Raw genomic sequence first — 144,179 nt, forward strand, 5'->3', positions numbered from 1 at the left:
CAGGGCAGCAGTATCTTGTGTGCTGACAAGAGCAGACAGCACCACTGAGGAGCAGGGGGCAGAATCTGAATAATCTTCCACCCTCAGTGGTGGTGATTCTGGGAGATGGAGCCTTAAATAGCTGTAAATTGCATAGATTCAGGTGGTGTGTCATGGTGCAATGCAGGGAGAATGATGTCCTGCATTGTGTGCAGCCTCTAACAATGGCAGTGAATGATGCAAAGGTGACCTTGCCAGCATTCTAGGCAGTGTGTGTGTGTGTTGAGGGGGGATACATCCTCTATCTTGAGCATGAAACTAGAGCTGATGGCAGTGGTATTGGGGTGAAACCAGAGTGTATCCTGGATAGCTGCAGAAAGTGCATTTCTCAAGGGTATTACCACTCATTCTAACGGTAGTGAGGATGATGAGGAGACCAGTAAGGAATTTCATCCCAGTCTCAATGTGATGAGGAAGTACAGTATCTATGAGCAAAGTTTTCACATGGATTTCCTTTGTGATCCAACAGCCCAGAGACCAACACCACCAGCAGGGAATGTTCGCAATACCGTTCTGTATACGATGGCGCATACTGACAAGGCAGTGAAGCACAGTTCTGAGGTACAAGAGGAACAAGCCATAGGTATAGGAGAGTCCAAGAGAGGAAGTGGGAGTGGCAATGGTATTGTCAGTGCAACAGTTGGCAATGACTCAGTCTGCCTCTCTCTCTTTTTCTTAATGGGGCTCAGAGCCCTTAGTCTTCTGTATCTTTTTTGCCAGCATCTTGGCCATTAAAATGGTAAGTGAATGACCCAGCATGAATGAAAATGTATTAACAGTATTTTGCTACTGGTACTGATGATGAATCGCTTGCAGCCATAATAGACTTTGAGACTTCAGTCTTTAAGGCATGCTTCCAGAGAACTGCAAGTCTGCTGCAGCACACTTGTTTGTGAAGGTCTGGCATACTGCACATTCCAAACTGTTTTTAAACTTGGCAGAGGTTCTCCAGCCAAGGAGAAAGGGTGAAGGGCACCCTTTTAAATAATGTACATTAAAATTACATAAACATCATTCATTTATGTGTTTAAAAGGTGGCAGGTGTCATGAGCTGGTCTCTTCCTTTTTTCCTTCCAGTGATCAAGTTCAAGACGATCCTTTGAAGTGCAATTCTTTTACTGAAATTTAACAGATTACAGAACATGACCTCTAATTAGCCTTCTACCAATGCTGAGGGGAAAGCATCTGCCCATGTAACAAGTTGCATCCAATCTGGAAACTGCCCCTCTCTTTCAGTGAAGCTTCTAACTCCACCCTCAAAATAGCTTTTGCTGCTTGAGTGCAAGAAACCCTAGCAGAAACCCTCTAACTAAGCCATTAGTTTTTCCTGTCACCTCAAGGACTGGGCCTTGCATCTTCTCCCCACCGCTCCATCCCCCAAACCCTTCCACCTTTTCCAAAGCAGACCAATTCTCATACTCTGCCTGAGAAACGTCACTAGGTAACATCAACTGTTCAAGTCCTTGTCCCCACCCCACTCTTCTGCTGCCTCCTCAAAATTAGATTACTCATCTGAACAGTCTGTAAAGAGCAATGGATGGGTTCTGGTCTACAGCACAGAGGATGGCCAAGCACTGCCCCAGTCATATCCTGGCAGACCATGAAAAGAGGACTCCAGATCCATATAATAGCACTTATATTATACAAATACAAATATTTTAACTTCAGAAAGGATTTAATTTTATCACATGCTTAAGTTGAAATGCACAATTGTTTTACTGTTTCTAGAACAGTAAGGGAAGAACAGGAAAAGCTTGTAATGATAGGTATTCATTTCTTGTCTCGTCTCTACGAAGACATTATCTACCCTGATCAATAGGATAAGCTATAGGGTAAGCTACAAATTCAAATTCTGTACAGCAATATTCCAATTCAATACACACACACACCCACACACACACTTTTGGGCACAAAGGTCTGTTCAAACATAATTTTCAAATGTGAGTCAAAGCCATGTATCTGTAGGTTTCTACACTACTGTGTGTTACAACTTTTAAAAAGTAAATATAGATCCATCTCATATACTTAAAGTGTTTTATTCATAATTACAGGCTATTTTAGAATTTTTAAACATAGGTCTATAAATAGAGGCTAATACCACCTGAACAAGTTTGTAAAAGCTTTTTTAAACTTTTAACAGTAATGCCTTTGAAGCTGACACAGCAGTGGTTGATTTAGAAGCCTTTGAGTAGAGGCTCTGTAATCAGTCAGTAACATAAAATGTAACATCAAGTGACTCAGAACTTTTCAATCCTATACAAGAAAGCTTGAGAGAGAGAGAATGTGTGTGTGCATGTGTGTAACATGCATACACATTGTGTTGGTCCACCAAGTATATATGTAAAAAAAGTAAATGTATGCAGTCCAGTTAAAAATACAATATGCATGTTAATGCTATTACAAAGGTCATGTAGATAAATTATGGACATTGATATTGAAAGAGGGTTTGCTAGATAACTTTTCTGATTAGGTGTTTTCAAATGTTCCTAGTGCAAGAAAAAGTTTCTTAAAACAAGTCTCAACATTTTCAGGATAACTGAGGAAAACTACCTTCTTCAAAAGATTGACTGAAGCATCCACAGGTAACTGGAGTCACTTCAGCTTGACAGTGCTGACTATGTAACCCCCTGCAGCAGAAGAACCTTTCAAAAACTTGTTATTTCATATACAAATACCACAGGTTTGGGAGGGAAAAGCCACTAATTTTCTAAGTCTGTAACTTAACTGTGCATGTATTGAGGGTGGAAAAGTAGTCATTCAGAATGAGGTTATCACTCTGCAGAACAGAACACATTACACAGAACAGGTAATAAGTTACTTTCATTAATACTTAATCTTATTTTGTCTCAGTGACCATAAAACAGTATTTCAGTTTAAGGTGCAACTATCAATTGGCTTTCAATAAATTATACCTAACAGTAAGTGTTATAAACTATTATTTTATGCATTCTATTTCTTTCTCTATTTCAAATTCAGCTGTCAACTTACCAGTTTACTTGCATATTTCACAGAAAAAATATGACCTAAAACAGAGTATGTCTTAGTAAACTTAGCCAAACAGTCCAATTTTACAAATTTTCCTTGAATACTAGACTAAGTTGTAAAAGTGTAATGCAACAGAAAAAATGAGAGTTAACAGTTTCAGGAAACACTTACAGTGTCTGGAACACTGGCAGTTCTATTAGATACCCAATCTAGCTGTGGAGTTTTTATTTAAAAAGAAAGAAGAAAAGCAATTGGCATGAAAGCACTGTATGTGCCTAGCAATAAATTGTCATTATCTCTGTGAAATATACAATAATTTTCTAATACCTGTGATAACTAGACATGAACATTTCAGCAAAAGGCAAGATTATCAGAATTTTAGTTACCTGAATTATTTGCAAGCCAGATATTTTATAACTTTAATTTATAACTGCATGACCAGCTTTGCTTACAAGTAACAATGTGTTTTGCTCTATAGGTTATCTGAGAGAACAAAAGCAATTCACTCTTATAGTAATTGGCAAAAATGAACCTTCTAAAGAGACAGCTAATCAAGACATATAAATAGCCATCTACTCAATTTTAAGACAAATTAGTAACATAGTAGCCAGCTGTATAGGACCAAAGGCTAATCAATCCATTTCATGTAGTTACATACGCCTGCACATTTTAGATCTTCAACCCTACAAAAAAAAAAAATCAGTGCAAGAAAGAAAGGGTATGAGATATAACTGCCTTTTGAGACCTTTCAAAAGTAGACTGGTGTGCCTCAATATTCTAATTTTAAAATAATAAAGAGCTGTCTTTTTGCCTGAAAAGAATCTACTTTGGTGTAATGTTTTATAGTACAGAAGAAATCAGAGATAAATACAAATGGAAGTTTACTATGTTAAAGAGTTGTCAGATGACATTAGTGAATATGGAAAATATGAAAAAATACACATAAGATTCAGTTGCTCAAAAATCACATTTGTAGGAATTTAAAGCCTTTTGTATTTCCCTGTTCATATGTATTTATGATTAGCTTTACAAATAGCATAATTATCCAGGGAAAGGGAGAAATGGTTGAGGCAATTCTTCATGCTTCTGATATTTCAGATTTACTGAGTGCAATAGCAAGTTCTAGATCTTCTTGTTCTTGTTGTTTTAACCTTGCAAGTCGCTCTTTCTCTTCCCTCTCACTTTCTCTTTTTGCCCATTCAATCATGTCTTCTTCAGTAGGATACTAAAATAGAGAAGGCATGGACTTGTTAACTGGAACAGCAAGTAAAAAGCACAATGGTTGGATCAAATGCTATCATTCTACTGACAGGATGAGTTCTGTCAATCAAAGCAGAAGGGAAGTGATTCCTACTCAGTCACTAGCACTTTCAAAATCTGCTTTGCTAAGAAACTCCCTGGAGTAGATTTAGGGAGTTGCACAGCTCTGCAAGTGGAGGAGTGAGGGAGGAAGTCCCGTCTTGCTACTTCTGTTAGTATAGTGTACTACTTCTGTTAGACTTCTGTAAGCATTGTATAGGATTTAATGGCTACTGTTTAAACAGGATTCTATTTTGATATTGTAGAAGTTTTTGTGGCATCAGTTAGATTTGAGATGGGTATTTTGATCTGTATCTAGGTTTATCTGATTCATTATTTGATTTTTATGAAGAAAAAGAATAATTTACTTTGCTTAAACTATTCAAGTAAATTGAAAGTGTGCATCTAATTGAGCTTGCAAAAAAAAAAAACACTGAATAGCTTGGCTGCTGAATATCTGGAACAATCACTTTAACATATTCACATTAATTGCAAAAAAAGTGCAATTAACAACATTATCTGGGTGTCTTAAACCACCCAAGCATCAGGATCATGCATTTTGTTAAAAACCTCACAAAATAGTTATCAGCATAATTATGAACGGAAAGCAAAATATTACTGAGTCTTCCCCTAAAGCTTATGTGCTACAAAACAATTTAAAATTACTGCCATGCAATACAGCAACCAAAAAAAAATCTCAAATCCACCACTATTGCAAAGTGCCAATTAACAGAGTTGTAGTACTCCATAGGAACCTGGAATGTAAGATCCATGAATCAAGGCAAGCTGGATGTGGTCAAACAAGAGATGACAAGACTGAACATCGACATCTTAGGAATCAGTGAACTAAAATGGACAGGAATGGGTGAATTTAATTCAGATAACCATCAGGTATACTACTGTGGTCAAGAATCCCTCTGAAGAAATGGAGTAGCCTTCATAGTCAATTAAAGAGTAGGAAAAGCAGTACTGGGATACAATCTCCAAAAAGACAGAATGATCTCAGTTCGAATCCAAGGCAATCCATTCAACATCACAATAGTCCAAGTCTGTGCCCCAACCACTGGTGCTGAAGAGGCTGGACCAGTTCTATGAAGGCCTACAACACCTTCTAGAATTAACTCCAAAAAATGATGTCCTTATCATCATGGAGGATTGGAATGCTAAAGTAGGAAGCCAAAAGATTACCGGAATAACAGGCAAGTTTGGCCTTGGAGTACAAAATGAAGCAGGGCACAGGCTGGTAGAATTTTGTCAAGAGAATACGATGGTCATAGCAAACACTCTTTTCCAACAACCCAAGAGACGACTACACATGGACATCACCAGACGGTCAACAAAGAAATCAGATTGATTATGTGCGCTGCAGCCAAAGATGGAGAAGCTCTATACAGTCAGTAAAAACTAGACCAGGAGCTGACTGTGGCACAGATCATGAGCTCCTGGTTGCAAAATTTAGGCTTAAGTTGAAGAAAGTAGGGAAAAGCACTAGGCCACTCAAGTATGACCTAAATCATATCCCTGATGAATATACAGTAGAGGTGACAAATAGATTTAAGGAATTAGATCGATAGACAGAGTGCCTGAAGAACTATGGACGGAGATTTGCAACATTGTACAAGAGAGGCAGCAACTAAAACCATCCCAAAGAAAAAGAAATGCAAGAAAGCAAAATGGCTGTCTGGGGAAGCATTTCAAATAGCTGAGGAAAGAAGGGAAGCAAAAGGCAAGGGAGAAAGAGAAAGATACACCCAACTGAATGCAGAATTCCAGAAAATAGCTAGAAGAGATAAGAATGCCTTCTTCAATGAACAGTGCAAAAAAATAGAAGAAAACAATAGAATAGGGAGGACCAGAGATCTCTTCAAGAAAATTGGAGATATGAAAGGAACATTCATGCAAAGATGGGCATGATAAGGGACCAAAATGGCAGGGACCTAATAGAGGCAAAAGAGATTAAGAAGGGATGGCAAGATTACACAGAACTATACAAGAAAGAGCTTAACGTCCCCGATAACCACGATGGGGTGGTCACTGAGCTTGAGCCAGACATCCTGGAATGTGAAGTCAAATGGGCCTTAGAAAGTCTGAGCAACAACAAAGCTAGTGGAGGCGACAGTATTCCAGCTGAGCTATTCAAAATCCTAAAAGATGATGCAGTAAGAGTGCTTCACTCAATATGCCAGCAAATTTGGAAAACTCAACAGTGGCCACAGGATTGGAAAAGGTCAGTTTACATTCTGATCCAAAAAAAAGGCAATGCCAAAGAATGTTCAAACTACCGCACCATTGCACTCATTTCACATGCTAGCAAAGTGATGCTCAAAATCCTACCAGCTAGGCTCCAGCAGTATGTGGACCGAGAACTACCAGAAGTACAGGCAGAGGGAGAGGAACTAGAGATCAAATTGCCAACATACACTGGATCATGGAGAAAGCTAGGGAGTTCCAGAAAAACATCTACTTCTGCTTCATTGACTATGCTAAAGCCTTTGATTGTGTGGATCACAACTAATTGTGGCAAGTTCTTAAAGAGATGGGAGTACCAGACCATCTTATTTGTCTCTTGAGAAACCTATATGCGGGTCAAGAAGCAACAGTGAGAACTGGACACGGAACCACTGATTGGTTCAAAATTGAGAAAGGAGTTCGGCAAGGCTGTACACTGTCGCCCTGTCTATTTAACTTATATGCAGAGAACATCATGAGAAAGGCGGAGCTAGATGAATCACCAGTTGGAATTAAGATTGCTGGGAGAAATATCAACAACCTCAGATATGAAGATGATACCACTCTCATGGCAGAAAGTGAAGAGCAACTAAACAGCCTCTTGATGCAGGTAAAAGAGGAGAGCGCACAAGTTGGCTTGAAACTCAACATTAAGAAAAGTAAGATCATGGCATCCGAGACTATCACTTCCTGGCAAATAGATGGGGAAGAAATGGAGGTAGTGACAAATTTTATTTTCCTGGGGTCCAAGGTCACTGCAGACAGGGACTGCAGCCAAGAAATTAAAAGACGCTTGCTCCTGGGGAGGAAAGTGATGGCAAATCTAGACAGCATACTAAAAAGCAGAGATATCACCCTGCCAACAAAAGTGCATATAGTCAAGGCTATGGTTTTCCCAGTTGCAATGTATGACTGTGAAAGCTGGACCATATGGAAGGCTGAGCGCAAAAGGATTGTGGCCTTTGAATTGTGGTGCTGGAGGAGATCCTGTGAGTCCCTTGGACTGCAAGGCGATCAAACCGGTCAGTCCTAGAGGAGATCAACCCTGACTGCTCTTTAGAAGGCCAGATACTGAAGATGAAATTCAAATACTTTGGCCACCTAATGAGAAGGAAGGACTCCCTGGAGAAGAGTCTAATGCTGGGAGCAATAGATGGCAAAAGAAGAAGGGGACTGCAGAGGATGAGGTGGCTAGATGGAGTCACTGAGGCAGTTGGTGTGAGCTTAGGTGGACTCCGGGAGATGGTGGAGGACAAGAAAGACCAGTAGGAGTGTTGTCCATGGGGTTGCGATGGGTCGTGACTAACAACAACAACAACAAGGATTTAAATATGAATCACTTTATTAACGCAAAATATACTGAACTATGTGTAGCACACAGTACATTTCATAATTATAGTTTAATCTTCTCAGTTATTAAGCAGTGACTAGGAATGCTTTCCCACAGCTAAGGAAAGTGAAGCAACTGTGTCTGTTCTTTAAATCATCAGGTCTGGTCACAGTAGCACATACATCAGTTTCATTTCTGTAGCATGTGTTACATGGGGCTGCCTGGAATAAATGCTTGGAAACTTCAGAGGGTCCAGGAAGCCAGACTACTAACAAGGGCTGGCCATAGGGGGCATGCAACTCCTTTGCTGCAACAGTCTGACTGGCTGCCCATTTGTTTCCAGGCATAATTACAAGTGCTGGTGATAATTTTAAAATCCCTGCATGGCTTAGGAATAGGGATATATGGGAATTCCATTTTCAGATTTTAAATTGTTTTATCTTTGATTTCAGATTTTCCATTTTCACCCTTTAAATTGTTTTATCTTTGCTGGCATTTACTGATTTGTATGAAGCTAAGTCAATACTCATATAACATCCTCTTTCAAATGGTGGCAATTTGCTCAAATTCTGAGGTGGGGGAGATCTAGAAATGTGCATAGATATTTTTGTAACTTTTTAAAATTCTCAGTGAGCAAGTATGCTACTCTGATTTCCTGGAATGTAAGACATCACCTGGTCAGTGTGCTGGTAAGTGCCTGCTGTCAAAGCAGGCAACATCTACAGACATTCATGAAGTCAGAATTCAAATACATCACTCTGTCTTCTCATGACAGTTGTCAAATGACAGGATGTCAATTGAAAAGCAAAGCCACAAATAGCACTTTTGCTCATGAAATAATTATGAAAGTGAATATATCAGCATCCTTCACAGCAAGATCCTCTAGTTTTTAAATGTGGACTTGGTTGTTCTCAGTGTCTTTATGCTTTCCCAAGTATATAGGTACTCAGGAAAGAACAGTCTAACCCATCTACAGGGAAACAGTGTTTTCACAGCTATTAAAAGGAAGAGTAGCTTTTAAAACAGGGTTTTTAACAGGGCTATCCCTGTTGACAATACCAGCAAGAACAAAAACATGTGTGAAGATTTCAAGATTACAACTTGTACAAATTGCAGAACCTTAAAAAGGCATTTTTTTTCTTCAGGATCAGGACAAGAAATACTACAGTTTGCCACTGTTTACTGAAATGGAAACACTGAGGAATGTGAACAGAACTAAATCAAACAGAATTCTCAGCATCACATATCCCTTACTTGGAACCAAGCTATCTGAAGGCTAACTTCTTCAATATGAATCTAGCTGAGTATTAGGATTGTCAAGAATGGCCCTCTTTTGCATCTGGCCAACATCAAACATTTATTTAAAATGCTATCTTATGTGGGAGATAGCCTTTCCAGTGGTTGGGGATAACTCTGGGGGAGGCTTGGAGGGCAACAACAAGAAGCGCTTTCTCTGTGGTGGCTCCCCATCTGTGGGATGAACTTCCCATTGAGGTCCAACTAGTGCCAGCTTTGTCATCTTTTTGGTGCTAAGTTAAGATAATCTTTTAGAAAGATGGCATTTAAAATAATCTTATTTATCCAGACGCTTGTGGGAATTACCCATCCCAGGTGTTTTTCTTTTACCCCTTCTCCTAATAGGCCTATTTGGCCCCAAATCTGTTAGCAGAAGGATATATGATTAGACAGGTATTTGACTGGTTAGGTGGATTATGTCCTTTTGCTGTGTGACAGCAGATAGTTTTTAGCTGCTTGCTCTATATGATATTGTAGTAGTTTTATTGTATTTTATTTTTCTATAATTGTTACTTTATATTGTGAAGACACCTTAGAAGCATAGCTATTGTAGAAAGGCAGGATAAAACTCACAATCGTGTTTAAATATTTGAGCATCATGTCATAGCTTGACCCAAATAACCTTTACAAAAATCTTTTTTTATTTGAAAGGGGGAACTGGTTGCATATTCCTCAGACTATAAATTTTGAAATTCAGTTCCAAACTTGAAATTCAGTTTTCTGTCCTCTGTGGGTTTGTATTTATGTCATCCATCTGTAAATCATTCAGTACTAACACAAAACTGGTGCTATGTTGAGCTGAGACATAAAATGGCCTATGCCATTAAGTTTTTAGGCCTTTGCAGCAATCTGTGGCTTTTCTTTGGCTGGAGTTGTTCACACCCTTGAATCAGTCTGCAAGGCAAATCAGAGTCCCTGCCAGCATGCCCTCATGTCCGAGGCCTCTCTACCCTCTTCCACTGTTCTTGGTCTTAGTGATGTCCTGACTGTAGAGCCTTCTGCTGCATTAGGTTTATGCCCCTCCCCAGACTACCCCTGCTGAGGTAACAACCAAGGTCTTACTGAGTGATTGTGAGGACATTTAGGGTCAAGATGTCCTTGTATATGATCACTTTATATTTATATTACTCCTGTATGGGATTAACTATTTCCAACAGTACTTACAAATATAAAAAGGGTTCTGCAGTTTATTTTCTAACTGCCTAACTGTCACTTGGATTGGGTATAACTTCTGTTCTCTACCTTAATATGAAAACACTAAAACTCTGAGGCACAATGTGCAACCATAGTTAGTAAAAAAAAGATCAGTAAATTAGAGCAACTATTCAAGTGAAGCTAGATAATACGTTAATATGCAACAATCAATAAGTTATAACAGGCTGCATTTGTCCCAAATAAATGGAATAATGTATTCTTTAAGAGAGCGAGTACAAGTATTAGTACATTCCACACTGTTGCACTACTGTATGGAACCCATTGTACTCATTTCAAGGTTACAGTAATATTCACTGTTCTTTACAAAACAGTCTTCAAGTGAACCTGATGCCTCCCCATCCTGTTTACTTACAGCACTGAAATTAGCAAAATTGCTGGTGTCCATCTCTTTGCACACACCAGTAGGAGCAAATGGGTCAGCTTCCTGTTCTTTGGGACCATCACAACCCGAGAATGGCTGGGAAGGATCATTCGGTTTAAAGGAATCTGAAGACTCCAATTTGTTGATAGGTCTTTTTCCTACATTAAAATAACCACTTTAGCAAGATTATGAATGTGGCAGAAATATATACCCAGTGTACAACAATATACACTATCCTACTAAGACCAAAAAAGACTTAGTACTAGTCATTATGAGTTAATGTGGCTTCTAAAATCTTTTCAACTTTTTCAGAGTTTTGGGTGTTTTTGTGTGTTCATGTATATTCATTTGCAAGTATTTCTGTACTGTTACTAGTTCAGTGTGGGCAGGAACACTTATTTAAATTTATACATTTAAACTTAAATCACAGTGCTTCCTTTAACTCGTTCTACACCTTGCTGGCTTGCTTTATTAAATTTAAATTGCTATCCAGGAGCCAGCTTTTACAACTGTTGTCACAGTTTAAAATCATAGCCCTTTCTCCAAAGTATGCCTTCTGACATAAATATTTTTAAAAAATATGACCTAAATTACAAAGAGCTACTTACATTCTCTGGTAGAAGTAATATGACTCAGAATTAGTTTGTTAAGTGAATTAGAAGTCCTTTTAACAAAACAAGGAAGAGCTACAGAACATCATTTTACAGACATAATTACATCATCATTATCATCAAGAGATTTAATTCTGCATCTTACCAGGTGGGGGAGGACAAGGTCTGGTAGGTGTTCCAATTTTAGGAGGCAAAGCAGGAGGAACGTCTTCATTTTTGGATGGAGGTTCCTCAAATACATTTTTGGTTATGACCATATTATTGAGAGAGCTTGTTGTACCTGAACTAAAAGGATCTTCATTGTTTGCCTTAAAATCAAGCATACAAACAGACTCTTATATTTTGTTTTATTGTTTGGTTAACTGTAATAAACATAGTCTTACTATCACTATTCATTTAACTCCTTTTAACACAGTTGTGGCCTCCATATTATTTTCTTTTCGTCTACAATGCAATAAACACATTCACATGTGATTCAAAATACTACCATGGACCTTTAGGACATTACAGCTACACTCCTATACATACATACTTACCTATTTAACTTATAGGTGCTTACCTATGCAAGACACACGTAGGACTGTACTGGAAATGGGTTTGATCTGGCATATCTAAAATACTGCCTAATGAACATACACGTTTTTAAACTTTCTCTTTGAGGGTTCTACGGTTCTACTGTATTCCCACATGATTATGGTGTGGTCTGCTTGATGGTCAAAAATACAAACAGCCATTTCAGTTGCATCAAATTTTTGGGATTCTTTCCAGATGAAGTTTATTCCACCCTTTCCCTGCTGTCCTTGCTTTTCAATACTTGCATTTGGGATCCACCAAGTTTAAAGGTAATTCCTTTCTTAGCTACCCTACTGAGCTCCATCTGTTGGGTTATTAAATCCTTCTGTACTTCTGCTACTATTTGAGGATTAAACTTTTAATATATATTTAAAAGAATTAAAATAAGTCGGGCACCTTTTGCTTCAAGAAGTCAGATAAAATATTTCAAAATGAAATACTTCTGAGAAAACAGAAGTTATTTCTATGCATCACTCCTTGTAAAATCACTGTGTATAGCTGAGCAGGTAAGCAGCAGTCTGGATTCCTTGTTCTGCAGTAGCATGATTGCTACAAACAGAATTCTGTGGGATTCAATACTGCATAGAAAAGTACTCTGTTCAAAGTGGCTTGCAGTGATTTTGGCCACCAATGCAATCACGGATTCTTCATCCAAAGTTGCAGTTTTGAATAGCAATTCCATTGCTACAGATTGTATGAATCTCCAGCATGCTAGGCTGAATGCTTTGCTACTATAAAAACATGTATCAGCTTCAGAAATGAACTGAACAGTATCTGTCCTAAAGAATATATCAATCTTTGAACAGAAGCAGAAGACAAACAGTTAATGAAGCTATGCAAGTGCCTACAGCTGCAGTTGTGGAGTTTTCCATTAATTGTATTGCTTATGCAGCAATTCACAGAGCAAGTAATTCTATAGCTAATAAAACTTAAAGCAGCTCAAAATGGGAAATCAATCTGACAAATCATTGACCTGTTGATTTATGTTCAACCCTTGCTGAAATTTTGTTTTGTACTCCAGTAGGTTGACACTACTAGTGTTTCAGTTACTGCAGCATTTTATACTTTTTCCACAAGCATTAATCATTTCACATTACCTTTGACAATGTGCTAAAGTCAGCAAAACCACTTCCAAATGATTCATTTCCAAACAGAGAAGCAAAGGGATCTGTAGCTAAAGCATGGAGGAAATAAAAGGGAAGGTTAATTCTCTTATTTATTGAACCTTCTGTATCTTACACATACATACGCAACACTTAAGTAGGACTACAAGTTACCAACCTCAAGCTCAGTTAATATCATGGATTTAAGCTAAAAGATATCCCATAGATGCTGTAAAGCTCACTTCAAAAGGTGGTAGAAATTACTGTATTCTTAGTGTATTCAGTCAACAACTCAAAATTCACAATACTGAATCATGAAATAAGCTTCACAAAAAATGTGCCCAGAGTTTATCAAAATGAGATGCATGGCATCTTAATATAGCAGTGATAGGAAGACAAGCAAGAGTATTTGAAATAAATAATTATTTTGTTGCTTTAAACCAAGGGTCCAGGCACACTATGGCCTGTGTAGGAAGTTCTCAGGCAGGCTATGATGTTCTGCTTTGCCCCTGGAGTGCACCCTAATAAAAGCAGGTTGCTTACCTGTAACTGATGTTCTTTGAGTGGCCATCTGTGCATTCACACATATGGGTGCTGCGCCTGCGCAGTGCCTAGGCCAGAAGATTAGAAAGCTAACGGTTTCTGGCAGGAAAACGCCGCTCCCCTGCCCCTCCATAGTATACATAGAGCGGAGTGTCCATCATTTTCCTCAGTCTTGAAGACCGAACGTTCGCCCCCTTGTGGATGAAAATTATATCCCAGCAAGTGCCATCAGTACCTTGAATATTAAGTAACGGTACCGATGGAGAAAGAAGTCCACTCACTGACACCAAGCGGGGCCAGCGGGTGGGTTGTGTGAATGCACAGACGGCCACTTGAAGAATATCAGTTACAGGTAAGCAACCTGCTTTTCTTTGTCGTGGCCTCTGTGCATCACACATATGGGTGATTAGCAAGCTTACCAGACTCGGAGGAGGGAGGTGTCGTTAACGAAGAATAGGCTAGAGAACTGCTCTGCCAAAGGAGCAATCTTGTCCGGTGCGTACATTAAGCTGATAATGCTTGGCAAAAGTGCACGGAGCAGCCCAGGTTGCAGCTCTGCAGATATCTTGAATCAGAACTCCCGCAGTGAGGGCAGATGAAGCTGCTACTGCTCACGTAGAGTGACCCCTTGGAGACACAGGTAAGTCTATCTTTGCTAACTGATATGCCAATACGATAGTCTGAACGATCCATTTGGATAGTCTTTGAGATGTAACTGGAGAGCCTTTGTCATGCTCAGAATATTTAATGAAGAGTCTATTAGAACGCCTGAAGGATGCTGTACGAGATCTGTAAAAAGCCAAACACCACCGAACATCGAGAGTGTGAAGAGATTTTTCAATCGGATTTGATGGCGATGGAAAGAATGCAGGCAAAACAATCTCCTGATTCATATGAAACGATGTAGCCACTTTAGGTAGAAACATTGAATCCATTCGAAGAACAACATTTTCCTTATGAAAATTCAAATATGGTGGATCTATCCGGAGAGCACAAAGTTCACTAGCTCTTCGAGCTGATGTGACAGCTACAAGGAAAGCAGTCTTCCAGGATACTAGGCGTAAATCAACAGTCGCCAAAGGTTCAAACGGGGGCCGAGTAAGCACTTGGGGTACTACAGAAAGACTCCATGTTGGCATAACAGGACGAATAGAAGGGTGAAGGTTCTGCAGTCCCTTGATGAAACGCCTAACCAGAGGTTGGGAGAAAACAGATGACCCTTGTATAGTGCCACGGTAATGTGATATGGCAGCTGTGTAGACTTTTATAGATGACGGTTTAAGTCCTGAATGATGCAATTCGAAGAGAAATTGTAAAATATTCTAAACAGAAGCCAGTCCATTTCGCTGCATAAGACCGACGCGTTGATGGTCTTAGAGCAGATTCAAGAATCGCTTGAATGTCTGGATCCAAGACTGTCGGTCCCGAAGCAATTCCTGTTGGGTCCGAGGAAGGGCTCGGGTGTACAGTTCGCTGAACTGTGTTTACCGGTGCTCAGGATGTCATCGGTTCTGAGTCAGTAGTAAAACTTATCGGATGCACCAGGCCGTCAGCTTCAAAGAAGCCAAGTCTGGGTGTCGGAGCACCCCATTCTATTGTGTTAACAGATGAGGAATTGTTGGGAGACGATGAAATACGCCTTTGGACAGTCGAAGGAGAGCGGTGAACCACGATTGCCTCGGCCACCACGGAGTTATTAATATCCCTGTAATATCTTGAACTATCTTCGAGACAACTCTCATCAAAAGTGGAATTGGAGGGAAAGCATAGAAAGTCATGTTGTTCCATGGGATCACGAGGGCATCCCCGGCCGCCCCTGGTCTGATACCCGCTCAGTTCACAAACCCTGTTCTCTTGGGTAGTGAACAAGTCCATGTTCGGGTATCCCCATAGATGGAAGAGCTGCTCGCAAAGCCGTCGGTCTAACTCCTACTCGTGGGTTGTCGACATCTGTCTGCTCAGCATATCGGCTTTTACATTGTCGGTCCCTGCCAGGTGAACCGCCAACAGCATTATGTCCCTTGGGATACACCAGTCCCAATTTTCCATCGATAGACGAGTCAGAGCAGGTGACCTTGTCCCACCCTGCTTGTTGATGTAAAAAACAGCAGCGATGTTGTCGGATGCAATTTGGACAACTTGACGCTGAAGGACATTCCCGAAAGATTTGAGAGTGTTGAAAATCGCTGAAAGTTCGAGGAAATCGATATGTTTCTTCGCTTCCTCCCAGTTCCAAGTCCCTTGGACACGAAGTCCCGCACATGCCATACTCCATCCGATGAGGGATGCATCAGTGTACAAGGTTACTGTTGGTTGAGGCGGTTGGAACGAAACGCCGACAGTGAAATTGTCTAGAGTAGTCCACCATGTCATGGTACGTAGGATCGACTTGTTGGATGGGTCCCGCTGCGGATGAAATGACTTGTTGAAAAACAACTGTAGGGGCCGAAGTCGGAGTCTGGCGTATGGGACGATGGCAATTGCGGCAGCCATGTGTCCTAGAAGCCTCTGGATGGTGACAGCCTGTACTATCCTGTCTTGTCGAATCCAATGGATGTGGCCAGGGTGACTTATGGCCAGGGCGACTTATTTTATATAGTTACGTGTATTTTATACCGTTATTTATGTATTTTAATTTATTTATTTGTAAGCCGCCCCGAGGCTTCGGTGAATGGGACAGCCTAGAAATTTTCTAAATAAATAAATAAATAAAATAATTAATGTGCGTCAGAGATTGTCTCGACGGTTCGGAGGAAGAAATGCCCTCTCTAGGGTAGAGCTGAGGCGTGCTCCAATGAAATTGATGACCTGTGTAGGAATAAGGGATGATTTCTCGTGGTTAATGCAAAGTCCAAGATTGTCAAGTAAAGCACAAGTTTTCTGTACGGGTGACAGGAGACTATCTCTAGTCTGGGACACAATCAGCCAATCGTCCAAGCATGGGTATACTTGGATACCTTGAAGCTGCAGGTACACACACACCGGAGCCATGCACTTTGTGAAGACTCTCAGAGCGGTGGCAAGGCAGAATGGCAGGACATTGAACTCGAATATATCGGATCTGACAGTGAAACGTAGGAAGTGTCTGTGAGAAGAATGAATTGAAATGTGGAAATAAGCATCCTTCAAGTCCAGTGAGGCGAACCAATTCTCTCTCCTCAGCAATGGAAGGATATTTTGTAAAGTGGTCATCTGAAACTTTTTAGGTTTAATGTACCTGTTAACATCTCGCAAGTCCAGGATAGGACGAAGACCACCATCCCATTTAGGGACTGTAAAATATTTAAAATAGAATCCGTGTAGCCCTTCAGAATGAGAGAGCTATCGAATCACTTCTTTACAAAGTAGCTGGTAGACTTCATCACATAGTACTGAAGAGCAGTGTGTAAATCGAATTGGGCTCGACGGAGGAACGATGTCAAATTCTATTCTATATCCAAGCTGAATGATGGGTAACACCCACCTATCAGATGTGATGGACTCCCAAATGGGGAGTCGGCTTTGGAGCTGGCCCCCAAAAGGGAGGGGGAAAGGTGGGAAGTGGAGAGACGGAATGGTCCACTGGGACAGTCAATGTTGATGTTTCTCAGTATTGAAATGCCAACGGCCCTGAGAAAAGTGTTGTTGCGGCTGTTGCCTTCTACGTTGCTGTCTCTGTTGATACTGCTGCCAAGGTTGGAACTGTTGATGGCAGGAAGGGCGGGACCATGGCCACTTACATTTTTGTTGTGGAAGCTCCATACAACGCACTGTCATACACGATTCATGAATCGACTTGAGCTTATGATTGGTCTTTGCATGAAACAGCCTGGTACCGTCAAATGGCATCTCCTCTATTCTTTTCATTTCCTCCGGGAAATTGCAGTTCCTCAGCCACACATGCTGCCGGAGAGAAATGGCACTGACTAGAGCCCTAGAATCAGTGTCCACATGATGCCTTGCAGTGGAAAATTGTTGAATGGCCATTTGCATTACCTCCTTTATAAACACTCTGGCCAAGTCCACTTGGTGGTCCAGAAAGAAGGAAGTGACGTTCTCCAATTATGCATTATGAAGTACTGGTAACGCGCCAGCGTCGCTTCATAATTCGATATGCGGAGGCCGAGTCCAGAGGCCGCATAGACCCGGCGCGCAAGCATATCGCTCTTCCTCCCTTCTTTATCACAGGGGGCCATGTGACCCCTCAACTCCCTGCCCTGGGAGGACTCAAGGCAAGGCGAAGGCTGCGGACTGTTCACCCGACAATGTCATAAAATCTGTCAGTGCTGGGACTGGGGCGATGGTGGGCCTCGATCTCCAGCAACTGAACCAGGTGAGAAATGAGCTCTGCAAAGCAAATGTGGGGCCCGTCCAGAGATCCAGGGCCTTGGGAGGTAATGGCCACATTGGGAAATGTAGAGTCCACCTCCGACTCATCCGAGTCTTCCTGGTAGCGATAGTGGTCGCTAGATGAAGAGGTCTCCTGAGAGGTTGGTTGTCTTCTCTCCACGCGACCCAACGTGAATGGTGCCTCCCTCGGGACCAGTGGTGACAGACAGTCCCGCGGATAGTAGCCGAACGAGTGGTATTCACCCCAGCCTGTGAAACCATCATAGCCGGGCATTTGCCAGTCGTCAGCTTGACTTTCAGCGGAACGGCTTCAACGTCTAGGCAGTGAAGGAGATTCCGCAGGTGGTCCGGCTGGAGGCATCAGAGTTGGAGAGTGTTCCCTTGGTGGGGAGTCTCGGATCTCTCCATCTGAAATGGACTCCCGAAGTGGCGCCTCTGGTTGTCGAGGTGACGCACTCTCAGGCCGAACAATTTGCCTGGGGACCCTGGTGGAGTCACCAGCATTGCCGATTGCAGAGCTGGACCCGATGGAGTCGGTACCGTAGCGGTGGTCGGTACCGAGAACCCCAATGAACCCGAACCACAGTGTTTGGAGTGGTTGGGTTTTTTTCCTTTACGGGTTGGCTTGTCCGCTTTGTTCTTCCTCGCCTTTTTGTGACCGGATGACTTATCGGATCCGGTATGCTTACACTTCTCCCATTGTTTGGTTGGTGGAGAAGGTAGCTGTTGGGCCTCCCTTGAAGTAGCGCCTTCATTTGAAAGACGCTGGAGAGATGTTGCAGAGGTCAAGGCAGGGCTCTTCAAAGGCGCGGCCGAGGCAGAGGCAGAGCGGTGAGGAGGTGCGGCCGAAGAGGAGCCAGGCTTTAAGACCAGCTGGTCTGATTGCATCAGGACCTGGTCCCAGAGCAACTTACAGAGATGATTCTCCCCATTTTTTCTGGCCTGCTTGGACACTCCGCTCTATATATACTATGGAGAGGGAGGGAAGTGGAGTTTTCCTGCCAAAAACCGTTAGCTTTCTAATCTTCCAGCCTAGGCACTGCGCAGGTGCAGCACCCATGTGTGTGATGCACAGAGGCCACGACGAAGAATTAAAGCTCTATATATCCTGCCATTCTACTCACTTTTATCTTTCATTAAATAGAATTGTATTAAAATCCATCCACACCAATGACAAAGCCCCATTTTATAGTAACAAACTTTGCAACCTTAGATGTTGGGTGAAAGTATCCTTCTTGTTGCCTGGGACTTAGGTGGCTTGGGTTCTAGTCCTTGCTTAGCCCTGGAGCCAAGTGGGTGACTTTGGGCCAGCCACAGACTCTCAGCCCAACCTACCTCACAGGGTTGTTGTGATGGGAAGAAGATTGAGAGTGGAAGGAGGAGAATTATACAAGTTGCTTTAAGTTTGTTATAAGGAAAAAGGATATTCAATGAATGAATGAATGAATGAATGAGGGAGGAAGGAAGGAAGGAAGGTAGGTTTGGTTTGAAAGTTAATCCTTGTCACTTTTCAGGGTATCAAGCTACCTCAACGGGTACTGTTGCAGGTCAATTATTCCATGGTTATAATCGGCAAATCACATACAAAACCTTTCCTGCTCCTCTTAAGCAGAAATGGTGGGGGCCAAGAAATTGCTTCCAGCATGTGCTGCCCACTTATCTTTAGATTCCTTTCCATGTGTCCCAAGGGTATTTTTCCCCTACAGAAAAAGTGCAATTCACTGGAGTGGAGAAACACTTTCAGCCCAATGGTCCAATTTAAATTCTAAAAAGCTCTTGGGGACCTTATTCCAGTGGTGTGCAGGGCTGAAGTTAAAGAAGCAGACCTGAAGGGGAAATTGTGAGGGAAACTGGCCTTCTGGGGGTGGGCAGTGGAAAAGGGTGGCAGAGAAGAAAATTAACAATGCAAAAGCTGGGGCCCTGCAGAAGCTAACAGTAACCCCAGGAGTGTGTGTCAGAGTGTTGAAGAAGATGCCACTTCCTGTCCTGGCCAGGACACTCAGGACACCCTGCAGTTAAGGAGACAGCTCACATTTCAGATCAGTCTGTGTGAGAGTTGGCCCAGTGGCACTGGGATACTTATAATTTGGGATCTTTATAAGTCCTTACCTGGATCACTTGTTGCAGTAACAGCAGTTCCACCAGGAGCAAAAGGATCATTATGCTTCAGCGTTTCTGTCTAAAAGTTAAATCAGTTAGCTTTTGCAGGCCATCAAGGTTCTTAGCATTAAGCATGCTAACCTTTGCTTTAGAGATAATATTTTCAGGCCCATACTTCATCTGACTTTCTCAAATCTGAGAATGTTCCTACGCCCAGCTAATCATTAATCAACATTTCTCAAAGAACAAAGAAGAGATTGGCTTTGGTCCTAATAACTGCAACAATCTCTTTAACAGTCTAATTTCCTTCAGTTCATAGGAAGATTTTTCAAAAGAAAATGAACAGTCATTGACAGTAAACATTTATGCAGTAAACATATCACTGCATTTGCTCATTTCAATTTCTATTCCTTCTGGCTGCTGGTGCTTAATTTTTTCCTAAATTTTTCATATTAAGCACATTATATTCACAGAACCAGACATAGGGCACATTCACTTCTCCCAAACTTACTGTAGAATTGCTGCTGTGGTTGGTTGTGCTGAAGGGGTCAATATTTTGTTCACAGCAGCCAGGATACAAAACTACCTATCTAAGTCTCCTGATCAGCAAACAAACCTTCAGAGATCTGCTGGGTAGGCCAAGCCAAAGTGATGAACAAGTTTAGGGTTATTAAAACCTAAAGGCTATTAAAGCAACAACATGATGAAGAAATAATCAACTGGACACATAGCTACCACATAAGCCCATCCTTTAAAAATGGAAGCAACTGTGCCATCAGCCCTGTATTTAGTTTTCAAAATGCTACACGATCTAATAACTCCAGACTCTAATTTCAGACCAAAGGAGTCAGATTGTCTAGACACAGCACTCCAAATGACTTCAAAATCTCTTATCAGAATGACAATACAGATGCAGAGATCACCTGTTGCCTTTAAAATAAACATAAAGACATAAGGGAACTAGCAAAGATTTCTGTGTAATTCTTATGGATGCATTTCACATTAAGTACAATATATTTATAGAACCAGATGTAGGACATGGTCACTTTTTCCAAACTTACTGTAGAATTGCTGCTGTGGTTGTTTGTGCTGAAGGGGTCAATATTTCCAAAAGGATCTGTGGATGACTGCTTGAAAAAACAGTCAGCAGCAAAAGGATCCGAACCTTTGAAAGGATCACTACCAAAAGGATCTTAAAGAAAACCAAGCAAAAGTGAGACTATTTAAGGCATATTTAGCATTCTCATATTGGAAATACATTGTACAAAAATTATAAAATTGTTGTTGTTTACCACCCAAACAGCTTCACCTATTGGCCAGTATAGAAATTAATAAATTATGCGGTTTTACTATACTCTAGCTCATTTAAGTAATCCATATCAATTAAAATGTGTATAGAGTTAGTTTGTTATATGATTTCATCCAGTCTAAAGCACTCATTGTTCATTTGCACTGACAGCTACCTTACACAATACATGGATCCTACCTATGTGAGCAGTCCTTTCCTTCCCTGGGTATGTAGTCATGTGAACTAATGATCTGGCTATTCATTTTCCTACAGAGGCTTTCTTTGCTTTCATGCTGATATTGCAGCCACTGGAACTGCAACCACAAAAACATATGAAAGCTTTCATAGCCTGAATTACACACATCATATTTGTTAAGAGTGAGCGTGGGCCAACCCAAGCTCCAGCCCTGCATGCATGTATAAGAAACACATTGCAAAGGTCAGTCTTGAAATTAAACTTCTAATTCTGAGGTATGTTTTGAGTGCTGGAGGGCAAAAAGAAGAGGTTTTTTTTTTAATGGCTGGAGAAATCAGAGACAATGGTGAAGAAGAGATACCTTTCTCAAATTTGCTCTTAGGTTGCCTAAATATTAAGGAATTTTAAACTCTGGAGAATGAAAATGACACAGGTCACCCCACAATTAGCTCAGAAGAGACTGAACATTATGCAAAATCCTGAAAAGTAAAACCTACCATATAGTGGAAGAAGGGAAGGGAAATGCATCTTACTCCAGCAGTGTTTAGAATTCTCTGAAAAGCCTTGAGATCCACTGGATCATTTTTTCCAAAACTTTTTTTCATAGCCCTTTTAGGATGTCCTATTTTCCTTCCCCCAAATAGGAAGATTTGGCAGGTAATGACATCTTATTATCCTCTGCCGTAGGTTATCTTCCAGCAGAGGCTGTTGGGTATGAAGACTTTACAACAGAAAATACTTGCAGCTATAAAGACTTTTCTATGCCTAAACTGACCATTTCTTTTTCTAAATAAAAAGCTGCTATTTACCATAGCCCTCCTTGTTAAATTTTCAGCAAGCATCTTCTTATGGTCTCATTTAATAAAATTACATGTAGGTTACTAATAGTTCATTAATTACTAGCCTGAGTCCTGCTAACTATCTCCGCAAAGTCCACAAAGAATATTATGCTTCTGAACTATTGAACGAAAAAAAATTAACACTTACCAATCTTTCCAAAAGGATCATCCTTGAAAGGATCACCTATTTTAAAGAGTGAAATATTCCCCATCACTTCTACAGAATCCTAGAGGCAACAACAAAGTTATACTTACCTGAAATAGAGTGTTGTTTGTGCTGGTATGCCAGGGGGTACACATAGGCCAGCCACATAATTTCAAAGGGCTAACAGAACAACCGCTTGCCTACTAATTTTACTTGCTTTTGCATCCACTAAGGGGAGCAAGGAATATATTAACATTCCTCACTTCTCCTACTTAGCTGTTGAATATGTATTTGTTTTGAGTGTCTACTCTTGAACTGGCTTTATAAAGATGATGAACCACTGGTTGCTTTTTAGGCATGTGTATCTATTTTACTTCATCCATTACGGGACATAACTTTGGGTCCACACATCTACCTTCCAGATCTGGAAGTCTCTTCACTCTCCAGGACAGAGGAGGAAGTTAGCTGTGCAATGACAGCTGCATCTTATTTGGCTATGTGCTCCTTACTCCCTTTAATAATTAAGAAAGGGGGAAGTCCCTGAGTATCCCTGTGTAAAAAATACTGTAATGAATCTGACAGCATTAAGCTAACAAGAAGCCTGAAGAAAATGATAATCCTTTCTCCAGTGGCAAAGTGAAGTTAGGAATGCTTGCCTTTCATCCAAGTGAGAGAAAAGACTGATAAAGTCATTAGTTACTTGACATGAAGCATGCCTTCAAATATGGATGATTCTATGGCTATTATGCAACCCCATGATGCAGAAGAACTGCACATTGCATGAGAACGTTCTTAAAAAGCAAAGCCACTTCAGGAGGAGTAGTTACAATTGTGAAGCAATAAGGTAGAAGAGGGATTTAAAAGGTATTTAACAGTTTCATTCTCCACACCATACGTCACAACTACTTCCTAATGTAGTTTCAAGTGCGCGCACACACACACACACAGAGTAAAACTCCTATGAGGTGAAAGGCACTGGGAAGTGAACAATCCTCCCTTGCTACTTTACTGTTTCCCTCTGTGCAGAAAAGAGTCTTGGGTTTGTTTTTAAAATGCAGCTTTTGGAGAATCCTTATGTGCATTAGTATGCTAGCCCCCCACTAATGTGTTAAGACTACATGTATCAAGATTAACATATCAAGGTGGTCAACTGAACTCTTAAAGAGCATCAATGCTTAATAAATGCTGGTGCTGTTATTTTCCCACATTAGCTGTATTAGGAAATACCCAGACACCGCACTGCATAACTACTGGCAAGCTTCTTTCTACTAGTTATCTGCCTTTCTGGTAAGAATATTCTACTGATAACTTAGGTGCCATTTCTGACAAGTGAAATACTGAATTCTTACTGTCTCTTAACAGTAAACAAAGTTCAGTTTGCTTCATCTCCAGCAATGACCATTCAATGCTACATACACAAAACCTGTACATTCATCAGCTACAGATAGAAATAAATGCATCAGGAGGTGAAATGGAAAGAGAAGGTGCCACTGAGAAAGAACATGGGAGCAAAGAGATGCTCGGGAGACTACAAGGGGCATTCAATGTATTCTCAGTATCAGCATGAAGAATAATAAATTGGAATAATTTTTATTTTTCAATGTAACCTCCCATAACCTCAATATACTTATTACATCTAGAAATTAACTTTTCAATTCCCTGTAAAAAATACTGTTCCTCCTTGTCTAAAAAATGTGCATTAATTGCCGCCTTGAGCTCTTCATCGTCAAAAAATCGCTTTCCATGAAGATCTTTTTTTAAATTCAGGAATAGGAAGTAGTCACTGGGGACCAAGTCTGGGCTATAGGGTGGGTGGTTTAATTCTTCAAAACCACAGTCTCGCACAGCAGCCTTTGGAACACGTGCCGTGTGAACGGACGCATTGTCGTGAAAAAGCGACATACCTGCGATCAGTTTTCTCCGCCTTTTTTAATTCCTTCTCTTAAATTACACAGAGCGGTTGCATAAGATGCTGCATTTATGGTTTCACCTTTTTTCATGTACTCAATCAATAAAATTCCCTTTGAGTCCCAAAACACTGTGGCCATGATTTTTCCGGCCGATGGAAATTTCTTCGGAGGGTCAGCACCTTTTTTATGCCACTGCATGGACTCCTGCTTACTTTCAGGGTCATAGTGATGAACCCAAGTTTCATCTCCAGTAACAATCCGGTCGAAAATACTCTGTGGATCTTCACCACAGAGCTCGAAAAACTCCCTACAGCACTCGACTTGCACTTGTTTCTGAGGTGCCATGAGCATTCACGGCACCCATCTTGCACAGACCTTTGAAAGGTTAAGATGGTTATGAAAAATAGTAAATATGGTACCAACGGATAGGTTTGTCATCTCTGCTAACATTTTGATTTTTATTCAGGCATCTTCCAATACAAGTTTCTCAATTTTTTTTCACATTTTCTTTCGTAGTGGCAGTAACCGGCCAGTCCGAGCAAGGGTCGTCTTCAATGCTTTCTCTGACCCTTTTAAATTCACTTGACCACTTTTGAACAGTAGATAATGAAGGTACAGAGTCCTGGTAAACAGCCGCCATCTCTTCATGAATGATTTTTTGGCTTTTTCCTTGTTTTGAAAGGAACTTAATCACAGCGCGGTGCTCTATTTTCTTCAACATTGTCGCATCAGTCATTATGGTCGTCTTTCACTGAGGATTACTAGGGAACTAACGGTCACACTTATTTGAAATTTTGCATGTATACCCTCAGATAGTGTCATTAGCTAATGAAATAATTAAATTACCCACATCAATAGCAAATCAACCTGATACCGAGAATACATTGAACACCCCTCATAGCTTAAATACCTCCCAATCCATTGGCAGAGGAGAAAACTCTTTCGCTCCCAAAAGAGATTTTTGGCTAATGTTTTAGCCTTCATAATGTCTCCTGTTTTAATATGGTATCTGGCTCAGACTTTTCCATTTCTATTTTGATTGCACTTTATTATAAACCAATCAATTTTTCTCTTATTGTGGAACAGTGCAAAAGTTGGGCAAACTTTTAGAATGAAAACTATAGATAGGGTCTGACTGTATCCCAGTGCTAGTGCAAATACCACTGCACTGCACAAGTACCTCTACAATGTAACCAGCGCTTGCTAGGGCAACTGTAAAACTTGCTTAGCTGACAAATTTTGGTGCAATCATTACAATTTGACTGGAAGTTGATTTTTCTCTCTGCCATAGCTCATATGTTGCACAAATTTTGGCTTACTCTAGCACAATGTCATTGTGTTAATCCCATAGACTAGCTGGATCCCCAAAGCCTTTAGACCAATTCCAAAGTGTATGGGAATTCCAAACATCTTAGCTCTTGTATCTAATGGCAATCCAATACTATGCAAGCTTAGATAGAAAATCAGTGGCTGAGGCATGCTGGGAGTTATAAGCCTTTTTTCTGTCTAAGCTTTTGTAGGACTGCACTTTTATTGTCATTACTGGTTTTCTCAGCATATTTCTACAAAGAGAAAAAGAGTTTACTTACTACCAACAAATGGATCAGACTCAAAGAAGTCTAAATTGGATCCTGTAATCTGATCAGAGAGCTGTTGGGTTTCTTCATTAAATGGTTCTTCCTAGGAGGAAAATTTTATTTTAAAATTGCACAACAGTATATATACTTATTTACTCTCTAAAGTCAATCATTACTCATGTTTACAAATATAGAACTAAGGATGACTAGTACATGATTTCTCGATAGCAATCAAGCCACGAGAAACAACAAGGGATTCAGACATCCAATAACTGAATTTCCAGGTATGGACTCTCCCATAAAATCCGGGGATTGGCAGAAAAGAAATGCCCTCTCCTTGCCTATCTACTCTGGAATGTTTCAGGAATAGGACAGAAAAGAATAGGAAGTGACACCTGAATCTGCTAGAGCAGTGATGGCAAACCATTTAGAGACCGAGTACCCAAACTGCAAAGTGCCAACACTACAATAAAACCTGAAAACTGAAGTTTTAGTTTAGAAAAAACAACTCACAGCCAGTCCAAGCAAATAAATATATATCCATGGCAGGGCATTGACCAGCCATGTGAAAGCTCAGACAAGTGATGGCTTATGAGTCGCGGCTCGTGACATCATCGCCTGGCGCCACTACTCCTTTCCAGGACACCTCATTTTTTGAACCCTAACCCTACCCTGGTGCACACCCCTAACCCTAATACAGGGCAAAAGTTCCATTGAAAAGACGGCAATTTTGAAAAAGCCTTCCTTGAGTAGCTTTCTCTGCACAGCTCATCACTTCTGCCCATTCTGAACACATTCCAACCATCAAAATCATGCCAGGACACCTCGTTTTTCTAACCCTAACCCAGTGATGGTGAACCTTTTAGAGACTGAGTGCCCAAACTGCAACCCAAAACCCACTTATTTATTGCAAGTGCCAACACTGCAGTAAAACCTGAAAACTGAGGTTTTAATTCAGAAAAAACAACTCACAGCCAGTCCAAGAAAATACACACACACACACACACACTTGGCAGCACACTGACCAGCCATTCGAAAGCTCAGGCAAGTCGCGTCATCGCCTGGCACTGCTACTCCTTTCAGAGCATACGCATGGCCCATATGTGTGCTGTTATCCGATGCTCGGCTGCTGGGGCGATGCTGGGGTGACTTGGCTCATGCCAACAGAGAGGGCTCTGTGTTCCCGCTGTGGCACATGTGCCACAGATTCACCATCACTGTGCTAGAGGAAGAGAAAGAGTGGCAAAAATTGCCTCCTCTCTAGTATCTAGCCTCTTCTGGATCACTAGACTACTTATAGGCAGAACCCCTTCTGTTCAAAAGAGAACAAGTCTGTAGTGAAGCAATAATTTAACAGTTCCTATCCCACTCCTATGGAATAAAGAAATATTCCACTCAAGCAAAAGTATTTAGATAGTTAATAGAGCCATATGTGAAAATGTTGTTGAAACTCACTTTTTTGGTAACATCTGGGGATGAAATCTCTTTCTCTTCTTCAACTGTTTCTACATATGCTGTTTCTGGACTATTCCTGCCCTTTTGGGAGAAAATTAAATTCAGACATGTATAGTTTCTCTTTATGCTATGGAATACATTAATTTAGAGTCTGAAGAGGGATGTGTTCACACAACAGCTTTTCACAATACATATGGTGGTGGTAGGGGGGGGACCCAAAAAAACCCAGGAATTATCTTCTCAATAGCGGGTCCCTTGTAGTACAGGCTTCCTCCACTTAGGTGAGTGTTCTAGGAACCCATCTGCATCAGTGTACCCAAGCTGCGTTCCAATTCAGTGAGGATGTTTTGGAGACCTTCAATGCATTTGCCTATTTTGTGATGGCTGACTTACACAAACAATGTGAAGTAGTGAAATTTTGTTCTGCTGAGTGTTCAGCAGTTTTTGACCAAAACAGCATGACCCTTGTGCCCCACCCTCCCTATTCACCTGATCTCGCCCTGTGCAAATTTTTTTTTTGCTTCCCCAGAAGAAAAAAGTCCTCAAAGGGAAATGTTTGCCAATGTGGAAGAGATGAAACCAAAAAAAGGCAGAAGCACTAAAAGGCATCAAAATCGATGAGTTCAAAACTTGTTTTGAGCAGTGGAAAAGACATCTCAATGGGTGTACTGCATCAGAGAGTACTTTGAAGGTGACTGAAGTGTGAAAATATAACAATAAATACACTTTCTTTTATAAATAAATGCCTGGGTTTTTTGGGTCCTCCCCTCATATATCTGTGGCACATGTTCAATTACAGGATCACTTGCATTTACACACACTCATTTAATGAACAGTGAAGCTTATGAACCACATACAAGTAGCTGGAAGGAGAAACACATTGCATTAATGGACTGTTTTGTATTATTTCTAGCATTTAAGAATTACTCCAGATAGGAACAATAAACACAATACCTAACCAACGATAGTCTGTGAAGTAACAAAACACTATCAGAAGAACTGTACAATTTGTTCACCACTAATACCAGGAGAAAGAGCTAAAGAAATCTGCATATATTAATTGGATTGTAACATTTTCACAAATATAGCAGATGTTCCCATTGTTGGATACATTGTACTTAGATGTAAACTAATATTGTCCCTCCAAAGTGTGAAAAACCTGAAACTGTCCTTGAAAAACAATCTTTGTATATGGATTAGGTATTCTGTCAGTTTTGTTATTTCTAGGGCTTATGCTTCAGTACCTGAATATAAACCGCGCTGCCCTTTGCAAGCCTGATGGCTAAAACATGAAACATATTTTAAGAGATTCTCAGCACTTTGTGGGAGGAATCTTTGAATAGTATGAAGGAAATTAAGGCAGCACATTAAAACTTCCCCCAAATCTCTATTAATTGTGATTAACTGAATAAAGCATACTGGGAAAGGCCTTAATGAATTAATACATCCATGCATTCAAATAAAATTACATTTACTTTCCGGGTGAATCTGTTCTATTTGTGAAAACTCAATGCATCAAATCAGTTTTATAATCAAACAGACACCCCAACTACTCACAGGAGATTTACGATTTATTTGTTCAGTGTCAGCTGAATTCTCTCTTTCAGCATTCTCATTAGCAGTTTCACTGCTGCTGTTGCTGAGGCTAGAATGATCTGAATTTCCATTAAGTATTGTGCTCTGTGATTGAGGTTCCCAGTTAAACTGGCTGTTTTCCAGTTCTTTGAACTCGTACAGTTTTGTTTCTACCTGTAAAGACAAAAGTATAAACATAGTTTAACAACAAGGAAGAGAATATTACATGCAACAATTTACTCTCCTAGTATGTCATTACATACTAGGAGAGCATTCAGTTTTTATTTAGTTTGCAGACTTTCAAAACCAGTCTTTGGCATATATCTCCCAAATCTATTATAACACCCCTCCCCCATTTGCTGCCTTGCTTATTTCCCTCAAAAACTTAACAAAATTAGAATGACCCTTTTATACATACAACTTACTAGTAGCTGTAGATGCTTGGTACTAGTATTTATTTAGTTTCAATAAAATGAGCGCTCAGTTATTTGCTCTATAATGCCAGTTTTGACAAAGTTCAATGAATTCCTGGTAACACGCATCTCCCCACTAATGCAAAAAGCTAATTTCAGTAACACAGAAGATTAACACTTTGAAGATCAGGTTAAGGTCAGGGCACCCCACTCCTTCTCCTGGGCTTGCCTTGAGAAGATAGAAATTTCTACTTCCTGTTTTAAACTAATTACAGTTTGGTCTTTGGTCTAATCTGGACCAAATGTGATTCAATTAAATTATGATTTATTTAAAGAAGGCAAGATCAAACTATAGCAGTGACTGGTGGCAGAAGAGAGGAAAGGGGGCAAAAGACTAGGGAACACTATATGGCAAGTGTTTCCAGGGAGATAAGGACTGGTTCTCCTGGTAAGAAACAGAGGAATAGATATTAGGGCAATCTAACTATCCCACCAGACCTTCCTCTTTAGTAGGGAACAGCTATATTGATTTACACATTTATTCCCACCTTCATACAGAAAATTCAAGGTTTATACATGCTTCCCTCCTTTTAACAGTGGGGAGCCTGCAGCATGCTTTTGTGTGAAACACACAAGTGAAAGATGGATCAACTTTATAGGCTACCAGTTGGTGAATTCTAAATTTCTAAAACAGACCACAGAATTCTGAGAAGCAAAGAAAGAACTACAGTCCAGATCTCTGAAATTCTGAAGTCTGGCAAGTCTGCAGTAGTTTAACTTTTTGTTAGAATAACAAGATATTTTACTAATATTTTACTTGAATAACATTTTAATTACTCTTTTGCTGTTGCAAAAGTAAAGCTGATGCAATAGTAATGGTCTCTTATACATATTCCTCACTTACTACTTGTTAAACAACATTACCATTTTAAAGATCAGGGTTATGCCTAAAAGTACAATGACAAGTTACCAATTGTAACTGAAGAAATAGGCAGTGTAAGAAGAAAAAATGGAAAAGGCAACAAGAACATTTATTCTCTTTGAGAGTGGTCCTTACTGAGGTAATTTCTTGTCGTGTGTCTTGGAGATCCCACTGAAGAGGTGCCAACTGCAGCTTTCCTGTTTCTACATGCTTTTCTAGCTCTGATGTTTCCTGCTGTAATCTGCTGAGCTCTTCTTGGGCATTGTTCAAATCATTCTTATATGTTGAGAGTTTGGACTCCTGATCTGTTATTTCTTCCTTTAGTGATGCAATCTGCAGAGGAAGCAAATTACATGGAATATGCGAAACACATTCTATTGTAATACTTCAACAAGTACAGCAAATGCATACCTGACTTTTATTGCAGGGTATTTGTTTTCACTCTTTATTTATTTATTTATTTATTTATTTATTTATTTATTTATTTATTTATTTAAAACTTTAATAGGCCGTCCCTTATGCTTGGCATCTCAGGACAGCTTACGATCGTTAAAACAAGACCACAATAAAACAACCATCTTTGTATAATACATAACAATTCCTAAACTATGTTTAGGAAAAGTAAGCCACATTGCAATAATATTATCACCACTGTCATCTCAGTGGCCTGGTCCAAATGCTGTTCCTGATAACAAAATCATGATTGGAAAACTGGAAATGTACTGTAGCCCCCTCTTCCTTCCTTGGAGCACTGTGATGCTTTCCCCCACCTTTCCTTGTTTGAACAAGCTTGTCTCTTTTAGTAAGTGCAAGCTCATGGTTTCAAGGACCATTAACTTGTCCAGTGACTTTGCAATTCAGCTGATTATCATATTCTATTCATCTTGAACTAAACAAGCATATGCAACTTTAATATGAACAAGGAACAAAATAAAATCATATATTTTTCACTTTTCTAAAAAAAATCATGTTTTAGCAAGAAAGAGCTATTTTCATAAATTCAGGAGTCAAAGCCATAAGTAGACATCTGGATGGTCTTAACCCAGCAGCACAAGCTACCTTTAAAAAAAATTTAACTGTTCCCACAAACAATCTACATTGCATGTATCAGTACATTTCAGTAACATGGATTTTGGAAAGGCCCATGAAAGCATACTAACAAGAACGGTATCACAATTGCAACAAGATTTCTCCCTCTTCCACCTATTCTCCAGTGAAGAGATACAAAAGGTGTATCCTTTTTGACAAATGAGCCAATAAGGCATACCAAATCAGCTTCCTCAGCACATTTTTGTCGAATGATGTTAAGCTCCTCTTCCAACTTGGCTTTCTCCTCATCAAGATCATGAAGGATTTCCTCTGCTTCCTGCCTCTGAATCAACAGTGCTTGCAAGTTATTGCTCTCCCTTTTTACTTCATCCTGAAGATCCTGATTTTTTAAAGTGAAAGTTGCAAATATTTATTGTAAAGCAAAGAGAAAAGTTGCTCTCTTAAGCATTTGTAAACTTGTGCGTAAGCAGAACACAACAAACAAGGGAAAAAGACCCTTTGGTAAAAATTAGTTTCAACATAGCATTTTGCACTTGGTTTAGAGAATGGGAGGTGGGGAATATCCAATACTTCCCAAATTTACAGGGAACCTTCCCTTTTGGTAGGCCGCCACTCAAAAACACTGACCAGCACAGGGTGGTGGTGGTGGATGAAATTCAATTATACATGAGAGAGTTTTTTGCCCAGGCACAGCATAATACACTTCTTTAAGAATTGGTAGAAACGAATTTTAAAAATTTCTGATGGGCCCTACCAGCATCATTAGTAGACCCCTCTTTTGATCAGAACCAGGTTTTGAAAACTTATTTTTAAAAATTGCTGAGTCACATTCTCAAAAGGCAGCTTTGAACAAATAAATCACATATTGGTTAAAAGTAATGTTTGGCAAGAAATGACCATATGATTGAACTATGAAGAACCTTCAGGTTCTCATGTTTTCGTCTCACCTCAAGTATTGCAATGCCTTCCTTCCAATACAGCTTTACAGTAAGCCACAGTTTTATATTTCACTTAACTGGCAGGCTACAGGTTGCCACAGGATCAGGAAACCATGGTGGGAGGGAACCATGATGCATGATGTGGCAGAAGGGCCTTGCAAGGCTTGGTTGTATAACACAAAACCATGTTTTGTTATCAGTCAGCCCACTGTGCTCTGCATCTATTTTGAGAATATTCTGTTCCCTTCCATTCTGTGGAGAAATCTATGTCTATCTGTCTAGGCAAGTCTCACACTTCAAAAAAAAAAAAAAAAAAAAGTGCAAATATCTGCTTCCTCGAATGTTCTCAAAGAATACTTAAATACTTTAAAAACAGATAAAACTTCCTTTCTCCGGGTTGACTTCCACTATCTGACCTTAGTGTGCAGCTACAGGGAAAAAGCCCACGTCAGTAGTGGTATACAACAACTTTATTAGGAAACAGCCTTTGCCATCAAGGCACAAGTTCATAGAGAACTTTATCACATCATGCAAGCAACAGGTGGTCAGCATTATTCTTCACAGTACTATGGATGGGGAGAAGTGAAGAGTAAAAAAACTATGATAACTAAACCAGGATTAAGTTATTTATTAATTTTAAATACTATCTATATTAGCCAAATGGCTCTCTGAACATTTTACAATAAAAGCTAAAAAGAACCCAACATAATGGACAATACCACAAAAATATATAAATACAATATGGGTCGTAACATACCAGTCCCATATCCAGTTAAATACAAATATATAAATAAGCAAGCAATTCACAGTGACCCAATGAAGGTATAAATAAAGTATAAATAAAATAGAATTTTTAACAATTAAAATACTGGGGAAATAGAAAAGTTTTAGCCTGGCACTGAAAGGTGCGAAGAATTGGCACCAGGCTCACCTCTCTGATTAGTTGATTCCACACAGAAAGAGTAGTGCAAGAAGAACAAAGTTCAATTCCAATCTTACCATAAGCTATACATTCTAAACGTATAACATTTAAACTTATACTAAATTAAATACAAGTATGAATGAACTATGCTCATGCATGAATAAAGCTGAAAACAGGTATCATAACAAAGTTGTATCAAACTCAAAGTTGCACTGGAATAATGTGTGCATGTATATGGGGGATGTTTAATATTGCATTCAAATTCATTACATGGAGTATTTTCCACATTTGCTTTGCTTATCCATGAGAGAGGAGATTGCTGGATATAGTAACATATTGTTGGAGCAATTAAACTTTCGAAAATATATTAAGCTTGGCTTTTAAAAGAAAATCAAAGCCATGTATCTGAAGTGATGATAGCTATATGACTTTGCAGTAGAAATCAGTTATTTCTTATCAACTGGAAAGAATGTGTAGCTACACACCCTAGACTGTAAAAGGAAATTAAATATTCTCACACAGGTTCTAATAAGAAACTATGTGAAGATTGAACAGCTGTTAAATACAAGAACCACCTTACAATTTGATTCGTGTTTTATTTCTAGAATCTGAGTTGATTCTTAATTTCTTTCAGATTCAGTAGTCTCAATATTCATTTTACTGTAGCACTAGCCTTACCATTTTGAAGTAATTGCATTTCAGCAAGTAATTGCCCTGATTCAATAATAGCCTCTTTTAAGATAATAAAATTTCATTCACTGAATATCTAATCTTGTGCTACCTACAAAAGACTAGTCAAAGAAATTTATTATTCAATTTGTTTCCAGTGTTGATTTTTAGTACATAAACTACTAGCAAAATATTTAACTAATGCATTTTGAATTGAGGAACGAGCCTCTTCCTGGGAAATTTCAATGCATATCAAAAGAGGAATTATGGAGCAAAAATGCTATGTCTGTTTTAATTGTGACTGCTATTGCAACACAACAGACAACATAACCCTTTTGGTAAAAAATAGAAAGCATTATTTCAAATGGAAGTAATAAAATAGATTAGCTTACACACAGAGACTGGTAGAAAAGGAAGTATGCTTCATATCTGTCTCGCCATGAGAAAAGTAAAATACATCCCTGGGGTGAGAATCCAACTTACACTGCCATCTTACACATTTGTGTTCCAACAAATTTCTTGGAAACCATGCATATTTAGTCTTTATTGTAACTGAACTGCATAGCTAAGTTTGGAGGAACAAGTACATGACAGGGGAAATACTTAAAAAGCAACTTCTAGTTTAAATCAGACTGGGTATGGTGAACTACAGAAGCACCAGAACACTTCCCCAGTCCTAGACACACCCTATAAATCATGGTTGGACGATCTGTGTCCCTCCAAATGTTTTCACACAAAATTCCATCATCCCTTGCCATTGGCTGTACTAGCTAGCGCTGATAGGAATTGTAGGCCAAAATGTCAGGAAGACCACAAGTTGCCTACCCCTTTATCTAAATCCTAAGATTCATTTTCTATTAATGAAATTTCAGTATTATAAAGATCTTTTAAAAGTTATCACAAGGAAAATTCTTCCAACTGATTTCATGTGTGGGTACTGTGCACTAATATGCCGGGATGGAGGAAAATATTTTAGAGAGTGATGATTTTATTGCCCTGGTTTGTTTGAGGGTTCACATTTAATAAAAAGAATGGAAAGGATGCACACCAGGATTCTTTTGCTATTACTGAGATGCATTTCAGACTACCTCATGAAAACCCCTGCTTTGCTATCACCTCTCTGCAACAAACGCTCACTCCTTTGTGTAAAACACTGCCTCGGTTTGTATTACCAGAAAGCAGCATTGTAACAAAGCAGAACAGAACACAACAACAAAACAGGGTTGATAATGCATGAAAATAAAAATCCAAAAAGGCACCTGAAAAAGAGAGAGTCTGACCTGGGCAGATTTTCCAAAAAAGCTGTTTTTACTTGGTATTTGCATCTTATAAAGCACTATTTACACTATAACATGAATCAGATAATTTCTTAAAAGCTTTAGGTGCTATCATGTAAACAATTACACATTGGTACTTATATCAGATCATTTGCACTTCGATTGGAGAAACTAGAGGCAGGCTTGCAGCCTTAATGAGTATGTGTCTAGGTGTAGGCCCATATTTGTATTGAATAAAACCCTTCCTGCATCCGTATGCAGTGCTTAAGTTCTAATGCCATCAACCAGACAAGCATCCAATCTGAATAAAATTGCATATTTTCCCTTGTGTAGCAAAAACAATATTCTCTAAAGTAATTTAAGATGATCTCTCCTTGAACTTTCAATTCCAAGGCAATATTTTTTCATCAATATGTGCAGAACCTCCCTTACATTATACCCAAATAGCAACATTTGAACAACAGTTACCTGAATTTCATTTCTCCTCTGTTTGATCGTGTCTTCTTTTTCCTTCAGATCCTGCTCCACAGTATTCTTTTCCCTAAAAGACCAGCAAACAATACAAGAATACTTAAGAACATCGGCTACACCAGGTACAGTTATCCAGCCCCCTAAGCCAGTTTCTCTTTTAAAATACATAGCGGAACATTAAATTTATAGGAGACTGTTTTTGCTCTTTCTGTACAAAGCATAAAACTAATGATCTACATATGACAATTATGAAAACAAAAAAGGTCTACTCTCTCAGACATGGGTAGAGGAAAATAACTGCTTAAAGAGAAAGCAGAGGAAGAGGGGGCTGGGGGTGAAATCAATGAATACTGTCTTCAGTGATCTCACTGTTGCTATGGAGCAATGCCTGGTGAAAATGGGGAGGGATTGCATCAGCTTGCATCTGTTTAACCCTTTGAGAACCAGAATTGGTCTCATAAGCTAATACATAGTCTTTGTATGTACAGACTATGTGCCAGCACACTATTTTCTTCTTACAAAAGTACTAATATTCATGCTAGCAGTAGAGAATAAGTCATAAATACAGAGAGGTGAATATTTTTCTCCTTCATGCATATATGTATCAGTAAGCAGTTAAACACAGAAGACTCCTATTCATGGGAAGAATCACTCACAAGTAGGGTTAACTAGCTGCCAGTGCAAATTTTAATACATTTGTGCAAATATGAACAGAAATGTTCACACCAGGAAAAGGTAAGTAGATTCTATTGCACTTGCCATGCTTCCATGAGCTGTTGTTCAAATGAGGCAACACAGTGGAATCTGTTTTTGCTTTCATTATAGGCCATGGTAGCATGAGGTTTAAGATAGACCTTCTATATGCAAAAGACATTTTGTGCATGTAGGTAGGGCACCTTTGGATCCAAGTGCATGGACACATGTCTAGACATTAGAGTTTTCTTACATTCATGCATGGCTGGTGCTAGTGTTACAGAGAAGCTCCAAACATGCTCGCTGTATGGCATATGTAGTCTACACCAATGCACTTAAATGTCTTTTACTTCTGTTGCAAAAGATATGGCCTGGGAACTGCTGTAGAGTGCATTACCATACTGGTCTATTTGTATCCTGCTTTTCTCTCTTAAAGCCAGTATCATACTACTAATATGTATAGCTACTACCACAAAGCTGATGGAGCCACACAATATATGATTTTGCTGCTCCTTTGCTTCACAGAAAGTAACCCCCTACCCCAAGGGAAAAAGGCAAGGGGAGAGATTTGGGAGGGGGAGGAAAGGAAAAAAGGTTTTCCTTCTCTAAGGAGAGAATGCCATTAAGGAAATGAAAGCTTTAAGAGTTAGTATATTATACTAATAATACTAGCACTAAGACTACAATAAATACTAATTTTAACCATTGGGAATAGAGGGGAGACGCATTAGATGCTGTCAAAGTGGCACCATCACTTAAATTAAGATCCCTTAAATGAAGATTTGTTAGCAAACTTTAAGACTTAGTTTGAAATTCTAGTTAAGAGCAAACCCTAGTTAATAACAACCATAATGTCAGTGCTGGTCTATATAACATAAGAATGGTTCATCTTAAAGCCTTAAAGGATGAGAGATCACTTAAGGAAGGGAATTAAGAACCCAAATGTGTGGCCAATTCCTGATTTCTCAACCATGATTAAAAGTCCAAGAACATTATGCATACAATGTTGCAAAGGTAACATATAAAGCAACACTCCACTGTAGTGGAGCTCAAATTGCAAGACTAAACAAGAAAAAATGTGCATTTGTTAAAACAAAACCTAATACAGAACTTGTCTAAGATGTGTTATTTTGATAATGTGTTATTTAATGTGTTGTGTTATTTTGATAATGTTATAATGTGTTGTGTTATTTTGATAATGTTTAAATACATTCCTTTGAAAAGTCTGATCAATCAGGTACAAGGTGGATGGATGTGAAATCCATGGCCACCACCAAAGTCAGATTCCAATCCTTAAAAGCAAACATATATCTACGTATCTCCTACAACTCCCAACAGTGTAGGAAGCTGTAGGACTTTTTAATGAATAAACTGGACTAATCTTGTATATACTGTGATCACTCAAATGTTTTGATGATTGTAAGCATTCCCTAATATTTGCATCATTGTATAAGATTTCTCCCAGCTCACAGCCAAGTATGATTAAGCAATAGTTCATCAAACTGAAATAGGGAAAATCATCCAGCAATTATTTAGAAATAAGCCAATCAACTTCCTATTTCCTTAAATCTTCCCAAACTACTAATAAAAGAGTACCTGTGGATTTTACTCAGTGGCTAACAGGGTTCATCTTGGTTTCTAAGGCTCTGTTTGAAGCCGATCCTGCAGTCATGTGACCAGCATGACATCATGGAGCACTGCCACCTTCCCACTGAGGTGATACCTACTTATCTACTCACACTGCATGCTTTTGAACTGCTAGGTTAGCAAGGAACTAGGGACAAATGACTGACTCTCTCAGTCTGGCAGAGGCTGGGCTCAAACTGCTGGAGTGCCAACCATTTCTGGCTGACAGCTGCAGCATCATTAAGCCTCTGCGCCACTGCTTAAAGGTTCTTGGAGACCTTTTGTCTCTGCCCATCTTCTTTTCCACATGACTTTCTTTTAGTTTTTACAGTTTTTCACAAGTCCTATTCTCAATTTCCACTTGCTCTCTTTTAATGCCTTTCACTTCTCTATTCCTATCTTCTACTTGCTATTCCTTTCATCACCTGCACACTGTCTCATTTCCCCTTCTCTAACACAAACATACACCCACCATCACATAACATATTTCATACTTCTCACTTTCTATATTTAATCTCTTGGATTTATGAACAAAAGATATATCTGACATTAACCTTTATCTACTGATAGCATAGAAAATGTACTCTGCAGTCTCATTCACATAAACAAGCCAGTTTGTTATTTATAAATATCAACTTCCAGTTCTGTAAGGTAAATAAAAGGCAAATTAATCATTTTCTATAGCAGTACTCAGTAACTGAATCTACTCCCTCATCTCTTTGTAGGGCACATAATATTACACTTTCATCTTCTGTTAGTCCAGCATAGCCTTGCTTCATACATATAACATTACTAACATGACCTCTAGTTTACTACAGATCTACATAGAAAATAATAATCCATCCTTGCGTCAACCTACAAGAAGAGTCATTGCTACAAGATAAGTAAGAAATAGAAATAATGCACATTGTGATCTTCAGAATGTGCTAAGAGTTGTATCAAGGTATTCCACTAAGGAACAGAAAGAACTACATATGCATTTCAGTCTTCCCTAAGTATGGACATAATGTCCATTCGAAAACTGCAACATGGAACAATTTCTACTGAATTAATAAGAGGAAAGTCACCCGTAGATTCTAACAATGTTTTTCTTCTGCACCCCCAACCCCTGTTGTATGATGCTGGGAATGTTTTTTGCTCAAGCAAACTAAATCTTCTATAATCAGGTGTCTAACTAGGATTTACTGTCTTCTTCATTGACTTATAAACTGCTCAGGGAGTCTTTTTGGCTGAGGAGTGGGATAAAAGTATTTTGCATATATAATAATAAATACACCTCTTATTTTGTATATCTTTTCCTTATGGTTCTTCTGAGAAATGTTGTACAACTGCATGCACTTCCCAGAAGCTTAGAAGAGGTCTCTTTCACTTCAAGTTTGACCATAGGAAAGCAGGTGTGAGACAGCAAAGAGAAATTATTAGACAATTTATATTTAACACTGAACTTTCTGGGTAAGTACATAGGTATGCTGGAATTTATAGCATACCAGCACATAGTCCATACTGTACCATATACTAATCTTATTGCAAATGCAAAAGAATGTGTTTGTCAACAACTAATTGCAAACAATGGAAACCAAGAGAAGACAGCCAACCAATGACGTTCAGGAACCCAAATAAAGCTTGCAGATCAATCTACCCAAACAGAATTGAAGCTAAGGTTAGAGCAGGAAATTGGGTACACAGAGGCCTGCCGCACTTGAGAATTGTTGACATTTAGCAATATATGTTCAGCAGTGAGGGAAACACCACATGGCATACACATGGCAGGGCTCTGACACCCAATAGATACTGATGAGTACAGACTCACTGCCCAGTTCTCTGAACTAAAAAGATTTTTCTTGCATCTCATTGATGCTGGAAAGAAATCAGTTGTTATGCACTAGATTCTGTGATGATGATGATTCTTCTGTTGCTGCTGCTTCTTTTTTTCATGTAGCCAGTTTTAAACTTTAATGGCATTGCAATTTGTTACTCCATGTGAATTCTATAAAGGTGTTTAGAAGATGTTTCTATTTCAACTGAGGACAGCAGAAATCCTAATTAAAACTTGGAGAAAACAGGGAACACTGGTTCCTTTGAAGTAGGTTCACAAACCATGGTTTGAAGACAGTGCTAACCACTTTGCAATTTCAGAAATCACAGCAAGTGATGGTTAGAGAAAACCAGCAACTAAGTCTGCAAAATGGTTAGGCCAGTCAAGGATATAACATCAAAAACTTGGCTTTTGCTTGATGATTTTGTTCTTTTTCTGACCTCCATACCCCAATTATGGAATGAGCTCACCTACACTGCCTCCAGTGAATCCTTTTTAATTTTCCCAGTGTTTTAATGGTTAACTATTTTACTTCAGTTTTAATATTGCATTTTATCCTGTACCACTGCTATAACTTTGTGTTGATATGGTTGCAACTGCTGTGGTTTTATTGTCTTATTTTTATCTCTTTCTTTCTTGCTGTGTGTTTTTAACTCTTGTTAACCACCTAGAGACTATTGGGTAGTATAAAAATGAAATAGATAAATAATTATTTTTACTTACCTCTGTAGGTCAACTATTTCATTGCTTAAAGTATCTAGCTCTTTGATTGCAGAAAAATCTGCCACAGCACTCGGTCCTACTGTGTTCTGCAAGATAAAGATAATTGTTTGTCCCTGATTTCTACCAGACCAAGCAAACCAATTTGCTTTGATGCCACATTCCTGGCAAGGAGGTAAAGGTAGCCTGCTGTGCCCAGAAGCTCCTGTTAGAATTTCACATGTGGTTAGAATTTTAGATATGGCTCAAATTTCTGTACTTGCACCAACAAATTCCATATTTGCACTTCTAAGCTTACAGCTTGTTGCAAAGAAAGCTCGAAGATATGAGTTAATTATCTTTCTATACAAAGCTGCAAGTAGAAAATGAAACTGTCAAAGCCCAAATTACAGTGCAGTTTTAACCAGAGAAAGACACTGACTTAGAAGGAAATACCAATTTTAGAACTAGAGTTCTACTCTACAAAGATATGCCACTACTGAATTCTTTCTGTTACATACCTTGATTCTGTTTGGATTTATAACCATTCTTCTTTCAACCACCAGCAGTACAACTGCTTGTCTATATTACAAAGTCATATCATCAGTCGGTTAAGGCTAAATAACCCTTTAATGTGCTAATATGTGCTAATACTTTGATTTTCACTGTTTGTTAATTAAGTAAATGTGTTACTATTCTGAATAGTAAACACATTTTATATCAGGGTACATTCAACCCCAAGCAACTGATGCAGGAGACAGGAAAAAGGGATAAACAAAACAATTCTAGTACTGCTTTAATATAAAGATTCATAATTAAGTGTGCTATATATTATTCTATCAATGTTGAAAGACAGCAGAGACCTTGAGATGAGAACAGCTATATGAAAACAGTACTACTTCTTTGAGAACTAAGCAGCATACTGCTGTTTCAAAGAAAATGTGACAAGAGAAAGATGCTCGTTATTAAACAGTCAATATTGGAAAAGTGAAGAATCTCTAACCTTGAGATGGCAGATTTAAGAAACTGACAGTATAATAAAGATGTAAAGCAGAATGGTGCAGAATGGAAAATATAGTCCAAACTAGGAAAGACATAGGAGGAAAGCAAACATACAAAAAAGATTAGTAAAGCAAGAAATAAAAGCAGGGTTTCTTTTCAAAATAATGCAAAAATAAATCTGATATTATCAAATCCAAACAAAATGCAAAACTTTATGTGTCATTTCTGGGCAAGAAGTTTAATTTTGATGATAATACTGTAGCATACAACCGTCAAGAAGAAACCTTCTAGAGCCAATACAAGGAGGAGACACTTGCACTAATACAGATCAGACTTTTTGTGATATTTTTACATGACATTATCATGTTTAAAAATAAGTGGCATAGCAACCGAATATAAGAACTTAAAATTAAGCCTATTTAAATTGAAACTGCAGTATAATTGTTTTAAACAAAGATGCCAGGAATCATGCACTCTTCAACATGAATACGTATGACATGATCAGAGAGGAGTAAGATCATGGCAAAACACCCACATGTCACTTTTTTCTATTTCAGTACAGTAGTCCAAATTGTAAGTAAGTGAAGAATTAACTTTTCTCCAGCATTGAAGTCCTGTTAGTTCACAATGATCAGATTTATACAACATAGGGATGGCTGATAAGCTATGGTGGCTTACTCATGTGGCCATATACTACCTAATTGCCTTACCAGACTTTTTGTGAAGTTTAAACATAATGAAGGTAGGTGGCTGGAGTGTTAACAAAGCATCAAGAACTCATGACCTGTTCTAGGGTGGCTGGGTAGTAACTCACTCTCAGTGGGTCTGGCTACAACAAATTGCACCCCGTCCAGGTAATTAGGTAAATCAGGCGGCGTGCACAGGGATAGCCATGTTGTGCAAACCAGCCCAGTACGTATATACAGTGCCTTGCATAAGGATTCACCAGCCCCTTTGACTTTGCCGCATGTTCTTCTGTTACAGCCTAGAACTAAAATTGATTTAACTGACTTTGTTACTACTTGATAAATATCTTGGAAAGAGTGGGAAAAATGAAGAAAAAAATAGGCAGCCATGGTCCTGGCCGGGGGGAGTGCACTAAGGGTGATTTCTGTTGGTTAAATTTTATTTTGTGTATCAAGTGCTTTTTCTTTATTATATGATTTTTGTATTTGCATTTTATAAAAATAAAACATTATATTAAAAACTTTTATACATATTTATACTTGATGTATAAAAGAGACTCAACCTTGTGAGGGTGCAAAAAACTGATTTAAATGACTTTGTTAGTACTTAATGCAGAAATGATATTCAACCCTGTAAAGTGCAAAATATTTTTATTTTGGCACAAAAGTTGAGTAACCAAAAGCAGACTAGCATTTCTTGCTCAAGTTTTCATGGCCTTTGCTCTGACATGTCTGAATAAGTTCTGGTGCAGCACACTGCCTCCATAAGTCAGATACTGTACTGTAAGTAGCCAAAGGGAGGCCACCTATGTGCAATTCCAGTACCACATGGATTAAATACACCTGTTTCAAGATGCTTCCAGGGTTTGTCAGTGAACAGATCTAAACAAACAGCACCACAAAGAGCAAGGACCTATCCAAACCACTAGATCCAGTATTCAAACATAGAAAAAAAATATTCAAACGCGACTCTACCCATAGAAGGTTATCCGCCAAAACTCAGTAACCAGGTAAGGAGGGTGTAAGTCAGAGAAGTAAATGAGAAGCCAATGGTAATTCTTAAGGAGCTGGAGTGACCCACAGCTGAAACGGAAAAACCATCCATGGGACAACTATCACCTGTAAGTTCTCCAAAGCAGAGCTTTATGTAACAGTAGCAAGAAGAGACCCACTATATAAACTAAACCATATTAAAGCCTATTTGGGGTTAGAAAAGGGCATGTGGAAGATGCAGCAAATATATAAAAATGGTTATCTCATCTTATGAGACCCAAAATAAAACTTTTTGGCCTCACTGCAAAATGCTATATATAGCACAAAGCCAAAGTATTCATTGCCCTGAGAATACAATCCCTCAAGTGAAACATGGTGGTGACAGAAGCATGACACTTTTCCTCAGCAAGACCTGAGAAATCGGTCAAGGTTGAAGACAAGATTGATGGCACCAAATACAGGGCAATTTTAGAGGAAATCCTATTTCAGTCTTCAGGGATGGAGAAAGGGGCAGAGGTTCACCTTCCAACAGGACCACAACCTTGAACCCACAGCAAATTACACATTATAGTGATCTAAGAATGCTAGTGTCTTAAAATGGCGTAGTCAAAGTGCAAACTTTGATCTGTCTGAGATTCTGTGTCAAGACTTGAAAGTTGCTTTTCACCAGCAGTCTCCATCTAACCTGACAGAGCAGAAGCAGTTCTGTCAACACTTCAGAATCGATGCACAAAGCTGGTAGTGACTTTCCCGAGATGTCACACAGCTGTAACTGCTGCCAAAGGTGCTTCTACAAGTATTGGCTCAGGGGTGTGAATACATATGCCTCCAGAAGTACCACTTTTTCTGATTATTGAACTTTTTTGCAACAATAAATATATTTTGCACCTTCACTATATTAAGTATCTTGGTTATATCAAGTGGTAACAATGCCTGTTAAATTCATCTCAGTACCAGGTTGTGGCACAATAAAATGCAAAAAAAGTCAAACATCAGGCAAATACTTCTGCAAGGCACTGTATGTGTATTTATGAATATATGCAAAAATATAGGAAAAGTATGGCAAGCAGAGGCAGTGCTCATCTCTCCTTGAGCTGTAGTCCCTCAATTACAGTGAGGATTCTCGAAGAACAGAGATTTTGTAAGTATATATCCAGGCAGAGTTGCCAAAATCAAAGTGCTGTGGAAGAACAAGGTGATAGTGAAGAAGTGCTTCTGAGGCTGTGCTTTAAGAGATTTTTTTCCAGGATAATTCCTTTTAGAGGTTTTCTTTTTTTTGGCTGAAAGTTCAGACTGGCTGAACTTTCGCCAACTGTTTGGAGAAGCTCCACTTATGTAATATCCCAGCTTGCCTCTTTCTACCTGGCTCCTATCCTAATGCACTGCAAGACTACTAGGTTTCTCCTCCTCCAAGAAGGCTTTTCCCTCACCTGTCACCTCAGTCTTTTACTTTTTTGTTCACCTTTGCTATCTATATTTCTTCCTTTGTTCCTGTCTTTCATTCTCCTTTCTTCTCCCTTCTTTTTTTCCTGCTGGTTTAAATGCTTCTACACCAAGTAAAAGTTGTTCCTTAGCTTCAATTCTGCCAACCAGCTGACTTCTCAAATGCACTGTTTCCAAACATGATGACAGTAGAACTCAGCAAAAGCTTGGTATTCTGTAGGGGTTCTAACTCATCCCAACCAGAGCTACCTGCAGATGATCATGTATAATTTAAAAGATATGAAAGATGACACATTATTTATGTATGGACAAAACCTCTTGACCAGTGGTTCGCTCCCTGCACAGAAACTCCAACACTCAAATTACCTTTTCCCTTGAGTGTAACCTGTATGTATGTTTCCACTGCATATATGGAACAGCACTTGACATTTTACTGAATCTCATCTACTTTCGGGTTGTACTGAATCATTACCACCTTTAGGAACTTGTGAGAACTGAATCATATTAAACTGACAATTCTGATGACAGATAAAAAATAGGTTTATTTCAATTCCTTCAATTCTTCATATCCTTTGTTTATACAAACCATCTGTACCTGCTTGGTTGGCCAGTGATAAACAAGGAATTACCAATCAAGTGAATAGAAGACACTGAACTCACTAATGTATCTGTGCTAAGCAGCACATTTTAAAATCACTGCACATGCTTCTTACAGGGTCATGGGTTAAAGATTTTTTAAAAAAATCCTGTGTTACCTTTTGCAGAGTGGTCCTCTCTGATGGCGGAATCATATCTACTGTTAGCACCTGAGGAGGATCAATCCCCTTTGTCAGCTTCTGATTGATGAAATGAAAGGCCAAGGCAAACTGTTCCTTGGAAAGCTTCCCACAGTCCTTCGTGTCACAGAGTGCCCTACAGAAGCCAATGGGAGAAAAAGACTAAGCAAATAATATTAATTTGCTAAACCTTCTGAAAGTTGGGTACTTTCCACAACAGGAGTTCTCACATGACAGTGGTAATTTTAAATACAGTAGCAGATGTGACATATATAGATGCTATCACCTTCTTGCCCTGAGAAAACCAAATCTTCTGGTTGGCCACTGCAGGAAGTATCTTGTGTTAAATGGACCTTGGTCTGGTCCAACAATTCTTACAAGGAAAAATGTGTAGCATTTCCTTACTTTTTTTTAAGATTGAATACTGCTGTGCGAGCACATTCTGGCAAACTTCAGGGGCATGCACGAGAAGCTGACCATTTTGATTGGACTGACAAGCTCAGATTCTAAGAATGAGTGGTGTGCGGGGGAGTTGGCCTATTCTGGCAGGGCTGACAGCTCATACTCTGATAACTAGATGATAGTTGAAGCGGACTCAGTTCCAGCTGCAGTCCAAGGCCCTGGATATCCACCTGTGCCTGCTATGGGAGAGATTAGTTCAAGGGCAGCTGTGGGGTCCAGTCAACATACTCATGGGAATAAAGGAGAGCAAGAACATCCTGAGGGGGTAGATTTATAGATAGGGAATCTATCAGATGGGGGACTCCAGCCTCCTGAGGAGATGGACACGCTAGTCCATCATCACAGTTGTAGGGTGGCCCAACTGGGATCTCAGAGGGAGGAGCAAAGGCGTTTCCTGTTCCACAGTGCTTCTCCTGCCAAGGACAGGTTCAGAAGAATTCAAAGGAAAGCTTTGAGTGAAGAAGGCCAGGGAGGGTTCAACATTTCATTTTGTATATGCTCAAGAGATGTACATGTAAAATAAAGACATTTGGCAAAGAAGCACTGGTGAGACTGTTACTACAGGAAGGGAGAACTCAGTTCACAACAAACATTCACATACAAACTAGTGTTTCTTTTCCTGAGAGAAATGAAACAGGCTCCTGCTTACTTAATAGGGTCTTTGAAGCCATTACAATAATGTTTGAGGAAAAAAATATATTTGCATCTCAAGTAAACAAATCTGAGCATTAGTCACTTACATGAAGGTTCCTTCTGGTTTGATGCAATGGCCTAAATCTCTTCCACCACCCAAGAAAAATAGAGATCATATGACAAGGCCTTTGTCACAGTGCTGGAGAACATGCTTCTCCTCTAGTTCTATCCCATAGCTAAAGTAAGATAGGACAGATATTGAAGAGCCCCCAAATCTAGTTAGAAATAAGGATGCAGAAAGGACTGACACCTTCTCCCAGCTTTCTTCTCTTAGCTGCTTCTGTCAGAATGCTGAAGAAGCTGTGGCCTGGTAAGAGAGCACTGTGGTGTGCAATGGTATCAAGCAGGCCTAAGAGGCCTAAGCTGGGACAACATAAATCTTGACCCACCTACCATGATACTGATGGTTTTCCTGTTCACTGAAGTGAAAGGACAGATATAGCGAATGTGTGTGTCTAATATTGTACATGCAACTTATGTACATTTTAGGGGTCCTGTGCACATTCAGGTTTGTGCCACACCATTTCAGATGGGTGTGACAGTTTAGGGGAAAAGAAAGGATGAAATCCTGGTCTCTGTGAAAAAGACACAAGGGAGAGATCAGACAAATTGCAATTAAGTTAAAAAAAAAATACACAGGTGGCTCCATTTCAAACGAACATTAATTTCAGAAATCATTCTAAAAGAATAGATGACAACTCAGAATACCATTTTTGTAAAAGGATCCTGAGCAGCAGCTTTCAGCTCAGGGATATCTAACCCACTGTGGAAAGGAAAGAAGGGCCACTGTGCACCTCCATAAAGTCTTGAGTTTGAGGCCAAATTCAAGGCCTTTTCAAGAAACAAGAAAATATTTATAACTGCCTGTCACCATGAGCTGACGTGATACCAAACATGTTCCAGTTGTTTCATATATTCTCTGCTTACTCAACTTCCTGAAAGAAGGCAGGGTATATGTCACCTCTTCAGGATAACTAAGGTTTAAGTAAGCATCACTTTCACAGGATAAGTGGCTATGCAGAACCACCTGGAAAGGGACTAGAAGACCAGCCTGTGCAAACAGATGGAAAACTTGGAGAAAGTCTGCCTGGCCCAGGCATAGGATTTGAGGAGCATGGGCAACAAAACAAGAATGGGGCTTTTGGGATAACCTGGGCCTGCCCCTTCTGATCTTTCTGAGATCCTGTGAGAGGAAAGCATCTTGGAAGGAAGCATAGAGGAGCCTTTGATGGCCAGCATGCATTTAGGACAATTTTTGGCTTCTGTCCCTTTCATAGCATCACAGAATAGTAGAATTGGAAGGGACCAAGAGGGCCATTAGGAGTGGGAGGGGAAGTAGGAATTGAACACTTCTGCCTTTTCTGTGTCATCCATTACCATTTTGCAACCCACACTGAATACCTGAACCTGACTATGGACATACCTGAAGGGTTTTTGTTTTTACTATCCTTCACTAACTGCAGTTCATTCCTAGCTTTAGCCTTCATGTCAGCATCTCTGCAATTCTGTGCTAACTGTCCATATTCTACCTTTGCGGCTTGGCCTTCCTTTTCCTATACATGCCCTTTTCTGTTTCCAGATCATCTCCAAGTTTTTTGTGAAGCCACATGGGCCTCTCCTGATTTCTTCTACTTTTTTTTCCCTGTTGAAATTGTTTCCAATTGTGCTTTTTGAATTTCCTTTTTTAATATTCCCCCTCCATCTTGGATTCTTTTTCCCTTGCTTTGGACTCTTAGCAACATGTTAGGGATTTCTTGAAGGAGTCATGTTTGGCAAAATTTGTCTCCCAACAGATATCAGGAAAATTGAAGTCCCCCATAATTAAGACATCATACATTCTTGAAACATGGCCAATTCGCTTTTCAAAAAGTTTCATCCTCATCTTCTCCTTGACTGGTCAGCAATAGTCTCCAACCACTGTGTTCCGTTTATTCCTTGCTCCATTTCATTTATATTAATCCAGATGTTCTCAATAGGGAGGCTAAACCCATCCTGTATTTCTGCATTTCCTATATTTATCCTTAAACATATAGTATTCTATTCCTTCTGTTTTTCTTGAACAAGTTCTATCTTTCTATTGTTGAATTCCAGCCATGGGAATCATCCCACCAAGTTTCGATTACACGTTTCAGGTCGTATTGTCCTCTTGTATTAAGCATTCAAGTTCATGCTGCTTGTTTCCCATACTGTGGGCATTAATATAGAGACATTGAAGACCATGTGCTTTATACCCTAGCTTTCTTCCTACATTTTTGGAAGACTATTATTGGACACTATGAGAGCTGCTCTCTCTCTGTTGTAGTGCAAAAGCTTTTCTCTATTGTTGCGCCCAGGTGTACTTCACCCCTCCCTAGTAGGATTCACTTTAAAGCCCTTCTGATAAATTTCAGGCTATGGCCAAACACATTCTTTCCAGTCCTTGTAAAGTACAGCCCATCCCTTTGCCAGCTGTCCATCTTCCAGGAAGTGATGCCCGTGGTCCCAGAATCCAATTCTCTCTCACCAGAACCATCTTTGTAGCCAGGCATTCACTTGGGAGTATTTTTGCTTTACCCTTCTATTCCAATTTCAAGAACTGGAAGAATTGAAGAGAAAACTACCTGGGCCCCAAAGTTCTTGACTTTCCTCCCTAATGCTTCAAAAAATATTATGATTTCTTCATGTTCTGCTTAGCAGTGTAATTTGTTTCTACCAGGAAGGAGGGATATGTGTCAGTGGGTTTTATGAACTTTGACAGTCCTTCAGTTACATCATTAATGTATCCTCCAGGGAGATAGCATATAAGTCCATGGGTCTTCATGACATACACGTGATTCCATTCCACTCCACACAGCAGTAAGTCTCCTACAACTCTTTTCTTCTTGTAGGCTTTGGTATAATTGCCATCATTTGATTGACTTTCAGCATCTTGCTTAGTGTTGCATGGGATGGCTTGTAGGTCTTCCACTGCAGGTTGCTCTCTAGTCTCATCCTTGAGTACCTGAAAGTGGTTCCATAATTCCACTGCTTACACTGTTGCAGAGTGTTTTCTAGCTCTTCTGCTCATAAATGTCACCTTTTGCACCCTTTCTCATTTCCCATTAGCTCAGGATTCTCCTCTTCTGCCTAAGCTTGCTGTTGCTCTTCTAGCTCCCATACTACATTTAGCTGTTGCAGTTCCACCGCTCCGTTTTAAAACTCTTCATCTTCTCTTACTGCTTGGGGGTGACACTCTAGTGCTCTCACTTCTTCAACAACAGCTACTATCTTGTACTTGTTGCACATGTAGGCCATGTTGACCTCATGGAAGAAAACAAGCATTGCACAGACTTTGCAAGACATCAACACTAGGAAGACTTCTTGGTCCCTAGTCTTCTTTTTGATTCTACTGCGTTGATTGTGTTTTAACAGCCTGTGCTTTCTTCTGTCTTCCCTGAAGTTTAATAAGAGTCCTACCAGTAAATGAGAGTGTTACAAGGAAGAAAACAAAGGGGGTGGGAGTAAAAACTAAGGGGAAAAAAAGAAAAAGTTAGTGACCTCCCTGTCAATTCCTGTTAGCTCTCCCCGTTTGCTCACATTAATCACTCACTGTCTGAGAGTTTGCTTGTACGCAATAGTCCCTAGATCAGCTGGGATAGCTTCCTCTGATCTGTTCAGCTAGGAGTCAGGAACCAAAATGAACCTGCCAACAAAGTGAGGTAGCCCAGTCATCTTATGAGACTTGCAGTTTATTACTGACGTGAAGAGAAGAAGGTCAGCAAACTGAAGCAACTGTGGAATGTAAGGACTGACTGGACTAGGCTCCACTCCAAGGGGTTGATTTGCTGGAGGCTAAGGTGGCTGTGACATTAGACATGCCTTTTAAGTGTTGGGGCAAAATCTATTAGGTGACATAGACCACCCATATCTGCAAAGTCACTGATTCTTTGCACAGAGAGAAAGCATTACTCCTCATTCCCTGATTCAGGTAAGCTTTGCAGCAATGTCAAAAGCTCTCACCATGAAATGAGCATTTCATATTGATAGAGCAAAGTATTGATTGTCCTATGTTACAGCCTGTTAAATATTGTGCAGTGCTCTGAGAAAGAACTAGGTCCATTGGATAACATGGCTCTGACATTCTGCTCAAAATCTGAAACATGTTATGTCACAAATTTGCTAAAGTACTTCAAATCTAGTACTTCAAATCTAGGATGCCCTAACACTCCCCTTTTTCTTAAGAAGAATAAAGGACTCCTAGATATTGTCTCAGTCTGTTTTAATGGAGCTACCTCAAGCAGGTCTACTGTACTATTTTCTCCTTGGTTAATGACAGAAAGCCAGGCAGGGCAGGAATTTCTCTTGGGGTTTGTGCAGGAAATCTATATAGTAAGTCTTCAGAGGTCTATGGCCAGAGACTCCCAGGCTTAGAGGAAGGACTGATACTCTACCACAACCAAAGAGCTGATGGTTGCCTCTGCTGCTGTGGGAAGTCTACTGCTTGGGGGAAATAACAGGCTAGTTTCTGAAGTAGAACCTGGACCTAGTCCAGGCTTACTTTTAGTTTCTTCAGCTGCTTAGGTGGAAGCAGCTAAAAGAACTTTGAAAGAAACTGTGACCAGTCTGAAAGAAGGGGAAACTACATCTGGCATTTATCTTCTCATTCTTCTTGTAAGATGGAGGCTTGGTATTATCATCATCTTTGATTTCCACTTTCTATCAAAAGGTCGAACAACAAAAAAAGAGACAATACTAGCAGCTGAAAAATAATTCAGAAAGATTCAGTCCTAGGGAAAAGACAGGAATGAACTGGAAAAGCCTGTGTTCTCTAGCACCGTGACAAGTGTTTATCATGTGAACACAGCCTTTCCTGGGTGGAGGGGCCATTTGTAGTTGGCCCCTCATACTACATTGTGAAAGCAATTTCCTTCCCACACTTGGCCCCAGTGGCTCATGTTTTATTTACCAAAAGGAACAGAAACAGTGGACAGTTTATTATTAAAGCTAATGTAACTTAATAGCATAAAAAAGCCTGGATTTCAGGGGTTGCATTCTGAGGCACCTGTCCTGGTCCACAGAAGATTTGGTTTAGTGTACAAAGAAAGTCTCCACATAAGCACCAACCAGGGCCACATTAAAACATTTGTTAACTGCCCAGGGAGTCTTGGTTACTGGATAGTATATAAATAAATAAATCACAGTTATAATTAAAATGCATTTTAATGAAGAAATCAAATTGTTCTGTCACCTCTTTAAAAAGTGAGTCCATTCATGTTTAGAGAAGCAGGCAGGCAGATGTACATGAAAATGTATACACATATACACTGCAATTCTACTCTGAAGATTTAATCTTGTATATATAACTAATCTTCCTTATTAATGCTAACAAACAGAAATGTTTGATTCTCTGCAGAAAGTATCATAAAAGAAGCCTCTTACCAGATATGTGCAAGTAAGGCAGAGGGCAGACCAGTCTTTAAGAATAATTCTCTAGCTTCCATACCAGAGACAAAGCCATCCATGTCTTTGTCAGTTTTCAGAAATATTTCATGATATTTTATTGCATCTGCAGCTGATACAACCCACTACAAAGAAAAACAGTATTTTAGTTATGCTACCAATAAACGTTATGAATATAGCAGAACAAAGTCTGCTCACTGCCAGGTATACCTGTGTTGACGTTGCTTTGGGTGGCAAGAGGCCTACAGGTGGTATGGACTGATGAGAATCTTTACTAGAGGATGAAGGTGGCACCAATTGTACTGCACCTGGAATATTGACACCTTTTCTTTTACAAGGTGGCACCAATCCTGGAGGCAAGGACATTGGCACAGGTTCCTTCTCAAGAGCACAGTACACCAAGTACATAGCCTAAACAAAAGGTGGAAAGAGCATTAGTTTATTATTAAACAAATCCAGTTATGCAGTCAACTGTAGCAATCTGGAAGGTTCTGGAACCTCACAAATCCAAGTTCTATTTCCATTTGCTAATTTAATCTATTCAAACCTATTTTCAGAGATACCAGAATTCCGAGTTTAGATAAATTCATAAAATACTGCAATTTAAACATCTTATTTGCTGTAGCAGAGAATAAATAGCCTTTATTGTTAAAATCAACAGTGATCATTTTATGCATCTCAGTTTTTCATATCTTGAGGAAACCTGTGGGAGCACATACCTTCAATTACAAGGAACTTTATTCTTGGAAGTTATTATTATTTATTTGTAAATATTATTATTTACAGAGGTAAAGAAAGGAGACAAGATGAGTTTCAAGTCAGGAAAAATATCTGACCCTTTGTTAAAGGAATTTGAAAAACTCCTGGTATGAGAAATCTTCTGAAATAAACTGGAAGTCATATTGTTTTAATATAGTGTTTAGAAACTAGGCCACACATCTTTTACTGGCCTCATGTTAATGTGAAAGCCTTCCAGAGAGGTTTCCTTGAAGCGGACATTGTATTCTTTTTGGTACCAAAGGAAGATCCTATTTTCCCAGGCATTTTTGGCAAAAAGTGGACTATATAGAAAAACTATTAGGTGGATCCAAAATTGGCTGCTAAATAGGACACAAAGAGTGCTTATCAATAGCACCTTCTCAAACTGGATGGAGGTAACTAGTGGGGTCCTGCAGGGCTCAGTCCTGGGCCCACTGCTCTTCAACATCTTTATTAATGATTTAGATGAGGAAGTACAAGGAAAGATAAGCAAATCTGCAGATATTACAAAACTGGGTGGAATAGCGAGCACCCTAGAAAACAGAACAAAGATTGAGGGCAATCCTGATAACCCTGAACACTGGGCTGAAAGCAACAGAATAAGATTCAATAGGGACAAGTGCCAAGTCCTCCACCTAGGAAAAAACAGCCAAATGCATCAATACAAGATGGGGAATACTTGACTCAACACAACTGAAAAAGAAAAATGTCATGGAGAAATTGCAGACAACAGGCTAAATATGAGCCAACAATGAGATGCAGCTGCAAAAAGGGCAAATGCTATTCTGGGATGCATTAATAGAAGTATTACTTCCAAATAACAAGAAGTAGCACTTCCACTCTACTCTTCACTAGTCAGACCACATCTGAACTACTGTGTCAAGTTCTAGGCACCAAGATTTAAGAAATTAGAAAGTGTCCAGCAGAGGGCAACAAAATTATCCAGGGTTTAGAAATGCTGCCATATGAGGACAGACAGAGAACTGGGCATGTTCAGCTTTGAGAAAAGAAGACTGAGGGGGGACATCATATTCCTCTATAAGTACCTGAAAGGCTGTCACAAAGGGGGCAGTCAAGATCTTCTCACTGATACCAGAGAACAATCCATCCAAGATGTGACAACCCAAATTCAAGTGAGTTATCAGCAAACATTTCCTCACTGTCAGAGCAATACAACAGTGGAACCTATTGCCTAGAGAAGTCATGAGCTATCTCACATTATAGATATTCAAAAAGAATCTGGACACCTATCTGACTAGGATGGTGTAAACTGGTATCTTGGAATAGCAGGGGGATGGACCCAATGGCCTTCATGGCCCCTTCCAACTCTACTATTCTATGATTCTACTATTTTAGCCTTTCAGTTTCTGTTGAAAGCTGCTGCTTAATTTTAAATCATTGCACTCATGCTTGTCTTAATTTGTAATGATTTAAAGTGTTATATAACTGTGTTCCTTTAAATGTTGGTACGTCTCAGAAGTCCAAGGGGAGTAAAAGAGAGTTGAATTAGAGAGGTAATTGGTTGAGAGTGTGTGGGGAGCTTGAATGTGTGTGAGAAAAGAGAAGTTAACAGAATTGTGGTCTGTCAGCAGTAAGAGTCAGTTGTGGTCTGTCAGCAGTTTTCAGAGTTGCATTGCAGTCAGTCAGCAAATCTGCAGAGGCAGTCTTCTCATTAGAATCCTGCAGAGTGCTATGCAAAGCATTTAAGATTCTAAAGAAGGAAGTAGACTACTTAGAAGAATATTAGAGACTAGGGAGAATCAGAACTAATACTGTCAAGTATTCTAACAGTGTGAGAGATAGAAGCTGACAGAAACCTAAGCACAGAAGGGAAAGATTAAATGGAGAGAAATAAAGACTGGTCAAATTTCCATTCAGGAGTGAAAGCAGGATTTGGGAGTGAGGAATGATCGAGAAGGGAAGGAGTGAGATGCCGCCATCAAAAGTTATTATACACTGTTTTATTTATGAAGAAAGTAAGTTACAGTACATCTTGAAACCAATACACTTCTTGTAAAAATAAAGTTTTCTTTTTTTATTGTTAAGTCAGTATTATAGGCTGCTTGAGCATCAGTGTCTCATCCTCAGGACCACATAGTCCAACGAAGGAGACTTACAGCTTGGGTACAATACCATGGGGCATTAATTAATAAGATTGGAATTTAAATTCCTGGTGGCAATGTTAAAGACACAGGAAAGTTTTACTAAAAGAGCTGTAATGATACGGAGATTGATAACTACTCTTCTATTAGTTCAATCCTGCCATACTAAACAATTTTAATATACAACCTGATGGTTTCAAAAACTAATTGCCAAAAAGAAGTACTTTCCTCCCAATGCTTCTTCAAGGACAGCTGGGGCAAGATCAGCTAATTACTTTGTAAATGTAACAGAGTTTAAACAACAATTTAGGGATTCATAGGATAACCTACCAAGAAAGTCATCAGGAATACTTTGATGCAGTCTAACAGCGTTCCATGCACTTCGGTGTTTAGTCATGCCGGCCACATGACCATGGAGATTGCCTGCAGACAAACGCTGGCTCCCTTGGCTAGGAAACGGAGATGAGCACCACCCCCTAGAGTCAGGCATGACTAGACTTAATGTCAAGGGGAAACCTTTACCTTTACATTTTAGGACCTAGTAAGGGGATGGACACTTTTTTGTACCATTAGTTCCAACAGTTTGTGATTAATGGTTACACCCATGGAATGAGCTGCAATGTACAGAAAAGCTTGTTTTTCGCTGCATTTTAAAAAATGATTTAGAGCACAGCTTGGAGGGAAAATGTGGTATTAATGGTGTAGGGATTCTTTTTTTTGGCTGATTTATTCCATTATTCCATTTTTAACATTGTAAAAACTTTCTAATCTCTGTAGCGGAAGAATCATTATACTTACAACTGCAAATTCATCCCGATCCAGCATTCCATCATGGTCAATGTCACTTAGCTCCCAAACCTAACCAAAAAAAGGCACACACATAGATTCAGGGTATCAAAATATTCTATCCTTTCCATCAAAGTGAGTATATTTGCATGTCACAATAATCCACGCTGACAATAAGCCACAGTCAGTTTTTATGCAAATAAGCCATTGTGAATCTTTGTATGTACCTGTACAAAACCCCTATTTCCAGCAGCATGGAAATGGGGAAGCCAGTGCCAGCTGTCCCCAAGGCCTGCCAATGCTCCATTGCAAGAGTGGCAAGTTTTTCTCCCACTCTTGCCATAAGGCTCCCCTGTGTCCACAATGGGTCAAATCATCCAGATCCATTAATGTTGGGCTTTGGAGCTACAGTCCACAGTCTCAAAACCCAGATGAACACCAAATGACCACTCAGAGATGAACAAGAAATGGGGGCAATGGCAATTCAGCTTGTAAGCAGTGGCTGGGCTGGCATGTGCAAAGGGATGATGCTATTCTCCATAGCATACTCTTTTCTATTTTAAAAAGCATTTTACAAAGTGACGTGGATGGACATGTACATAGATAAAGATACTCATTTTATTATTCTGACTTTAAAATTTATTGTCCTTTTCTACAAAAAGCTGTTACCTATTCTCAGTAAATATGTTTAGCATCAGGACAAGCAAACTCCATATTGTTCCTTTCAGCATGAACAAAACTTGATTAAAATGTGAAACTGCCTAATTTCAGAGTATGTTATGTCTGGCATACAGTTGGTGTTTTGTTCTAAGATATCAGAATACAGAAATGATTATAAAGCAAGGAATACCAAGATGAAAAGGAGAAGAGAAATCTTAAGTGTGTGCTTCACAACTGAAGTAACATACATGGCCATCTAAGGGATGATTCCAATTAAAACATCAAATTACCTAGTTACACTACTGCTCAGGGTAAATAGATGTTTTGTGTTACTGAAAAACTTGCCATTCTTACCCTTCCCAAGATGTCAACTGGTAGTTTGGAGTTGAGTAGAACAGGTTTCACTTTATCACCTGACAACAATCCATTCATGGGGTTTAGGCTGTCAAAAATAGCATCATACTTGGCCTTGTCTTCTAGCTGGTTATAGAAATATTAAGAGGCTTTACTTAAGGAAGGACATCAATAAAGGCAAGAAATGACTATTCCCAGAGAGCAGTTATGGAAAAAGTACCATGAATGAGTAATTGCTGTAAGACCCACGTGGTAGTGTGACAAGAAGCTTAAAAGATAAAGAGAGTGCAAAACAGTGAAAACTGGACACTGGAAGTGGTTGTTCAAAGGACTGTTCTTATAAATTCTGAGGGAGTTGCTAGCATGAATGCCTATGTTCTAAATAGATATGTAAGCATCAAATTCTTAAAATGCACATATGAGGAGTCCAATTACTGTTAGTTGTAATTAAAAGTGAAATGAGACTAAAAGTATAAATCTTTCACATCAGATGCATTAGCACATCTAATTTATAGTTATTTCTAATTAGTAGATCTAATTTATAGATATTTCTAATTAGTATGTCTAATTTATAGGTGTTACTAGGCTGAGAAATTTGCAGTTTCTGCTAAAACAAGCCTTAGAAGCATCACATAAAAACATTTTTCTGCCACAAACTGAGCAGGTTATTTCCTTCTCTCCATTCAGCTGCAAACCAATCTGCACACAGGAGCAGCATCACATGGTCAGTGATAAATGAGTTTAACAATATTGGCCCAGTATTTCCTAAAGGCACAGGAGCCAATAGAAGGTCAGAGAATAAAAGGTTGAAATAATAAAGGAGCTGAGCATAAAGAGCTTTTGCAGAAAAAAACATGTTTGTGTGTTTATTTTTTTAAAACATTTATATGCCGTACTTTATGACAACGTCTCAGAACAGCTTACAACATTAAAACCAACAACCAATAAAAACAATCAATAGGGTGATACAATAGAATAATATATAATCAATAAAATATAATCAAAAAGATAACTGTTAACTTCTAAAATTACTAATTTTTAAAATGACATTTGAATAAAAAAGTTTTCACCTGGCACCAAAAAAGATTATATGTTAAGCAACAACAGGTGCCAGCTATGGTTTATAGACCTCTTCTAAATGCTTATTATTCACAATCAAGAGAGGATAGAAAAATAAGAAACATCATACACGTCTATACTCTAGAGTACTCTAATAATTAACCAGAAATAAAAAAGGTACATCCATGCACTCTTCAAGAGGCTGACTAGATAACCAAGATAAAAGAAATGACATGTCCTTATACCCATCAACAATGATAAAACCAAGTCAAACCAGTACAGAAAGAGGGAAAATATTTCTCAGGGAAGTATTTGTCCAATTAGACAGTAAGTTTGTACTAAAAATGGGCTAAAAAGCAGGTTAATGAGTAAAGATTCACCAGAAGTAGTAGTCATTTCAGCCAGTGTTTCAGTTCACTTACCTTAACAGCCCATGGGATATCAGTTGGTGTTCCTCCAGATAGTAGGGGACTAGTAGAATCATTCTAACGGACAAGAGAAAAATTTAAGAAAATTTCTTTAGTATTTTTAGTTTTTTTATTTGCATTGATAATTGTCTATCTGTTCTGGTAAGATTAAATGTATCATTCATACTTCTGTACATAAAAATGAGAATAACCAAGTGATATCATCATCATTCCCCTAAACAATATATATGCACTATAAACTAAGTCATTTTAGATTATTGCAGAAATCCTGTGATAGCACATGATCAATACCTTGCCAATTGCAACCAAAACACGAACTTTTCCAACATGGAACACAGCTATATTTATAGCAAAGAATAATGTTCTGACCATGAACAAGAGTATATTAGTGTGCCTTTGAAGAAACAAAATGAAGATTAATGTAGGCTCAAAGTGTCTACTCAGAGGTAGCATTCAGATGAATCAAAGGACTTTTATGAACATTTGAAATCTGGTCAACAGTAGCTGGCATGTAATATTTATTACCACTGGGTTTCTACATACAATACTGTCTGGGAACAGCAATTTTAGTACTCTCTTTAACAATATAAAATCTAATTTTGATTCTCAGCTTTAAGGCCTGTATTGTGATATTTTGATCAATGGTCACTGGTTATTTTTTAGGGAACAGAAAAATTAACTGTGCCTGTTACCACTAACCAGGCTTTGGGGAGAATAGAATACCAATGAAGAATTTAAAGATAAAATGTAAGCAGGCAAATATGAGCCATTGCTAAATTTTGATTTTGTCAACTTCATGGACTCTGTACCTCGCTGTATATGAAGTCGTCCTATAATATTTTGGAAAAATTGTATGCTACACATTAGTTCTTAAGATTGGACAGAGTTTTTCTGAGTACTAGAAGAACTTAGATCAGATTACAAAATCATTTTAATTTGCATATCTTATCAAATAAATATGCAAAAGTAAGAAAGAAATCTTACAATATTTCTAAAACTAATGTGCATTGTTATTGATAGGACAGCAGCATGGATTACAAAATGAGGGAACACTGGTGATTCATTGACAATGACCATTTCTTCAAGATAATACAAGAGGAGGAGGCAAAGGGTTATAACACAGGTGCCTGACATATCTGTGATACAGTGGGGGCCACAGCACCTTTTAAAGGAAACCCACTATGCCTTAAGTGTGTGGGAAGAAAGAAATAATGGAATAAAGCTGAACAGTTTGTGTTATTTGGGCATTAGGAAAAAAGATAATAGTCTCTAGAAGTGAAGTATGACAAGAAAACATTAAGAGATAAATAAAATAAGCTGCACCAGAGAACCTTCTGATAGAAGAAAACCACATGCAAAAAGATACGGCTATTTGTGTCACATGCAAAGTGCCTAAGCTGCCTTTCTGAAAGGGAAAAGCTCCCTAGCTAGAACTCCAGAAGTTCTTAGGGAATAGACTGAATAGGTGCAGAATCTGAACAACTTTACAAACCATTTTTCTATAACGTCCATATGTCTTATAAGAACGAAAGGCAGCTCATGTGGAAGGCAAAGGACAGAACAATAGGCCAAAGTTTTAAAACCTGGCTGCTCCCACTGAGGTCACAGCCATTGGACATTTCATTTCCCTGCCTTCTAAGTGGCAAAAAATTAAGTCATGAGCTGCTGGAAATTAACTGTTACAGTCCCACCAAGTGGAAACCAAGCATCTTCAACCTTCCCTGCAAGTTATTCCCATCAGTCATCTCCTGGAAATTAATTTTTGGAAAATGATGGCCTGGAACTTCTTCAGGTATGTCACCTTCACAATGGCCACATTTCTACATACTTATGAGTAAATCCCACTGAACTCAGTGAGACTACTGTGAAATTGACTCATGCAGAATTCAGACAGTAAAGTGCTCAGAAGACAATTCAATTCTCCTCTTTCATACTCAAGAAGTAACTCTTTCAGGTGTAAAAATGAAGGTCACCTTCAAGTTTAATACAGAAAACAAGTATGCCTCAGATATACAGTGTGGACAACACTTGTATACAACAAATGATTACAGCTGCTATGATAATCTGAACTTTCATGAGTACCTTATATTTCTCTGTAATGAATGATGCCAAACTATGATAGTTCTTTATCAGAGATAGAATCTAGCCTTATGCAGGTGTTTGTAAAATGTGGAAGCTTCACACATGGGAAGGGGGAGCAACTTCAAGCATGCTATCACCCTCACAAATTTTCTTCTCCTCCATATGTATGGTAGAGATCATCTATGCATGGAGGTACTCTATGTGAATTGTAACCTTGATTTTCTATTAATATTTGCAATATTTTATGCTAACATCTAGATTTAGGTATATTTAAAAGATTAAAAAGGTATAAGGTTCACCCTGACACTCAGCTCTGAAGATATAGTAAATATATATAAAATTATATGGAACAATTTTACAATGATTTATCAATAGCATACACTATCTAGGCTTTTGTTGTACTTAAACAAGTTAACTTTTTTTCAAAAGTGCTTACAAATCTTGGTGGAGGGACAGGCAAGTTAAGGCTACTCAGTGAAACATCCAGTCCATTCTGTGCACAGGATACAAGTCGTAAAGCCACAAAAAATTCCTACACGGAAGGAAAAAAGTTAACACGCAGTCATTTTCATCTCACAACATGTATTTTTAGTCGAGGCATTGTATCAAATATGCAAAGAACTTTCTTAGAAAAAGAAATCATTACAGTCCTCTTACACTATGTACTGATGTGAACTCTTGAACTCTGCAATGGCTTTAAGAATTATTTTCAAAACAGTTTACCTGCCATAAAATAGCTTAACACAGTTTTCTAAAATGATTTTGAAATGCATCATTGTTCAGCAATGGGGAAGGAGCACTAATGAAACTAAAAGGAATTTATTTATAAATAAATAAATAAATTTATATGCTGTGCTTTCGCAGAGCCTCAGGATGGCTTACATAAATAAATAAGAAGAGTAGAATAAAACATAATACAAAAGAATAAAACATAATACAAATAAATTCCAGATCCACCCTGGCAGCAGATTAAAACATATATAGCTAATATTAAACAGTTATTAAAATATTGTTGAAATAAAAAAGTCTTAGCCTGGCGCCGAAAAACAAATAACGATGGCGCCAGGCGGACCTCTCCGGGGAGTGCATTCCATAGGCGGAGCGCCACCGCAGAGAAAGCCCTCCTCCGGGTACTTTGCCTCCTTATGTCTTTCATGGAGGATTCCTGGAGGAGGGCCTCTGCTGCTGATCTCAGTGGGCGGGAGGGCAAATACGAAAGAAGGCGTTCCTTTAGGTATCCAGGTCCCAAGCTGTTAAGGGCTTTATAGGTAATAACCAGCACCTTGAATTGAGCCCAGACTTCGATGGGAAGCCAGTGAAGCTGGTAGAGAACTGGGGTTATATGAGAATAATGCCCAGTCCCCGTCAGCAACCTGGCTGCTCTATTTTGCACCATCTGAAGTATCCGGACTGTCTTCAAGGGCAGCCCCACGTAGAGCACATTACAGAAATCCAACCGTGAAGTAACCAATGCATGTGTCACTGTCGCTAGGCAATCGTTCTCCAGGTAGGGACGCAACTGATGGATTAACTGAAGCTGAAGGAAAGTGCTCCTCACCACCCCAGTCACCTGAGCTTCCAGGGACAGCTCAGGTTCGAGGAGCACTCCCAAGCTGTGGACCCTGTCCTTTAGAGGGAGTGCAACCCCATTCAGGGCAAGATCCAAGTCACCTACCCAGGAGCTCAAACCACCCACCAACAGGACCTCCATCTTGTCTGGATCGAGTTTCAGTTTATTGGCCCTTATCCAGCCCATTAACTTGGCCAGGCACCGGTTCAGTACAGCCACTGCCTCACCTGGATCGGTTGAAAAAGAGGTAGAGGTGGGTATCATCAGCATACTGATGATTCCACAGCCCAAACCTCCTGATGACCTCTCCCAGCGGTTTATGTTTAAATGAACCTTTATGTTCATTTACAAATTCTTTTGCATTCTAATCCCATTAGAAATACTATACACTTCCCAAAAGGTTAAATGGGGTTATGGCATTTTTAAAATGTTTATTTAATGTGCGAGAAAATGTTATCTGGCCTGAAGCTTCTTCATTTCCTCTTAAAGACACTGTACAATACACAACAAACATCTGTTTACTCTGTAGCTTCAGTATTCTGTGCTGCACAAACCATTATTCAAAGGCTTGGGCTGGAGGCCCGTGAGGACAACTTGGATCCATACTCATCTGTTTTGCTTAATAATACAGAAGCCAATTAACAAACTCTTGTTTAAAAGAGGTAACTCTGGTTTGGTGCTAGTTATGGCTTAAGGCTATCAGGAATTGGGAGAGGATAGCATGCAGTCCTGACAGTATATCAATGGTTAAGAAAGTATTCACCCATGCATTCAAGCAGTCACTGCAATCCTGTTAGCAGTTATGAGAGCAATCCTAAGGCCCCGAATAGATTTGAGGAGCCATACGAGGATATTTTGGATTCTTAGCTCCAAGGATGGAAACAGTGCTTCAACCTCAGAGCTAGGAATCAATGGTCCAAACCTTCATCCCCTTACAGCTGTTGCAGAAAAAACTATACTGGCTGCTTCTTCAAGGCCATGAACATGAGCTCAGAGAGGGGTAAAAGAGGGCATTCAGTGGGTGTTGAATGGAGGATAACTGGGAGTCCAGGATAGGAGCTATCTTGAGGCCTCTCCAGCTGCCTTCCCTTCTCAAATTTTTGGTAGGCAAGAAAGCCTGTCTAGCAATAACACATGAGCTGGAGGATTGGGAAGTAAGTATCACATCCGCAACTCCTGCTACTCTTCATTGGATAATTGTAGCCATCTGAGTTGGGTGTCTTATGAGCACATAGATGCAAACCATAGGATGCTAGCCCAAATGTTTTTGCCCCGTTGTTGCACCAAGAGAAGAGTTCAGATTAAGAAAATATTTTCTATGTACCAGAATGTCAAGTTCATCTCAGCACTGAATCAGATGCATCTTTCAATAAGTTATGGAGCGTGCACAGAAAGTTTGTCATAATCAGAAGATTACAGAGAAGAGATTACAGAATCAGTTCCTAGAATGCAATTCATCAAAATTATGAAGTTGCTGAGTATCTTGCTTTGCAGTGCAGTGCAGATATTACTAAGGAAAGGCAAGTTACTTGGGAGACTTGTAGCTACGTGCCCCGTACTTTGCTCAGTTTCCTTCCTTAAAGAAGGAAGAATGTCCTTAAAGAACATTCTCTGCATGTTTTTGAGCTCCAGTTCTACAAACAACATCAACAACCCATCTCACGACTCTAAAAAATAGAAGGATAGAGGAAAGCACATTGTTTCCCTAAGAAACTAAGCCTTAAGCAACCCATATACCCCACTCTCCTGTCCACCTCCTTCAGACAATACTGAAGGAAGAATGGTAGACAAGGAGGCAAAGGAGCACTGAGACAAACAAGACTTTATTGATTCTCACTCCTTTTGCTAACCTCAAAATCAGGGGCTTAAATAAGTGGATTTAGTCCATTTTATTAGAAAAATCCCTTTTGTACTCTTGCTATTCCTTGATCATATTCATGTAAAGAAGAAGAAGAATTTTTACCTGTTTATTTAAGATACCTTTGCCATCGGTATCAGCAAGGTCCCAAATCTAAACACAGTTAAATGGAAAAACATGTAAGGTCAGAAATCTCTTTTTCCTGCTTTAACAGGTAACATAATAATAAATAATCCCACATACTTAGCCCCATTATTTTAACCACATGTTAGCAAAACACATTCTTTATTCTTTTTCGCTAATGCAATAGCCTGAAGTCTTAGTTTTGGCTATTAAAGAAACACTTTTGATCTACTAAAAGTGTCTCAAAAACCTAAACTTGGTATAAAATGTTCTAACTTCTCCATAAACAATGCCAATGCCATAAACAATAATTTTTCACCTATGCATTCCAGGCAAAGGCCTTTAATATTGTTCTCCCACTTGAGGACTACTTCATACGGTGCAGTGAATTAATATTTTTCACATCTAACCACTGTGTATCTACCACTTACTGCAAAACTGCCACACTACCAATGAGTTGCAACTGATGGAGTCTTACAGTCAGTTCCAAGAGAAACAAAGTGTATTGGCCAACATTCATTAAAAAAAAGCATACTTAAAATTATTTCTTTCAACCAGCTCTGGTTTAGACTGTGGTTAATGAATGCTCTGAAGTTATCCAATACTGGTTGGATTTATCACTAAAATTTAAAAAAAAATCATTGTCAAGGAAAGCTACTATAATCCCTGAAGGAATTGCATGGCTTTAAGATTGTGAATAAAATGCAATGTACGAAACCTCTGCAAGTGACAGAATTTTATTCCTGCTAAATTCAAGTTAAGATTATTACCCACACTCCATATCTGACACAAAGCAATACCTTCCCAAGAATCAAATCTGTCAGTCCTGATTTCTTCAGGAAGACAGCAGCGTCAGAAGCCAATACCCTTCCAGAATTACCAGGATCAACCTGCCAAAATAAGACATATTACTGGTGTTTCATAGCAAACTTTCAAAATTTACAAACTTACAAAACATTTAAAAATATTTTATTGTCTAAATGGCCACAGGATACACTGGAATCCCAGCACCAACTGTGAAAATATGTGACAAGGTTGGAGTTGCGTTTCTAGTTGTGGAGTGACCTCCCATTGCCCTTGTAACCATCATGGTTATTTCTAAGCCAGCTGTGGCTCCAAAGTCACAAGTGTACCTTTTGAACTGGTACTAGAGGAAAGGAGGCTTCACCAGGATATGTGGTAACCCAGCAGCACCTCAACTCCTCCTCCACACAAGCAGGGACAAAAGATATAGCCTTGCCTCTGTGCTTGACCAGATACCTGTAATCAATTGAGTTCAAGCTGCCACATGGATGGTTCCCTTACATTACTTTCTGAACTAATAGGTTTTTGGTTTACATTAGCAAATATTTAAATAGCCATGATGTGAAAGCAGTGGCATCATATATTTCCTACCTATAAGTGTGGGCTAGTTCACATGCAACTAAAATGGTGCAATGGCCAGTCCTGAACAATTTCCAATATTGTGGACACAGGATCTGTTGAAGCAGGTGAATGCTTAAGAAACCACAGTTCCACTTGAACTTCCAAGTGACAAACTTAATCTTTTCACTGTCTTGTAGTTACCAGAAGGGAGATTTCAGTCTCCATACTGGAAAACATACTGCAACACTCAATTCCCTATTTTAACTCTTAAAGTGACAGAGCCATAACAACAGAGAATAGAGGACTGGCAATCACAGGAATCATGCTTTCTTGGAGAAAGAAATTCAGTATAGCAATATGATATTTATGAGGATTCTTACTCACACCTGTTAAGGCTAAAAAGACTGAGAATGGCAAGTAACTAGCAGTATTACATTATCCAGACTAAGAGAAGCTACAGCATCAGTTGAATATCTGTTTGCTAGGCTATCTTACCAAACATTTCTGGATTTTCTAGAAGGAGGAAAGATGTAGCTCAGTATATGAGTATATGCTTTGTATGCTGAAGGTCCCAGGATCAATTCCTGCCAGCTCCAAGGTGGGCTGGAAAAACTAAAGTACTGCTGTCCCACACTATCAACAGTACTTCCCTGGATGAAATAGTGATCAGCTTCAGTGTAATACAGCTTCCTGTGTTTCAGATATGCAGCTTTATAAATAGTGGGGAAGCTATAATTTGTACAAGATGTGCCAGCCTACTTTTTCACCAGAAACATACTATGGCTGGAAATACATTAGTCCCATTTTCATTCTGCTATACTAACTCCCTACTGGCTCCCACTCTAATTCTAAATGCTAAGACTGACCTTTAAAGTCCTAAATCCGCCTTCCCGAACCTGGAATCCTACAGATATACTGAACTATAACTCCTGACTTTTCCCAACCAGTCATACTAGATGAGGGATAGCTGCAGCTGTAGTCTAACATACTGCCCTAAATGACCTGAGGCGTGCCTCTTGACGCATTATATTGCTATTGCTATATTCCACATAGGAATACATTGGTGACAGATCCTTTATATGGCCAACACACCCAGACCAAGTAACCCCAGGCCTAACAAGGTGTGCCAAGCTTCTGCCTTCCTAAGCTTCAGAAGCAAACAAAAACAGCTTTAAGGATTTTATTACACTTAGCAGAATATAATTTCAAATAAATAAAGTAGCTTTGAAGTGGTATTGACCAGAGGGTAACTGATTGTGGATGTTAAATTGATGTTAGCTTTTTATTTTTATCATCATCTGCTGGCAGCTATTGCCCTACTATTGTCAATATGGCTGTGTAATGCTTGGGTCCTATTTAATAATTTAAAATTTAACCGTACAAACACTTCAAGTAGAAAAGGCGCCTAACTGCCACCTTACATTAATGAAAGTTTGGTGTGTACATAAGCATGCAAACTATACTTCAAGCTCCTTTATTTCAATTCAGAGGGCAACTCTGCAGATCTTAGGACAACCTAATAACTGCTACTCGCTCTGAAGCACCAGTTGGTTTCTCTTTCCTCAAGAGACAAACAGCCATGTGGTATTTAATACGCTTACTTACTATATACTGCTTTTCTACCAGTACCCACCAAGTATTTTACTGTTTTTGAAAAATGACGTACAATCGAATGTAGGCCAAATTCAGAGTCACAGCTCAACAAAGCATCACATGGAAACCTAGCCAAATAAGTCTCTTAAAGGCTTGAGCAAAAGAAAATATGGATCTAAAGGCCACTCAAAGTTCACAGCATTTATTATGCCTAAAAATATAAATAGCTAGAAACATTTGCCATTTTATCACCATAACAAAGAACTTGTGCCTATCTCAGATGTGGTCTGAAGAATAGCGCTTCCTGCTAGAGCTACCCATTTTATTGTGCAACTGATTCAAAAGGTATGTTTTAATATGTGCATGAATTTATGTCACTTGAAGTTTTCAAGGTGTTACAGTTTACATAAAAACTAAACTATCTCTGGCTAGTTAGCCATTTGCCACAGAAGACTCACAATAGTAATAACTGGCCACAGTCTCCTGCATTACTGATGAAATTGAATCTTGGAAATAGTGACAGATAGGGAATCAATTCATCAGATGCCATCTCAGTTGGGCTAGCTTTACCCTCCCCATGCCTTCCTCCACTGAGAGATGCATGTGCAGAGAAAAATAGTCCCAATGAAGACAGCACTTGGAGTGCTCCTCCAGCCGCTGCCTCAATCAGGGAATGTTTGCCATACCCATGCTTACTCCAGCCAGGAAAGCATGCACACAGTGAGACCAGGTCCTTGGCTAAAGCATCAACTGGCACTTTGGGAGTGAAATGAATGACAGCAAGCCTCAGCAGGTAATGTAGCCATGCCCCTTGCCATCAACTGAGCTATAAAGAGCTGGGGGTATCATTTGGCTCATCACCCAGAAGTTCTCCAACTGCGGTTTAGGCATTTTAGCTGTTTATTTTTAAAAGAGACACATAGTGTTCAAGACTATGCAGAGTCTACATCCTTTAATGTTAGCTGGGTCAGGAAAGATGAGCTGTGCATTGCAATAGCCATTTTAAATACCAGCGAGGTTGTTTACATATGGGCAGCAACCCTGAAACCAATTGGTGGCAATCAGATCCAGTGTAGCAAGTATTTTCATGATTGTAAGTACTTCAAATAACTAGTGTACTACTTCAGGTTTCCCAAAAGTACCCTGAGCTACAGTGACTGAATGGTTATTTTGAGTAATACTTTACAATGTTTGATGCTTTATTTTACCACATGAACCCCTAAAATGAATGCAAAGTACAGAAATCTAGTTTCTACAGAAAAATAGTAGCATTCAATCATCCAGACTTGCTAAGATAAACCATTCAATTACCATAATATTGTTCCGTGGAGAATTACCATTTGAAGTAAATTTCTCAAGCTTCTGAATCAATATAATTAATATTTGATAAGTGAAAGTACTTGACTATGTCAGGTCAAATATCTCTCCATTTAAAAGAATGGGAATCCAAAACCTTCTGGAAGGCAGCAGAATCCCTCCTAGCTATACAGCTACATGAAACAGCAGCTCCATTTAACTAAAGAAGCAACGGCTAGGACTGCCAAAAATAAAGAGTGACCTAGATTCAGTGCTAGCCCTGTGGTGATACATGCCATAAACATTTCTGTGCACTATGTTGAAATTAACTCAGAATGAACTTACTTCAATTATGATACTGGTGATACAATAGTACCAGAGGCAAAAGACCTTTCATTTCAACTATTTACATAGATTACGATTATGTTAAATTCCAAGAACTGTCCAAACTAGTAGGTGTAAAGCGACATTATTACAGCTAAATTATGCTTTCAAATACATGTCCTAAGCAACTGACAGCGTATTACTGAAGTCATTCAAGATATGTAATTTACTTTAACAAGGAGTCATTTTATGGAAACACAGTGTATTCCTCTTAGAATAGAATAAATCCATTATTGTCTGGTGTGAGAAGTGGATGGCATAGAGTAGTTGCTTTTGCAATTGCATTCTGTGGCCAATAGCTACTGGTTTGTATTGGTATAAGCGATTATTTATATTAAAAATGAATGCCATACACATGGAACATACTTCAGCTTTAAAACTGCTAAAATGATATCCCAAACTTCACATTTTCACTATTTATTGCCTAAAGACCACAATAAACTATTTCATTCTCCATTTAATATTATTCATAACAACCAAAAGAGGTGCCAATATATGTAGATCTAAAACTACAGAAAGCAACCCATACTTACCTGACGATAATACTTCTCATACACGGGATTTGCACTTGACAACTATGAGGAAGAGAATTGAAACAGTTTTAAAACGTGGCTCAGTTTTAAATTATGGAAAAACAAGTTAGCTTTTTTTGTCATTGTTAATCATTAAAAGTTTAAAAGTAAGATTAAACATGTGTTAACTGGTTTTGCATGATATTCTTTGTGGGTGGTTGTTTCAGAGAGCTTCGGCTGTGGGGTGGTACAGAAATAAATAATAGAAATAACAATGATAATATAGACTTCCCACAAGGTGGCTTATTTGTGGACAAGACGCCACCTTTACAACCATGGGTTATTCTAGAGGTTCTTCTTTCAGTGTATTTTCTTTTTGCCCCTTTAGCAGCAATTTTTGACTAACAGCTCAGCAACTGTGCAAAAATGAGCCTTATCAATTGCATTTCACTCCTTCTCACAGCTGCAACTTACAAGACAAGACTACATAGATAGCCTTAAGCACACACTTGTTCACCTCTGAAAGACTGACAAAAAAAGAGGAAGAACCCACAGTGAACCTGATTATAGGGCACACTATGGATTGTTCAATGGACCACTAACTCGCCATGGCTTATTCACAGAGTGGCTTATTATGCTGTGTGAACCCACCCATTCAAAAACTGAGAATGTGCATAACAGCATAAAATAAAAAGGAATTCATTACAATGTCAAACTGGCAAAGTATTCTATTCAAACAAAACCACCAAAGCTAGAATGAGGGGTTATGAATAGATTTACACACATATTGTGACATGACCTTTTGGATATACTTAAGTGTTTGTTAATATTCATACCACAGTGTATTTGTGAATCTTTGGCATATCATCAGACTGTTTCTGCTTGACCAGATGCTTTCTAGAATTTACATTTAAGGCATGGAATTTAAGAGTTTTGATAGCTGCGAACTGTACACAAAAGCAGTAAATAATTAAGTAAATAAAGCATCTACTTATTATGACATACTGCTTATTATGAACATACCCCTTAATGTTTGGTCTGGCATGGAATTAGAGTACAATAAGTGTGAGCAGTACAGAGAGCCCAGATACAGGCTACAGTAGCAACATACAAATAAAATAAATAAATCATTAAGTCACATGTTGCTATTTGACCTTGTTTACACAAGTTTTTTTTCTTCCTCATTTCAATAGATGTTACATACAAAAATTCCATGGCCATTATATTTAGTTCCCTTCATTGAGATTTCATGATGTACAGTATTTGGGTTAAACTTGCAAAAGGTTGCTAGTTTCAAACTCCACAAGGATCCAGTTTATAGGGTTCATATTGGGAAAACAAGTACATGCAATCCCAGATCATGCCAACATCTAACAAATATTGAAGAACTCTGCACACAATGTTTAAGACAAGTTCATCCAGTGGTGCTAAGGCAGGCAACACCATACTAAAAGATTTGCCTATTTGGTAAAAATATGAACTGCTGCTACATACATTTACTTAGAATTTAAGTTCCTCACTCTTTAGTGTCACTTATTCTGAAATAAGGATAAGGTAAGGAATGTTGTAAGGTATCTTGAGTTTGTGATCATGGAGAAATAACTGTATAAAAAGTTAGATGATGCAACTGTATTTTCAGATGTACACCTTAATGGTATACTAAGCAAGGAGAAAACCACTGCTCTCTCGAAATGTACTGAATATATATACTTCCCTGCAGCATTCATCTAGAAAGGTACTTTGTTAGTAAACTTGTTAATAAACATATTAAAATTCTAGTTTTGACATCCTTGTAATAAGATGGCAATTATTTCCTTATCCCACAGTGTCACCTATACAATTACTTGGAATCTCAGCATGAGAGTCTGCATACAAAATAAAATTAATGTTTTCTAATGATTGTAAGAATCTGTGGCTAACATCCACTCAAATGTATTAAATGTTACCAAGATTTTTGCATCAGCAATTTAAATAATAGCATATAATCAGGAGAAGAAACAGTTTTGTAAAACCACTGCTACAGTTCTGAGCCATTGGTACTCCCCCTTTTCCTATTACATCAATTAATAATCTCACAAGTTGAGTCAACTTTAGCAATGTCATCATTTTGTTAGCAAAACTTTACTAAGTATACTGTTACTCCTAAATAGGAAACATATGCTGGTTCACTTCCTGTACCTACATTATTTTAAAATTCCAGGACAGTCTCTCCATTGAGCATGCAAGATAAAAAAAATGAGCTATTATTTCCAGTTCGGGAATCTAACATCTGCTTTCACTGGCAAGCAACCCATTTTATAATAAAAGTCAAACTGGACCACAAGATAATCAGTACATTTCTCCTGTGTGTCACAACAAGAGAGCACAGGTGGAATCTTCATGCGTCAGATTTACTACATAAACTGGCTGAAAGGTATAGGTAACAAATTCTCTCTCATATGAAATCAGAGAAATCAGAATTATAACTGACACAAGCACAAATGAAAACTGTGATTACTGCTAAAAGGACCCAATATGTGGACATGGAAATATGCAGCTATAAAATCTGTGTATACCGCTGTCAAAGATCCTTGTTAGGTCCTGTCAAGAAAACCATTTTAAAAGAAAAGTAATTGCTTCTGTAAATGGGGTGCTCTGTAATTCCCTAAGCATGTATAGCCTTGGGAAAGAGTGGAAGACACTGAAAACTGTCAGGTCCAAAATTAACACCTACAGGATCTTGCTTAAAAGTAGGTAAGGCAGACTCTACCTCCTTTCACAAGCAAAGATCTGTTCAGACAGCTGCCAAGTGAAAGAAAATGTATTTGAATCCTGATTATGTAAATGTTTATGAATAATGCCTGCTTTTATAGCAGACACCAGGATATTGAAAAGGCAAGGCTTCAAATTTTGGGTAGTTAGAGTTGTGCACTTGCTCATCTCCAACTACCCACATTTTTAAAATTACCATCAATATTTGTATGCATCTCTGGTATAAGAAATAATAAAATAAGTGGTGAACCAGTGACTGCTGAGAACTTTAGAGGCACTGCCAATTTTTTAAAGGGATGTTTTTAGTCCAAACACTTAACTCCAAATTATATTATTAGTTCTTGATGCTGCAGGAATCCAAGAACAGTTTATGAAAAGATACTCTAAGAAGTGTGTCATGAAGCTAGGGCAAGTAAGGGGTAGATCACTCTATAGTAATGCTAAGTTAGAAAAAAACAGCAATCCAATTTTAAGAGTCAACAAGTGCAATTTCAGGCCATATTAATACCATTTAGAAAGAAAAAAATGGTTGATTGAGCAACACACAGCTGGTCTTTGTTCAAAACACCAAGAAACAAATCTAGTTCTCTTAGTCCTGATTTTGTTAACATGTTTCTAAAATTACAAGACTGCATGCTTAAAGAGCTGAGATTTGCTTACAAGGGCAAAGTGTTCAGTGTTTTTACAGAAAAGTCTCTTTGTACCCTGCACCTTTAAACAAATGGACCTATACTAAGGAAGCATTAATTCCACACCCCACTTTAGTAACCTGTTGCTTGCTTTTAGTAATTAATTTTAACAATGTAACCTGATATGAGTTCAGTGGAATTTACTCCCAGATGCTATAGGATCCCTGCCTAATTCTATTACTAATACAGGGCAAATAGGGAACTGAAGCACCACCCCATCCCAGAAAAGCTGCTTTGTCCTTCCACTTTCCTTGTAAGTTCACAGGAACTGACCCATATTTTCAAGACTTTCATCAGAAGCTTGAGAACTCAGAAAAAAGCTACAATTCTCAAAATGCTGGAATATGCACAAATATTACATTTAGTGCAATTGCTTTATACCCAACAAGCCCTCCCTACAGATGAGGATCAATATACATTAAAATAAATATATTTAAAGCAAGCACTATGTTATATCTGAAATTTTAAAAGGCTCTAGAGGAGGAGTTTGTTTTTTGAAGAAGCTGATATTACAATTTCAGCCATGTATCAGATGAGCAAAATTTCAAGCTGTTTTTTCTGGTGTTTGTCATATGTCATGTGTACAAGATGATACCCAATTTTTGCTTCGCTATTTTCACTTACATGGGCCAGTATGTATGGGTATATCTCTAGCACAAAACTGCAAATATTTCTAGAAAAAAATGCAAGTATCTCTAGAGTCTTTGTGTTCACTGAGAGACAAACCATGTGAGTGAGGTTCGCTAGGACCAAGACAAAGGGCATGGTGTCCCCAAACAGAGACCCTAGAAATATTTGCAGGTTTTTGTTAGAGATATTCATGGCTTTTCCACTTTTGTGGGGGTGCTGCAGTTTTAGGCATCTGCTGGGGGTTTAGAACCTAACCCCCACAGATATGGGGGACCTACTGTATCATGAAAAATTTCACCTGGAATGTAAGAAAACCCATTTTTGCCTTGCTACTTCTGGTTTCAAGGGTTTGTCATATACACCAGTATATATAGTACTGTTAGCATATTCACTGACATTAATGTCAATGTTAACTGACTTTATCAGATATAGTAGTTAATCCTGGAAAATTTCCAAACTGATAGTTAAGAAAGGATGTGATGCAATCTAACAAAAGGCTAGTATGTTTATATCTTTAAAACAATTATGTTTTCTTTGACTGTATAGGTAACAGTCTCATGCATTATCCCTAGTATACATTTATGCTTCACAGGCAGTACATCTATGAATATAACTGGACACTTGCAAGCCCTTTAGCTGCAAACAAGGCAGAAACTAACAGAAAACTAATACCAAGTTTCAGAGATATCTTCATATAGATCATAAATATCTGCCATAATCCTAGAATCCTTCATATTTCAATATAGTTTTAAATCCTGTCATAAAATTAAAAACAAGTCAATATATTCAATGAGTTCAGAAACCATAAGTCACATTCTGAAGGCTCATTAAAAAGGGTCCAGTTTGAGCAATAAACATTAAAAGTCACTTACTGTAACATTAAGCTGCTTAATGTCACAACACTGGGTGCCCATGATGTGTCATTCACAAGTACAGACTGAAATTCTATTTTTAAGGGGAAAATATCTCAGTTCAGATATCAAGAAGCGAAGCTATTAACTTTTATCTTTTCTTGCCAAGACCTAACAACTACTCCAGTTTGATAAGTGCCAGCATTAACATTCAGAGCTTCCAAAAAGCTCTTCAGCATCACAGTATTGGGTGGTAGGTAGAGTGATAGCCATCTTCAATGAGTTTGATGAAAACTGTTAGAACACATGCTCTCTGATCTGAAAAGCAAGTGCCTTGGAATGCAGTAAACATATGCTTCATCCAAATGTAGCAGAAATGTTTTGAATGCATTTTAAGTACACTAGTTCTCAGCACTTTTTTCTGGGCAAAAAACACAATCCAAACTATCTTTACCACACTCTGATATCTGTCTGTTTTCACCTTAATTAACTTTAAAAGCTGAGCAGAGCAGTGATCCTAAGCAAGGATCTCCACAACTACACTCAGCATTCCACACACTGTGCTATACTGGCTCCTGTTTGGCAAACAATCAAATTAATTTGGCTGAATGTTGGTGCTCTTTGAACAGTGCTCTTAGTTCAGCTCATGGCCACAGTACAGTTTGATTGTGTAGAACATGTTTCAAACTCTCATGGTCTCTCATTCACTCATGCTCTTCCAAGTTTGCAGAATGATTCAGGAAAGTCAATCTTTGCTTAGATCAAACATTTCTTGCATCTGAACAGGAAACTATGGTTTGAAGTAGGCTTACTTTGATAATGGCCAAGCCATCAGATGTAAACTAAGTTAAGAAAGCAAACTTATTACTTTGCACTCATATGTATGTTTGGAATTCAGTGCTGCTTAATTAGTAAGCATGTATGAGTCTGTAGCCTCAAGCTTCACTTTGTTCCTGTATTTATTTACAAACACTCTGCTATTGGTAATTGTGTAGCACTATTTCAACTCACCTACTATTAAGCTTCTCTGCAAAAAAACAAAAACAAAAAAACCAAAAACAAAAACACTGTGGAGAAACATCTTTCAACACATCTTGAGAACTGCAAAAAATGCAATTGGTACACGAGGTAACAAGCACAGCATGAATACACAACAGATACATAAGCTTCCTGTTTATATGAGAAACATCAGTTATACTGAAAGGGAGTAATCAAGACTTTGTTTCTTCTCTCCCAAAAACTAAGGATGGCTTGTCTGCATTCCAAGTTGTTATGCAGCACTATTCTCTCTCTCTCTCCCTCTCCCTCTCTCTCTCTGTCTCTCTCTCTCTGCACTTTAAAGCGAGGAGCACTGGATGGGCACCTCCCCTTCTATATTATCACTCAATTTTAACCTATGCTAAAGCTTATAATTGTTCCTAGCATACTCTGCAGGATAAGAAAGACACTAGTTACAAACGCAAAGGAAGAGTGCAGCTTTGTTCATTGTGCCTATTCCTTACTTAACACACCTAGTCTGTTCTGGGCCCTAGAAAATGAAAGGAATTGACCCAAAAAAGTATAAAACTAAACAAATCACCTAAATTAGAAAAAGTGAAGTAAACACGATGACTTTGGGTGAATATGTGGCTTTAAGGAAGCAGAAGCGTATCACAATTAAGAAAGGCCTATAGAGAAGGTTGAGGGGAAACACAACCACTTGAATTGCGCTTCTGGCAAGAAACAGTCCACTGCGACTGATAGATGAAACGGCCTGGAAGGCAGGCACGTTATATGCACTACGCGCGGGTCTGTGGGCAGGGCAGCAAAGGGAAGGAGAATAACTTTCAGGCTACAACAGAACATGGAAGAGATTATGAAGAAACAACCGCAAGACTGTGGAAGATGTGTGGGTGGGACATGAGGGGAGAGAATAGTGTAGTATAAGAAAGAAGCAGGATACTTGGGGCTGTAACTGAGTAGGAGCTACAGAGTCTGGGGAACCAAGCGAGGAGCCGAGCGGAAGCACTGGGGGCTGAGGAAGCTTGCAAGGGTTGTGGAATTAAAGGGAGATGTGAGGAGAGAAAAGGCGGTGAGAGAAAGTACAGCAAGCTCTGGGATACCGGGCGAGCGGTGGAAGCAGGACCCCGCCACACCTCGCGAGAGGAGGCCAGCGCGACTTCTTGGTTACGTCCCACCTCTACCTAGCAAGCAGTTACCTGTGTCAAGGAGAAATGAGTGGCCATGCTGCTTCCATTATGTACTGACCAAACAGAAGGGAGCGGAAGAAGTGGGGTTGGAAAGCACCCAGAAAGGCCCGGTCGGCAGGCAAGCGCTTGAAGGATCAGTCCCTCGCACTCAGCCCAACTTCAGCAACTTCCCGAGCCGCCCTAACTAGGCCCCGCCCTCCCGCTACGCGGCAATCCCGGCGCCGGATTTCTCCCGGCAGCCCCTTTGGATCGGAGGCGCCTTACAACTGCTAAACTCGGCCTCAGAATACTATAAACTGTACTCGCAGGCGGCCAGGCCTCAGTTCTCTCGGCAGCTATGAAAATGTGGACTGGTTGCTGAAAGATGGGTGGATTGAGTAATCTCCCCCTTTTTCGGAGAGGTCGGCACGCGCGCCGGCCGTGCTGGATGGGTCAGTGCATGTTGACTGAAGAGGAAAGCCCAAAGTGCTTCGATGGGATTTTCTCCGGAGCAAACATGCGTAAAATGTTAGCAGTTGCTTATCCACAGCTATGCTAATAGAGCTTGCCGGCATCACCTGAGTAAGCCTGATTTAAGGTTTCCCCCAAGCTATTTTCTTTTCTCAGTGACATACCCTCTTTACGTTCATAGTAAATGATGGTAAATTATTCCTGTACTTGCTCTCGCCAGCAGAAACTGTTGTTGTTTACAGAAGGTGTATCGCAGTCTCCTTTAAGCATTTAACAGCACAAGCCTTAGGTTCGGTGGAGCTTACTCCCAAGTAAATGGCTATGGGATCTTAGCCTTATTCTCTTTCCTTCCTGACTGGATAGTTTTTGCTGAAGTCTTACTAGACATGAATGGCATGTAGTGCATGATCTTGCCTAATCTTGGATGCTAAGCAGGGTTGGGCCTGGCTGAAATCCGGATGGTGAGTTAAATGTAAGCCGCCCAGAGGGTTTCCCCTACAGGCGGTATTGAAAGGTAATGTAATAATATTTAGGTTTGCATTGCTTTGGGCTGTATGGGCACAGGTATGTGGTGGGTTTCATCATACATTCCTCTGGCTAAGAAGTATTAATAATATTTTTGCATGAAATACTAATCAAAACCATTATCTTTTTCTTGAAATTGTCAAAATATGTAAACTAGTGGTCTGCAACCTTCTGGGATGTGGGAGCTGTGTTATAGCACCCAATGCCTAAAAAGGGCCACTTCTTAAAATGAAGCAAAATTATTAACCTACTGATTTTGATTGAAAGTAAATATTCAGAGGTGAATGAAGAATTGTTAACTTGAGTGCAATCCATTTTGGAACAATATTTTACTGTGGAATCCTTTTATCTAGCTACACATGCTTACCTAGTCTGTGATTTTTGTGGCTGTTTTCTGTTAGCTGAGACATTAAAGTCCAAGTCAAGGTACATCTGTAAGTCCTGACCTATACTTGAATTTCACAATTTTCATCTTGGAAAAACTTTGTTCACAGAAGCATGTGGTGCCAAAGACTGTGAACATGCCTGCAGGAACTTTCTTTAGGATGATAAATACCTGATAAATATATCAGGTAGACCACAGCAGAAATCTAACAGACTGTTTTCTTTGTAAATGTGCCTAAGATGATCACTGGTTTGCAAATCAATTAGTTCCAATTGAAAAAGTTACTTGCCTCTTCTGGCGCTATTTCAAATGGATTCTGAAACATTTTTATTTCATTTCCATGCTTATGGCAATCAGGTGAGATAACCATGATACCTGTATTCTTTGGCAAGCAGCTCCAACCTGATGAGTCTCAAGTCTCCTTTCCGTTACCAGATCTAATTCAGGTATTTCAAGATTATATTATATTATAAATAGGCCTGTTATGGCTTCTCCTTCTTGGGAGTAGGGATAAAAAACTTTGGATCTGAACTTAGGTTATTTTAGCCATTGTATTTTTGAAAAAAAAAAATCCAGGTCACTGTGCTTAATGTTCAGAGCCAATAGTGCTGCTGTTGTAAAATCATAATATCACAATTTGACTGCCCATAAAAGTGACACAAGGACACTGTATATTTTATCTTTTCCCAAGTAGAAAATAAATCCTGAAAAAAAATCCTGTTGTTGGGAGGTTGCTAGTGCATGGTCTGTGGGGTGCATTTCAGCTGGGGCAGGCCTGTTATCTTTTTTGCTTCCTCTTGCTTTCTCCTGGAACATTTTATTAAAGTGTTGCTGAATTTGAGATGTAATTATTCTTTTAAAAACAATATAACCAATGACAGATCTTCCCTGCACATGCCTGCTCCAAAGAGTTTGAGGACCCTCTGAGACACCTTTGGAGTCATTGTATATGTGGGGTTCAGTGGGAAGGAGAGGAAACTGAAGTACCATTCTGTAAGCAGAAGCATTCTTATGGCATCCAATGAAAAGAAATGTAAAAAGCAACAGATCAAACACAAGTTTTGTAGACTGATAGATTAGGGTATAAGGATGCCACTGCAGTGGCAGGGGTGAATACATCTGTCCAAAAGGCCCAAGTGCTGGTATTCCTACAGAGTGATCCAAGGTCAGGGAGATGAGCAAGCAACTTTGGATCTGCTGGATCCAAAGCCCTTCCATTCTACTGAGAGGCCTCCAGACTTCAATTCCTCTGTTAGACCATTTTGGAACTGATGTGTCTAATCTGCCCCCCTGCCAATTTCAATGAAATTCTAAATAATGAAGTTCAGCTACTGGTCCAAGAAGTCCAGTAAATCTGCACACAGACATCTCCTGCCTGCATAACAGAACAGATCATGCCACTTGGTCCCCCACCTGCTCCAATTCTGGTTGTTCTGTAAGGGTAAAATCCTCTGTACATTTACACAGAAGAAGTCTAACTCCCAGCATGCTGATTAATGCTAGGAGTTACAGGGCATCTTTCCTGTTTAAACATGCATAAGAGTACATCTTAAGTTTATTAAGGCCACAATCTTATGCATGTTTAGACTGGGAAATGCTGGAAATAGTCATAGGCGTGCTGGCTGGGCAACTCTGGAAATTGCAGGAATTTTTTTCTGTCTGGAAATGCACCGGTTTGTGCCCCAATAGGATATACTAGCAAAGGTCAGCCTATTGCAAATAAATGCAACATTCATCATGTGGAAAGAGGTAATAGTGGAGGTGGGGTGGGGTACCTAGGCAGAGATCCTGAGTAAGAGTAGTAACATGTCTTTGTATGTGTCTTTTTTTATCTGTGAAATGCTAGAGTTCCTGTGTATAGGCCAGGAACTCATCTATTTATCCTTGGTTTCTTTTAACAAACCTCATGTAAACAAATGGAAGTTGCCCAGTAACAGAAGTTAAAACATTTGTACCAAGATTATCATCTGAAGTTTCTATAAAGTTACAAATTTGAATGAATTCCACATGACCTTCAACCAATGTATAACTGCAAGAGGTTTAACCAGCACTAATACACAGTAACGTACTCTGACAGAAGTAGAGTATGAAATGACACCGCTGCAGAATCTAGAGTCAATATGCCAACATAATACATGTTACCTTCTGATAAGCAAAAGGAGGTGGAGTCAATGGCTTTTATACACTTTGCTGAAAACTACCTTTCCCCACTATATATCTGACTGCTTTCTTTTAAAAGTTGGAAGTGCAGCACCCAACTTATTAAAAAAAAAACAATATAGATAATTGAAAAGGAAAATGATCTATTAGTTGTATATACTCTAAAATTCAAAGTAGAAAGACAAGTCTCACCAGTACACATCACAATCAGCTCCTGAAGGCCGGAGTTGATGTTCCACTGGTAACCTGTGGCTGAATTTTCCCTTGGTTTTGTTGAGACACAACTTAGGAGCTATTCTGAATTTTATCAGAGCAGTGGTTCTTTGCATATTCTTCTTCCCCCAGGTCTTGGCACCAAAGAACTGCATTTAGGAGGCAATGATTTTCCCCTTAAAGGCTGCCTATAAATAATTTTGGATAGATTTGGTGTGGCTTAATAAGGGCTAATGAACAATTAAGGGAGGCCATTATTTAAAAAGCTGCCTTGAAATACCATATCCACTTGCACAGAAGGGGTCTAAAAAGGCTGTTTGGCTTTGTTTGTGGGGAGACTGCATATACAAAAGATAAGTATTTTGGACCTGGTCAGAAAAATAATCCAGGTGCAAGATTGCCAGCTGACTGGCAGAGCTAGTTTTGGGACATTAGGCATGATCTCATTGTTTTATGCTACAAGATTAAGACTACCTTCTTTCATATACACTATTTTGCTAAACTTGTGTATTTATAAATATGTTATTAATTAGAGCATCTTTTAAGTTGTATGCATAGAAGCAAACACTAAAGCAGTTCACATCATTCCTGAGTAAATGAGGTTGAAATAAGTGATCTTGGTGAACAGATATAGCACATCAGTATGTAGTATGGCATTTTTTCCTGCAGTGGAGGAGTAACAAGTCTTGGGATCAAGGTCAAGGTAATTTCCAATGGGAGAGAGAGAGAGAGAGAGAGAGAGGTATTGTCTTCTTCCACTGGTTGATCTTACCTTGATCAAAGTTTTCTTTCACTGATTGTAGGTTCTAGTTGTGGGTCCTGGGAAAACTTCTCAAAAATCCAAGGGGTCCTCCAAGAGTGTCCTCTGTGGTAATCACTGGCACATCTGATCTCTTAATCAGCATGGTGGAGTTACACATGCATAGTTTTATTAACCTCTATTTTTGCTTGCTTGCTTTTTTAGTAATAACTCCAAATGTTGTAACTTTTCCTCACAGGGGATGTGATCCATTTCTTTTATCCACCCCTCCCTTCTGTACCTTCTTCAGCTATACAATATCCTTTTTGAGTTTCAGTGAGCAGAATTCTACACCGTATAGTCAAATCATAGGTTTTTATAGACGCATTATAATATTGGCAATTTCCTCCCAATTCCTTTCCTAATGATACCCGACATGGAATTTGCTTTTTTCACAGCAGCTATATATTAGGAAATCATTTTCATTGACCTATATCCAACACAACTTGGACCTCTCTGTGTTGTCTAATAAAACCAAAAACTGTTGTGACAGTGTGCTTTTGTGTCTTTACTGTCCCTTTCTGGTTCTTCCTGGGCTGTTTCCTCTGACATTGTATTCTAAGTGTTCAACATGATGGTTATGCCTCCTGCTTCCCTAACCAGCTGCAAAGAGAGGCCATGACACTGACTTGGACTATAGCTTCCATCAACAATGTCATCGAGCATGCTGGTGCAGGCTGACAGGGTATTTATTGATAAGACAAGGCTGGATCTTGGGCTGAAATCTAAGGCTCCACAGCTCAGCCACCCCACATGACCACCCCGAGAGCAACAGTTGATAAACATATAATGGCAGAAGCAGCAAACTCCATTTTATTTCTGTCATCATGATGATGCTTTAACTTAAGCATAAAGACCCCCCCCCCCCGACTATAAAGTGCAGGATCTAAAATTACCTAGCCTTATCACTGGATGGAAGTTGTAATCAAAAATACCTGCCAGGCTCCACAAGGGGACAAGGCTGGTGTAAGATGACTGTAGCACCCCTGGCAAGCTACAAGGGGCTTGTTACTTATTAACCATAAAACAAAAATGGTCATATTCAATAGATCTAAATGACAAATTTGGATAATCAATGAGCATGATATCAAGTAGTAGAATTCCTACTATTATTTCATTTTTCCAAAACTAGTGACTGGCATAAAAGCTTTGAAGTATCTAGAACAGGAATGAGCTACTTGTAACCGTCAGATGTTTCGACCTATTTCCATGATACCTTAGCATTCACTATGCTGCCCAGGGCTGATGGAAGTTATATTTTGAAGCATTTAAGAGGCTACAAATGGCCTTCTGATCTAGAGTTAAGGGCTGATCAAGCAACAAATGACATTTTAAAATGTTGAACATATAATAGGGGTAAATTCTTTATGAATGGTTCTTCAGAATTTTATTCTGGATTACAGAGTAAGTGTCCTTTCAAGACAAGAGGAGTTTGGATGGAGCAGATTTTATGCCATGAAAACTTATGAGAGCTCCAGAAAAAATTGAACAATTATCTTCAATATATACAAAGCCAGTGTGAAAACAAATTTAAAGCATCCATCCCAAAGATACTAAAAACTAATGAAAATATAATGAAAATCAGCCAGTTGTTAAAACCAATCAGCAGAAGTCCAAAAAACTTTCCCTTAGAAAAAGGCCATGAATGACCATTAAGGTACTTCTAAATGCCTGTAACAACAAGGCCTACTGGATCCCAGCTGGAAATGTATTTCAAAACTGTGAGGCCAGCACTGAAAATCTTTTTCCTATCTGCCACCCTCATTATTCTTACTGAGAAGCATGTGAGAAGTGCAGGTATGGGTGGGGGCTTCTTCCTCTACTTTTAAAAGCTACCACCTGTCTTGAGGAGTAGGACAGGTGGGGGGGGAGTGAAAAGAATGTTTAAAAAAAACCTGTCCATTGTAATGGTTAACAAACTATCCCAGAAGCTGAAATGTCCCCCAGATGTCCCCCAGAACATCCACCCACAATTTACCCTTTAGAAATATCATGGTGAACGTTGTTTTAATCCACACACAGTTTCAGTAGTACTGAGTACGAGTACTGAATTGAGCAGGTGCTTCTATGTTATTTTCTACATCCTTGGGTTGCACAAGTCGTTACCATTTATGTGGTATCTGGGTTTGCAGCAGGTACTGGTGTCCCTCCTAGAAAAATAGGGCTGCAATCCCGTATCCACTTATCAAATGGACGTTTCTGAGTAGACAGGTACAACAGGAAGTGTACAACATCTAAGCTTTACCTCTTCCATTGCTACCCACCTATGAGCATTAAAAAAAATTTTCAGGAGGTTTTATTGTCACTGTATTTCAGAGTTTCAGTAACATATATTTAGAAAATAAGTACAGTATTTAGACATTGAAAAAAATCCATCCCAAAGTAAAGGATAGCGCATAAACATACTGAGTGACAGTAATTATGCAATAGATTTTGGCTGATTACAGCTCATCTTTTACGCTGACTTTTCTTTTCTTTTCTTTCTTGTCTTCCTTTCCCTTTGGTTCTTCCTTTTCATTAATTTTATTATACACTACATCTCGTCTCTCTCTTCTGTTCCATTCTCTTTCCTGTTTATCAGAACAAATTTATATATGATTAATAGACTCAAACACACAACACTGCTTGACAACCAAACTCCCAGTGCATGAGAAGCGTATGTTAGTCTTTAACAGAGTAAATTTGAGTGAATTATTTAATTAAAAACTAAAATATAATACTCATCTGACAATTGTTTGCTTCATACTGAGAACTGTATGAAAATTACAGAATTGTCATATATCCATGGCATACAATTTATGTGAACTGTTCATAAGTAAAACTATGCAAACTTTCTGTGTAGCTTTCATTAAGGAAGACAGTAATCTGATTTGCACAACATGATAGTCCATTGCAGGGTAACTTACCTCAAGGAGCACTGGAAAATGCCACCATCACAAAGTTGCAACCGCCAACGAGGGGTTGTTGAAGGTTGTGTTGGGCCTAGCCTGTGTCACTTTTAGGCCTATGAGTTCAAAGCCAGATTTATATTCAGACTTAGAACAGGATAATTGGGCACTAAGTCCAATGATATGAAACTCAAAGGCTAAGAGCCCAACTTTGCCTTTGAGCAAAGTCGCCTATGAGGTTTCCTATCTGATTACAGGCTGAAGGAAAAGAAGTCTTCATTTCAGCTACAGCTACAAGATGAGACCTTAAATCATACTTCTTACATGCAACCCGAGAAATCTTGTATAAGAGCAAAGAATCACTTTTAACTAGAACAAGGAAAACAGAATGTAATAGATTATAATAATCTTGTTAGTATTTTTATTCAGAAACATGCACCACTGGACATCTAAGCAAGGAAGTATATCTCTATTAGATTAAAAAATAAGGAGTAGATTTTAATTTTGTGAAAAGCTATACAGTTACTTACGTATGTAGCACCCCACATTTCATTTCCAGCATCTTCAGCATATTTTTCATCATTTGTAATAAGGAAATTATTGAAAATTGTACCAGACCTTCCCTGTTGGAATTAAAAGGTAAGTCTGCAACTGTTTAATTGTATGCAATCCAATCTAATTTGCAAGGGTATAAGTGAATCTGCCCAACAAGAATGGTCCACCCTGACCCTTACCCAAAAACACTCATAATGTAGGACACCATTACAAAGATACAATAAACCAGAATGATGTACATCTGGTGTGGTTGATACATTCTTTCCAAAAGTGCACTTTTAATTGGGTCTCTGTTTTGCTCTCAAAGGCTACATTAACAGTTGTTAATTAGAATTGCATGGTATATGCACAGCATTACATTTTCCTGATTTGCAGAAAATGCACTACAACAGTGGTCTCCAAACTTTTTCAGGCTTCTGCCCCCTTTCATATTGAGTGACAACACAAGTGCTCCCATCTCTCTTTCTTTGTGTTAGAGGAGCTAGTGTTGTCATACCTTAGCTGAATTAATACTCCTTGCTTGCCCGACTTCTCTCCCCCGCCCCTTGTACCCACTCTCACCAGGGCATGGGGGAGGCACCATGGTGAACAGTGGCTTCTGGGGCTGCAAGAAAGTGAGGCAGTCTCCTTGGCAACAACAGTGGTGATGCCAGTGAAGCAGGTGTGGAGGGCTTTGGGTGCTTCCTGGCTTAAGAGGCCCGTAGGGAAGAGGCATGCAGCTATGTCACAACTTGCTCGGCCCCTCTCCCCCACCCCCCACCTTATCCCTGCTCTCACCAGGGCATCGGGGGGGGGGGGCACTGTTGTGGATAGCAGCTGGCAGAGTGTATGTATGTCAGATCACATGCTCAAGCTAAATGTTTGTCTTAGCATATGATTTTATTTTATTTTATTTATTGCATTTGTATGCTGCCCCATAGCCCAAGGGCTCTCTCGGTGGCTCACAAGAAACAACAACAATTTCACTTAAATATTACAATATTTATAACATATTAGCAAATATTTTACCTTTCTATGCTTAAGAAACACTTCAATATTCACTTAATATTCACATCTCAATATTCACATCTTAAACACAATGCAGTGTTGTAATAATCATAATACAATAATGTAGATACTGAAGAGCATCTGTGCATGTATGTAGAAATACAATATTGTAAAACAAACCTAATAGAAGAAACAGTTCTTAAAACAGTTGAGAACGTTTTTGAGGTAACATTAACTGATGAGGATGATGGAGATGAACCTGGTTCTAGAAAGTCAGGGTTTGATTATGCTGCTGGGGTGTGGGCGTTACCACTAGAGTCGCTTTCTTGAAGTAGGCCTCAAGGGTTGTTTGTATAGCCATTTTCTTCTTATCAAAAATGACCTTGTAGCAGCTGACAGCCTGGTTACAAGGGCAAATGCAAAAAAAGGACCAAAGGAGACCTAATGCCCTACATGTGTCCTGACACACATTGGCTTGGGTATGCTCAAGCTGACACTGTAGAATGAAAAGCCATGAAATACTCTATGAAAATGAAAATACTCTATGAAAAAAAAATACTCCATGAAAAGCCATGAATACATGTGCTGGTGACTTCCCGCCTTGACTTCTGTAATGCGCTCTACGTGGGGCTACCCTTGAAGACGGTCCGGATACTTCAATTGGTTCAAAATAGAGCTGCCAGGCTGCTGACGGGGACTGGGTGTTATGTTCACATGACTCCAGTTCTCCGTCAGCTTCACTGGCTTCCCACTGAAGTCCGGGCCCAATTCAAGGTGTTGGTGTTGACCTATAAACCCCTAAACGGCTTGGGTCCTGGTTACCTGAAGGAGCGCTTACATCCATATATGCCCGACCGCCCCTTGAGATCTGCGGGAGAGGCCCTTCTCCGGGAACCCTCCATGAAAGAAATTAGGAGGGTGGGTACTCGGAGGAGGGCTTTCTCTGCGGTGGTGCCTAAGTTATGGAATGCGCTCCCCAGAGAGGCCCGCCTGGCGCCGTTGTTATTTGTTTTTTGGCACCAGGCGAAGACCTTTTTATTTAAGCGGCATTTTAATTGTTAATATTATTGGATTTTATTTGGCCAGGGCGGCTTATTTTATATTGGTATTTTTGCATTTTTAACTTATTGTTTGTATTTTTTTAATGTTATATTTTTTTTAACTTAATGTTGTAAGCTGCCCCGAGGCTTCAGCGAATGGGATGGCATAAAAATGCTTTAATAAATAAATAAATAAATATTTCTAGGTAACTAGGCTGCTACTGATGACGTGTTGCATAATTCCCTTGAGATACATTGCATAGTTCTTTAGAGATAGCCTTGACAATCTCTAGCGATTCATATAGGGTTTATTGTAGTCCTTGCATTCATAAGCATGGGTTACTCTACCCATACTTACCTGAGAACTACCAGTAATTGCTGACCCCCCCCCCCCCCCCTTTCCCCTTTTTCCTCATTGCCTCCTTGGATCTTTCCACCTCCCCCAAAGGGACAGGACCACCCATTTGAGGAATCACTGTACTAGAAGATCACTCATACTTAAAGTATTTTCTAATTTCTGCAACCAGAAATTCTAATGTTATGATTGAATCAAAATGCACATATTATAAAGTTTTCAGACATATGAACTTGTTTTCTTAGTTGACTACTTCTTGTATGCTGAAGAATGGGATATTTATATTTCATTATCTGATGGTTAGAATGTACATTTAAAATGCTAATATTTTCCTGTATTAGGAAAGCTTATGCATTTATTAGGATTTCCCTGTAGGTATGATGCCTAGACTCTTTAAGGAAAATGCACTGTCAGGTTGCAGAGATACTCACACGTTTCATATCAGAAGCCTTATAGTGTAATTCTATACAATTCTATTTAAAAGAATTTTGAAATGTCGAAGAACAATCTAAATTAACTTAAATTCTAACTTATTTTTATTTGCTGATTTTATAGTTTTTATGCCTCTGTTTAATGCTTATATACACTGTCTGGGAATTGCCTCTGGCAATGAGATTTTATTCCCAGATAAAGTGGTATAGGATTATAGCCTTAATATATAAATTTAAGGGAAGCTTATATGGCCCAACTGACTTACACTTCACAATAAAAAATAACAGATGTATGTTGTTCTGAATGTGTCACAGTGATGCATTATAAACAAAGACCAGTTTTTATAAAGTTATTGACCTGCATTCTTCTTCCCCATAACATCTTCTAAATGGGAAATTGAGGTTACAGTCCAGTACATAGTTAACCTGAGAATATGTTCCATTGAATTAAATGGGATTCCTTCTGAGTATACATGTAGAAGACTATACTATCAAGCATACTGATAAGATACCAGACTTTTAAATGCTATTCTGTTAAACATAGTTTCTATACTGTGCAGTCATTTTTGCATTTGTAAATAAAATAAAAACCTCTGCATCACAATTATCTAAAATTCTGGATGCTGTAGGATGCCTAGTATTCTGTTATCTAGATGTTCTAGGTAACAGAGAAGTACATACTGAGAGTTGACAACTCAATAGTGGCTATCGGCTTCCCAACTTGCAGTGGTACAGAAACTGCAAGAATGATCTATTCCAGCTTCAAATTATTGTGAAGAACAGGAAAAACAGGTAAGGCAAATAGAAGTGGTCTCCATACAGATTGGTCTTGTAGTGTTTCAAAAGGACACAGTACTAAAACAGAGATGATTTTGCCTATATTGTAGTGAAAAAGGAATTTACAATGTATCCAAATATATTTCTCTGATAATGTATCAGAGTAATATAAATGTTAAATAAACTATATCCACCTATTAAGCATCACCCTACTTTATCTGCAATTAGTACTGCCTTCTTAATCAAAGCAAATACATAGCAATTTTTGCACGCCATCAATTCTTTGTTCTCATTATCTCAGAAGCCCCTATTCCCAAATTATTTACTCTACAATAATCCTACACCAGAAATCCTGGCTAAGCAGAAGTTTTAAAGGCTGCCCATTATATTGTATACTTAGTTACAGAAGAGGGAAAATATACTAGATCATCTTTCTAAAATGAATGTACTGCTTCATATTTTTATTCTTTTAGATGAGGGAATGAGTCCAATTAGGAAGTGGGCCAACTTTTCCAGCTTTGTGGTATGGAATACAACCAGGCATTGTTGTAATTTATAAGTAATATCCAATGGTGGCACTGCACTAGTGCAAATCACAACTTTTTCTTTGTGTTAGCAAGCAATAACATCATGCTGGTGTTGGTTGCACCACTTAGATTCTCCCAATCTTTCTAATTAAAGAATGTAGTTTTCAAATGGTATAATATACATACCTGTAAAATTTCTAGGCCAATGACACTAATGTTAAAATATTTGTAAAGATGAGGATCTGGTACATAGTCTGGATTGTCAACTTCTGGCTGGAACCATTTGCCATTATAGTTGGGGTTTTTAATTATACGAGGTTTCCAAACACCCTAAAAAAAGTATTTGAGACAATATTGAATACTAATTTTAAAAAATTCAATCACAATATCTAGTGGTCAACATAACCCTTGAATAAAACTCTAGGAAAATTTAAAAACCAATACTTCGAATGTACTGATTTCATTGTTCTGTTCTGCCTCTGTCGTGCTGTATCCCCCAGAGTGTGTTTTGGTTATTGGGTGGTATACAAATGAAATGAAAAAATAAATGTTGAAGACTTAGTGTCACTGGGTGCTAATGAGGCTTGGGTTATAGGATGTCCGCTATACATCAGGTTTTCCTCAAAATCTGGGGAGGTCAGGCTTCCCAGGGAAGCAGAAAGGGGAACTGAAAAGCACCATGGGGAGCTCAAAATGATACTGGGGCTGAAATCCAGACAAGCTAGTCAGTGAGATAGTTTATGCATGTGATGGTGGGTTGTGATGTGTACCAGCCTCCACTGTGAATATTCACGCTATGGATCACAACATAGCATACTGTAATGTGCAAACCTGGGCTGGTTAGCTTGTTCTGCAGATAACGAGTTACCCAGAACCCATGGGCTTCAGTCGGGTACTCGGGTGGCTTGTTAACCACAACAGACCAGTCTGAGTTTCTGTGTCATACTAAGCCATGGCAACTACCTGCCATAGTTGAATATTCAATATATTACCTTGGACATACTGCAATACATGAGGACTTAAGTCACAGTTGGCACCAGCTAATCAGTCTGTATGTTGCTGATTGTGACAATTAATTAAGCAGGAGGTTGAATTACTTCAGGCTGGTTGGCCCCACCTCCATACTTCTCTCTTAAAGGGACTTGGATTTTTTTAGCACTGTCAGGTTGCCATGATGTGCAGTTGCTGTGAGATGCTAGTGTCTTCATGGAAGACATACTCAGACTTCAAGAATGACAATACAACCTCCTCTGGATGCAGGAGACAGATTTCCTGCAGCCTTCCTGGAAAACTAGGTCCTTCCAAGGAAAAGCCTTTTCATGCTTTCTTTAACCAAGTTCCTTCCCCTAACTCAGAAGCCTCTTTTGATGAAGTAGGATCAGAATCCTCCAAGGACAAGGGTTACCATTGGCTATGATGATCATTTGAAGATGTAACGACTCACATTACCATTCTGAGTGTAGGACCTTCCTGAGAAATGTTATGGTGCAATAAAAACAACCCTCAACTGTTGACTTCCACTTACATGATCTCAAATATTTTATATGTGTTGTAAATCATGCTAAATGCTTTTCATTCTATGATGATAATGGAAGTAACAGGAATGTGAACAATCAGAATAAGAACAAGAGAAAAAAGGAGCTGACAGCTGATGCATGAATAGAATGAAGGAAGAAAGGTCTGGAAAAAGTCAAATGTACTAGAAAAATGAAAAATATTAGTATATACCCTATTAGTACGTCCTAAATATCCTAGATTGATAGAGACATGTTTGGAAATCTGAGAAGTGAAATGCTTGAAAACTAAAAGTTTGAAAGCAATAAAAATGTGGCAAGAAGCTAACACAGTAAATTAGGATGATAGGTGACAAATCATAATAATTGAAGGAAACCATAGACATTGGTTTTATCAGAGAATGTGTGGAAATTCTCAAAGGGCGGCCACTAGCTACTATTTGAAGATGGGCAGGAAAGAATAAAGAGAAGGATAAAGGGGAATACAAGCTAGAGTGGCTCAAGATGAGAAGCAGTGTTTTAATGTATCAAGATTGAATGTCTACCAAGCTGTAGTTATTCATATGTAAACTGATACCAGTCTTACTTTATACGCAGGGTTTGAAATCAAAGGTGGTGCCCACTCCCCATCCATATCTTCATCCCAGTCTTCTGGCTTTGTCACATTTGGATCAGGAATTCTTTCTGGCTGGTCCCAATCCTAAAACAGTAATGGTCAAGATACCCAATTAAGAGCATACTTCTTCCGGCCTTAATATAAGTTGGGTTGTGTGTCTATCCAGGCAGTTTAAACTCACATGCAATCCACCTCTGTGTGATTCAAAACTTAATCTTTATGGAAACCTAACATAAATATAAGCAAATAATGAATACAAGATCAATATTTTATCATTGAGGTTGATAAACAGATGACTTGGATGTATGAGAATTAAGCTCTTGGTTGAGGTGAAGAAGCAATTAAAGACTAGTCTTTGAGCTTGCAATCCCCAGCAGCAACAGAAATTTAATCCCAAGGGATGTTTCTTCCAAACAGAAGAACAGGTGGCACAAATCAGATAAACCCTTTCCCCAGAAACAACTAATCAGTGTATGCCATCAAGGCCTGATCAGTTGCTAACAAATACATGGAGAATAAACTAGAACAATTATAAATGCAAGCTCTAGGGAGCAACATAACATAACAACACTACGTCCGGTTAGAGTAGAACAATAATTCTGTGTGTGTTTATACAGGAAAAAGTGCTACAATTCCCAGCATGCCCCAGCTGGAGTTGTAGCACTTTCTTCTATATAAGCATGCATAGGATTGTACCCTTAGATTGATTTTATCAGGAAGAGATTAAATCTCAATCCTACCTTTAAAATACTTGTCCATTTAATAGCACTGTCGGTTGATTAGTAGCTTTAGAATTCAGTTATTTTGATTTCCCTTGTAAAATTTCAACTATTCAAGAAATTAATGATTGGTTTGCATTATTTTTGGTTTCATGGCATTCATCAAAACCACTGCAACTGCTATCAGATGCGAGGTCTGTTTGTATTAACAGTTTAAAATGCCCCAAACAGATGAATGTCTGCTTCTGGTTACAATGGCATTCTTGGGACAAAGATCTGGTAAAGTTCCAGATCCTTGGATCTTCAGGCTCTAATATTTGACACTGCAGTAATAGCAAATAAAATAGATCCAGATTTAGATATATACACCTGTCTACCTCGCTTCCTTTAATAGCAGCCCCATCAGTCTCCTGAAAATGCTACACAGGGAGTTGAGGGACTTTGCTGAATGTTGGCTGAGGTGAGGGGGAAATCCTCAAATGTTATGGATAAACACCTTCCATGAGTGGATGGAATTCTGTGGATTCCATCCACAATGCAGATCTTGGATCCAACCCTTTGTGCTACCATACTTCTATAATCATTGCATATTTTATCATATTTTACAGTCCGCCCACATCCTACCAAAAAGTTAAGATGCTGTGTTTCCTCATCAAATGCCTATGGTTCTAAAACTGGGTTTCAGGAACACTGTGCCCTATGGGCCTCAAAGGGAGGGATACAGAAATCTCAAAACACTGCAAGGGAAACTTATAAGCAAATTATTGTGGCTTATTGTGTTGTGTGTACTCAGGAAAATGATTTTTATTCAAGCATCCTTCTATTATTCAGTTTTAAACTACAAGGCATGGAATCCACTGAGATCCAGTACTGATTTAGTATTTTGGATCTTAATTACAACTAAGTGGTGGCCTACAGAATGACAGTAAGCAGCCTCTTTTTTTTCAACTGTAAAACAGGAGCTATGATAGTCATTATATCTGAATAAGCACTATTTAATAATGTAAACAATTAAAGTAAAAAGGGAACTTTGCATACTAGATAGTTCTAGAATTAGCTGCAACAGCTATGTAGCTGTAACTCATGTTTGTCATCAATGCAGGCAACAAGAGACCACCAAAGGACAATACAACTAGTAGGGCAGCCAGTTTTGACATACAGAATGCAAAGCCATAATAGTCAAAGTAAGATTTTACATCTGGCTTCTTGTCTTCAGGATCTTCAATAATTTCCCTTTCATCCCAGTCATCAGGTTTTGGCATATCAGGATCTAGTATCTTCCTTGGAAGCAGGAAATCCCAGTCATCTTCTAGGTGGCCAGCCTCAGTCACGTAATTATCAATCTTCACTTCATATGTTAAATCTGGGCGTACTATTAGAGTGTAGAGATGGGTAAAATCGTCGGTCTCAAAAAAGAAGAACAAAAATTATTACATAGCAACAAAAATTACTTTCTAGTTTCCAAAATGACCATCACCCTTGCCTGTTAAATTTCATATAAACTAAATGAAAAACAGGACTACTGATGTTCTGCTTGTACTCCATCAGTGGGTGAATAGTATGGAGACCCAAAAGGTCAATGATATGCTTCTTACTGGAAAGGAACAGCTGCATCTCTTGCTCTATGGATGGTATGTGTTAATAGGTCACAAAAGTGGCAACCCGCACATCAGTGCCCCCGAGAATGGGCACAGTACTTATCACTCTGCTTAACATTCATGCAGGCACTGGGTTTCTCACATTTCTACTAGCAGTTTCTTTTTGAGTCTGCTGTCCACTCCATCTTTCTTACACCAATATTTTCTTATTTCATGCAAAGATATTGTTACTTCTAATTTTTAGGATCCTGCATAACTTAATCTGCTCCTTGCTACCTTGAAAAGGTTTTTCCATTCCTAAAATATTTTTGGTTTACAAGAGCTGAGCAGGGCTATCAAAAACAGGATATTTTGGAGGGCATTCATTTATAGTGACTCTGCAAGTCAGAAATGACTTGACAGCACATAACAAAAGTATTCTTGCTTAACTGGTCTCATTTATGTCACACCCATTTCATTTTCACGTGCATTTTTACCATATCTACTAGTTTTATTTAAGGAAGAGGGCTGAATTCAAGTTTTCGTGACATTCTTGAGGACTGCATTCCAGTGCTGGGTGGGACTGAAAGCAAAAGGAGCAGGGCCAACATTCAAAAGTTAACAGCGTATCTTAGGATTGTGCTCTTACGGCTTCTTTAGCCCTTAGAGAGGCATTTCAACATTTTAGAATGGGGAAAAAACTGCAAAAAGGGACCAAATAATTTAGAGATGGGGGAAAAGGGTGTCACCTTCTGGGGAACCTGCGGAATAGATGTTGGCCTGCAGGTCTGATGTTCAACACTATTAACAGAAAACATATTATTATAAGCTGGAATCTAGAGCATTTTTAGTTGAGAATCTAATCACTAAGCTAAATGGGTATTCTCCTATGGCAAGGTGTGGAACAGGGTCATTGCTAAAGCCATAAAAGATTCAGGGTCCAGGCCCACAGGATACAAATCTGCACAAAATTTACATATGCTAATTTTATCTCTATATAGGAAAATTTAGAAATAATCACTAGCTTTTATTTAAATATTCCAGAAGGCAAAATCAGCCAGTTAATTTGTCATCCACACAATTCTTTAGATTGGACCCTGTCCAAGATCATCTTAAATCAGCAATTCCTCTTCAAATACCATTAACATTCAAACTCTCACTGTCCTTTCTCCCTTCTCTTTGCAGTCTCTTTTCCTCTTGAAGGAAACTCACTTTAACCCCATCTTCCATTGGCATCAATGGAAGATTTTTAGCTATGCAGTAGTGGGATGGGGGGTACAGCATGAGAAACAGAAGGGCTAACCCTTCTCAGCTGGGATGCCCCTAGAAATCCTAGATTTGTGAATAGTTCTAAAGCTCACAGACATAGACTTCCTCCATGGGCCCTAGCAATGCCCCTGATATACAGGACTATAGCTTAAGCGAATCATGCAGTACAGATTTCTTGTTCTCCAAATTACTTCTTGTACAGGTTAATAGCACTTAAAATGAGGATTACTGAGAGTAAGCATTCTATATTACTTGCAGTCAGTTTCTAGCATTTTAAATAATCTGTAAGCAATAAACACTGAGCTAGAATTTTGAAGACACTGCTTCACTCAGATTTTCTTCAACAGAGTTTTACTTTTGTGTTGAGAACGAATTACAAGAAAACAGAACGAAGCAAAAAACACCATTAGTAGGGGAAAAAAGCCAGCAATGAAAAAAATTAGACATTGATATTTCTGATACCAAAAAACATCCTGATTATACCTCACATGTGATGTTTTTTTTAGTCATGTAGTACTCATCTTTATAGTTGAAGATAACTTGCACTATTTTTTTGTATTTTCCGCATATATCGGGACCTAGGGGGAAAAAAACAACACTTTAAAGATCCAAATGATTTTGGCCATATTTGTACCTAAACTATAAGGTATGTGTCCCAGGACAGGATTGCTCAGACTCCTCCTTCCCAAGGTCACAGACAATGCTGACCTTGGAAGGGGGAGCCAGATCTGACCCTCAACCCCTGTGTCCACAGCCAGAACCAGGCTAGCTGTTCTGAGGTCAGAAAAGCAAACTCAGAGGAAGAAAAAGGGGTACTAAAAAGCCCATCTAGCAAAATCTGCAGGGCAGGAAGATGGGGAGGCAAAGATTGCCTCCTTTGCACCTCCTCTCCTGCACAGGATTGTGCACTTTTGGGTTTAGGGTTTCCAAATTACATAGGGCACAATTGATAGCACCATACTGCTTTTTCCATCGAGTGGGTCATAAATATTATCTGTGCCATATAAAATAAACTAACAACAGCATATACATAAAACCACATAAATGAACAGCACTGAACACACATCAAACTAAAAACATTCAGCATTTGTGTTTACTCCGGTGTGGAAGCATGATTAATCCCACTTGAAGGGGTGTTCCACGTGGGTACCTCTTTGGTAGAGTTCCTATCACTGACAGCAGAAGAATCTGAAGCAGAATCTCAGATATTGGCTAGAACATGTAGAGTGAAAAGGTGGTCCTTAAGGTATCCAGATTTCATTTAGAGCTAGTTGAAACTTAGAACATTAGAGTGCCTTACATTAATCTACTCTGGAGGTCACTAGGACATGAATGAGTGTCGTGGTGAGCACTTTCATCAAGAGACAATTTAGTCAGCACACCAGCAGAGACTGGAAAATGCATCCCTAGTCACTGACATTAACTGTGCATCCAGTGGAATACAAGTGGGTTGGTACTATTGCACTCATGAAACAATAATGTTGATCAGATAAAAACAATACTGAATACCAAGGATGTGCATCAGATTTAGCCAAGACACAAGATTGTGGACCTTGTCCAATGGCCTTTGGACCATTTCTGATATTTCACAGGCTTTCCTCTGAAGTGACCATACTCAGTACTGGACCCTACATGAACTCTCGGTAAGGCAACTGTGTGTCTCCACAATTAATGCATTTTGGTTTTGTTTCTCAGAGCTCTGATACGGGGGATGAGGAAGGAATGTGGTTGAACGACTAACATGCTAATCTCCTAATTAGAAAGCATATTTTACCATGGTTTTTCCACTCGCTGGGCCTTCAGGGAAAAGCAAAATTCACTGTGAAAAAGTCTTAAACTGGCTTGTAATCACCATAACTCCTTAGCCTTTGCACATGTCCTTCTGAAATTCTACAAATTTCTTATCTGGAGACATCTGAATGATGTACGTCATTTCATACAAATTGTGCCCCAAAAATGATGGAGAGGGAAGGGGCAACTGCCCCCTAAATCAAGCCACCTAAATTTTAGGACTCTTCTTTCATGTAACCCCCTGCACCTGTCCTTCTGAACTGTCTGTCATTTTCTTGCTTAGGACCACCTCTATGCTCTGTTATTTTTAAGAAGACTAGTTAATAAGAAATGTAGGGGATACAATCCAAATATAAAGGCAGAATTGATTCACTCAGAAGAGACACCAATCCCTGCAAATTTCATTCAACTCTGCCAAGAAATGAAAATGTTATTTGCAGTTCACTTTGCAAAAGTAAAATAAATAAAGTGAATAGCAGAAAAACAACTGTAGCTATTTTTTTCTGAAATTTGGCAGGCATAGTCCCTTCTTGGTATGCCTGCAAATTGTCTCCATTTCTGATGAACAGACAAAAAAGTTCCATCCATTTTAAAACATTTTTAAAAAGTTAACGGGGAGTCATAAAACCTCAGATTTCCAAATTCTGACTCATCTTTGGTACTTGAGTCGAAACAGATGGCATCTGAATCAATTTCAGAAGAATTAGGCCAATTTCTGAAATTCCAAATCAGGGACCAAGTCAAATCTGTACCTGAAAAAGATCCTGAACAAATCTTGCACATGAGCAAGAAGCTCACCTCCACAAGATACTAAGCTTGATTAATATTAAAATAGCTTGTTGGGATTTATATAATGCTGTTTTAGAAGAGTAAAATATTATTTTATTAGTTGTGTGTTGGTTTTATCACCTTTGAGTAAGAATTCATAGTGTCCACATTTGGAATATTAAACCGTTCATTGCTAACAATTACTTAGATTATATAGTTCTAGTCATCCCATCTTAAGAATTCATAGCACTAGAAACGATGCAGAAAAAGTAACCAAACTAGTTAGGGGTTTGAAGCATTTTTTCATAGTAATTTAAGGGGCTTTTAGTTTAGGAATTAAAAGATGGCTAAGAGGGAGTTGCAATACTGGTTTGGTTTTTTAAAAAAATCTATGAATAGTGCAAAAAGGAAAGAGCTATTTTTAATTTGATCGCATATAATACAACCACCTGGGGTCATCCACTGATTGACATTAAGTTCAGAATTAAAAAAAGAGTGCTTAGCTAATTTATTGTATTCAGTGTGCAAATAATATTTTCAGTGAAATTAAAAGTTTTATACCTAACCTTGCAATCTATTGATAATTATTAACCGTGATTACTACTTCAAATCTCCATGTGTATTTATTTGAAATATTTTTATTCTGCTGCTCAGGCAAAAAGGCATCCATAGCAACTTACATATATTTAATTTGAAAAGGCAGTTTCTTTATTTAAAATTTGTGTCCCACCCTTTATAGTGGTTCAGGATGGTGATAAAATAGATAAATAAGACATAGCATCACAATAATATATAAAAACAACATTAAATGATTTGGGGTTTGTTTTATTCTACTTCTTTATTGTAAGTCATCTGGAGACCTTCTGTAGGGGATGGGATAGAAAAGCTTTTAATAAACAAACAAACAATAGTAACTTTTAAAATGCTGGGAAAATTAAAAAGTTCCCTCTCTGTAGGCTTATAATCTAAAAATGACAAGAAATGGAAAAAGGGAAGAATTATTATTTTAGCAGGCTTAAGAATTCTCAATTCTTTTAATCCTTCATCTCTCTCAGTTCAGCCTGGAATGGCTGCTGCTCATAACTGTGCATGGAGGAGAAGCCTTCCTAAAGGAAGCCTTTAACAGGGCATGTGAAATGGCCCTGCTCTGGCTCCAAACAACCTGCTGGAATGGCTGCTGGTTTATCATCATCAAATACAGTGGACATCCAACAGATGAGGACTGCTGGCTTCATATCTTGCTTGCCGTATTCCAGGAGGCATTGACATAGCTTGTAACATGAAATTGATATTATCTGTCTACCAGACACTGAAGAGAACTTACCAAACATAATATAGTACTTTGAATCTTCATTCATAGTCTCTTGATTAATGTCTTCAGGAAAAAGTTTAATGTAGGCACCACCACAATCAACGTGTTGGTCGTATTTTACTGTGTACTGCACCACTAAGGTCTGGCCTTCATTGTTGAAGGGCCGAAACCTTGCTGACACAGCATAATATTTAGTATCTTCTGTTGTCTGCAGACCTATAAAGAGAAACTGTGGTGAAGTATTTAAAGAAAGCCCCCGTTTGAATCAGGTGTCCCCGGTGGTGCCTATGAAGGGATGCCATTGTGATGTCCACAAATACCCACACTCAAAAAAACCCAAAAACATTTACTTGGATTTGTTTATATTAATACCAATTAGTATATAAGCAATGTATATAACTTTCTTGCAATTGCACATAGACATTGCAAGTCAACATGGTTAAAGAGCTATAGTGGGCTGCCATGCTGTCTGAACTGAGACCATTTCCTGCAGGATAGCTTGTTTTGGAACAACAAGCCATCTTGACAAAGCTTGTTTTGCTCTAGGGGTTGTTCAAACCATCATGGGCTGTTGCAACATCTGAACCCAGGAGACTGATCATTGGATTCTCAGTGAGTCTTTTCAATGTCCTTATATTTGTCTTTTTCAAAATTGTAGGTGCTTAGGAAGGTGGAAAACTGTGAGCCACCGCCCTTTTAAAATGCATTCTTTACAGTACTACCCAGGAACTTGTATGTATGCATACATATTTTCTTTGACAGGGATATATACATATTTGTACACTTATGTATCTAAACTAGATTAGTCCTGTCAAAATCTTTTCAACATGTAATCTGAATTTTGATAGTTGTCTAGCCTCTGTGCTTCCATAAAAGGGGTGGCTCACACTTTTCCAACTGCTTAAGCACTGGGAAGCTTGGGAAAGGGTGCAAAAGAGCAAAGACACAGAGGATAGTCAGCGCCAACCAAACCAAACAATTGGAGGATCTCATGATAAAGAGGGTGATGCACTAGCCACCTCCTTTTCTGAGCAAAGATCATTTGTGGCATTGCTTTCCCTTGACACTGTCTGCTTAAGCTGCCAAGAGAACATGAAGTAAAAAATAAATGTATTTGAGGCCTCGCTGAGTCAATGGCCATGTTTGGTGCTGCCGCACTTTGACAGCAGATAGCTCCTCTTCGCACACTGCTCAGGTGAAGCTTCCTGTTTCAGACCTCTATGAGTGCATAGCTCTGTACCTGTGCAAGTTTGCCTTAAAATAATAATTTAAAATTGTCTATACTTCCTGCACTTAAAATGTTTAAAAGAGATAATAAATCAGTGAGAGCCCTGTCACTCAATGTTAACCTGGAGATAAATGTGATCTCTGATGATAAAAAGGGAAAACAGCTACAGTGAGTAAAAAAGGGATTGCAATTGTGGTGGGGCCCATCAAGCCAGTACCAGTTGCTCCACCGTGCCACTTGGGCTTCAGTCATAAGCGGTGACCCAGATGGCCTCAGTAAGAGTTTTGCTATATTCTTGATAAGATGATGACTTGATAAGATTACTTCCCTGTATCTATGGAGGAGTCAGTCATCTAGCTCTGAATGACTCTACAACCCATTGTGGGGACAACTCCTACCATAAGCCATGGTTGTTGTAGTGACTTGTTGCCCTGAAACAAGCTTCCCTGCAGAAAGTAAGCTGGATCCAGAGGTCACAATAAGCGGAGCTGGCTGGAGCCGGGGGTCAGACTAGATGGCTCAGGAGGCCTCTTCTGACTCGCTGAGTTTTTATGGGCTGTCATGTCATGGGAACCCACTCTCAGTTATAATGACTCCTGTTCTTTTTGGCAAGATGGCCCAAGAAAACCAGTTCATGGTCATATGAGGCTGGAAAACCACTTCATGATCACTAGAACTGTTCATCAATTGATTCCACTGAGCTCTGCCTTTTGTAGGCAGGAGACCTGCTTACTTGTGACCTAGGTACAGGCTTGATATTTGAAACAATAACTTAAATAAACTAAGCCAGACTGAAGCATTCAGCAGTACTTTATTTAAAATATTTTCATCCCATCTAATATCCAAAGCAGATCTCTAGATGGCTTACAAAAGACAAAAATCATAACAGTACTTTAAAGGAAACATAATCTTTGATATATATATAAAACATTTTCAGTACAATCCATTCAGCCATTAAAATACTGGGTAAATAAAAAGGTTTTGGTCTGGTGCTAAAATGAATCAAGCATTGATGCCTGGCACACCTCTCTGGGATTCAGGTTACTTAGCTAGGGCACTATAACAGAAAAGGCCTTTCACTGGGTAGCCTCTAATGTAGCCTTCTAGCCATTTTCAAAGAGGGTTCCTGGAAAAGGACCTCAGTGGAAGATCTCAAAGTTTGGGCAGGTATATGTGGAAGGAGATGTTCCTTCAGATATTCATATCAGAATATATGAATATCTGCAGAAGTTACATCCTGCTTACTTCTGGCAATGTTGAAAATGGTAATCAGCCTCTGGGCACACCCCTACAGTAAGTCTTTAAAGAACATTCCTCACATTTCACAATTGCCTCAGAAAAGAAATGCATTCCTTTACCTTTATCTTTTTCTCTATCTCCATAAAATCTTCCTGATCCTATCCGAAATTTACCATAATCAGTTCTGTGTCTAGACTGAACCCACCGTTTCTGCCATTCATCTGAAAAAGAAGAAGTACCATTAAAGTTTACTAAAAGAAAATAAACAGCTATTCTACATTATGGACTCATGAGTATAAACTTATTGTTGGAAAGTTCACTAAAAGAGAATAAACAGCTATTCTACATTATGGACTCATGAGCATAAACTTATTGTTGGAAAGTCAGTGTTCTATAACAACATGACAAGCTGGGATTTGATTCATTCAGAAACGCAGAATTATATTGGAACATTCACACAACAGAACCTACACCTTTCTTATTTACAAAATTATTCAAAGTTCTTTCAAGAACTCTAACACAAAGACAGTAAACCTTTATAACTACTCCTACTGAAGCCTGAATTACATTCAGTTATAAACAACCTCCTGCCCAAGTATTTTACTTAGGAATGCTTAGCTATCACAAAAGCCTACATGTAATTCCATCTGGCACTTGATACAACTGCTCACAGATCCCAAGGGAGCATCAGTACATGTTGAATCATGTCTGGTGAATTGCCTGGTTTATTTCATATTTAAATCATTGAACATAGGGCTAAACCTTCTGTGAAATGTAATAAATTGACTGATTCTCTCATTTTATGAAGTAATCTTAAAGTGTGGCAAAGGTAATTCTAGATGATTATTTAGTTAAGGTAAGTTTCCTGGAAGAAGTCTTTAACAGAAAGGGTGGGAACAGATGCAACAATTTGTACTGCTTTTCCCATGGGACATAAAGAGACCGGGAGAAAGGAAGAAACAGTTGTAACAATCTCTATTGATCTGCCCATGGGGTATAAAGAAAAAACTGAAGGACGAGAGGAAACATGGTAGGAGATAAATGACAGACAGGTAGTACGTCCTCGCCCATACTTTGGCCTCTGTTTCTAGGAAAAATCTTCAAGAACAATTAAGCAAAGCCAAATCAAACTAAAACCCAAAACCTAGCGTCATTTTATTAACATATTTGACTTTCCTTCTGTGTGCAACAGAACTAAAACTAAAATTATAAGCTATACAGAACTAACATAAGGGCGAGTCTTAAATTAGGAAAGTGAATACATATGCCTTTTTTCACAGAAAGGACACTGTTTTTATAAAGAGAATATATCTTTGTTAACACACACTAGAGGTTACAGGAGAGACAATATTAATTCTTCATATTACTATTTTTGGTTACCTAGTCTTACTTAAACAGATGAGAATATTAACTCCAGATACACCATGCCCTGATGGCATCAGTTACCAATTCATGTCCACTTGGCTATGCCTTTCTTCCATGCATCACTCAATAAAATTGAAGTACAACTTCCTCTGAATATTAGTCCGCCTACCCTCAGAAAAATGTTGCTAAAATCTGGCCTTCTCTCATGGTTCTGCTGTATATGATTTTCTATAGCGGTAAGTAGTAAACACACACATGCCAACAGAAAAGATATTATAGGAAAGACATTTTACAATTATTTATCAATTCATTTAATTTTTACAATGTAAAACTCATAAAATCAAACTGGAATACACCTCTTAGAATTAGGAGATTGAAGAAAATTTAGAATTTAACATTTTCTTTTTAGGATACAAAAAAGGCAAAATATCACTTACCTTCATCATTAAACTCTTCCCTAAAATACTCTTTTGTTACAACATTATCCTGCTTCTCCTCTGTAGGGGAAGGGCTATCAGCATCGTCAACTAGGTCTCCAAATACCAGCCCTATTAAAAAGGTGCCTAAGCAAATCAGCTTCATTACAGATAGTATAGTATCTTAAAGTTGCAGGCTACTTCTTTCTTCTTTAAATGGCACTAGGAAGATTCCAGCAACTTCTCTGAAATCTCTTACCTCTTCTCCAAAGCCACAATGTTTGCCAGACTAACAGTCATGGTAAGCAAATTGATCCCTTCCATTGGCTGGCATGTATGAATAATTACACTATAGGGACCAATCAGAGGGGACCACGCAATTGAACTAGCACCGAAACTACCTGGAATGTCTCAAAGGAAATTAATTTTGAAGATATAGGTGCCATGACCTAAGTCAGATAAATTCACACTTGGCAAATGAATTGATTTCTTTGAAAGTTGTTATTGTTCTATAATCATAAAAATATTCGAGAAGGCTACAATTAACAGTGTCAAAACCTAGATGTAAATAATGTAAAATGGCTAAATAACCAATAATCACACCATTTCTCAATCTACAACTATCCCTTGATTCAGAGTATAGTACATCTTCCACCTCCTTAACCTTGTGGGTCTGTAATTTTTCTATGGGCAAGGTCCTTTAATTTTTAATTACTGTGGTACACTGTATAATAATTTTGGTGTTTCCTAAATAATATAAAGATGATCATATAGATGAAGTTAATTTTAACACTTATGTATGCTGGACAATTAACTACTGAATGAATTGTATGGAATTTATATGAGAATCACATTGATAAAATACAGTTGAGGTAACTGGGAGAGAGAGTACATGGTTGGGATATGAAAATATAACATGGCATGTAAGAAACATATAGAAGGAACCAAGACAGTAATTACCACCTTTTAAATATTTACATAAGGTAAAAAGTTTAAAGGATTAATGAGATTAAAATTATTGTATAAAGAAAGTAAACTGATTCCAACAGTAGGCTCAATCCTATGTATGTTTAGACAGAAAAAGTCTCACAACTCCCACTATTCCCCAGCTAGCTTTCTCTGTCTAAACATCTGTAGGATGTAAACAAAGAGTATTCTAACATAGGAAAGTGATATTCGACACAGAGGGTAAGTTCATATGACTTAACAGCCCAAACTGTGAAACAACCCACAGTACACGATAGTTGTTCATACCATAGGTTGTTCTCCCACTCTTTCCCCTGGTCCTCCAGCCAGTATCCCCGGGTCCTATGTGGCAGACTCCATTTTCTCTCTCCTCCTTGCTCTGATCGCAACCCTTTTTTTCCTTTTTTAGAGTCTGCTGCTGCTGCTGGCAACAGTTGCTCCAAAATAAGAAAACAATAAACAATATATTTTAAAAAAAGTTGCTCCAAGTGGCACTTTGGAGAGACTGTCACTCACTCCTTTCCTATTTTTGGAGTTTTGTGAGTGGCAGAAATATCACAATTAAAATTGTATTTTCCCTTCAGTCCTTTGCAGGTGTACACCTACAGTGTGGAGTCTTGTCTGGCTAATATCCTGGTAACTGTCAAAATGTAGTAGGCAACATCCACGAACACTGACCAAGTGAATTTGTATACAGCTGCTTTGTGCAGTAGCTGTCATTTGGTGAACTATCACCAAAAAGAGCAAGCAGTGATGGGTGTTATTCCTGAATGAAAATATATCTCATTCTTTCAGGTGTGACATGGAATTTTCAAGTATTGCCCAGACAGTTCTCAGTGCCCTTTATCTTTTCCACATGCCTCCAACCCTTCTTGAGGTACTTGTAGTCATTCTAATTGTAGCCTTCTCAAGGGAGAGCTGCATCCTAACCCCTTTTCGTGACCACTTTGACAGCTGTCAAAAAGCAAGTGTTCTATTTTAAAAAAAAACTATTTGACAAATTTGAATAATTCTTTTGCACAGAAAATAGGCAAATGTGAAAGCTTCATATATTTCTCTGTCCCCCAAATTATGATCAAATTCACGTAAGTTTTTTTTTAAAGAACATCTTATTTTAACAGATTCTAGGAAAGCACAGACATTTAGGGAAGTGTGCAAAATGGTGAGGGCCAAGAACTATCAGAGCAATACTTAAAAAAACTAAAGGGTTATATCCAAAATGGTGGAATATACTTGCCACCCCCACTGGGACAACACCGCCCCCAAAAAACCCCCAGTGTAACTTCCTGTTATCCTAACTATAGAAGTAGGAACATCTGCTCCTGGGTTGAGTTATTGACATTTAGCTTCTCTATTGAGTAAGAAAGTATACCAGTGATTGAGAATAGCAAGACCATGAAGAACCGCCTCATCCAGGTAATATTTCTTGCTGACTCATTGCTATTTTCTTGGAGATGAGGCCAACATAGCATATTGCTATTTCCAGGGTAAAGTCTAAGGTTTACATTTTCTTTTTTGTGAGGGACTGGAGAAGTATCTTGGAATTCTCCACAAAGGGGCATTTTGGTTAGGAGACCTGAATGATAATCATGAGTAGGCATGTTTTTATTTAAACCCTTTGTTTTTCATTAGTTTGAACACTCTGTTTTATATGAAGTCTCCTTATACTGTTGTTTGTGAATAGTTAAGTGCTGCTTTTTAGCCTTTTCTTTAAACAACTAGCTTTTTCATTGAGGTTTGAACTATGGGCCCAAGAAATTTATGATATGGGAAGGTAATTTCAGCCTGTAATACTAGTTACACCTAGAACCAAAGTTTCTAATGTTAGGTAAGTAGAACAGACTTTTTCTACCTAGTGCCTTCCAGATGTTATGGAATTCCATCTTCCAGCATTCTTGACCATTGACCATGCTGGCTAGGATGGGTGGGAGTGATCAGACATCTTAAGCCTATTTGCTTTTTTGGTCACTTCTTCAGCCAAAAGGTTGTCTTACCTGCTAGTCCTTAGGAATTGCTGCTGTTGTTTTGACTGTCAGTATGGTTCATAACACTGGTCTACAAATTATTAACCTCCAAGATAAAATGTGCTAATTCTTACAGATTTTGATTACCTGAATTAGAAAAAATGTGATAAAGGTGCCAATTGGCTAAAATTTTCATGATATTGCACAATAAAGATTTACACACAGGAGGGTATATTTGCCTACAAGGGAGGGAGGTCTGATGATCATGATGCCTTGTAACTTCTCAACAAAGTACAGAAGAACAATGAAAATGATACCACATGGAAGTGTATAAATTTATCTTCACTTTGAGACTAAAGATTATTACCTGACTGTAATTTATTCTTTTATTGTAAGGTACATTTGTCTTGGTCAGATTTATGCATACAGTTACATCTGGTGGCTTGTGAAAGTGTCATTGCATAACATTTCCAAGGAACATTTGCGTGATATTTTCCCTCAGAAGCGAAGATGCCTCAAAACTGTGTAAACAGCGCAGATGACTTCTGCTTTCATTTGTGGCAAGGTTACATTTGTATCTCAAAAGTGCAGAATGATGGAAGTGGTAAAAAAGGCATACCACCTATATTTTGGATGCAAAATAGGAGATCAGGACAAGAGTTGAGCCCCTCATTATTGTTGTATTACACATGCAACTTATCTGCATCATTGGCTAAACAAGAAAAAGTCCATGCCTTTCACAGTCCCAATGGTATGGAGGGAACCCACCAATCATAGTAGCAACTGCTATTTTTGGATGGTTCCCCAATTGCAAAAGGGGTCTCAAGAAAGAAGAATGGACTGTGGAATATCCAAACATTCCACCCTCACTGCGTCCTGTACCCCACGGTGAGGACTTGCAATTCCAGATCCACCAGAAACCTACTCTCTACACTCAGATGATGATAAAGATGATAATTTTGAATTATTTTGATGCAATTTTTGACCTGAAGCTGTATCGTGGAAACTAGAGCCAATTAATACTGAGGACTTAATTTTCCTTTATTAGTGACCCAATTCTGGTAAAATTTAGCTACTTTAATTTCTGAGGCTTTCTCCTTTTAGGCCACTGAATACAATCTCTTTCCTCTGACTTGATTGTGGATGTGAAGGCCAATCTTAACCTGTATTATTGAGACTTCCATAGGATAGCTGGGGCAGGGAAGAGGTTTATTTGTGAACTGTACCTTATGTGGAGGCCTTCATATCTTGGGAGATTCAGGACTTCATGGCTACCATGTGAACCACAGGGATGTTGCAACATAGTATGTTAGCATTTTAAAATTTGTTGAAGTTCTTTTTAGATATTTACACAGCTGCCAAGCTTGCTTTGATTTCATAAAGCTTTACACTTTTTAAAAAGTTTTATATTTTATTTAGCACATTGTTTTATCCATTATGAACTGCCCTGAGAATTTCAGCTATCAGGTTGTACAGAAATGTCATGTCATACATTAAATTGGCTCAACAAACATAGCAGGATACATACGTGATGTAGTTTTTTTCTACCAGGCAGAAGAATAGTTATCTGAAAGTGAGGGATGGTCAGATAACTTTTTATTTATATTTCAATTGGTGCAAAATAGAGCTGCCAGGCTGCTGATGGGAGCTGGACGTTGTTCTCATATAACCCCAGTCCTCCGTCAGCTCCACTGGCTCCCCACTGAAGTCCGGGCCCAATTCAAGGTGCTGGTTATCACCTACAAAGCCCTGAACGGCTTAGGACCTGGTTACCTAAAGGAGCGCCTGCATCCATATATGCTCTCCCGCCCCTTGAGATCGGTGGCTGAGGCCCTTCTCTGGGAACCCTCCATGAAGGATATTAGGAGGGTGAGTACTCGGAGGAGGGCTTTCTCTGCGGTGGAGCCCAACCTATGGAATGCGCTCCCCAGAGAGGTCCGCCTGGCGCCGTCCTTATTTGCTTTTCGGCGCCAGGCCAAGACCTTTTTATTTAAATGCTATTTTAATTGTTAAAGTTTATTTATTGATTTTAAACTGACCAGGCTGTCTCCACTATTTTATGTTTTTTATGTATTCTATGTATTTTTTGTATTTATATGCAGGATTTTAATGATTGTAAGCCACCCAGAGGCTTATGCGAAGGGGGCGGCATATAAGCTGTCTAAATAAATAAATATTTAGAGATGTTGTTAGACTGCAAATTCCATCAGCCCTAGCCAGCATAATGCAAAAATAAGTGTTTGTGTTTAATCTATTCACCATTATCTTTCTTCACCCCAAACTCCATCCTTTCCAGTACCTATCCCACCACAGTGCTCCAAATGCTGCCTAACTCATTGTAATTCAATATATCAGAATTCTCACCTTCTTTTCAGAAATAAATAAACTGTATTCCTCTCAGTCAAATAGCTTCTGTCCAAAGTGAAAATTTTATCATTTCCAAGCTGGATACCACTTGAATTCAAAATAAGTTTTTGGCAGCATTCTGGAAAAGGGAAAACATTTATTGGATAAGGCAAAGTTATGTCTACATCCTTATATGCCATTTTCTTTCTGTAAATTCCTAATATTTCAATAACTTAAAATCTTAGCTTTTAAATATACTGCTTGGGGGCAATTCTATGGTCCCGTGACAGAATTTCAGTGGCCGCAGAATAAGGTGGATTCTCAGATCTGTTGTCAGAGGCAGTGCAGCTGGCACAGAAAACACCACGCCAGCTGCGCTCCAAATTCAAGAAAGCAACCCTAGCGAGAAGGGAGGGGAGCAGCCTGAAGCATCCAGCGTATCAGCGATCCCGCAGTCACTCCAGTCGCCTTCCCTTCACCTAGGCAGGCAGGTGGAAGCCTGTGCGGTGAAAAAGACGGCGAGAGGACGCAACCCTGAACCGGACCGCGCGCACGCCCGCTACCGACTCCTCCAGGAGCCCCCCCTGCGTATGAAAGTCACGCCCCTCCTTCCTTATGCCCTCCCCCCCCCGTCTTTCCCTGTCGCGGCGGCCTTATCGCTCCTCCTCGTCTCGCGCTGCTTCATTCAGGCGTCGCCCATTGACGGTGCTCGCTCACGCGCGCTCCCTCTCTCGTCCCCTCCCTCAGCCCCTCGCTCGCTCGCCTGGCGTTCGCTCCAGTGGGCTTGTCTGGCATCATACCGGTTCCCAAGATGGCGTCCATCATGGAGGGCCCGCTAAGTAAATGGACCAACGTGATGAAAGGCTGGCAGTACCGCTGGTTCGTGCTCGACTACAATGCGGGGCTGCTCTCCTACTACACGGTGCGTATAGAGGGAGGGACCGCACTAGGACAAACGGAGAGCGGGGTGGGGGCGGGGAAAGAGTGGTCAGCCAGAAGGCTTCCTGCTTGCTGGGGTAGGAGGTGGGGGTTTTTGAGAGGGAGTGTCACGGTCGCAGGAAAGCCAATAGCGATGGGGGAAATTCTTGTGGTAGCCAATAAGGAGGTAGCTTTGCGAGATTTATGTGAAAAAAGGGGCGGGGGAGAGCCTTAACTTACTGAGACGGATCGTGGGGGGAGGGGAGAGTGTAAACAGGGGCCTGGTCCTTAGGGTGGTGTAACGCCTTGATTACTTCATGAAAAGGAGTTGGAGAAAGAGTTGGTTTAACTTTGGAGGAGGGGGTGGAGTGTAACAACTGGTTTGTCTAGCATATATTTGCATTATAGAAAAGATAGGCAGAATAGCTTAATGTTACATTTGAGGGGTGACTCTGATTATGAACATCGTTTTTAGATGTAGAATGTTCTTCCTTTTGGGGTTGGGATAGATGATAAAAAGGTACGGTAGGAGTTCATAACTTTTCCCCTTTGTAAGCCCTGTTAACCTGTGTGGAGCTGCCATGTGAATAAACAGGAATGGGCGGTTGAATTTATTTTTGTGCTTCCCTACAGTTGTGACACTGAAAGCTGCACAACACACGGTGGTGGTAAAACTAAGATTTGTTTGAAGGAACGAGGTGCACAATCCAACTAAAACAATAGACTCTTGTGTCAGCTTAAAGAAAAAACCCCAAATATTGTGGTAAATCTACAAGATTCTTTGTTGCCTTTGTTACAACAGAATAATATAGATAAAGATCCAACTAATAGAACATTCTGCCTGTGGAATGTTGCTTACAAGCAGGGCATGATGGGGATAGCTATCTTCTGTTGTTTACCTGCAAAATTTAATACAGCACTCTGTATTAATTAAGTTACCATCTCTTTCCAATATCTTGTTTAGAGGGGTATCAAATACTAGCTTATATATCCCAAGTTTCCCATAGAATATGTGTGGATTTAAAGTGAAGTTTAACTCTGTTATTGGTTAAGATTCAGTTAAATTGACTGTTGGTATTGTTTATAATGGGGACTTGCCAATTAGTAGCGCTTTGTACAAGAAAAATACCTCATTAGCATTCAGTTGGTTTAATGCAAACTTAGTGCATTTTAAAAATCTGAATACTATAGAAAAGTGGGCGATAGTTCTCTTTTATTCAGGCCCAAACTTAAGCTGCAATACTTTACATATTTCCCTTGGGCTTACTGCTGACTGGAATTGCATAACACTGCACTCTTAGTCTTTTGCTGTCCTGTAGTACTATATAGTTGTTTCATATCACAAATATGTTGGTCACTTGTGTATCTCCCCCAATTGTCCTATATCCTTTTGGAGATGGGGTATCACTATTACATGCACTATGCAAAGTGCAAATGCTCCATGCATTTACAAATGGCTGTAACGATACTAGTAATTTCTGTCACTTCTTAATAATTATTATTAACCTGCTTGCTATTTGTGGTAGATGTGGTATGTTGAACTGTTATTATGAGAGAATAAACCATGGCAACTGTAAAGTCACTATTTTATTTCTTGTTTTCCTGCCATACACCCACATATTATTTCTTATATTTATATCCTGCTTTTTTTCTTAAAACAAACTCAGAATGGCTTACATCATTCTTCTTTCCTGCTCTCAATCTTCCACAACAACTCTGTGAGTTAGGTTGGGCTGAGAGTTTGTGACTGGCTCAAACTCACCCAGTGGCTCAGTGGCCAAGCAGGGACTACAATCCAGATTGCCTGAGTCCCAATCCCATGCTTTTAACCACTACACCACACTAGCTCTCTACATTACCTTTCAGTCATCACAACTCCTAAGGTGGTTAGTGATACAAAAATTCTGTTCCTAATTAAAACCAGTTCAGGTCTAAAAACAACTCTTAATAGTCAAGTGGTGTGAAGTCTAATCAAACAGCATGGCAACTTATCCTGCAGATAAGTTATGCAGTGTTCCTGACAGGCTCATCATGGGTTGACCCTCTGCTCTTTTCCTCTTGGTCTTTCTGTACGAGTAGCGCAGGTGATATGACAGTTGAAGCTACCATGTCTCTTCTCCCTGCTCCAAACATGAGACTTTTTTGGTTGCAGCTATGGCTTTTTCTTCTACTTTTTTTTTTTTTTTGGAGGTTACTTTTTGTGACTTATGAAATGACAGTCCCTCTAAAGTGCCCCAGTAGCACTTTGAAGGAACTGTCAGGAGATGTCACTTCAGAGATCATGAAAGGCAATGTCCCTCCACCCACATAGAAGAAAAAAGGGAGAGATAAAGACATGGTGAACAAAAAGAGTTGTCACAACAACAGGGGAAAGCGAGCCAGTAACAGTTGGTCCAAGGTGTTGCCTAGACACTTGATGGAGAAGCAGTCTGGTGATGGGTTGGCCAAGCTTGGCAAGAGTGACAAGTGATTTTTCGCCACTTTTTCTGGATGATTCACGCATTGTTTTCTGGGACCCATGATGGGATTGGTTGACCAGATTTGAATAATGTGACAAACCACTGTGGGTCCAGCAACCTCTACAGCAAGCCATGAGTTGTCCAAGTGGCTTATTGTCAACAGACAAATCAGCCACAGGAAGCTGTTCAGGTTCATATGATATCCCACTGTGGCTAGTTGCCCATGATGGGTTGGTACGTCATACAATCTCAATCAGTATTAGAAGAAGCAAAAAAGAAATGTCTATAACCAGACTAATGTAATTACTGAAGGCACAGTGGATTAAAAATATTGCTGACATTGTTTCCCTGAGAGAGTTTTAAGATTGTGCATACCAACTGCCCATGGAAAAGAGTTCGTCACTAGACGAAAGCCACCCTCAAAGAACAATTCAGCTTTGTGAAGACTGCATAATATCTAGAATGAGTGGAGAATGGAATTGGTTAGTGTTTAAGAATAGGACATATGCTAGAGTATTATGCTAGAGCTGTCCATGTGAAAGTATATTATATGGAGAAATGATTGCTGCTGGGTGTTGATTTGTAGGCCTGGTCTTTGAGTAGTCATGTGGGTTTATTTCTGAAGTAGAAAGTTCAGTGGTGGGTGGGTAAGGTACGCTGGGTAGGCTAGGAATAGCCAACCAGCCATGCTAACTGAGGTATTCTGGGAGCTGTAGGATTTTTTTTGTTTTTGTTTAAACAAGCAAATGAATGTGCCTTAATAGTAGCCAACTCTTTGGATTTCTCTTGGGAATTTATAAATTTATTTATTAACAGTATTTATATCCTGTCCTTTATGAGATGTCCCAGGATGGCTTACAGCAATAAATAAGTCACAACAAAATACAGCATAACATAACAAGCATAACAGTATAACTATGTTAAAACCTAATTAAAATAATTAAATATTAAAATAATGGGCAAATAAAAAGGTTCTTGCCTGATGCAAGAATATAACTTCTTTTATAATATATAAAAGAATTATCCTGTTTTGATTGAGGATTAAGCATTTCAGAGTAGTTTTTTTGGGATAATTTCTTAATTTTAATACTATAACAAAGAGGCCTTTCTGTCTCAAATTCACTTTTCATTATAGTATATACGGAGAAAAAGATCTGTGATCACTGTGATCTGTGAAAAAGAAACTGTGATCACAGTTTTTTGGTCAACTGCATGATATACCCATATTTTAGCCCTTTATCATTATTATTTTCTTTCTGAAAAAATAAACTTGATGTGGGGTATAAAATATACCCCAAAACTGTTGATTTTAATGTCCCCCAAACAGGCAACATATTATGGGTATAAAATATTATTTGGATTTTGCAAAGAAAACTGGTCTGGAGAAGCAGGCTCAACTTGGGCAGGTTGACACAAATTATGGGATTTCATTGGGGAAGTTCATCTCATAGACAGGTTCTTACTGTTTTACAAAATATAACAAAACTGCAAAAATGTTAGCAATAAAGCTTTACCTTGCAGCTTGATGCTTTTCTAATCTTTTGAGTTTATGACACCACATAGAATCATAGAATAGTTGAAAGGGGCCAGTAAGGCCATCAAGTTTGTTGAGCTGTTCTGTCATATACTGGAAAGTGATTCCGGGTAATGAATTGCTGCACAAATTTTTGTATGGTTGCTACTTATATTAATGGCAGAGGCTTTCTGTCTTTAAATGCACAACAGGTAGACATATACTAGTTCAGATGATTGCTGGCATATAACAAAGGCAAAGAGCCTCTCCTAGGAAGGACACCTTTGTGGCTGAGTGGTGTAACAAATATGTATTTCTCTCTAATCTGTACTGCCGCTGCTTTCCACTATAGTTGTGGGGAGTATGAGCATAGCTTCCTTTTAAGCCAGGTTAGTTGATTCTGTACTTGCAGCCTTACTTCAGCCCCACGGATCTTTTTAATAGGCTGTATGTGTGCTGCTGTATATGTTGTAATGCACCTTACAGTGATTACATTTCACCAAGTGCATAATATTGTACGAAACAGTTAAAGTGGTCTAGAGGCAGGCAGAAGATAGATCAAGCTCTCAAGGTAAATCTCTGGGTGGTCTGCAATCGCAAATATTTTTGACTTTCCAAGGATTTCTGATTCCTAATACTTCAACAAGAGCAAATAAAATTGCAAGGGGGAAAATACCTAATATGAATGGTCTTATCCTAATTGCTTATCTTTCAATCTCAGTGTTCCTCATCTGTTGAAGTATTGATTGTTTTTGACCAGATTTTTGGTCGTCTGGGTACCCTGGTCTTAATGCTGGTTTTGTTAGAAAAATTTATGTCACATACAGGTTTGACCATGTTCAAGATACAGTGCAGTAAATAATTGACCCTTTCCCAGAAATCACTATCTTGTGTCTACCTTTGCTTGGTAGTTCTTAGTTTTCCAATAAAAAACAAAGCAGATCCTGTACAGTATTTTCTGGATTCTTTCCCGGGTTTTGGATTCAACTAAGAGTTTGGAATCACTAGTAGAAAGACAGAAGGTAAATGCTTTTCACCTATTAATTTCAGAATGCCCCATCTTTTCAGCTACTTTTTATTTTCACAGTATTTAATAAATACTAGGAATATGATTCAATATATAATAAAACTAAGTATATTAAACACTCAGAATATAAAACAACCAGCTTTCTCTTATGTTTTGTTGAATAGTTAAAGGTTTATGTAATTTCTTGAATGGGTTGCAGAAGATTGAAGAGGATTCTAGTTCTTTCTTTAACTTGCTTGTTTTCAGTTTTCTCTAGCTTTCTTGTATAGCTGCTTTGTCATAGCAACTATAATTCCACCCCTTCTTTTGTTTGCAGTTGTGGTCCTAATGAAAGGCTGGAGCAGGAGGAGATGGGAGGTGCTTCTCTGATTTCCTGACCATCTCATCTCTCAGCATATTTTGTGCAGGGCAGGGCAGGGCATGTTTCCTCCTTAAAACTGTTGTGGTTGGGAAATGCTGGTTATTATTGTGGTTTATGTCTGTTGAGGTGGACTTGTAAACTGTAATGATACCCTTAGGGCTGGACTTGATTTTGTAGCCTTTCGTTTGGCCTAAGGTAAGCATGAGTCTGTGTTCTGCATTCCCATTGTAACCCCTCATGCACGTTAGAGTAAGATCAGTTTAACTATTTAACTATTTAACTTTAGCAACCAGCTATTGGGATATAGATTTTTTGTGTTTATTTAAATTCTGCAACTGAAATACAGTAATGGAGAGCTTCCAGTCTGATAATAGGAGCGGGCAGTCCCTCTGTTTGCACAATCACTGCAGCTTAAACAAGCTATGGTGGCTTGACTAAGCTGCAGCATGTGCTGTGAGCATTTACTTAATTTACTGTTCTGGTATGGCTTGTCATGTCCAGACCCAGGCAGCATGTCTTGTTTGATGAGGAGGCAGTCCTTAAATAATCCAAGAATAGACTATGGATTTTTGAGGGTTGTTTTCCTCCCAAACAAGCCATGCCATCAGATGTGGTTGACATGACAATTTGTGCCATACATTGCAACTGGGAAAACCATAGCCTTGACTATACACACTTTTGTCGGCAAGGTGATGTCTCTGCTTTTTAGTATGCTGTCTAAATTTGTCATAGCTTTTCTCCCAAGGAGCAAGCGTCTTTTAATTTCTTGGCTGCAATCCCTATCTGCGGTGATCTTGGAGCCCAGGAAAATAAAATCTGTCACTACCTCCATTTCTTCCCCATCTATTTGCCAGGAAGTAAGAGGACTAGGTGCCATGATCTTAATGTTTTCTTAATGTTGAGCTTCAGGCCAACTTTTGCGCTCTCATCCTTCACCCACATCAAGATGCTTTTTAGCTCCTCTTCACTTTCTGCCATTAGATTGGTATCATCTGCATATCTGAGGTTGTTGATATTTCTCCCAGCAATCTTAATTCCAACTGGTGATTCAGTTGGAATTAAGGGAGAGCAGACCACAATTTCTGTTTTCTCAGTTGTAGTTTAGGATATGGCTGATAAATGGGAATTCTCACTTCACTGAATGGCTTATGTTAGGGATAATAAATGCTGATGTATATTATTGTTCACTTTTTTTCTTTAGCATAACTTCTTAAAAATAATATAAGGCCCTGTGAGAGCTGTCACTGCTTTGTAATTTGTACAGGTAAATATTTTCAAATAGTGCTTTGATCATTTGATGATTCCTAGCAAACATTGTAGAAGTCTGATCCATACTATTAACACCAAGCTGGAATCTAACCTGCACATTAAATTAAGTTTCTTTCCATGTTGAAATGCAGCAGAAACACTTTTGGATTGATTCAGAACAACTGATTGATATGTGATTTGTATGGGATATATGGGATTTTTTTTCTTAGAGGAGCAATAAGGAGATCCTTGTGTCAGATCTGTCTTACTCTATGTGAGGCAGGTTTGCATTTGCTGAGATTAGCAATTAAAAGTGATCAGGAATGGGCTAGAATGATGTATGCTGCTGCTCTTGCTGGAGTAGCCACATGAGGGAGCCAAAATAATGGATTCTTCCAATTCCTTGTTTTTGTGTCTTCCTTTGATATCAGCTCAGTAGAGTGATACAAGGCAATGGAATTGACTATTGATGGCGAACCTTTTAGAGACAGAGTGCCCAAACTGCAACCCAAAACCCACTTATTTATCGCAACGTGCCAACCCTGCAATAAAACCTGAATACTGAGGTTTTAGTTTAGAAAAAAACAACTCACAGCCAGTCCAAGGAAATATATATATAGCTCCTTGGCAGCGCACTGCCTGGCCATGCAAAAGTTCAGACGAGTCGCAGCTAATGAGTCACATTGCGTGACGGCATTGTCTGCTGTCGCTACTCCTTTCTGAACATGCACATAGCCCCTATGTGCGCTGTTATCTGATGCTCAGCTGCTGGGGTGATGCTGCGGTGACTTGGCTCACATGCTGACAGAGTGGGCTCTGCCTGCCCACTGTGGCACATGTGCCATAGGTTTGCCAGCACTGGACTAGACTCTCAAACTGCTTGGGCATTGCAGTTTATATCTCCATACTGAGAGCCCATGTGATATAGTGGTAAAGATTGGGATTCAGGAGATCTCACAGTCCTGGAGTTCACTGTGTGACTTTGGGTCAGTTACAGACTTTTAGCTCAACTTACCTCATAAGCAAGTTTTTGTTTTTGTGAGGTTAAGATTAACGGAAGTAGGAGAATTATGTAAGCCACTTTGAGTTCTTTGGAAGGAAAAAAAGGTGGAATATAAATATAATAAATAAAATATTCAGCTGACTGATATTTGTATAGACTTTCTAGAGACTTAAAATTAAATAGATGTGACTATTTTTTGTTGATTCTGATGATTTTTATTTATCTCATCTTTATTCCTAAAACACCATCTCAGTCTAATAATTGTTGCCTTGGTAGCCAAGACAAAAATAGCTATCGCCAGAACACCACTCTTCTATTGGTCCTTGACCTCATGTCTTTGCATGAAATCAGGGGCAATCTCCTGCTCCTGTCTCCATCTATAGGTCTGGATTTTAAAAGGATGGCAGGACCCTTTTATGTTTCATTTGGCATCGCCAAAGTGCTCCAAGTTTCTTGGTAATAGAGTAGCCAGAGTAACTTGGCTTTAGTGTTTGGGGGGTGGACAGGCAGTGATATGTAAATACAGAAGTAATTCTTACTCCCTTCTGCAGTTCAAAAATTAGGGGAAAAGTTGGGAATCATCATACTCATCAAGAAGGCAGGGGAACAATTGCCTTTATGAACAAAAATGTGTAATTTAGTTAAATATTATGGGGGAAGACTGGCAGATTCATTTTAACAAGTATGCATAGTTTTACAGTTCAGTTTGCTTCATAAAAGGAATGCTATTTAAAAAAATCTTAGCTGATTAGATACAGGAGTTTTCATGTATTAATCTGTCAGTTACTAACTGGAACATCTTTAAATACCTCTATTTCATGGTCACATACAAGACACATAAAAGGATCATTTGCATATGAAACAGATGAAGTGGAAAAAACTCTTTGTTTATTGATGTTGATTACTAGCATTCTAACCACAGATATTTTCACCAAGTCAAAAGTCAAAACTCCCTGCTTCAGCATGTTTCACATTTGATGCTGTGGCTGTTGCATGGTCCACTGCTACTGCCAAAACATCTTGCCATTTTGTGTTCTAAATTATTGGGAAGCTAGCTTTTCCATCCCTTTCTTTGACAAGAGGGATAGGAAAGAGACTACAGCAGCACTGTGATAGACATGGAAGAGGGAAGCAGATGAGATGTGGAAAAATGAATTTCTTTTATCTTGGTGGCAACAGATGTTTTTGGCAGCAGGCTTTCTGAGGGCTGCCACTGAGGAGAATGGTGTTAGTACATTACCCAACCTTCATAGCTTCTGCTTCCTTGGTGGCACTCAGAGGAGGATCTTGGCTGATTTCATTGACTGGTCTGATCAAACTGTGCAGCTAGGCCCATGCCTGTACCCCCACTCTACTGAATATCATGGCAGCAAAAGAAAAATACTGCTACAGAATGGTAAATAGGTCAAATTTAGCTGAAAAATAAGTAAAATTTGACTTAGTTATTTCATAGTAATTTGTTGCCTATCTTTGGCATCAAACTGCCAGCTTATTTTGCTACCACAGGATGTGTAAAGGAATACCATGCAGTAACAGCAGGTGTGTGGACCATGGGATGACCTTGAGGGTGAAAATGTTTTCCCAGACCCCCTGCAGTTGCCCACTCTTGCTGTACAGGTTATATTTGGACTGGGTACCTTATCTAAAGTAGTTATTCAACACAATTTTAAACAGGTCTTTGATCAGTTGGGTAATTTCATCAATTTAAACACTGAAACCTTCAGATCTTCCTTTTTAAAGTCATAGGTTACAGTTGCTTTAAGATGTAAGTAAAGATAAAATGCATCCCCAGAGAAAATGTGTGTTTGCACCATGTGCTTCTTCTGCGGGGAAACTGTATGTCCTTCCTTTTCTCCATACCAGCCTATTTTCCTACTTCCATCTTCACTACTCGTCATTTCTGCACCAGATCCTATTAATATAAATCCTATTGCTGACAAGCAGCAGATGAAGTGATAAAACTGTGTCACTTCCGACTCCATGTGAGGGCCATGTGACAGAGTGAGAAATTGTGTGATGTAGTGAATGTTGGACTAGAACTTTGGAGATCTGGGTCCTGATCTACACTTGGGCCACAAAGCCCACTGGGTAACTTTCAGCCAGTCCATGTCTCTTCACATAACCTACATAGCAGGGTTGTTGTGAGGATAAAATGAGAAAGACTAGGAGGACTATGTAAGCTGCTTTGGTTTTTTGCAAAGGGAAACAAAACCAGATTAAAATATAATAATAATAGTAACAATAAAAGCCAGTGCTGTTTTACAGAAAGGTTGGTACATAAAGAAAGCTAGCAAACTAGAGAGGATGCTTGGTTAAAACCTTCTCTGGGAATTAGTTTTCTATTTGCAGAGATTTTTTAAAAATTGGGTGAAGTATTCAATTACAGGAATCCCCACCCACAATCTGAAGCAGAGGTTCAGATCTGCTGCTTGGAAGAAGAGCAGACACCTGCTGCTTTGGAGAACTAGATCTAATCCTCTGGGAATGAATACAGTGGTGAATCATACCTATCACACTCGTTGTAAATAAAATGTTTACTAGGCTATTATTCCCAAGCTTGCTTGCACACATACTGGGCTAACATACACTTCTGTTTTAGCATAAATGCATAGCATTGGAAGGGGCTATAATTCTGTTGTTAAAGCCTCAAATGTACTTCCAACATGTAGGCTTATTAAGGGAAATATTTGAGCACTTGATAGTGTTTAAACAAAAATAGTAAGGAATGCCATCTTCAGGCTTATGTTTTGCTACCTCTGAATATTTTATTGAATAGATCTTTTCATGGTTATGCCCTTAAAATTAAATAATGTAGTTTGCCATTTGTATTCGGAAAGGTCCTCTGCTTGGTTATTCATTGCTATTGAGTTTACTATCTTCACTGGAATAGAGCATATTATTTTAAACCATTTTAATAGCAAAATCCAGGTTAGTTGCAACTTAGGAAAAAGAACTGCTCAACCCCTTTGTACCCCTGGTATTCTTTATACCCCTGGTAAGTTCAGTGGTACCTCAGCTCACGAACGCCTCAGTTCATGACCAAATCAGGTCATGAACAGAAATTTCAGGAAAATTTTTCCTCAGGTCACAAACTCCGCATCAGGTGACAATTGCAATCGTGACCGCCTTTCCTGCACAGGTGCGATCGCAGTCGTGCTTGGGAGGGGAGACAGCCACGATCGTTCTTGCGGGGTGGAGGAGATGGCTGCAATTGTGCCCGTCTCCCCTGAGTACACCTGCGATCGTGCTCGTCTTCCCTGTTTTTTTAAAAAAATTACAGAATGGATTAACCTTATTTACATTGAACCTTATGGGGAAATTTGACTTGGCTCATGACCAGTTTTGGTTGTGACCAGAGTCGTGGAATGGATTAAGTTCGTGAGCCAAGGTACCACCGTACTTTTCTTACCTCTGAAACAAATATATCATTCTGCTGTGTTCAGCCATAAGTACATTGAACATCCAGGGTCTAGAGTAACAGACTCGTTTTAAGCCATCTAAGAAAAAATAAGAAAAATAGTTGTGGCTTACAACACCTTCAGCTGGACTATTGTTTGTGCAGCTCTTTGGCTTGGCTCCCAATAAATGATTAGGGATTAGGCTTGAGCATTTCTAAGTACTATTCTTTCTTAGGAGTAAGAGATGAATAGCATGGAGCTTTTTAGTTAGATCTCAGGCTGATTCAAATTTAGCATTCACATAGGCAGTGTACCCCACTATATCTTATGGGCTGAACACTTAAACCTGGTTTTGCCATGCATATGTCAATAGCATTTTTGTAATCATAACAGTGTTGTACGAAGTTTGTAATGGTGAATTCCTGCTAAGCTGATTTATAATTTTCTTATTTCAGTCAAAGGATAAAATGATGCGGGGATCACGCCGAGGCTGTGTTAGACTGAGAGTAAGTATGCTATCTTTTTGTGTGCAGCTGGGGCCCAAAACACTTGGAAATGTGGCTGGATAATTGGAATGTCAAAGTACTGAGGATGTTTTCTATGTTGTATTCTATCGGTAATCTATTGAAGACCAAGAAGAAGTTATCTTTACTAACTTTAAAAAAACACTCGTGCATCACAACATTCTTAGAGCATATAGATGAAATAGGTCATTAAAATTGTTATTGAGACCAGTTGCTGCCTATGTCATACTGACAATGCCATTTTAACATCTCTTATCTCTTACCTATGGGCCAGTTCACATGACACAGTAACCAGTGAAAGGTTAATTTACCCTCAAGAAGCTGCAGCATCAGCAAACTATCATTATTAACTCCTAGTTTGGGATCACTGTGTCATGCAATGGAGTTAGTGGAAGTTAGGTTGTTTAATCCTCAAAAACTAGTTTCTCCTAACTATTGTTAAGATTCATCTTTTTTTCTGATTTCAGACAATACAGTAAGGTTAATTTTTTAAAAAGGCATTGAAACCTTCCAAATGCCTCCTCGTGCCAGAGGGTAGATTGTTTGAGGCCATGGAGCGGCTAGGCTCACTGTATCTGGGACTATATTCACAAAGTACACTAAGCCACCCTGCAAATAAGCTAAGCAGTGTGGGTTGTTCACAGGAGAACTCATGGTGTGGCTTTGACAATCAGGCTTACAATGGGTTGTCCCCCTCCCTTGCTCCTTCAGTTTTCTGGCTGGTATCCAGTATTCTTTGTATCAGAACCCATCTTGCACCCCCATCCCTGCACTGACGACAACCCCTTTCCATTTGCTGCTGGGTCTTTTTGGGAGCTATGATGGGATCGGGGGTTTATTTTTGGCCTCTGAAAATTGTACAGCTGTGTTCATAATTTGTTTTTATTTTTGTCAGCCTTGAACAAGTGCTCAGTTAAGACTGTCCAATATATGTAGTTTCCCTTGTTAAAGAGAACAAGATGCAGTGGGCAATGCACATGTAATTGAGGCTTCATATACGCTAATTTCTGTACAGGTGGCAGGGACCAAGTGTGGAATTATCAATTGAAAAGCACTGGTAAAACAACAAAGAATTGGTGCACTGAAGGGCAGGGAAACACAATCACCCAATTAGCAGTGCAGTCTTCTGGCTTTTAAGTGTTGAACTAACACATTTAATGCTTTCCACTTTCCTGAGCATCTAACCACTTCAGAAAAGGGAAATACTAACTTGCTTGCTTTTTGAGCATCCTCTTTGGAGTGCTTATTGTTGCAGTTACTGTGGTTCCCTCACAGTTCTAAAACTGATGGCAAAACAGAGAAAGATATGAAAGAACTAATAAGAGAATGAAAAGGGGAGTCTTGGGTGCCTATGGAAAATTTCCTTTGTTGGGGCCATTTATTTTCTGTTGGGTGCATTACAAAAACCCTCCATTTTTCCATTTTTCTTCCATGAAATCTGGATATTGTGTTTAACAGAGTGCTAGTCTGCATGATTGCCAGCACCCGTGGTAGCTTAAATAAGCCAAAGTGGATTGCAGTGTGTTCTCACTGTAATTGTGAAGAGTCAAGCTATGGTGGGCAGTCACTGCAGTTTGTAAAGTGCAAGCCTGTGTGGGGTGGCTTGTTACTGCGGTTAAGCCATGGGTCCTTGGTGGTTTGATACCAAGGCCAGCAAGCCACCCTGTCTCGCTTTGCATGACACAATAAGCTGCTGTACCCACCCACCATAGCTTGAATTCACAGTGGCAGCTGCTACACACCAGAACACACCATGGCTAATTTAAACCATGGTGGGTGTTGCCAATCACAGTCACTGTGTTGGGATGCTATGGCCACTTACAGCTTCCCACAGTCAAGGTCTGGTCATACTTAGAGGAGACTCTTTGAAATCAGTTCATGTTGGGCATTGCTAACTTAAGTCCCATTGGCTTCTGTGCCTTTACTCTAAGGCTAATCTGACTTTAATCCATGTATACACTGTGTATATATGGTTAAGCTATTTTGCATTCTATATGGTAGAAATGTATAAAAGCAAATGTATTGTGCATCTGCATCTAATATAATAGCGGATATAAGTTTGTTATTCTGCAGTCCTTCCTGCAACTGTTGTGTCCAAACAATGTATTTTTTCTTACTGATTTAAATAAACAGAGTTTTGTGTGGATTGCTTAAATACTTGTTTCAGTTAGTGTAGTCCAGTGATGGTGAACCTTTTAGAGACCGAGTACCCAAACTGCAACTCAGAATCCACTTATTTATCTCAAAGTGCCAACACTACAATAAAAACTGAATTTGCTGACCACCAGCTCAAGGGGGCAACATTCCACTGACCACCAGCTTTTGGCCGGCCCTGAAAAAGGCATCTGAGTGTATTTCCTACCTTCTGCTAAAATCACAATGGGTTGTGCAGACTCAAACTGGTGACCTTTCGATCAAGCAGCACACTGCGCCACCTGCATCCCGCTAAAATCACAGTCCATGCAAATCCCTGGCAGCTCACTGACGGGCCATGTGAAAGCTCCACAAGTGGGGCTAATGAGTGACATGGTTGCCTGGCACCCTTTATCTTTCCAAATATGTGCATGGCTGCTGAGACAATGGATCGTTTGCCAACAGAGAGGGCTCTGTGTGCCCCTTTGGGCACGCGTGCCATAGGTTCACCATCACTGGTCTAGTCTGTTGTTTTATTTTTTACTTGATTTATCTCTCAGCTTTGAACCAGGAAATGGTACTTAAGGTGGCTAATAGTAAGATACAGTATTTAAAAACTGAATTAAAACAATCATTAAAAAGAAACATAAAAAACAGAATTCACCTTACATTCCAGAGGTCTCTGTCTGCCCAAGGAAGGAAACCAAAGTGAAACCTAGCTTCACTTGCTAGGGAGTTCCAAAGCTTGGGGGCAACCACCAGTAAGACCCTTTGTCTTGTCCCCAACAAATGTAGCACTGATGGTGATCATAAGAAAAGAGCATGCCATTAAAGACCCAGGCAGTCTTGTATAGGAAAAGGTGGCCTTTCAGGCAGCTTGGACCCAAGCTGAATAGGACTTCATAATTCATAACTAGCACTATAAGCTGTGGCTGGAGATTCACTGGTAGCTAGTACAGTGGTTGCAGCAAGTGAGTCATATGCTCTCTGTACTTGTTCCTGGTCAACAGTGTAATCTTAGGATTCTGGGCCAAACAGTTTTTGAAACAGTTTCCAAACAGTTTTTGAAGGCAGATCTGCATGAATAATGTATTCCAAACAGGATGTAACTAAGAAATGTGTGACTATGACCAGATCAGACAATTCTTAGAATGGGTGCGCTTGCATTAGCTGTTGAAATGCAGTCCTTGCTGCTGCTTACACCTGGGTATCCAAGTTCAGGGCTAAGTTACAGGAGTAACCCCATCCAACACAGGTTCACCCTTCTTTTCCCTAATCTGCATTTGGACTAACCAGGAATACTTTTGACTTGTTTATATTTAGCTTCAATTTTTTTCACCCTCATCTAGTTTCATTATCAATATCATACACTGGCTGCATTCACACATAATGCTAAACCATGTTTCATGTTTACCATGCAGTATGATTTCCTGCCTGCTCACTGCGTTCAGGCAATAGGAGGGTTCCTATGTTTTTATGATTTCCACCATCTTCCATTATTCCTTCTAATAGCAACAGGTATTCTGTCAGCCCCCATTGCTAAAATTCAGTCCCAGGGTGTACTGTTCCTGCCAGCTTTACCTGCCTCTCCCTCATTGGTCCAGATGTTCCCCTGGGCCTGTCCTCAGCCAGCTGCTCCTGTTTTTTTCACTGCTCAGCCAAAGCAACAGTTTGCTAGAGTAGCACTGTTGCTCTGGAGTAGCACTCTCTTGTGCTGCCATATGCTGTGCCAATGTGCAGGCATTTCCACCTACACCCCACCTCCTCCCTGCCCCTCCCTAGGTGCAGGTGTTTCCATACTCCTGTGCACAGGACTCAAACACACTGGAAGGGCTGCCTCCCCACTCCAGCCAAGCTCACAGAGGGCAACTGTGCAAGGAGACTGTGCCCTTCCCCACACCTACCACTTCATGGCTGCAACCAGGCTTCTCCAGTGCCCTGCCCCTCCACCCTCAGAAGGCCCTCTCCCACCTACACTATCATGTGCATAGATGAATTGCCCTGGCATCCCCTCCCCTGTGCCAAGGCACACTGTGAGCTGCCTCATCTGGCACTGCTGCTCCCTCCCAGCCCCACAGCCAGCCCTTCTTACAAGGACCACACTGCTGTTGCAAAATATGTCTTTATTTCTACATCATCACAATGACTTAGAGGTAGGGAAAGGGAGGCTGTGCCAGAGAGGGAATTGTGGCATGTGTCAATAAAGTTAGCAGTCCCTTCTGCTGGTGCGTGAGCTCCGCTATCTATGTCTGTGTCTACATATTATTCACCACCCCCAAAGCTCCATACTCTATGCTAGTATGCATCCAGCTGCTGGATGTAGGGGCCCTACTTCTGCTGTTCTCTGTGCCTGGTGCTACCTGCTCTCTAACTGCATGGACATGTCATCCATGCAAATGGCTTTGCAGCAATGTACTTAGGGTTCCAAGATCTGCTTGTGGGGCTATAGGGGAAGGAAGCTTCTGTGCCATGGCCTCAAATATTACCCTCATCTGTCTGTGGGCTGGGCAGAAAGTCCTGAGGGGTCCTTTAAATGGCTATTGCTGGGTAGGAGGGTAGCATTCATGCAGGGATCAAGACTATACTGTCAGAACTTCCATGGATAGTTCTTCCAGATCCACTGGGAAATTATGATGTGGATCTCCTGCACCTCAAACCTGGCAGAGGTGGGTACTGGTGGGTTTGGTGTGGGGGGGTTGACAATAGTGAGCCTTCTTGACAGTCCCATGGAATGCTAGGGACAAGCTTAGGAGTGGAAGAGAAGATTTGAGGCAGTGCAGGGTACATAGACTTTTCAGGGCAATCATCTCTTGACAATGCCTCATACGCAGACCATCTGTTCCTCTCATGTAGGGCAAGCTTTACAGAGAGGGGAGCAATGCTTCTGCCAAAAAAAAATCAGGGTAGCACCAGAGGACGCTGCTGGAGATGGGATGGCGTGCTTCTCCATTGTGCTGTTGGCTGCAAGTGGGCATCTGGAAGGCAGTTAAAAGGCAGAGGTAAAAAGGAGGATGGACCAACCAACTGGAATGTGGCTGGAGCTGATGTTTCTGTTGCAAAGAAGGCAGAGAAGTGCATCTCCAGCAGCAGCTACTGCTCCTTGCACTGACAGCAATGTGGAAATCATGCTGTCCAGTTCACATGGTCAACCAAGCCATGGTGAAGTGTGGAAATGATAGAAAAGACCATTGTTTCTTTCTACAGTTACACAGAGACCATCCTTTCTATGCTGTACTGTTCTGGCTGAGATCACACAGCATGACAAACTATGGCATGGTGGTTGCAACCATTGTTCAGCATTCTGTCTGATTTAGAACTAGAATAATCTCCTTGGATTTAAGTAGAAAAGAGAGATGGAATTGGATGTCATCAAAATACTGGTGGCATCACACACTGAAACTCTGGACCTCTGCTCTCAGTAATTTCATGTATATGTTATATAGCATGGAGAACCCTGAAAGATACTGCAGGCCAACAGGCACAGTGTCAAGCAGGAATTTCCCAATAATACCTTCTGAAGTTGCCCCGCCAAGCACCAAAACCATTGTATAGAACTGACATTGAATATAACATTCAAATTGCATTGTCGTTACCTTTTAATCTGTCCTGACTGCATGTTATCTTATTATAGATTCCAGGAAAGACTGCAGGAGCTTTATTTATGTCACTTTGTTTGATAATCATTGTTTTTTTCTCAAGCAAACTTAACATTTTGCAGTAAATAATTTAGATAGTAACATTGGCAAGCCCTAAACACCTTTGAAACTTGCTTAGAGTCTTTTCATGACTGGTTCCCACTTAATCTTTCTAAGGGTTTTTTATTATATTTTATAAAGTGCAGTTTCAAGACCTTCATATACCGTATAGCCTTTTTATATGATAAAATAATTTTCATATTGGAATGTTATATATACTTTGTATTGCTGCAAAATACTCAATTTCATACTAAAATACTTCACAGTGATGTACTTAGCTCAGAATTCATATCTAGTTTTAACAAAAAAGGGTTGCATTTTTGGTCTAAAACCTTCCCTGCCAGTGAGTTCTTCCTTATTGGCAAAATACTGTGCACTATGACTTTCAGGCACACGCCAATTCACTATTAGTCACATAGTAGTAAAAATGGCTTTTAGTGGTATAAGTATGTATAGCTCAGTCATGTACATGTGTAGTTAGAAAAAGCCCAGGCAGGTTGGTGGAGCTTCTATCCAAGTAGGCATGTGCTAACAATTGCTTAAGTTTCAATCCTTTCAAAGGACTAAGCAACTAGTTAGCAATATGGGCTTGCTTCTGAGAAAACATGCTGGATTGAGCTGTTAATGTATTCAAAGCTGTAACGTGCAGGCAAAATACTAGACTAAAATAGATGGCAATGATTTTCGCTTTGCATATCAAAGCCAGCTGATGACTGCTAGGCTACCTGCTTATTCTCGATAATGAAATATTTTTTTCTCTTCAGAAATACAGCAACAAATAATTAACAAAGCGAGGAACAGAAAACGGATTGAATTAAAGATTTGCATTTGTTGTGTAATGTTTGGAAGAAGTCTAGTGAATCTTCAGTAAATGTAATGGCCAGATGCTGCTGCCTCACTGGAGCTTATAGCCTGTAGAACTTACGGGCATTATCTCTAAGCATCTGTAGTCCTTTATAAGCCAATTTTTTTTTGGGAGGGGGAGCTCTTGAGGACCACATTCCAGTGACAGGTAGGAACTCTAGCAAAAGTGGACAGGGCTGAAAAAACTTTCCTTCATTCCACTGGTACCAATTTATAGTAGGAAGCATGTCTTACTTAGAAGCAGGAAGGAGCAACATGACTGCTCACAAGCAAGGCAGTCATGATTACTAGAAGTAGGTATGATAAGCCTATGCTGGACAAAGTTCAAAAAGATGTATTTATTTTATTTATTTATTTAGAAAGCTTCTATGCCGCCCCATTCGCCGAAGCATCGGGGCAGCTTACAACAATAAATAAATAATAAATGTAAATAATAAATGTAGGACTAAGACCACAAGGCCTGTATTCTTGTTATTCAGAAGCCCCCAAGCACAGAGGTTTCTGAGATTCCTATGTCCTACCCTGCTGAACCTGACAAGACAGAAGGAGCAATGGTGATGATCTTTGCCTCCCTGCTATACAATCACCTCTATTTTTGCTAAAGGAGATGTTCAGCCTATCTAAGGAGGGCACTTTGGAAAAGGAAGGATGCTTGAGGAGACTCAGTATCTCTCTGGTCTCCATCCCTCCCCACCCACTGAAACAACCTTCTTTTCTCCTTCTCAGGGTTGATTTTCTGACCTTGGAGCAGCAGCTGTTGCAGTATTCACCCTTACTGCAAGGGGTGCGGGGGAGATCCCTACCACTTCCAAGCTCACAGTACTGTCCCTGATCTCTGAAAGGGTTTTATGGCCTCTGAGATGCTTGGCCAGGGCAAGATTTTTCTCTTCCTCACTCAGCAGCTTCCTTCCCTGGCTAGACCCCTCAGAGAAAGGCACTGCATTTTTTCCCACAGAGCTAAGATGAGAAAGGCATGTACTTCCAAAAAGCTGCTGATCAGAGATGAGAACCTTTCCCTCCATGGCAGAGGGGGAAAAACTAGAAGAAGAAGGAGCTTGGCCAGGTGGTGAACTCCTGTGGGCCTTCTCAGAAATGCAGGCCAGGGGTTCCTCCCATTCCTGATCTATGCTGTTCTTCTTTAGATGCTTCGCATGTGTTCCTTGTTATGACTCTTGTGGTGTGGCAGATTGTGGGTTATGCAATGTGTGAGTCCATGGTGGAGCAGCTACCGTGTCAGTTGCAAGGTCATTTAGGCTTCTGAAGATACTTGATCTAAATTCTGTGTGTAACCTTGCAACTGACAGGGTAGTGACCCCTCTTCCCATCTGTCATCCTACATCTGCTATCTTCTGCTTGCATTGTTGTTGCATTTTTTTGAACTAGAGAGGCTCTTGTGTTGGGGAAAGTATAAGGAAGGTGGTTCTCATTCTCCCCCTTCCGCCCCTCCTGTGGGAAAAAAAATCCCTGTTGTCAATTATCTTGGACCCAGGAGCCCAAGAACTGCAGTACAAGAGATCACTATGCTGTTGTTGTTACAGGCTGTATGTGCAATTCCCTTTGTTCTGTCAGTAGTTTGTGATACATAATGCAAGACAGAGGATGGTTATTTATAATTAGCCAGTGAGGCAAAATCTGTAATTTTACGTGATATATGAAAGAACTGTAGAAGGTAAATAACTTTTGAGGTAGGTTACTGGATAGCGTTACAGCTTGATTAATCATTTCTAGAAACAAAGTTTTCTAAGTTATATGCACTCATTGCTGAGAAAAGAATGAGTAGCTAAATCTCTTATGGAAATGTAAAAAGTATACTTGTGCTGATTTACAGAAGACTGAAAGCATTGTAAGTTAATGTTATATAGAGACTTAAAGGAGTTAGTGAAGAGTGTTGGTTAAAATGTAGCAATGGTATGAACTGCCAGGTACAACAGGCAATAGTATGTATGCCATTTAATCTACTTGTTATTGCAAATTATTATTTTCTCTTAGAGTGTAAAATTGCAGGTTTATAATGGGGCTAAAAGTTGCAGGATGTAGCTCATAGTCTACTGACTTCATTGTGACAAGAAGGCCCTCTGTGTTCAATTTTCATTTGAAAATAAGTTTTATATGAATTGTCTTGAGCGAAATGTAGTTAATCAAGTTATGATCAAAATGTATCAACTTTCATAGGGGTGCAATGACTCTGAAGCAGTCAGCTTGCTAGTGCTTACTAAATATTCCACTGCGACTTATTCTCTGGTTTCCATAGTTTTGAGAAAAATAGGGTAGCATTGACTGCCCTTGTATCTATTTGCTGCTGTATTAATAAAGCTTGCTGGTATTGATTTTTTCTGATTATTGCTACCATGTGTAGAATCCTGTTGGCTGACGTGAAGATACAATGAAAAACTGTTCTGCACAATCCAAATCAATTCCTTATTTTTTAACTGCCACCACCAGTAGTGTACCACTAGTATAAATGTACCACTAGTGCTACATTTATACCCTGCCTTTCTACCTTTTGTAAGGAACCCAAGGTGCCTTATGAAATTTTCCTCTCCATTTTATCTTCACAACAAACCTGTAGGTTAGGCTGAGAGACTGTGACTGGCCCAAAGTCACCCAGTGAGTTCCATGACTGAGTGGGGACTATAACCTGGAGCTCCCAGATTCCTAGTCTAAAAACTGAGCCACACTGGCTCTCAATTGTACAATTGTTTAAAAAATGCAATTGCCTTGAAGATTGAAAAACTCTCTGAAGTTAAGACTATAACCATAAACTGATGTGAAATAATTTTTCAAATTGTATGAGTAATGTGGTTCTGAAATACCAGAACTTTATGATTTTCTAGGGGCACTCGAAACTTGGTTTTAAGACTGCAGAGCAGAAATTTTAAGAGACTTCCTTTGTTAGTAAGTTGGTTTCATTATCTATAGCAAGTAGCTGTTTTTCAAGTGTTTTAATTCCTTATTCATTAAAAAATGTAAAAAGCTTTTGGCTTGATTTTAAAGTCAAGCTATCTCAGAAGAAAAATGCATAGTATACGTCAGCTACAGAGAGGAGTATAAAGCTTAGTAAATAGCTCATTTAATTCTCAGGTATTGACTCTGGAAGCTTTACAAAATTTGTCCATGAATTTTGCATTCTAGTCGTGTAGCAATAGACTGCATGCTGCTGATGTCACTACTCTGCCTTATCAGGATTTTTGCTCTTTGTTTCACAGGGAGCTGTGATTGGTATAGATGATGAGGACGACAGCACCTTCACAATAACTGTTGATCAGAAAACCTTCCATTTCCAGGGTGAGCTGAAAGAAGAGGTTCTTTCTTATATCACAATTGCTTTTTACTTACAGTTGAATGGGTTAATTTAAGCATTTTAGAAACTGGACTGAATGAAGCAGGGAACATTCTGGAGTCAGGAGCACTGTGGGTTAGGAAGGGATTTATATCTGCAGTGTATACATATGTGATAGAAAGGACTATAGCTTTGGCAGGATCTGGAGATTAAAAATTTAAAGGATGTATCAGTCAAGGGGAAAGGAATAATGGGCTTTCGCTGATGGGTTTTGCTTGCAAAAAACACTACTGATCTTTATTTTCAAGATGTGCTGTTGTGCCTTTCTGCATGAAGAAAGCCACAAGATCGCATGAGCTTGCAGCTTATGTTGATATAGAACTTAATGGCTTGAATATGTGAGGAGACCAGAGGGAGCATTTGAATTAAAGGTGGACTTTACCTTCAGGATCTACAAGTTCTCATTCATGTCATCTATTTTTCTTATTTCCTGCCTGCCAATCACCATTTTCCTGCTGTTTATTTTTTATCATATTTAATAACTTCAATGCCATCTGTTACTGCTATGTTTCGTCATTGCATGCTATGGTTCACCAGTAGAAAGGGTAAGGTAATGTATTTTTCATTTGTACTGCTATCTATCCCCCAAATACCTTTTGGTTTATTAGATTGGTAAATAGTATCCTTTTTACATACTTCAATATTTATGCTTTCCTTGTACTCTAAATCATGATTTTACCTGCTACTGCTGGCTGATATTTTTTTCTTTTCATTGTTAAATGAGCCGCAAAGCAAATGCCTTACTTGAGATAGTAAGCATTTAATTGTAAAAATTATGCTGCTTATTATTTTTGGTAATATGGCAAAATTAGTCATGTTCATAACTGCATTGCCTTCTGTGTAGTACTGAAAATCCTAATGTTTGACAATATAGTCATCAAAACCTATAATGATAAATCTTAGGATCCAGATGGCTTAACAATCCTGGGGTTCTTCACTGACTGCATTAAGCATTATAACATTACAAGTTTTGCAGTACTACAAAAAATAACAGCATGAATTGGTCTTCACATTTCTGGTTGCACCATATTGGCAGATCACAAATTCATAACTACTTCTTGAGATCAAAGGAATTAACTGTTAATGCTGGTAAACCACACCACAACAGTTCCTCATAAAGTAGCTACTCTGTTGTATAGCTTGATGTGGGTAAAGGATGTAATCTGCAGTTTTCTGCTGCAGCTATTAAAGGAGGACATTCTGCAGTTCTCCATTTGCAGCAGTTCGGTAGCTTTTGTGTTATTTCCCTGCAGAAATGAAAATATCATACTATCATTTCATACTAGATTAACTTTTCATTTTTAAAGGCTGTAACATATGTAATATTTTAAGTACTGTGGTTAATTAGTTGAAATGTAACTTTACTGTGAACTGGCACAGATCTGGGTATGATGATCTTGCATTTTTTTTTAAAAAAATAGACTTTAAATGGTTAAAACACTATTTTTGTATTACTTGGTGGCTGCTAATGTATATCCAATGATCTGTAAAGCATTTATTTTAATTTCTGTTAAATTTAGCATACTCCTAAGAGGTAAAATTGCAAGTATGAATTACTGATAGTACAGCACTCAATTTCTTTCATTACTGCATCTTTATAAACACAGCATTTTTGATATGTCTTATGTGCATACCATTTTGGAAGATCTTGGTGGTTATGAGCTAATGTACACATCACTATTCTCATACCAGCAAGGAACTGCTGGATGGGGATGCTTGTTATTCCCTGAAGATCTTGTGTTACCTGCATTTTTTGGCAGAGCTACTTCAGTTTTTGAAGACTCTTTCTGCCAGTTCTTAAAACAATAAAATAAAATCTTTACCTAGTCACAAAGCTTTTCTAAACTAAGTCAGACTTATATATCATTTGTGAATGCTAGAAAAAATGTTTAACATTCTTTGCTAAACCAATGCTGAATCTTATCTCCTACTACTTTGAGCCTCTTGTTTTGAGTTGTGAGCTCTTGCATCCCTGTTGGAAATCATTTAACTTTACTCACAGGAGTGAATGTAATTGGGCAAGCTGAATCCTGTCATTGAATGTTTTCTTGATGCTGTGTTAGAGCATCCTGCTCTATCAGTGATCAAGGAAATGATAATGTATCTTCTTTTCTCTCCAGCATTATTTCCTACATGCACTTCTTTCCTTCTTATCTCAGCAAGAACCTGAGATGGGACCAGGCCCCCTGTACAAAACCTGGGCTTGTCTACTAGTTGCCCAACTGAGTACTACATTCAGGTTCTTAAAGGGAAATGGGGAACTGCTTCTCCTTTACACTTAATGGTTGTGTTACTTCTTTTTTATAAGCTCGTATATGGTTTTTGAAATGTAGTCACTGTGATCCATTGTGATGTCTGTTTTTAGGATTCTTTGTATCTTCTATAATTATTCAGTTTTTTGGGCCTTTCTTTAGATATGTAGTTGTAATTCTTGCCTTTCTGTGAAGATTCATTTAGACTTATTCTGTCATCTTTAAAAAGGTTGTCCTTGTCTGGTGTTGGCATATGATGACTTATGATTCATTTAACAGATAAAAAACCTTCTGAGACACAATGTCTCTTGATATTTGGTGTCCCAAGATTTAGAAGGGATGAATTGAAGAAGAACCTTGTAGTGAACCACTATTGATAGTATAGAAATATCTGTCTATGTTGCTTAGATCTTTTCAGGACTGCTATATATCAGTTAAATGTATCTTTTTTATATGCACTATGCCCAGATAAGAAAGAACCTGTATGTACATACTCTTTAAAGAGTTATTCCTCACAGTATTTGCTTTATTCTGGCTAACAAATCTAGTCTTCATTCTGACTAGATGTAGAACTTCTGTTTAAATAAACAGTATTAATAGCATAAGAGGTTCAGTCCTGTTCTGAAACATATTAGTTAATGTCACCAGGGATCACCACAGTCTGTTTAGGAACCATTTAAGTTCACACTAATCTGGTTTGAACAGTGTGGAAAAACTGCATGTCTAGTTGCTTCAAGTTAGTTAGTTAGTTAGTTAGTTATTTAGGGAACTTCTATGCCGCCCCATTCGCCGAAGCCTCGGGGCGACTCACAAACATAAATAAATAACATCATATAAAACAATATAATTTAACAGTATAAATTAAGTCGCCTTGGCCAAAGAATAAAATAAATAAATAATATTAACAATTAAAATAACGTTTAAATAAAAAGGTCTTTGCCTGGCGCCGAAAAACAAATAACGAGAAATAAGTTATGGATGGATACCTCAGGAATTCAGAGTAGTGGATGACTTTCAGCTATATCAGTGATGCCTAATCACTTTTGGGTAGGGACAGATTGCCTTCCACAGGGCTTTTCATGAGCTGGATGTCATTAGTTGCTGTGACCTTACTCTCTCATTCAATCATCCCACCCATTTTGACTTTCTTCATGCTGAGAGAAATCATCTTCATTCAGCCTTCTGTCAGAGCTGTTTTATGGACTCCTTTTAAAGGACATTAGAATTCATCTTTCTTCAGAATCTTTCTGAGCACAGTGGTCTGCAACTTTAAGAGCATTGATAAGTCATGCCTTCTGGCCCTGTCTTTTAACTCAAGCATAGTTCAATAAGGGAAATTACCATTTGATCATAGAATAGTATATGTTGAAGCTTTCTTTGGAGCACAGAATAGGAAAATAAGTTTCCATGAGATCTGATTCTATTTCATTGTCAAAAAATATGCTCAATTTTGCTTAAGTTTTTGAAAAAGAAGCCTTTCTTTTGGCATTTGTCAAAAGTTCTTATGAAAAGGGGATGGGATGTTGAGATCCACCTTGTGGAGAGCACAGAGACTTAGGATTGTGAGGAAAAAGTAGAGCATTTCCAGCTGTCAGGGCAATACTTAAAAACTAAAGGATCATACTTTGCTTTTCATTTGACAGCTTGCCAATTGACAGCTATTAAGTATGTGCAAATTAACCTATATGGACTCTCATTTTGTCCATGGATGTTGCTTACTGCATTTAAATAACAGTACATTGGTCAGGCAACTCTCTAAATTCTGAGCATTTACCTAAACACACATGTAAACACACATGTTTGTTATCTAAACACACATGTAAAAATTACAGTGTCAATTGTGGACATTTTTTTCTTCTTCAGGGTAACAAGTCAGTGACATTTACTCCAAAGTGCTGTTCAGGTACCAATGGAGCTGCTGTCACTAGTGGCAGCAACAGTGGAATCTGTGTGGGGGAGGGCAGACAAAAACAGGGGTATCATCAGAGCAGGAAATGAGAGACAAGATGTGATCTACTATTCAGGATCCTGGAATGCCAACTGGAGGACTGAGGGAAAGGGGAGAATAACACACAGTAAGCCCAGTCCTTTGTTGGTTGTTTGATGAATAGCCTACACTATGTAGCGTATTCACAGGATGGATTTTCATTTGCCCTGAGAGTCTCCTGATTCAGAAGCCTCTGGAGTTTTTCTGGATTAAAGTGTACATGTTCCATGAAGCTACACCTTTATTGCAATTGTGGCAATACCAATGTTTTATGGAATTGTTTCTGAGCCATTCTTACCAACACTTGCTTGAAATTTTAATGCTCATTCCTGGAAATCTGAAATATTTTTTCAACTCTGTGTGCTCATTTTTGGATAGGAGGTCCTAATAGGTTATAGTTTCTTACCTTCCTAACATCTTTCCCATGCAGAAGTTGCAGGGCTTGCTCTTGTCCTGTTAAACAAGCATACGATGCTACTAGGTAGCATAATTTCATCACCTGAGTAACAAAGAAGCTCACTATTGCTGTTCTATATGCCCTAAACTTGTAAATGTGTTTTTTCAAGTGAGCAGTTCTAAGGGAAAGTATGTTGAAACTGCATTCAGGGAGGAGTGCAGTAAATGGAGAATACTGGAAGAATAAATGGAGAATACTGGAAGAGGTCCTTAGAATTAATAGGATTTGCTATCATGTGATTTTGTTGTAGCACCTGAACATTGAGGTTGTGGTGATCAGATATTCTTTTTGCCAGCACTGTCAGTTGGAAAACTGCAGCCTTTCTGTTTTATTGAGATGTTTATTCATAGCTTCATAATTCTCAAGCCCAAACTACAATAATGCATTTGACTGTGTGGCTGTTCTGGATTACTATTGAGCAATTGATTTAATAATGCTCTATTGCAGCAGTCCTCAACTATTTAGGCACCAGGGACCAGTTTCGTGGAAGACAATTTTTCCATGGACTGGGTCAGGGGTATATTTTTGGGATGATTCAAGTGCATTACAGTGGTACCTCATACTTCAAACTTAATTTGTTTCAGGAGGCTGTTTGAACTCTGAATCGTTCAAATCAATTTTCCTTATCAGAAATAATTGAGAGTGAATTAATCCGTTCCCAGAACCTAAACAATACCCATTTAGATAAATTTAAACAGCAAATATGGCCTCCTAAAATGAATTAAGTTTGAGGTTATATACGAGATGTGATAAAAATATGGCAAATGTTTAAATAAAAAAATTATTGCAGTAAGACACATTGCCATTAATCCCCCCCCCCGCCAAATGCTCCCCCTTGCTTTGAACACACTTAACACATCATACTTGATTGTCTTTAGTTGCACTGTTGTGGCTGCCTCAGTGTCCTGAATCAATTTAAGAAGAATGGATTCAAGGCAAGATGAATTGATTCAAGATGAATCTATTCAGGACATCGAGGCAATATGTCTTTTACTGTAATATATTTTTTTCGACTTGGGTGCACAACCAATGATGTTTTTGCTGCGACCACATTTTTTAGAAGGATTGTTTGAACTGCGGAGCGATCTTATCTCAACTCTTAACATTCAAACTCTGGATCATCTGGCTGGAGACTCCTGCTCTATTGCATGTATTTATTTATGCAGGTCTTTTGGTTCCTAGTAACAAATTACACCATTGCTTTAGCATCTGTCTACACTGGCTCCCGAGTGTCTCAGACACAGTTTGGAGCGTTCATTTTGATGCAAGGATGTATGCTCTGTAAATAGGTAAATGATAGAATTTCTTATTACCAGATGTAATGAAAGTTACTGATTTGGATAGTTTTCAAAGGTGGTTATGGTTAGACTAATTCTTGGAGGATAAGGTTGTCAGTAGCTACTAGTCATGATGTCTGTATTACCTCCAGTATTGGAGGAGCTGTGCCTATAATGCCATTTGATAGAGGACGAGCAGAAGAGTACAATTCAACAGATGTCCTTCTTATGACCTTCCTGAAGGAGTATGGCTGGACAATATGGGAACAGAATGCTAGACTAGAGGTTCTTTGATCTGTTCCAATATGGCTGCTCTTATGTTACTTGTTCAGAATGATTTATGTTTATGTTGATAAGCAAAAGGTCAACCATATGATGAACCTCAAATACGGGTATGGAAAGTATAATTCATTTCATATATTTCAGTTCATTTCAGACAGGCATTCGTTGACCGGGGATTTCATGCAGTTTACTCTCTGGGATTTGGCTCTGTCAAATATCAATTAAAATGTCCCCCCACTTAAAAAGGGCACAATGTTTGATGTCAGAGGCTGGAAATATAATGATATGTGATACAATTAAGTATGATTGTGTTTGTATTGTGTTTACTATTTGGAATTGTGGCTATCAAGTCAAAACAAATAAATGATTAAAAAAGAATTTTTCCCGTATGACTGGCCATATGAATCCTATTGGATATATTAGGGTTTCATTTTTCAGAGTTTAAACCTCCAATAACAATGTGGACCATGTTGATCCCAATTAAAAACATAATTTATCCTTAGTAGTAACAAACTGTTACTATTTTTAACCTGCTTTTTTCATCCCATTTCTAGGGATGATTATCTGAACTAGTATTTCTTGTGTCCTGATGTAAATGAATTAGCAGTAACTGTTAAATCTGGCAAATTTTAAATTTGTTTATAATTGACTTTCAATATTATGAAGACTGGTACAATATTATGAAAATCTGGTACAATGTTTCAATCTTCCATATGAATTCTGCATAAGTACTATTTTAAAATCATGCATTTGATTTTCAGTATGAAGGTTAAAGGATTTGTAAAATGAAACAAAAGACAAATCCAGTGCAAAATCATCAACACCTGAAAAAAACATGGCTCAGCTTCTTCATAATTGGCATGAACAATACACAGGGGAGGTAACATGCTGTCACTGGCATTTCAGTGCAATCTAAACTGTACCTCTGCTGTGCAGCATGGCATGCCCTGTCTTTCACCTTGAGGACATGACTAATAAGAATGTAAGGCTACTGAGGCTTGGCATAACCCTCTCTACTTTCATCACATTTCATGTCATTGCAACATAAAATAATTGCACATAGCACTTTAGGTAGAGCTATTATATATTACATTTCCAGACTGCCCTGTATCCAAAGCTCTCTAGGCCATTGTTGTTATTGCATTGCATTTATTATCCCAACTTTTTTATTTTTGTAAGAACCCTTACATAGTTCTCCAGCTCATTCTTACAGCAACAGTCCTGTGGGGTGGGTTAGGATGAGAGTGAGTGACTGAGCAAAGTCACCCAGTGAACTTGGCTAAACGAGGACTAGAGCCTGGGTCTCCCAGGTTCCCCAGTCCAGCACTCTTCCACTGCACCAGACTGGCTTTCACAGTGGCTACTGGTTTGTCTCACACTGACCTGTCTGAAGAAATTATAATTTATTCTTTTCTACAGATTGTACAAAATGCCTTCCTAGTCATGTGCTGTACTTGCTTAAAAAAAACATACATTGAAAAATATCTCAAGTATTGAAACCTAAAATCACCCACAACAGTTGGCTTCAATCAGTGTAATTGGAATAACATATGCCTTTAGATTCCTAGTGATGTTTAGCTATTGATATATCTGCAGGAGAGTTCAACTGAGAACATATCATCATACTGATTTGACATAGCCCAGTCTTGCAAATGAGCGTTTGAAAGCAGTTAGCTGACGTTGTCAGCAAACTTAATACATTTGAATCCAAACTTTTCCACAGTAAGTTCACGATATACATTTCCCACAGTCTTGTATCAGATTAACACAGCTACACTTCTGAGATTGACTTCATTTTGCCAATTGTTGTATTTTTATTATTTTTGCAGCTCGAGATGCTGATGAGAGAGAGAAATGGATCCATGCTTTAGAGGAAACAATTCTTCGTCATACTCTTCAACTTCAGGTGAGTTCATCTGAAGTCTATTTAGAATTATTTAGTTGTTGGAACTAGTTTAAGGTAAACTTGTCGGTGATATATACATTCTGAATGTAATGCAAAATAACTGTAGGTTTTATAAAATATGACCTATACCAGTCTGTTTCAAAATCATGAGTACAGATTAGTTTTTATGTTTTGTTTAAAAAACCCAACATATCTCCATCTAGAAAGTATTCCACTTGAATTGGTAAATTTTGCATTGATGCTATATTGCCAGTCTACATATCTGGTGGAACTGAAAATCTAGGAACACAGATAAGAAGTTACCTGAAAGGATACCTTATGTGGATTTCATTCAGCTTGTGGATTTGACTTGCATATTCTTTATATACTGTTCTGTTGAGAACTTATATATACATCTACAATTTGGAGATGTGTGAGGTAAGAAATCTACATCAGAATTCTCTGTATTATACTGGAAAATAAACTGCATACATACATGAAAGGCTCATTAAAGGATGCTGGTAATACTTAACAGCAGGTTATTATTTTGGGAAAAATGGTATAGTCTTTTACATAACATTTATGCATCAAAACGTTAGCATAATCCAGTGTTTGTATTGCTTGGAAGTTGATAAATGTGAGAGTGGGAGGAGTGGCAGAGGCAATCTTTGCCTCCCTGTCTTCCTTCCTGTATTTAAGTGCCTATTCAGCTTCCTTTCTAGTCACCTCCCCTTCCTGCTTGCCAAAATGTTCCCTGTCATGAGCCATTCTCTCTATCCCCTTCAGCTCCTCTCCTTTTCCTTTCCCAGCCGATCAAGAAAAGAGGCTTCTAACTAGAGTCTTTTATTAGGCTAAAGCTGGCCAGCCAGTTCTGGTTTAGTGATACAAAGGGAATAATATAAAGGCTATTTGAAAGAAGCATCTATCGAGTTAATGAGCTAATTGTGGATGTTGCTTCTGCCCAGGCCAGAACCTAAATTCTCTGCTTTCCTTCTCCACCAAAAGAAGTTTGCTCCAGTCACAGGAAGGTTCATGCTGCTTGTGGCCAGCTAGCACCAATGCTAGGTTTTACTTGATTGGTCCTCTCATCTGATCTTGCATTGACCCACTGACTGCACCTCTGTTCCAGGAGTCTTCCCTCAAACAAGAGGCAGTCTGGTTTTCACCAGCCACTTGACTTACTGTACAGTTTGTTGGGCTTGATAATTATACATTCCAACCCCACCTCTTATCCCAATTCAGATTTAGAGTCTTGAGGTATACACCTTAGAATGCTATAGTTTGAGAGAAGCCGGTCTAGTCCCTGCTTTTCCCTCTTCCAAGGTTTCTTTCAGTCTTGGAGAGTAGCTGGAGCAACTGATTGTATGCAAGCTGTGAGGAGGTGAAGAATCAGAGCTTTGAATCTCAGCTCTGAGTTTGGAAACTCTCTCCAGCCTCAGATCTGGGAATCTGAGTTGTTTTGTTACTCTTAAAATGTTGTCCAGGGACATAGGAATATTCCCTAAACAAGCTAAAACACATTCCTGCTGTGGAGTCTCTGAGATTTGTAATTTGTATTCCTAATGATGTTACTCAGGGTACTGTCACAAAAAGGGTTTTTGCTTTGGAGATATTACAACTGACTACCAGTTAACACCATTTTCCATTTTATCTTGCAATCTTTGTTGAAGCTGCTCTGCATTTATGTTGAAATTTGCAGCCTGGGAATCATCCATGTTTTAGGTGGGAACAAGTAAATCAAATTCCCGTTGATTTGTGCCCTCCCTGCTCATGGTGGCCCCTTGTGTCGGGTGAGACCTCTTGAACGACTTGTCCAGCTCTGGAGGGTTTGTTGATGCAGCACTGGCTGCTTCCCGAAGTGGCTGGAGGGGGGCAAGTGCTGCAGCTAGGAGTGATGGGAAAGCCCACTACAGGTGCAGAGGTCGCTAGAGCTACTTTACATCTGGGCCATCTGGAATACGAAGTACATACGACATACATTTACGATTTTAAGCATTAACATGGTGTGCGGGCGCGTTCGCGAGAATTTAGTTCTACACAGGCTGAAACATTAGCAATAGGCGGGTGAAGAGTGCCATCTCACCCGGAAACATCGGGCGAGCTAAGCCGTAGCGAATTGCGAGGATATTGCAGGAGGCGTTTTAGAGGATCTAAGGCGGAAGCATCCTCTGAATGAACGCGTGCCTGCTGCGGCGCTGCCTATGAGGGACTGAAGCCCCCAGGTGGCTGGCAGAGGGTCGCTGTCGGAAGGCTCGGCTCAGACATGCCGGCGGCCGCACGGTGTCTTGGCGCTTGCCCTTTCCAGCAGGATTTGTTTGGCACGGCCGGTGAGCTGATCGTTCGGCTGCTCGGCCCTTGGCGAATCTTCCTGGGCCACGGCCGTATGACCCCAGTTCGCCGCGGTGGCAGCTTCCCGGGCAAGGAGAAGCTGCGAGGGAAAGAGGGAAGCCGGACACGCGGGCTGGAAGGAAGCGGCTCGGCGCGTTCGCGTTCGCCTACTTCTTGTCCTCCTCCCAAACGCTGCGCGAGGGGAGGAGGGCTGGGCTGGAAGGCACCTGACCCGCAGCCAATCAGGAGCCACCTCGGTGCCAAGGCGAATGCCGTGCGAGTGGCGGGCTGGCGACGCGGTGTCCCCGCGGGCAGGGGGCCCATCCGAAAACAGCCCCCACCCGGGGAGGGGCAGCAGCATGGCTTGCGTGAGTAGGAGCAGACGTCTGGGTGGTGTAACAGTGATGCGGGCAGGAGGGGGCGCCCTCGAAATCCGCGGGCCTGACCTACGGAGGCCCGCTGGAGAGACGACCCCGTGTAAAATACGTTGCGGTGGGGGTGGGAGCTGCCAAATTCCCTCTCCGAAATCGGCGTCAGGAGTGAGAGCACGACGCTGGGGGGCTGGCAGAAAGAGACCGGGAAACAAAAACCAGTACCGTGCATTGCGAACCGATGGCAGAAAGGAAGAGTAGAGGGTGTGCGCTAAATGTTGTGCTTTCGGGGTCAGTAACTTTAGGTTTTTATATTTTGAATCTCCGCGGTAGATCACTAGTTGAACTGTCTTCTTACTCCCACTCATTTTTGTTGTTTAAAACACTTCGTTACGCATATGGTGACACGGGCAATTATTGCTAAAACCTTAAATCGCATCGCATTTAGGCAGTGTTGAATGGGGAGGAGCGTCTTAGATCTGCTTCTAATCCTCGTTGTATGAGGTTAGGTTTATATTGGGCACTCATAAGGCAAAATTCCCTGGGGAAGAAGATAATCATCCTAGGAAAAGGCAAAGGCGGAAGAAAAAACAGAAGACCAAATATTAGAGGGTTTGTCTTCATTAGGGAAGTCACAGACTTGAATTTGGAAGAACTGAGATAGGCTGTCGTAGATAGGAAGATTTTGGAGGGCTTTTCATTTGTAGGGCTGTCATAAATCAGAGACAACTTGACAACACATAACAAGAACAAATACAGCAAAGTGAAATGTAATGAGTGGCTATAGGAACTGGATCATATATTGTAATCCAACATAAAGATCAGCCTGCCCATAAATGAACATGGGAGCTGAACTTCCATAGTGACTTCTAATCTGCCCTTGTATACAATGGACAGTATCAGCACAATAATATTTTTCAAATAATATATCATTAATATAGTGAACACTATATTTTGAGTGACAGCTCTTTATGTAGTGAAAACAGCACCACCCACATTCAAGAATGAAGTATCACTAGGCAGAAAACCAGGAAGACAGGAAACAGAATGGAGTATGCTAAAAAAAGACATGGATGAAATACTGAATTGGTGCTTCTATAATACTCTGAATTCCCACTTATACAGAATTCTATACATTATATCCACTGTGAGGCTTCTAATGTTTTCTAAAGATTGCTAAGGTCCAAATGTCTCCCAATATACACAGCCATTCAGAAATTGCAAGAGTTGCTAAAATAACCAACTGTTTTTGACAGGTGGTTCAGCTTATTGTTTGCAGTGACTCTGATACGTCCTAAAGGTTATAATAGGATAACACATTCCAGTTCATTTTAGTGAACCTTCAGAGAGTAACATATGGCACTTAGCAAAGACCCTAGTATGCAGTGTATCTCTGTACACTTTTCATGATCTTTTGAAGATCTTTTGGGACTATTTTAAGCATTTCATTCATTTCTTTGGTGCTTTGGAAGGAAGTGATGCATTCCGACTGTCATTGATCTTAATGACTGTGTTGTCATAACATATGGTTCATCTTGGTTATTTAATGAGTGAGCTATTATGTCTGTGATAGCCTAGTAAAGTCATGGAGTGTTTCTATTACAAACTTTTGTTGTATTCTAATCAGGCATTAACCATGCATCCATGTTAGAAGAAGGTGACCTAGTGCTAAAAGAGCTGTTTAAATGAATAAGATATAAAACAGATCTAGTTGTCACTGTAAGGAGAGAAGACATGAGTACATAATCATAGAATTTGGCCTATTCCTTCTAACATTTGTTTGCTGGGGTGCTGTGGCTGAAATTTCTAGGAGTAATTTCTACGTTAAAATAATTGAATGTTTAGATGAAACAAGTATAGCCTGCACTGTATTGTTGCCTCTGTTTTCTGTTAATTGGGAATTCATGACCTAAGCAGGGAAACTTGCGCAGAATAGTGCTTGTATTGGATGCTTCCCCTTAAGATTAAGTTACGGTTCTTGCAAGATTACATTATCTAGGCTTTGGAATGGAAGAGCTCTCCCCCACACTTTGCTGTGTGTTAATAATTTTGTTCTCATCCATATCTGCCAAAAAAAGATAACGTACCCTGCATATTTTGAAAGTATATCTAGGAAGCTTAATTTATAGCCTTCAGTTCTTGACCAGTACTGTGTTAATGGTTCAGGAATAAATCAAATGCTGGTGCTGTATCCCATAAAGGAATCCTGTTCAACTGGTATTTGTTTGGTTTTATGTTTGTAGGGTGTGGATCCTGGATTTGTTCCAAGTGTCCAAGATTTTGATAAAAAACTTACAGAAGCAGATGCTTATCTACAAATCTTAATAGATCAATTGAAGGTATGTTAAAACCTGAACAACTGCACTCTTCTGTTTTCGGTGGTTTCAGCTATGGCACAAGTATATCTCACACATTAAAATTTGGAACTTGCGTTTGCTTTTTGTAAGGCTCATTTAAATCATGTACTTTAATACTGTCCATTTTATATACTGGGGTTCTAGCACATGTGGAAACCCTTGCTATGCTATTGTTGGTCTTTGAGCAATGAATATTTTCTGTAAGAAATCTTTCTTTCACTCTTGTAGTGAAAATGATGATGATGCTTATGCTTCATTTCTCTGATAAATGGAGTAAGCTTTATCACTTGATTTATCAATTAACTCATTATGTTTTTTGTTTTGGAAATAGAGTAGGCAATAAAGTAAAATATATGTTAGAGAGACTTTGGTTTTTTATGGCTTTAAGAATTAAGGTTGCTGCAATCCATTACTAAGCAGCCCATTCTTTTCTAAAGACTTTTAGATTGGGTATCAGGTTGACCTTAAATACATAACTGAAGAAAAAGGAGCAATAGATAAGAGAGATAATTGCTATTGTTGTGAACAACCTATCTTGATTTTTTGGCTTTTTGAATGTAATTCAGTAAGGATATGAGTGCATTCATGTTTAGACAGAAACAAGTTCTAAATTCCTAGTAATCCTTAGCATGAAAAAGACGGATAAAGTCCTATAGCTCCCGGTATCCCCAGCATGGCTGACTGGGGAATGCTGTGAGTTGTATAACTTTTTCTTTCTAAACATGTACAGGGTAGTGCTTTTATAGTGTACCATTTATAATTTGAGTTAAAGAAAAAACATTTTCTTATACCAAGTGAGAGCTACCTTTTAGATGAAACATTGCAGTTTAGTTGATATTATTGTGGTTTCTGGTAATTTAAAAGTTCTTTATGGTAGTGCCAGATAAAGTGACTGGGTACTTCCAGTCAGGGAAGAAAAGGCAGCCACAGTGGTTTCTTTTCCCTTCTGTTAGTTGTGGCTATCTTATTTGCATAATAACCTATGACATATATTATCTAAACCTGGCAAAGGTGAGGAATGGGGGTAGTTTTCAAACCACCTTGGAATCTTAGAATAAGCCATACATTGCAAGGAGGTTCAAAAAGGACCCTGCTGCCTGCATTGCTGGGCTAAAATGATGTGACAATTACAAATAAGGTGGTACACAACTGGTATGCATGGAGCAGGGAAAAGCCATGGAGCAGAGAAAAGCTATTTTCCCAGTAGGAACACTCTGGCTGTTGCATCACTCTGGCCACTGCATTTGGTTAGAAGACTCTAAAAGTCCTTTTAAAAATAACTTGCTGTTCTGTGTATATTTTTAAAAGCT

General features: G+C 39.2%; 3 protein-coding genes across 7 annotated transcripts in view; 1 reads left to right on the plus strand and 2 right to left on the minus strand.

The window, feature by feature from the left end:
* Positions 1–2,056: 2,056 nt before the first annotated feature.
* Positions 2,057–76,177, minus strand: EPS15 (epidermal growth factor receptor pathway substrate 15). 3 transcript variants are annotated; one of them, XM_044429978.1, is made up of 26 exons: positions 76,018–76,169; positions 73,841–73,913; positions 68,920–68,961; positions 64,549–64,638; positions 63,731–63,778; positions 60,634–60,729; positions 58,110–58,172; positions 56,629–56,754; positions 55,627–55,686; positions 52,178–52,378; positions 51,947–52,092; positions 45,374–45,530; positions 40,519–40,604; positions 35,658–35,730; positions 31,601–31,762; positions 30,469–30,666; positions 28,981–29,172; positions 27,424–27,504; positions 25,981–26,071; positions 22,485–22,520; positions 21,075–21,205; positions 20,023–20,092; positions 13,036–13,112; positions 11,511–11,673; positions 10,746–10,912; positions 2,057–4,249 (listed from the first exon to the last, which is right to left on the minus strand). In XM_044429978.1, exons 2-26 carry the CDS (start codon positions 73,880–73,882, stop codon positions 4,103–4,105), a joined length of 2,745 nt encoding a protein of 914 aa, XP_044285913.1. In that variant the 5' UTR covers positions 73,883–73,913; positions 76,018–76,169; the 3' UTR covers positions 2,057–4,102. The 3 variants fall into 3 exon arrangements, with proteins under 3 accessions (XP_044285913.1, XP_044285914.1, XP_044285915.1); XM_044429979.1 differs by lacking the exon at positions 73,841–73,913 and having other exon boundaries at positions 76,018–76,177; XM_044429980.1 differs by lacking the exon at positions 10,746–10,912 and having other exon boundaries at positions 4,115–4,249.
* Positions 76,178–82,818: 6,641 nt separating this feature from the next.
* LOC123023510 (calreticulin-like) lies at positions 82,819–106,147 on the minus strand. The gene is made up of 10 exons (XM_044430336.1): positions 106,071–106,147; positions 103,169–103,317; positions 100,253–100,354; positions 97,679–97,882; positions 94,279–94,373; positions 92,146–92,355; positions 90,201–90,314; positions 88,287–88,430; positions 83,959–84,051; positions 82,819–83,110 (listed from the first exon to the last, which is right to left on the minus strand). Exons 1-10 carry the CDS (start codon positions 106,145–106,147, stop codon positions 82,982–82,984), a joined length of 1,317 nt encoding a protein of 438 aa, XP_044286271.1. The 3' UTR covers positions 82,819–82,981.
* A 1,733-nt stretch (positions 106,148–107,880) lies between these two features.
* OSBPL9 (oxysterol binding protein like 9) overlaps positions 107,881–144,179 on the plus strand; it is a 77,086-nt gene continuing 40,787 nt past the window's right edge. Inside the window, exons 1-5 of one of the 3 annotated variants that reach the window (XM_044429850.1) lie at positions 107,881–108,112; positions 119,573–119,623; positions 129,540–129,618; positions 137,758–137,834; positions 142,756–142,851. In XM_044429850.1, coding sequence (XP_044285785.1) covers positions 108,002–108,112; positions 119,573–119,623; positions 129,540–129,618; positions 137,758–137,834; positions 142,756–142,851 — 414 coding nt within the window. In that variant the 5' untranslated portion in view covers positions 107,881–108,001. Of the gene's footprint in view, positions 108,113–119,572; positions 119,624–129,539; positions 129,619–137,757; positions 137,835–140,385; positions 140,510–142,755; positions 142,852–144,179 lie in introns of those variants that run through there. The other 2 variants (XM_044429851.1, XM_044429852.1) reach the window with 2 other exon arrangements.

Source organism: Varanus komodoensis, unplaced genomic scaffold (assembly GCF_004798865.1).
Source record: "Varanus komodoensis strain SLA01 unplaced genomic scaffold, ASM479886v1 scaffold20_1, whole genome shotgun sequence".
Classification (NCBI taxonomy): domain Eukaryota; kingdom Metazoa; phylum Chordata; class Lepidosauria; order Squamata; family Varanidae; genus Varanus; species Varanus komodoensis.

What these genes read in the sequence shown, in the direction of transcription:
- LOC123023510 (XM_044430336.1), bottom strand. Translation starts at nt 106,147, where the DNA reads ATGTTGCAACATCCCTGTGGTTCACATGGTAGCCATGAAGTCCTGAAT. An exon ending in TTGGCCTAGAAATTTTACAG is followed by an intron (nt 84,052 to 88,286) that starts GTATGTATATTA and finishes TAATTCCAACAG; the next exon opens with GGAAGGTCTGGTACAATTTT. An exon ending in AAATGTGGGGTGCTACATAC is followed by an intron (nt 83,111 to 83,958) that starts GTAAGTAACTGT and finishes TCTGATAAACAG; the next exon opens with GAAAGAGAATGGAACAGAAG.
- EPS15 (XM_044429978.1), bottom strand. Translation starts at nt 73,882, where the DNA reads ATGGGCACCCAGTGTTGTGACATTAAGCAGCTTAATGTTACA. An exon ending in TTAAGCAGCTTAATGTTACA is followed by an intron (nt 68,962 to 73,840) that starts GTAAGTGACTTT and finishes TCTTCCTCATAG; the next exon opens with TTGTCAAGTGCAAATCCCGT. An exon ending in TGATCCTTTTGGAAAGATTG is followed by an intron (nt 21,206 to 22,484) that starts GTAAGTGTTAAT and finishes GTTTTCTTTAAG; the next exon opens with ATCCTTTTGGTAGTGATCCT.